This window comes from Trichosurus vulpecula, chromosome 2 (genome assembly GCF_011100635.1).
Source record: "Trichosurus vulpecula isolate mTriVul1 chromosome 2, mTriVul1.pri, whole genome shotgun sequence".
Lineage (NCBI taxonomy): Eukaryota > Metazoa > Chordata > Mammalia > Diprotodontia > Phalangeridae > Trichosurus > Trichosurus vulpecula.
In genome coordinates, this window is record NC_050574.1 from 36,709,080 (window position 1) to 36,849,003 (window position 139,924).

Consider the following 139,924-nt stretch of genomic DNA (forward strand, 5'->3'; position numbering starts at 1 on the left):
CTTTGCATCCCCATCACTTGTCCTTTTGCTTCTGAGTGTTAACTTCACGTGTCTCTATGTGGGGGGGTCTGTGTCACCTGTTTCTGTCTGAATTGGTGTCTGGGTGTTTGTTCCCAGTCAGTGTCTCTGTTTTTGTGTGTGTCTTTCAGAATCCCTTATTCTGCCTGTTTCTCCATCTCTTAAGCCCTCTGCAGGCCCACTTCTCTGTATCTGCTTGAGAGATAAGCCCTGGAGACTAGCACCAGTGGAGGGGAAAGACTTACAATAGGGGGGATCTGGACTGCTGATGCCCACTTCCCTTATATCTTTTGTACCATTCGGCCATGGTTGTACAGGGGCAGAGACTGTCTCTGTGACTTCTGCCCCTCTCTTAGCCATAGTTTCTCCTTCTGTTGCTGTTCAGTTGTGTCCTACTTTGTGACCCTGTAGACCATGCCAATACTGGGCGTGGGGTTTTCTTGGTTAAGGCAAACAGAGGTTAAATGACCTGCTCAGGGTCACACAGTTAGTAAGAGGTGTCTGAGGGTGGATTTGAGCTCATGTCTTCCTGACTCCAAGCCCAGCACTCTATCTACTGAGTCACCTAGCAGCCTCTTTCCTTTTCCAGTTCTATGGCCAAAGTCAAGCCCTGCCCCTTGGGGGTGGGGGCTGTTAGGAAAGACTTAATCTAGCAGAGGAGTGAAAGTACTTTGAAGGCTCAGCACTAGGAGCTGGAAGTTAGGACTTCCAGTTAGCAAGTTAGTGATTGCAGCCGGGGAGGTGGGAGGTGGTTCTTGAGAGGAGAGTGTTTGAAGGTAAACTGGGAGCAAGCAGGCTGGACTTAGGGAGGTTCCAGCAGGTGAGGACTGAGGGTGAGGGTCTCCTGCTGCGTCTTTGCTGGTGGTGGTAGGAGCTTGCATCTTGTGTGAAAGGGGTCAAGGTGAGGGATGAGTAGGTCTTGATGGTAGAGAGAGATAAGATAAAAGGACTGAACTTGGGGAATCCAGGCTAGTGAAGGCTGGGGCGGGGGAGGGGTTAAGAGTAAGAGGAACGTGGGGGACAAAGTCCTGGGAGCTCCAGTCACACGTGGTTGAAGGGGTCACGCTGGAGGGGAGGGTTTCACTACGGTGGGGGGGAGAAAAAAGGAGCTCAGTGTTAGCTTGGGGAATGCAGGTTAGTTGGGGTGGAGCGAGAGAAGAACATGTGGGGGTCCCGGAGAGGGGAGAGCTGAGGGGGTCAAGATGATGAAGAGAAAGGGGCTGGCTTGGGGGATCCAGGCTAGTGCGAGTTGGTGCAACGAGAACAGGGAATACAAGTAGGGGCCGGGGTCCTCGATCACGTTTGGATGACGGAGTCAGTGGTGGTGGGGAGCTGAGCAGACGGTACTTCCAGATGAGCTCCAAGGGTCACATGTCAGGCTAAGTAAGCAGGGCATGAGGGGGGTCCCTGGTCAAGTGCACATTGGGGAATTTATGGGGCCCCAGGGTCCAATCGAAGGCGAGGGGTGAGGGGACAGGCCGCTGCCGTGGATCCCGGCGGGCGGAGGGGAGCGCGCGGAGCTGGGGGCGGGGGGCCAGCGGCGCATCGGCGGTGGCTGCTGCGGCGGCGGCGCATGCGGCCCAGGCCCAAGCCCAGCGGCGGCGGCGGCAGCGGCAGCGACGGCGGCCAGAGGACCCGGGGCCAGCCGGAGCTCCGGCAGCTGCTGCTGCAGCAGCTGCAGCGGCATCGGAGGAAGAGGAGGCGGAAGGGCGGCCTGAGCGCAGACGCAGCAGCCGGGGCCAGCCGGGCACAGGTAAGACCCTGGGGCAGCAGGCCCTGCGCCCCGGGCAGGAAGGGATGGGGGATAGGGCTGGGACCCGGCCTGCCCTCCCTTTCACTCCGCTACCCTGCGGCCCCCACCCTGCCCTGGGCCGCCAGCACCTGCGGCAGGGAGGTAGGAGGGGGGAACGAGGCGGAGGGCATCTTCCCACGGGCGTCCTCGTCCCCAGTGCTCACTACCCTGGGCTCCGCGGGCCTGGTACCTCACTCCCTGTCCTTCCACCCCGTGGTCTGGGGGCAGCTCGCCTCGGGGGTGAGTGTGTGTGGGGGATGCAGGGACACGTGTGTGCTAATTGGACCAGTTCCCATGGGCCCGCTGTCTCTGGAGGACTGTGGGACAGGACAGGGTCAGGATGCCCTCCCAAACCTTTGGATCTGGCTCACTCCCTTCTCACTCCATGCTCATCCTTTGCTCATCCCAGTGTTTCAGAACTGCAGGTGGGGGCGGAGGTCCTGGGGCCTGCTGGGGAGAATGGGTCTGGAATGTAGAGACCAGAGCAGTCACTTCCCGCATTCACACACCCAGCCCCAGGCTCCCTCCAACCCAGTCCTTGCTCCCTATAACCACGTGGTGCTTTAGGCATCCCCAGGATCTCCCAGTCCTTGCCCTGTCCCTGCCCTGGAGAACATTAGCTATCTCCCAGGTCTGTCTCTCCCTTCTCTTGATCTTCAGAGAAAAGAGTGATTTGTTCCCCTCTCCTTCTGTCCTCCTGCAGAGGTGAATGTGTGAGAGCCAGGGACTCCAGAATGGATGGAGGGCAGATCACAGGATTAAGAGTCTCCCCCACTTCACCCTACCATCCCCAAAACTAACAGAAAGAACTTATTGCCATAGGAGCAAAGTGGGGCTTAGAAAGCATGTGGTCTATAACTTTCATTTTACAGGTGAGGAAATTGAGATGAAACAACCCTGTCCCCTACATTCTCAGGCCGGCCCTGTGAATCTGGCCCCAGGCTCCCTTTATTGTTTCTCCCCATCTCCCTTTCCCTAACTAGGTCTCTGAATGATCCTTCCCCTGAACCAAAGAATCATAGAATTTAGCATGTCAGAGATGCAAGAAACCTAAGAGTTTAGCCTCTGTCTCCTTTTACCACTTTCTGTACTTTCCCAGCGTTCATAGCAAGGATGATCTAGTCACATCTTAAGGCTACATTCTGTGCCCCCATTCCCTCACTATTTACTCATTTTCCAACCTGTAGTAGTCTCAGCTTCCAGCCCTTCCTCTGTCCTGAAACTGTGCTCTCAAAGGTTACTGATAATCTCTTGCTAAATCCCTTGATCCTTTCCCAGTCCCCTTCTCCTGGATCTCTGGGTAGCTTTTGACATGGTTGCCAGCATCTTCCTCCTGGACACTCTCTTCCCTTGGCTTGGGTGACATTGATCTTTCCTGGTTCTTGTCTTCCTCTCAGGGGTCATCATACATTTTCCTATTCTTTAAGCATACAGCCTTGTCTTATGGCTAGCCAGCTCCTACTTCCTCACCTAAGCCTCGTGATTTAGAAAATCACCAGCTGCCACTTGGAAAACTATCTCTGTCTCCTGTTCTTAGCCCTGCTCTCTCATTTCCATCTACCTCAGTCTTATCCCTGCCCAGGTATCTACCCAGCAGCACCCTCCCCTTACACAAGACTCTTTGGAACCCTCATTCTGTCATCAGTCAGGCACATACTGGGCTCACTGGTCGATTAACAAACTAGTCTTCAGCTTAGACCTTCTCTGTTGGGGTACTTTCCTTCTTCTGCTACTCAGGGAAAACTGGTTCCTGGAGGAGATGCTGCCTCCTTAAGCATTCTTTCCGGGATTGGATGGCCTTCCTCATTCCCCCACCCCCAACTGAATTAGCAGGAGTAGCAGATATGCTCCTCACTCCTCAGGGTCATTTCCAGACCCTACCACTGCTGCCATCACTCAGAATCCTTTCCTCTTTTGAGGTTCACTCCTTCTAGATCTATCCCCTATCAAGATCCAGGCAGGAGTTATCTACCAGCCTCTTCCTTTGTCAAGGAATTAACAATCTTCTTCAGAACCCCAATTTCTACCTGTGTACTTGGAGGCTTCAACATACATATATTTCCTTCTCAACCTTCTCAACTGCCATGAGTTACACCTTCGCTCACAGCCACCTACAGACCCCTTGGTCTCATTATCACCCATGAATGTTCCACTCCCATGACAAGAACTATGAAGTTCCTTTATTTAGCCCATAATCTTGTATCCTTCCACCTTTCTTTGAGTCTCACCCCTTCCCATTCTATTCTTTGCCCTTACTATCACCTCTGGTCCCTCTGTCCCTTCTCTAAAGCCATAATCTCACACTGGCTTTACTTTATTCCTTTCCCAGTTTTGGTCCTGGAGTTAGTAAGGTCAACCATACACCATCCTCTACTTTCTTGACCCCTTGCCCTGTCGCAGCTTATGCTTTTCTAAACCCGTACCATGCATCAATTTCTCCCACTTTCTCCGCCTTCTCCATTCTTACTCATTTGAACAATTTCAGTCGAACTGAAATAGTCACATAAACCCCCTGACTGAGTCTACCACAAATGGATATTATCCAATCTCAATTGAGTTCACATTGCCACAAAACAATCCAATTTACTGTCCCCGACAGACTCTATGTCAGTAACTGCCCCAAACCTTTCTTCTCTCCATAAACTTCCCACACAACCCCCTCCCCCCGACCCCAAAAAGGACCTCAACTCATACTTTACTGAGAAAATCAAGACCATTCACTGTAATTTCTCTCTCCTCTCCTACTCCATATCTCAAGATCCGTTCACATCCTTGATAAGGCAACCCCTCTATTTGTGCCCTCGACCCCGTCCCTTCCCTTTTCCTCTAGCAGCTCAAACAAGAAACATTTATTAAGTGCTTACTATGTGCCAAGAATTGTGCTAAGCACTGGGGATATAGAGAAAGGCAAAATCAGTTGCTACCCTCAGGGAACCTCCATTCTGATGGGAGAGAAGCAGTACTGGACCTGGCCTTTCAGTGGCACACAGAACTCCAAGGTGGTGAAACTTCCTTGTCCTAATGCACCTTTTCAGCAACTTAGAGTCTCAGAGAGAGGTTTAGAGCACCCAGGGGTTAAGTGGCCTGTCCAGTGTCACACAGGACATGTCAGAGGCAGGATCTGAAGCAAGGTCTTCCTGACTTTGAGATCAGCTTTCTTTCCACCACACTATGCTACTTCTTATAAACAAATAGGTACATACAAGATACATACACAGTAGATGGAAGGTGACTAAGTGGGGAAGGCCCCAGCATAGGGGCAGCTAAGTGGTTGAAATGGACAAAGTGCTGGACGTAGAGTCAGAAAGGCTTGAGTTCAAATCTAGCCTTGGACACTTAGTAGCTGTGTGACCCTGGGCAAGTCACTCAACTTCTGTCTGCCTCAGTTTCCTCAACAGTGAAACAGGGATGATAATAGCACCTACCTCCTAGGGTTTTTGTGAGAGTCAAATGAGGTAATATTTGTGAAGGGCTTTGCACAGTGCCTGGCATATAGTAGGCACTGTATGAATGTTAGCTATTATTATTATTCAAGCACTTTGCAATATTGTCCTCCAGTTTCTCCTAATCTGCTGACTCCTTCCTTTATGTCTGTCACATCCCCTAAAATGTCTTAACCTGACCACGGGCTATCATCACATTGTATCTGTCCACTTTTTCACAGTGAAACACCTAGAAAGAGCTGTCCACTCATTGCCAATCTTCCCACTTACTTTTCAACCCTTTGCAGTCTAATTTCCAACCTCATCATTCAACCAAGCTTCTTTCTTCAAGGCTAGCAAGCTTCTCTATTTTAAAAAAATTTTTGTTAGCTTTTGCTTTTATATCACCTAGGTTTCCTGCTGCATCTTTCCCTTCCCTGCTCCCTTCCAGGGGGATATTTCTTATAGTAAATAATAAAAAAGAAGGAAAAAAAGTTCAGCAACACTAACCAATATATCATAAAAATCTGAAGTTATATGCAGTGTCTCATACCCATGGCCCCCCACCTCTGTTAAGTGGCAGGAGGTGTCTCTTCATAGGGCTTCTTTGGAGCCAAGCTTAGTCATTATAATTCTGGGCATTGTTTGTCTTATTTTATGGTTCTATCTCTTTCCATCACATTGTTAAGTCATTTCATGGTCTTTTTGCCTCTTTTTGCATTCCTAGCACATAGTAGGCACTTAATAAATGTTTATTGATTGGCTGTACATTGTTTTCCTGGCTCTGCATCCTTCACTTTGCATCAGTTCATACAAGTCTTCTCTGGCTTCACTGTCTGCATGTGCTCTGAATCATTCCATTCCATGTCATCAGGCACTTCCAGGAGGAGCCTTACTGAAGGTGTAGGACCCCATGACTGAGCCCTCATAGCAGTCCCCCCAGGCCATCTATATTCATCATATTCATTGTTTCTTGTAACACAGTAATATTTGATTACATTCGACGTTACGTACATTTTACAATATTGTATTTTGTACTATAGTTTGTTCGTTCATTCAGGCATCGACTTTGTTTCCATTTCTTTGCTGCCAAAGAAAGTGCTCCTGTTGATATTTTGGTGTGTAGGGGGGACTTTATTTTTGTCATTGACCTCCTTTAGGTAAATGCCTAACACTGAGACCTCTGGGTCAAAGGGCATTTAGTTACTCTTCAGCATTTGACACTTTGACCACCCATTCCTCCTGGATGTTCTCTTCTCCCTGTTCTTTCTTTTCTTTGGGGTCTGCATATCCAGCTCACTGAACTCTGTTCTCACATGACCAAGTGGGAAGGACAGCTAACCCACTGGGTAAAGATAGCTAACCCACTGGTAGTCAGGCCTCACAAGAGCTTGAATGAATGAATCTAATAAGATAGAATTCAATAGTGATTAATGGAAAACTTGACATGGATCCAAATGGTCAGGAAAAAAGATAAAAAGAAGAAAAAAATCTAAAAAAAATACAGGATGAGGAAAGTTATGTGTAGGCAGTACTGAAAAAGAACCTGGGGTTTTAGTAGACTACAAGGTCATGTGAGTCAGCAGAGTGATGGGCCAGCCAGGAAAATGAATGAGCTTTGGGGTTACATTAAAAGAGGTAGAGCTTCTAGGAATAAGGAGGTGAGGGTTATAATGTCATCTGCCCTAGGCAGACCATAACTGGACTGTTATGGCCACAGTTTAGCAGGGCATCAATAAGCTGGAGTGTCCAGAGGGGGCCAGTGAGGATGATGGAAATCTTCTAGCCCGTGACACGAGGACCATTTGAAGGAAACAAGGATTTTAGCCGAGAGAAGAGGGAAGCATGGTAGCTATTGTCAAGGGTTTGAAGGACTGTCTTGTGGAATCAGGATGAGCTTTGTTTTGTTTAACCTCAGAGGGCAGAACCAGGAGCAATGGGTGGGGGTGGAGGGAAGGGAGTAGGGGACTGCAAAGTGATTAATTTGGGTTTGGTTTCAGGAGAAACTTCCCACTAATTAGATCCACCCCCCAAGTGCAGTGGGCTGCGGCGGGAGACAGAGGGTTTCCTCTCAATGGATTTCTTCAAGCAGAAGCTAGAATGATGGTCACTTGCTAAGAATGTTATATATTAGAGATTCCTTTTGGGTCCGGGTTAGACTGGATTCCACTGAGGGTACATCCAACTCTAAAATTCTGTGATTCTTTGACCTATCTATTGGACATTTTCCAGTGGGTGTCCCATAGGCATTTCATCTTGACATATTGACAGCAGAACTCTATCTCTACCTCCCTCAAATGCACCCCGCTTTCTAACTTCTCTCTTGTTGTTAAAGGCACCATCACTTGTCTAGGTACCCCAATTCACAAGCTGGGTATCATCATCCGTTTTCCCCTCTTCCTCTGTTGCTATGTCCAATTGGCTTTTAAGTCTTGTTATATCTTCCAGTTGGCTCCAATCTACTCACAGAGCCACTCTCTCACTTGGACTATGTAGAAGCATTGGACTGAGTTCAAATCCTTCCTCAGATACTTACTAGTTATGTGATCCTGGGCAAATCATTTAAACTCTGTGTCTCCATTTGCTGGAAAATAAGAAATAAGAATAGAATTTATTCCCCAGGATGGTGGTGAGGACCTGATAAGGTCATAAATGTCAAGCACTTTGAGGACCTTAAAGCACTGTATAAATGCTAGCTAATATTATTATGTCCCTGCCTCCTGTTTTTATTCTTTTGCTGTCCCTAAAGCAGAGGTCCAACTATGTTATTCACCTGCAGTGGCTCCCCATGACCTATAGGATCAAACACAAACTTCTCTTTTTGGCATTTGGGGCCTTTCGAAGACTGGCTTATCACACCATGTCATTCCCTTTCCCACACTTCGTTGTCACTGCCCTGACCTACTTGCTTTTCCCTGGTTGTCACCTTCCATCTCCTTGTCTCCTCATCTTGTGCCTGTGCACAGACTGGCTGTCCCCTGGCTCTGGAAAGCTCTTCCTCCTCCCCTCTGCTTTTGAGGATCCCTCGCTTCCTTCACAGGTCAGCACATGAAGCGTCTACTGTATGAAGCCCTTACTGACCCCTCCTGACAATTATACCCTCCCCTCCTAATACCACTCTTCATCCACTTTGTAAATATTTTGTATTCATGTGTCTGTGTATCTTTTGCACCGCCTCCCCAATAGAATGCAGTCTTGGAAGGCAGGGATTGTTTTGTTTTTGTATACCCAGTTCCTGGCTTATAGGGATAGAAAGTGGATTTGCAATTTACTCATCTGCTAACTCAGGTCAGCACCTCCTCTTGTAGAGCTGGATGATTGCCTAGGGCTCTTCTAGGTAAAATGACTTGCTCAGGGTCACACAGCCAGCATGTGTTAGGGGAAGGACCCAAGTCTTTCTGGCTTTGAGGCCACAATGCTTTCCATTATTGGATGAATGTTGGGCTCTTCTCTGTATCCTTTCCCTTGGCGAGCTCATATGCTCCCATGAGTTCATTGATCACCTATGCCAACCTGATCCCCGGATCATCTACTCAGTCCCAATCTCTTTCCTGAGCTCCTCTCATATTTAATTGCTTGTTGGCCATCTTCTCTTGGATCTCCCACCAGCACTGCAGACTCAACGTGTCCAAAACAGACCTCTTTGCTTCCTCCCTGAAACCCACCCCTCTTCTGGTTTTTCGTTTCTCTTCAGGGCATTGCCGTCTTCCGTCTCACTCAGCCAGGTGCGTAACCTACAAGTCACCATTGCCTCTACACTGTCTGACTCTTCAACTCTAATCAGCCACTAAGTCTTGTCCATTCTGTCTCCGTCATGTCTCTGGACCTTGCTCCCATGGCTACCACCGAAGTTCAGACCCACATTGCCAGTTGCTTAGACTATTACCCTGACTGGATACCTTCTTAGCTTTCAGTTTCTCCCTCTCTCCAACCCATCTTCCATGAAGCTGTGAAAATAATCCATCTAAATCTGAGTTAGACCATGTCACTCCCCTGCCCAAGAGTATTCAATGGCTCCCTATTGTCTGTTTGATAAAATAAAAAATCCTCAGTATGGCATTCCCGTTCAGATTCCAGCTGACTTTTCAAGGCTTGCATGTAATTCCCCTTTGCACACTCTTTGTTCCAGCAGCTAGGTGGCCCAGTGGATAGAGCAGTTGGAGTTGGAGCTAGGAAGACTTGAACTTAAATCCAGCCTCAGACACTTACTTGCTAATAATGACCCCAGGCAAGTCATTTAATCCCTCTTTGCCTCAGTTTCCTCATCTGTAAAATGGAGATAATAATAACACCTACTTCCCACGGTTGCTGTGAAGATCCAATGAGATTAATAATTGTAAGATTCTTAGCCTGGCACCTATTAAGCCCCGTAGAAATGTTAGCTATTACTATTTCTGTTCTGTTTTGTTTTTGGTTTTTGGCCTTTTTGGAGGGGGCAATGAGGGCAATTGGGGTTAAGTGACTTGCCCGAGGGTGCACAGCTAGTTAAGTGTGTCAGGTGTCTGAGGCTGGATTTGAACTCAGGTCCTCCTGACCCCAGGGCCGGTGCTCTACCTTCTATGCTACCTTGCTACCCCTGTTATGACTATTCTGACTATTATTAATTGCTATTACCTAAATTTGGTCTCCCAGATCCTTGCCTCCTCACTGTACCTTTCTCACTTCCCCTTCTCAGAATCCCAGCTTCCTTCAAGGCTCCACTCATGTGATGCCTTCCTCCTCTGGACAATCTTTTCTGAATTCCTAAGCTATTACCGCTGTCTCCTTCCTCTTCAAATGATTGTGAATAGAAGCTCCTTGAGGGTAAAGACTGCTGTTAGTTTTTCCTCTGTAGCCCAATTGCCCGACTCTTACAAGGCATTTCAGACGTATTCATTGGATGGGGCCATATAGGATGGGATAGGATGCCATTTCCAGCTTTATCTGACATGGTTGCCCTTGAGTTCTCCTCTACAGCCAGACCACTCAAATCTCTTCCCCAGACAAGCTCTGTGCTCTCTCATCTCCACGCTGTTGCTTAGGCTGGGCGCAATGTCCTCCCTCCTGCCTCAGGGGAACAAAGGCAGTCCAGTAGGAAGAGCCTGCTAGCCCTGGCCAGCCCAGTGGGTTTGGGTTCTAGGCAGTTCCCTATCACTGGGATCCCGGGTCGGTCACTTAAGGTCTCTGAGCCCCAAGGTCCTCATCTGTAAAATAGATGGTGTCTTATAGCTCCACATCTTGGGGTACCCATCATCTACATAATTGGACTTTTACTCCCCTGTAAAATGGGAAGCCTGGGCCAGATGATCCCCATAGTCCCTTACGGTCTTATGGCTTCACAGTCAGTAATAAACATCCCTCTTGGATGACACATATCATTTTTTCTGTCCCTCTCTAATGAATAGATCATAGAATAACTGTATTACAGTTGTCTGTGTGTATATTATGATTTACTGAGCTCCATTCCTCAGGCTTGCTTATGGTGCCAACGTCACGTTTTATTGAATGAATGGATGGCTGAATGGAGAGAATTGAGCATGGGAGCAGGGATGCCACAGGCTGTTTAGGTGAACTGATTTCAGCGATACCTGGGGCCTGAGTCTGTGCTGCAAGGAGTCTGGATGGGGGTCTGATAGTACGACCCTGTACTGAGACATTTCTGATGGATCTCCTTCTCTCCCTCCCAAAGGCCTGCACATTCCCTGATGGCCCACATGCCAGGGGTCCCAGGGGAACTGGACAACATGGAGGGGCCTCCCTCGATCAACAACAATAACCCCACCCGATGGGAGAGCCCCGAACGGGCTTGGGATCGGGAACCCCCAGCAGCCCCAGCAGTAGCTTCTGGGTCAGGCAACGCAGCTGCCTCTCTCTTTGAGTGTTCCAGGATCAAGGCCTTGGCAGGTGGATGATGGGAAGCCAGAGAGCTGGGGCAAGTGGGGACCAGAGCTCAGGGAGTTGGGACAGGACAGGAGCAGAAGCCAGGGAATTGGGGTGGTGGGAAACTAGAGGCCATTGGAACTATGGAGGGCAGGGACGGGAGGCTTAGGACTTGGGGCGCAGTGGGCTGAGAGGTCTGACCAGGCTGGGGGAGAATCAAGATGACCTTGATCCCTAGATGAGCGGGAGGCAGTACAGAAGAAGACTTTCACCAAATGGGTGAACTCTCACCTGGGACGTGTGGGCTGCCGCATCAGTGACCTGTATGGAGATCTGCGAGATGGTTATGTGCTTACCCGCCTTCTGGAGGTGCTATCAGGGGAGCAGCTGGTGAGGAGAGGCTGGGCTGGGGCTGGCTGGGGAGCGGGAGGTCTGGGGACCTGGGCCCTAAATGTGAAGGGTGAGAAAGGACTATCTTTGCATTCTTTCTCCATCCCCTTCCTCCCCAGCCACGGCCCACTCGGGGCCGGATGAGGATCCACTCCCTGGAGAATGTGGACAAGGCACTGCAGTTTCTAAAGGAGCAGCGTGTTCACCTGGAGAATGTGGGCTCCCATGATATTGTGGATGGGAACCACCGGCTCACCCTGGGGCTGGTCTGGACCATCATTCTTCGCTTCCAGGTACTTATGACCCAGAATTGTCTCTCCCAAGGAGAGTGTAGAAGTATTGCCCTGCTACAGAACCTTGTCTCTGGTGCTGTCCCTTGTTCTAACCTCGAAATTCCTTTCTGAAGGCCAATATAGGAAGTCTAGAATTCCTGTCTTCCCTGACCTAGTGCCCCACATACAATTTCTCTGACCTCAAAATTCAATTTTCAAGCATTGATCCATGAACCTGGGATGCTTTCCATGACTCAGAACTCAATCCTAGAATCCTCATCTAGATCTTTATAGCTCTTGTCTTGACCTAGAACTCAGTCCTGCAACACATTTATTTGCTCAGGAATCTGGAACACTCACTGTGACCTAGGACTTTTGACTACGAGTCTGGAACTCTTATTCTGATTCAGAATTCAATCCTGGTATCTTTATCTAGGAGCTTTCATCTTTCACCCTGACTTAGGACTCGGTCTTAGAACCCTTACCTATGAATTTGCATCTCTTAACTAGACCCAGAATTCTACTAAAATTCCCAACTGGAAATAGAATCCAACACAAGCATCTCCCTTTGCCCTGACCTAGAACCACCACGTAGGAGTCTAAAAAATTTTTCACTTTGACCTAGAACATTCTCCTTGCTGGGAGCCTGGAATTCTTACTGTGACCCAAATTCTAAAAATCCCCATGCCCAGGAGGCTACAGTTTTCACCCTGACTCAGAACCATTTCTGGAACCTGAAAACCCTGAGATTCTGAAACTTACATTCTGACCTAGATATGATCCCAAACCTTCTATTAACTATAGGACTTTCTCCTCTTTCTTTTAGAATATAGGCATAACAGTGGTATCCCAGCCTTAACTCTTATCTCTGGCTCCCCAGGAGTCTGAAGTGCTTACTCTAACCTAGAATTCATACCTGACGGACTGAAAGACTCACTGTGACCTAGAGCATTCCCCTATCTGGGAATCTAGTACACTCATTCTGTCCCAAAAGCAAATTCAGAATTCTTCCCTGGGAGCCTTAATTCTTTTTCTCCCCCACTATCAATTACGCATTTTTTTTTTCTCCCTCCCATATCCCTCCAACCATTTGTGTGATGCTGGACAAGTCACTTAACCTCTGTCTGCCTCAGTTTCTTCAATTGTAAAATAGGGATATTAATAGCCCTTACCTTCCAGGGCTGTTGTGAGGATAAAATAAGATGATATTTGTAAAGTGCTTAGCACAATGCCTGGCACCAGTAGGCACCAAATAAACACTTGTTCCCTTCTCTTCCCTTCCCAAATATTCATGGTCAAGTGAAAGAAAATTATCCTATTGCCCATGTCCAGAAGTGTGTGTTTTATTCTGCATATTTAGTCCCTTAGCTCTCTGTCAGGAGATGAAGAGCATTCTTTAACATTGGTTCTTTGGAATCCTGGTTGGTCATTGTATTGGTCAGAATTCTCAAGTGATTCAAAACCATTTGCTCTTACAATGTTGGTGTTTTAGTATAAATTATTCTCCCAGTCCTGCTCATTTCACTTTGCATCAGTTCATACAGATCTTCTCAGGTTTCTCTGAAACCAGGCCCTTCATAATTTCTTACAGCACAAGAGCATTCCATCACATTCAAACACTGTAATTTGTTCAGCCATTCCCCAATAGGACAATCCTTTAGTTTCCCATTTCTGGCTACTATGAAAAGAGCTGCTATAAGTAATTCTATACATATAGGACTTTTTCCTCTTTCTTTTATCTCCTTAGGGTATAGGCATAACAGTGGTATCCCAGCCTTAACTCTTACCTCTATCTCAGGTACCAATCATAACCCGCCCACCCCCCCACACCTGTATTACACTCTCTGTGACCCAGGACCCACTTTCCTGATGGAGGCTGACACTTTTTAAAAGTAGATTTTATTGATATATTTTGTTTTTAACATCGCCTATATCTTCCACTCTATCTATTCCCCAGTCCCTCCCCAAAAGGCATCTTTTATACTAAGGATTTTTTTAAAAGTATTTTATTTCTTCTAATTACATGTAAAGACAATTTTCAGCATTCATGTTTTATAAGATTTTGAATTCTGAATTTTTTTTCTCCTTCCTTCCCTTCCCTTCCCCAAGATGGAAAGCAATTTGATATAGGTTATACATGTGCAATCATGTAAAACATATTTCTCCATTACTCATGTTGTGAAAGAAGAAACAGAACAAAAGAAAAAACTACAAAAAAAATCAAAGAAAGTGAAAATAATATGCTTCAATTTGCATTCAGACTTACAGTTCTTTATTTGGGTGTGAATAGCAATTTCCACATGATAAAGAATTTTTAAAAGAGGAAGAAAACATTTCAGCAAAATTAATCAATATGTTGAAAAAGTCTGACTTTTTTTCTATGTAGTGTTTCCAACCCATGAGCCCTCACCTCTTCAAAGAAGTGGGAGAAAGTCTTATATTTCTTCTTTGAGGCCAAGCTTAGAGGCTGGAACTTGGAATCTGAGCCAGTCCCAACCTAGAGGTCCTTCTCAGGAGCCTGGGGTGGGGGAGAAGAATTTGGGATCTATATCCCATGTCTAGAAGAGCCTTGATCTAGGATTCTGCCCTAAGCCAGAATCCAATTCTAGTATTTTGTTTATCCTAGATTCTGGATCCCTACTTTGGTGAACCCATGAGATGGTCGAGAACAACACTACCCCAAGAGCTTGGGCCTCCATCCTAACCCTGATGCAATTTAAGTTATTTTGGCAAGCTCTTATTAAACGCCTGCTGTGTACAGAGAAGAGTCCTGGGGGCTGAGTAATAGCTGACATTTCTATAGGCTTTCAGGTTTATTAAGCACTTCACACGTATGATCTCTTTTGGTCCTCACAATGACAGAGCGTGTATTACTATTCCCCTTTTACAGGTGAGCAAACAGATTCTGAGAAGGGAAATTGCTTGCCCCATGATCACCAAGGTGGCTTGAGTTCCCCTTGATTCTGCAATCTTTCCTGGTCCATGCTGGAAGCTCACTCCAGGATCTAAAGCCAGGAACCCAACCTCCCTGAAATGTTTATTGCTATGAGAGGTCTTGAGGTCCCCTAAAGTGTATGTGTTGGTCCAGACATCATCCTTTCCCAACTTACACCTTCCTTCCTCACTCCAGATTCAGGTCATCAAGATTGAGACAGAGGACAATCAGGAAACACGGTCTGCCAAAGATGCCCTGTTGCTTTGGTGTCAGATGAAGACAGCGGGGTAGGGGCTCCCCTGCCCTCTTCTGGGACCCCCTCCCCTTCTCAGAGTATGGAAAAGTCTTCCAGGGGGAAGAGAGGGAGGGAGCTCTGGGCTGGGAGGCAGAATGCAGGGGGAGGATGGATGGGGATGGGTGGGCAGAAGGTGCCTGATGGGTGAAGTGGCCTCTTTTTCTGTCTTTCTCTGTCTCTCTGACTCTCCTTTTTCTGTCTCTCTCCCTCTCCCTCTCTCTGTTTCTCTGCATCCCCATCCTCTTTCCACTTATCCATTTCTTTCACTTTGTGCTTTTCTGATTGTCTTTTTTCCCCTCCCCTTCTCCATGGCTTGTGGATCTTGGTCTCTTGGACTTGGGTTCTTTCTCTGAGTCTTTTTGCATCTCTCTCTCTCTCTCTCTCTCTCTCTCTCTCTCTCTCTCTCTCTCTCTCTGTCTCTCTGTCTTTCTGTCTCTCTGTCTCTCTCTCTGTCTCTCTCACTGTCTCTGTCTCTCTCTCTGTCTCTCTGTCTCTGTCTCTGTCTCTCTCTCTCTCTCTCTCTCTCTCTCTCTCTCTCTCTCCCTCTCTCTCTCTCTCTCTGTTCCTGCCTATCTCTTCCCCTTTTCTGTTTCCTTCTATGGGTGTGGTTTCCTCTTTCTTCCTATCTCTCTTTATTTCTGGGTGTCTTTTTAACTCTCTGGGCTTCTTTCCATCTTTTATTTTCCTCGCTCTGTCTCTGTCTCTCACTTTTATGTTGGCATTCATTTCTGCTTTGTTCTTTCCCTGAATCTATCTCTTTCATTAAATTTTCATTTCTATCTTTCCATCTGTCTGCCCTTTTGCTTCTTGGTCACTTGTATCTGTGCATCATCCCCCCCCACTTCCTACCCTCCCTCAGTTACCCTGAGGTGAACATTCAGAATTTCACCACTAGCTGGAGGGATGGCCTGGCCTTCAATGCTCTGATCCATCGACACAGGTAGATGCCCTGCCTTTGTTCCTGCCTCTGTATACACAGATATATGGAGAAATAGCTCTCCCCACCTACCACCCCCCCTGCCCTTCCTTGCACTGGCACAACGTTTCATCCCCCTCAGGCTGGGAGCTCTTCTGGGTCTGGGGCTTCCCTGTCCACACACCTCCAGTTTCACTGCCCTCCCCTCTCTGTTCTCATCCCCAGGCCAGACCTAGTGGACTTCAGCAAACTCACCAAATCCAATGCCACCTACAACTTACAGCGGGCGTTTCACACTGCTGAGCAGCAGCTGGGGCTGGCCCGTCTACTTGACCCAGAAGGTGAAGTTTCTTCTCTGGCTGTCCTAGAACTCTCAGGATCCTCACTTCAAATCCCTTGTATCCTAGCTGTGGCCCCCAGGAAATTAAAACATAGATAGTCAAGAGCTAGAAGTGATGTTAGAACATATAGAATGTTGGCTCTAAAATGGACCTTAGGGCTCAAAAGGATTGTTTGGATAGGACAGTTGAGGGCTAGAGAAGGAAAAAGCTGTTCCCACAGTCAGGAAGCCTGAGCAAGAGAGGCAGTCTAACCTGGTGGGCAGATTGCCAGCCTCAAAGCCAGGAAGACAGAGCCAAGGCAATTCTTTAAGACACTAAAGTTGTCCAGAAAAAGAACCGGTAAATGGAAGTATGTATAGTGTGGGTTTTACACACACACACACACACACACACACACACACACACACACACACGCACACGCACATGCGCACACGCGCACACACACAATTTTGTATCTAATGGTAGCCATCTCTAGGGTGAGGGGTGGCAAGGGAGGAGAAAAAATAGAAAAAGTACACAGCAGAGAGCAAAAGAAAACGGAGAAGGGAAGTATAGAAAGCCAAGTAGCTTTGAGAATGATGAGTAGTATTTATTATATAGTTTTTTTTTAAAGTAAACTGTGAAATGTAAATTCATGGCTTGCCTCCCTCCCCTCAAACCCTATTTCTCTCTCACCTTCCAGATGTGAATATGGAAGCTCCAGATGAGAAATCCATCATCACCTATGTGGTCTCCTACTACCACTACTTCTCCAAAATGAAGGCTTTGGCAGTTGAGGGAAAGAGGATAGGGAAGGTACCCCAGCTTGGGTGGGGAAAGCAGTGATGGAGGTCCTGGGGTAGCCCCGTGAGCTCCCTGAGCCCTCCCTGACCTTATCCCCTTGCCACTGCTGGGGTTAGGTACTGGACCAGGTGATAGAGATTGGGAAGATCATGGAGCATTACGAGGAGCTGGCCTCAGAGCTGCTGGCCTGGATTGAACGGACTGTGGCCCTCATCAGCAACCAGAGGTTCGCCAACTCTCTCAGTGGTGTCCAACAGCAACTGCAGGCTTTCACTGCCTACTGCACCCTGGAGAAGCCCATCAAGTGAGGAGCACCCAGAACTGGGGAGGGCTGGGATGGTATCAGTGGGCGAGACTCAAGAAAGCATCACAGCAGGGTGGGGGGCGTGGAGAATGTAAGCGATCCTCATGTTAGGGGAATGGTGTTAGAGGCAAACTATCAGGAGAGAGAAAGGAGGAGGGTGTGACAGGTGGGACAGAGTGCTGAAGAGAGAGAAAAACTGCAGCCAACGAGCCCTGACTCATTTCCCCTTCCCTGGATTTTAGGTTCCAGGAGAAAGGGAACCTAGAAGTTCTGCTCTTCAGTATTCAGAGCAAACTTAGGGCCAGCAACCGGCGTCTTTATGTGCCCCGAGAAGGCTGCAGCATCTCTGACATCAACAAGGTTTTGAGACATGCACAAGGCTTGGCATGGCATGGGGGTGGGCTTTGGTGGGACTGGGGTTAAAAGGGCAGACTGGCTGGGTTTATGAGATGATTTGGGTGGCTGGATTTGGAAAGGTGGTGACTGGGTTTTGGGGAAATGGAGAAGAAAAGTTGGGGGAGACAGAGGCTTCAGACTGAGGGTGATGGTGATGAGGGATGTGGAATGAGGAGAGGGGAGGGGAACCAGGTCTGGTAGGATTAAAAGCTTGGGTTTAGAGGGTTAAGAGAATCTGATTTTGAAGGAGGATGGAAGCACAGGGTTTGGGGAGGGAAGAGAAGCTGGGTTTGAGGAGGACTGGGAATAGAGAACCTGGGTTTGGGACGACAGAGCAGGTTGATCTGGGGGATGGAGTGGTGAGGTTTAGAGGATGATGGGGCTGAATTTGGGGGATGACCAAGGATGGGCTTGAGATCCTGTCCCTTCTCCCTCAAACCCTAGGCATGGACACAACTAGAAAAGGCAGAGCATGAGCGGGAGGTTGCTCTGCGAGGAGAGCTCATCCGGCAGGAGAAGCTGGAGCTTTTGGCTCAGAGGTTTGACCACAAGGCAGCCATGAGGGAGAGCTGGCTTAGTGAGAACCAACGCCTCGTGTCCCAGGTAACCAGGCACCACAGGGCAGGTTTCTGGGGGTAACCAAGAAAAGCTTGATTGATGGGTTCCCATCCCCCCACCTTCCATGTCATTCCCCTCCCCCCTCTTTATACCCATCTCTGCACCCAGGACAACTTTGGGTATGACTTACCAGCAGTGGAGGCGGCCATGAAGAAGCATGAAGCTATCGAAGCCGATATCTCATCCTATGAAGAGAGGATCCAGGCTGTGGCCGACTTGGCCCAGGCACTGGCTGGGGAGGGTTATTATGATGCACGGCGTGTTGCTGCCCAGCGCGACAGTGTCCTGCGCCAGTGGGAGTTATTGACTGGGCTTGTGGGAGCCCGAAGGACTCGGCTTGAGCAGAATCTGGCACTACAGAAAGTCTTTCAGGAGATGGTCTATATGGTGGACTGGATGGAGGAGATGCAGGTGCCCGTTGGCTTGGGACCAGTGGAGAAGGCTGAAGGCAGGAGAGAGAGAGAGAGAGAGAGAGAGAGAGAGAGAGAGAGAGAGAGAGACAGAGAGAGACAGAGAGATGGGGGGGCGGAGGGAGAGAGAGAGAGAGAGAGAGAGAGAACACAGAGAAAGACAGAGAAAACAATAGAATGACAGAAGCACAGAAACAGAAGGATCGACAGTTAATTATGTAGTACTTTCAGTTAGGGTTTTGCCTCATCAGAGGAAATATATAGAAGCAATCACAGATTCCTTTGATTACTTAAGTTTAATGTTTGCAAAGCACTTTGCAGTTGAGCCTCACAACTCTGTGAGCTGATGTTAAAGGTGATTTTCTGCCTATTTTAATGATAAAGTAAATTGAGTCATACATTATCTTACAACTACAATATCTCAGAGGCAGGATTTAAACAAAGATCTCTTCTAGGTAATCTACAACAGCTTGTCTCTTGTGTGAAAGACTGAGAAAGAGACAGAGAAACACACACAGAGAGAAACAGAGAAACAGACAGAGAGATGCAAAGAGATTCAGTTACAAGTCAATTCAGTCCAACCACCATCAGTTAGTCACCTAACAATTTGTGATGCCTTGTATTTTGCAGGGCATCACGTTTAAATTTAAAATCACACTAAATTTAAATTTAAAAATTTACTTGGTTCTTTAGTTAAGAGACATACAGATAGGGACAGGATCCAGGAGGTAGAGGCAGACAGGACAAGAATTGGGGATTTATGGAACTGGGGATGTTTACCCTGGAGAAGAAAAGACTTGGGGAGAACACAATCACTCTCTTCAAGTGGTTGAGGTATGGGGCAGAGTCTGTCATGACTGGGCATTAGGCTTTTTCCATCTTACCCCAAAAGACAGAGCTAGAGTCAATGGCAATTTTAAGTTTGAGGAAAGGAAAGCTTCCTGATAATTAGAGCTACCCCATAGTGGAATGGGTTATTTGGGGTCAGAGGGAGTTCCCCAAGACTGGCAATCTTCAGGCAGAGCCTGGATGACCACTTACTGAGGATGCTGTAGTGAGACCCTCAAGGTTGACTTGGTTCCTTCATTAAGTACCCTCTGAAGTACCCTCCGGGTACCCTCTGAGGTCCTTATGACCTCTTGGGATCTACAAGGGACAGTTAGAGAGGCAGCTGCAAGAAGGAGCTGAGAATAACTGAGCCCGAGTTCTGCCCTGTGTCTTTCCTTCTATCTCTGCCCAGGCCCAGCTTGTGTCCAAAGAGTGTGGCCAGCATCTCTTGGAGGTGGAAGACCTGCTGCAGAAACACGGGTTGCTAGAAGGGGATATCACAGCCCAGAGCGAGCGTGTGGAGGCCCTCAATGCCACAGCACTGAGATTCTCCCAGCTACAAGGTACAGAGGGAAAGGGTGGCTGAGAGCTTCCCCCTTGGCAGGGGAAAGGAGGAAGAATTGTCCAAGGGTGGGATCAGAGGGATTTCCAAGGGTAGCAGGATTGCTGGGTGAGCAGTGCGGGGAGGGGGAGTATTAGTGGAGCCTCCTGTACTCTGAGTGGATGACAAATAAGGGGGGCAGGTAGGTAAGCATTATTTGGAAGTTCTTTCCCTGTAGAATGTACTGTCAGGATAGGTAGTGAGTTCCCCGTTCCTGGAGAACATAGGATCATCAGGGCTGGAAGGACCTTAGAGATGTCATCTGGTCCAATTGCCTCATTTTACAGATGGGGAAACTGAAGTCACTTACCCAAGGTCACACATCTAGTAAGTGGCCGAACTGAGTTTTCAGTCTGGGTCTTCTAACTTCAAATCCAGTTTTCTCTTGTCTTCATCATAGTCTCCAAGTAGAGGCTGGATGCCACAGCTCCCTCCCCACCCCTTCACCTCCTATTGCAGGGGAGTTTCAGTTTAACAAGCATTTATTAAGTCCTTAGTATGTACAAGACACTGTGCCTTGAAGGGCACAAGGGCCTTGAAGAGAAACTGAAAGATTCTGGGAATCTCCTATGCTGAATTCTGTGATTCGAGGAATGCACGCTTCTCTAATTCTCTCATTCTAAAATATTCGGGCTTGGGCGGTTAGGCACAGGGCTCCCACTGAGCTGGGACTTTCCCAAGCAGGACGTTAAAGGTCCAGCTCTGAGGCAGGCGCATCAGATGGGCACAGCCCAAGACCTGAATGCTCTCCGCACTCCTTTGCCGACAGGTTACCAACCCTGTGACCCACAGATCATCCGAAATCGAGTGAGCCACGTGCACGGTTGCCTGACGGAGCTTCAGGAACTGGCAGGCAGGCGGCGGGCAGAGCTGGAGGCATCCCGGACCTTGTGGGCACTGTTGCAGGAGCTGGAGGAATCCGAGGCCTGGGCACGGGAGAAGGAGCACCTTTTGGAGAGCAGGGCTAGCGGTGGAGGCGGAGGCCCCCATGACCTCCCCAGCGCTGCCCGCCTCCTGGCCCAGCACCGGATCCTACAGGGAGAGCTAGGTGGGAGGCGCGCGCTGCTGCAGCAGGCCCTGCAGCGGGGTGAGGAGCTAACGGCCAGTGGAAGCGGCGATGCCGCAGCTATGGGATTGTTGGAGAGGGCAGCAGGTGCCCGGCGGCGCTGGCAGCGGCTGGAGGAGGCAGCAGCGAGGCGGGAGAGGCGACTGCAGGAGGCACGGGCCCTCCATCAGTTTGGAACAGAGCTGGATGGACTCTTAGCCTGGCTGAGGGACGCGTACCGCCTGGCAGCCAGTGGGGACTTTGGGCACGACGAGGCATCAAGCCGGCGGCTGGCACGACAGCACCGGGCTCTGTCTGGGGAAGTGGAAGCTCACCGGGGCGTAGTGGCGGGCTTGCGACGGCAGCTGGCTGGGCTGGGTGGGACTGGGCGCGAGGCAGCCGCGGGCGCAGCGGCTGGTGGGGTCATGGCGCTGCAGGTCCGCGTGGTGGAGGTGGAGCAGCTGTTTGCGGAGGTGGCAGAGGTGGCGGGCCTGCGCCGCCAATGGCTGAGGGATGCTCTGGCCGTGTACCGCATGTTCAGTGAAGTTCACGCGTGCGAACTCTGGATTGGTGAAAAGGAGAAGTGGCTACTCGCCATGCGTGTTCCTGATGACCTTGATGAAGTGGAGGTTGTACAACACAGGTACGAGCCTGGGTGGCGGGGCTGAGCCATCAGAGGGTGGTGGCACAGGAGGAGAGGGAAGGGCAGAGCCGAAGGCTCCCTCGGAAGGACACAGGGCTGCTAGCCAGGCTGAGCTCACCTCCTCCCCGGCAGGTTTGAGAGTCTGGACCAGGAAATGAATAGTCTGATGGGTCGCGTGCTCGATGTGAATCACACGGTCCAGCAGCTGGTGGAAGGGGGACATCCCAGCTCCGAGGAGGTGCGCTCTTGCCAAGACCACCTCAACAGCAGGTGAGCGCTTTCCTGTCTGACCTCTAGTCTTCTTTGTGTGATAGCAATCAAAAAGCATTCTAAGTGCCTACTCTGTGCCAGGCTAGGGGCAAGGCTCTAGGAAACAGACAAAAATGAAGTATTCCCTGCCCTCCGGAAGCTTCCATTCTTCTGGGAAGAGGGTATATAACGTTATAAGTAATTGAGATATTGACAGATAAATAAAATAAAATAAAGGGGATCCGGAAAGATGGCAGCTGAGCCAAGCTTCCACAAAGGAAATGAAAGATTCTGGAGAGGCAGAAATGAGGAGGGCGGGCATTCCAGGCATGAGGGAGACAGCAGGGAAAGGCATGAAGGTGGGACATGGATCATAGAGTGTTGGAATGGGGAGTCATTTGAAATGGAACTGGAGAGGTAGGTGAGAGCCAATCGTAGAAGGCTTACAATGTCAGCATGGGAAATTTCATTTCACCCTACAGGCAAGAGGGAGCCGCTGTGGGTTTTTGAGCAGGAGAGTTAAGACCTGTAGGGTAGGACGAATCAAACTACTCTCTAGCTCTGGTATTTTGTGTTCTGAGCTCCCTCCCAGCTCTGACGTTGTGTTCAAAGTTCAATTCCTGCTCCAAAGTTCTGTATTCTAGGTTCTCTTCCTGTTCTGAAACACAGTGTTCTAAACTGTGTGTTCCAGATCTGTCTTCGGTATTTTAAGCTTTCATCTAGGTCATAATGTTCCTTATTTTAAGCTCCACTTCAGCTCTGATATTCTGTGTTCTAAGCACCCTTCCTGCCCTGTCATTCTATGTTCTCAGCTCCCGTTAGGTCTGTGGTCTTTTGTTCTAATTTCCTATCTAGTTCCCAGTATTCTCTGTGTTAAGCTCTCTTCTCATCTCTGACATTCTTTGTTCCAAATTCCCTTCTAGTTCTCACATATGATGTTCTAAGCCCCCTTTCTTGTCTGCTGTTCTATGTTCTAAGCTCCTTTCCAGTGCTTAATTCCATGTTCTAAGTTCCTTTCTGGTTCTGACAGTCTGTGCTTTAAGTTCCCTTTCAGCCGATAGTCTATTCTCTAAACTTCCCTCAAGCCCCGACATTCTATGTTCTAAGCTCCCATCTAGCACATTATTTGTTCCAAGCTCCCATCAAGTACATGGCATTCTTTGTTCTAAACTCCCTTCCAGCTCTGACATTTTCTGATTGAGTTCTCTTTCAGCTATAATGTTCTGAGTTCCAAGTTCCTGTTGACTCCTGATATGCTATGGTCTAAGCTCCCTTTCAGCTCTGACATTCTGTATGCAAAGCTCTCTCTCAGCCCTTGACATTCCTTGTTCTAAGCACTCTTCCATCTCTAATGTTCTGCAGCTCTGACAGTCCATTCCAAACTTGTTTCAAGCCCCAGTGAGTTCTAAGTTGGCTCCATTCTAGACCCTGACGTTCTTTGTTCTAAGCATCCTTTGAGTTCCTGCTATTTTGTCTTCTAAGCTTCCTTTCAGCTGTTGACATTCTATCTTCTAATCTCCCTTCCATCTGACATTCTGTGCTCTAAGCCCCTTCACAGCCCTTGACATTCCTTGTTCTAAGCTCCCTTCCAGCTTGGACATTTCTGGGTTCTGCACTCCCTAATAGCTTTATTGTTTTATGATTCGGTTACTTAGGTGGAACAGCATTGTAGAGCTCGTGGAACAGCGGAAGGAGGAGGTGAACTTGGTTCTCTCTGTCCAGAATCACCTGCTGGAGTGTGCAGAGGTGAAGAGCCAGGTCCGAGAGCGGCGGATGGCGGTAGAGAGTGCACCACGAGCTGGTGGGGCCCTCCAGCGCCTCCTCAGCTCCCTCGAAGCAGCTCTCCTTGCACTGGAGCCCAGGCTGCAGGCTCTGAGAGAGGAGGGTGAGGCTCTTGTTGCCCGTTACCCAGCCCAGGCCCCTCGGCTGCAGCCAGAGCTAGAAGAGCTGGACATTGAGTGGGCAGCCCTGGGCCATGCAGCTCAGAACTGTGGCGAGGCGCTGGCCACTGCCAGCCGGCTCCAGGGATTCCTGCATGACCTTGATGCCTTCCTTGACTGGCTGGTGCATGCCCAGGAGTCAGCGAGTGGTGGAGGACAGCTGCCAGGCTGCTTGGAGGAGGCAGATAGCTTGCTGAGCCAGCATGCTGCCCTCAAGGAAGAGATGGACCGGCGGGAGGAGGATTTCGGGCGCATTCAGGCAGCTGGAGATGCTCTGGCGGCTGATGGGGCTGAGCTGGGGCCTGAGCTGGCCCTGGAAGACTGGCTGCCCCACTTGGAACTGGGCTGGCAGAAGCTGCTGAGTCTGTGGGAAGCTCGCAGGGAAGCGCTGGCCCAAGCCCACGTCTACCAGCTCTTCCTCCGAGATGTGCGCCAGGCCCATGCTGTACTCCACAACCAGGTCAGGGCAAGCCTGCATGAGTGTGGATGGGCTGGGGCAGGGCAAGCGCTCCCTGAAACTGAGCTTTGTCTGGATAATCTGGCAAGATTGTGGATTACCTGGGGAGGATAATGTGGATTTAGCAAGGGGAGAGTTCTTGTGAATTCCCTTGGAGGGAAAGGGTAGCCTATGCATTACCTGGGACAGGCAGTGTGCATGTTGAGGGACTAAGGAGTATTCAGTTAATGGACTATTGGACTCATAGAGTGTGGATCATTCAGTGCGCTAGTTTTGGGGTTATTAGGGGAAAATAGACTTTATATTTGTTTCAGGGGGAAGTTTTAAGTATTAATGAAGCCCCTGGTATAGAGAATGAGGGTGGGCTCACTGGAAAGTACTGGGAGCTGGACAGAAAGGAGGATTTTGGGCCTGTCCCCCTTCTTGGTTAACCCTTCGCTTCCTCCCTTGAGGCTTAGACTTGAGTTCAAATCCAGCTGACCCTAGCTGTGTGACCCTGGGCAAGTAAGTCACTAACTTCAGCCTCAGTGCACTCAGCTGTAATTATGGGGATAGCAATAGCACCATCATCCCCCAAGAGTTGAGGATCAAACTAGATAATATTTGTAAAGCATTTAGCACAATGCTTGGCAAGTGTTATGTTGTTCAGTTCTATCCAACTCTTTGTGACTCCATGGACCACAGCATGCCAATACTGGCCATAGGGTTTTCTTGGCAAATATACTGCAGTGGTTTTCCATTTTCTTCTCTGGTGGATTAAGGCAAACAGAGGTTAAGTGACTTGATGAGGGTCACACAGCTGGATTTGAACTCAGGTTTTCCTGACTCCAGGCTCAGGGCTCTAACAAGCCACCTACCTGCCTACCTTCCTTCCTACTAGGCACATAGCATATGCGCTTACTGAATCTTTCTTCCTTCCTTTTTTCCTTCCTTCCTACCTTATTACCTTCTTTCCTTCCTGCATTATTTCCTTCCTTTTTTCCTTCCTTCTTCCCTTCCCACCTTCCTTCTTTCCACCCATCCATCCTTACTTTTTTCCTTTACTCCTTTCTATATTCCTTCTTTTTCCTTCCTTCCTGCCTTATTTTATTTCTTCCTTTTTGTTTTCTTCTTTTTTCCTTCCCTCCCTCCTTCCCTCCTGCATTCCTTCTTTCCTTTCTTCCTTCCTATCTTTCTTTTCCCCTTTTTCCTTTCCTCCTTTCTTCCCTCCCTCCTCCTTTCCTTCTTTCTTTCCTTCTCTTCCTTCTTTCTCCTGTTCCACCAGGAGACAGTGCTGTCAGGCCTGGAGCTACCTGGGACAGTGGAGACAGTGGTGGAGGCCATCAAGCGTCACCGGGACTTTCTGACCACCCTGGAACTGAACCTGCAGAAGATCCATGTGGCTGTGCAGGCGGGAGAAATCCTGCAAAGGCAGGGAAATGTCTATGCTGAGGAGGCGCAGGAGCACGGGGCCCAACTGCTGCAAAAGTAGGGGCTCCTGGCACCTCCCTGAGCCCTGCACCCCCTGAACATGCCCCCTTGGGCTGGGGAGGGAGACCCCACTGGGACCCTGACACCCTAGAGGTTGCCCAGGAGGAATGTTAGGGTGACACCAGGCTCTGCCTCTCTGGCCCTATCTGGACAGGCCCCAGCTCTGTCTCTCTGCCATGTCTCGTGGTCCTTGTGCATCTCTGTGCCATCTTTTAGTTTCTGCCTCTTGGTCTCTCTCCCCTTCTCCCCTCTTCTTCTTCTGTCTCTTTCTCTGTCTCTCTCTCCCTTCCTCCTCTCCTCCCATGTCACTGCTTCTGTCTGTAAATCTTTTTCTCCCCCCATCTCTCCTCCACCCCAATATCTCTTTCATCCTGTCTCTCTCATGTCTCTTTTTTTGTCTCTGATGTCACATTTCTCTCTTACTCACTCTCTTCTGTGTCTTCCTCTCCTTCTGAAGTGCCCTCCTTTCTCTCTCTGTCTTTCCCCCCATCTCTCTTTCTTAGTCTGTGTCACCTTTCCTGTCTCTTCCCTTGTTTCTCTTTTGTCCATTTCTCATCTTTTCTCAGTGACTTTTTCTCTTTCCTTCTTGCTCAAACTCTTCTTTTTTCTGTCTCCCCCTCTCTCTGGGGGTTCTTTTCTGTCTCATACTAAATGTTTCTCTCTCTTTCCCTCCCTCTGATGTCTTATATGTCTCTCTGTTTTCCCTTCTCTGTGTTTCCATCTCTGTCCATGGGAGAGAAAGCAAGTGAGGGGTTCTTCACCTGTGAGATGATGTGCCTGGGATTCCCAGCCACGCCCCCACTGGGGCTGATCTGGGCTTTAGCTCTCCCTGTCCTGGCCTGAGGGCCCACTCTGAGTCTGTACCAGTTGGACCCAGAGGAGGGAGGAGGGGCAGCCTTGGCCCTTCATGGTCTCTATCGATCCTATGGGCTCTCATCCCCTCCTGTCTGGAGTGTCCAGAATTCCTGGTTTTGACCCCAGCCTCAGCCTCCTGCCCTCTCCCTCTGCATCCCTCCATCCATGACCGCCTTTTCCTATCTACCAGTAGGGCTCTCTCCCCCTTACCCTCTCTCTGTCTCTGTCTCTCTTGCTTCTTGTCTCTGTCTCTCCCTCAATCTTCTGTCTCTAGTCAGTCTGCCTCTCCACTTTCCTTCTTTTCTGTCTTTCCTGCTTTTCTTCTTTTGCTTACCTCCCTAAGACTCATTCTGCCTCTTCAACTGTTTTTTCAGTCTCCTTCATTCTCTGCTTCTGGTCTTTCTGTTCTCCCCTGCTTGCTCTTATCTCTCTCTATCCCTTTCTCTGCCCACCTCTATCTGACCATTTGGTTTCCTGCCATTTTTGTCTTTATTTTCCATCTCCTTCTTTGTCTTATTTCTATTTCACCCCATTACTCTCTGCCTCTTCCATATCAATTGTCTCTTGGTCTCTTACATTTCTCCTATATTGGGCTCTATCCTCTGTCTCTTAATTTCTGCTAGTCCCCCTCTTCTCTCTCTCTCTCTTCTCTCTGTCTCTTCCCCCTGTCTCTCTCTTTCTATGTTTCTCTGTTTCTGTCTCTTCCCCTTCTCTGTCTCTCTTTCTGTGTCTCTCTGTTTCTGTCTCTCTCCCCCCCCAAACACCCTACCCCCACTTCTCTCTATTCCTTATTCTTTGTCACTTTCTCTTTCATTACTTTGTCTTAACTCCTCATCACTTCCAACTCCCTGGCTTGTTCCTATCTTCTCTCTTTCTCTGCTCCTTCCCCTTTTCTGTCTTCTTTGTCTGGCTCATTCCCTGGTCTTTGCACTTTCTCTTGTTTCACTGTCTCTACCCCTTTTGTCCCTGTCTCTGTCTCTTCCATTTCTTTCATCTCCGATGGCAGTCCACAGTGCTTTGTCATCCAGCTCCCCTTTCCTGTCCCCTTCCTCTGCTTGCCAATCCCTGCCCAATCCCCTGACGGTCCCCTTGGTCCCTGGGGCACCGAGCACCCCTCCCCCGCCCCCCAGGAGCCAAGAAACTCAGCTTCGGGCCCAGCAGTGGATGCAGTGTCTCTGTGACCAGCTGGAGCTGCAGCATTTCCTAAGAGACTGTCAGGAGGTAAGGGGGGAGGAAGGGACACACTGGGTGAGAGCCCTGGATGGCTCCTTTCCTGAGAGCCCACTCAGATCCTCAGCTGTTAGAAAAGGGAGAGGTCGAGGTTGGGATGAGAGGAACCAGGGGGAAAAAAATCCCAGACTGCAGCAGGAAAAATCGAGGTTAGATTCAAGGAATTCTCTCCTTGGAGTAGCCTGAAAAGAGCCGGAGGGGGTATGGGAATCGGGTCTTCTGGGTCTCTGTTGGAATCCCAGGCTCGCCCCCCCCCTCCCCATTTCTCTCTCCATATTTCCTGGGGCTGGGGAGGGGGGCTGGGGGCAGGAAGCGGAGAGAGGGGGCAGGATAGAGAATTGACTAGAGCCACCAGACGGCGCCATCATCCCATGCTTCTTCGATGACTGCTGTGAGGCGGGGCTAGAGGATGCCTTGGCAACCTTGTTTCCTAGCAACGTAGACCCGGCCTTCGCGTGTGGCTGCGGAGGCACGTGAACCTGGCGGGGAGGGAGGAGAGCTGGCCGGTGAGCTAGAGCATGCTTCCCGCAGCTCAGGGGTGGGAGTTGGGGTGCACAAGGAAACCAGAGCTGTGACCTCATGGGGGCGGGGGCGCGAGCGCGGGGAGATGTATCCCCGCCCCCCCCAACCCACTCCCAGAATCCCTGGGAAGCGGGAGCTGGAGGGTGAACTAGATTCCTTACCCCCCTCCTCGTCCTCAGCCTCCTCGGTAGGAAGAGAGCTAGGTTTGAAGTCGGAGAACTTGGGTTCTACCCCCATCGCCTTTTACCTGCATGACCTTGGGCAAATCACTTAACCTCTTTAGTCTTCAGTAAAAGGAGAGTGTTGGACGAGATGAACTTGAAGGTCTTTTCCAACCCTAAATGGCTGATTCATCCTCCCGCTCCTTGTCCCCACCTCCCACCCCTCCCTAACCCCAACTTTTTCTTAGCTCTGTAACCTTGGGTAAGTCTCTTGACCTCTGTGAGCCTGTTTCGTCATCCGTAAAATGGGGGTAATCATAACTCCCAGGGCTGTCGTGAGGCTCATTAGATGACGCATATCAAACGCTTTGCAAACCTCCAGGCGAAACCTAAATGTCAGCTCTTCCTGTGGTGACCCTCATTCTAGCCTCTCAGTTAATTATCTAATGCTTCCCTCTTCCCCGTCTCTGCTTGCTCTCCTCCCTGTCTTGGTCCCTCCATCCTCAGCCTCCCCTCCTGATCCCTCTTCTCCATTTATTCCCAATCTTGAGAATTCTCAGCCTCTTTCCGCGTCCTAAACCCTTCTTACCCCCGCTACCTCTCCCCACTTTCCCCTCACTGTCGCCTCGAGGGCTCCTTCCACCCTCCTCCGCTGGGTCTCCCCTGTGCGCGCACCCTTAGAGACATGAAGGCGGGGGGAGGGGGAGACTAGCCGGCGCACTTGCGGGACCGCGGTTGGGGGGTGGGGAGGGGAGGGGCGGCGCGGGTGCGGGTGCGCGCGCGCGCGCGCCGTAGTTTTCTGTGCCCATTGCTGCAGTGGCCCAGGGAGCGCCGCCCGCCGCAGGTACTGCGCGCCGCCTCTGGGCTGGGGGCGCGTAGAGGAGGGGGCTGGAGCGCGCCCCCGTGAAGGAAGGTGGGGGTGGGGGAGGAGAGAGCGCGTGCGCCCCAAGAGGGCGGGAAGGGGGGTATCCCCCCCCCCATAGGAGAGGATGCTGTCCTTGGTGCTGAACCGGGGGGGGGGGCGACACGACAGGACTCGTGACTGCACTGGTCCCTGGAGGAGGGGGAGGGCAGCTCTTGCTGGGATAGGCCCCTGGGGAGGGGGTAGCTTCTTACTCAATTGGCCCCCCGGGGGGAGGGGTCAGCTGGCCATCTGATTGGCCCCTGGGAACTATCCGTGGTTCTGAAGCAGTCCCAGGGGTGGGGAAATGCAGGGTCCTCTAATATATTCTTGAGTAGGTGTTGTGGGGTTTATGGGGGGAGGGAAGGGGCTGTAAACTGTCTTTGGTTCGTATAGCGTTCATAACTGGCCCATAATAGGGAAAGCTCTGGGCCTGGCCTTGGCAGTGGTGGTTATAGTGGTGTTTGGGGGGAGGGATGGGGAGCTGTGACTTATTTTCCCCGAGAGTGATGAACTGGATTTGTTACTGTGTTGTGGTTGCCTTTTGGGGGGGGAAGGGGGTGTTTGACTGTCTTTGTCTGATGGATGTAGCTGTGGTTAGGGGTTGTGATTGACTGGGGTGGGGGTGGGGGGTAACAGGGACCGAATCATTTCTTGATTTTTTTTTAAGTGGAGAAGCATTATGACTAGTTTTCCCTTGGTGGTAGTGGTGAGGGTGGGGGGGTGGGGAGATTGGAGGAGGACTGACCTAAATTTGGCCATAGTTGGGGGGAAGGTTGATGACTGGCTTTGCCTGGAGTGGCAACCTTAGTCTGGCAGTGATTGAGGAGACATTTGCTTGGGGGTCCTGGAATTGGATTTAGCTTTGGGTGGGGCCTGCAACCGATTTTGCCTTGGAAGGGATGGGCTGTAACTGCCCCTATTTTTTGTGAGGTATCTATGGTTGGAGAGAGCTTATGGCTGCTTTGTCTAGGAAGGAACCTGGATCTCACTTATTTATTTCAGTGGGGTGGGGGGCTCAGGTAGAGACCTAGATCTCTTTTTGCTCTAGGGCTTTTGTGGGGGGGGGTATAACTGATTTTGCCTAGGTAGGAGATCTGGATCTGAGAGCTTTTTTTGGAAGGAGGGACTTGTAACTGGCTTTGATTCTTGGGCATGGGAGAAAGCAGCTAACTCGGGTCCCAAATTTGCCTAGAGACTCCAGGTGTTTTCTCGTTGGAGGGATGGCCTTGGTTCCAGGATATGAGGGAATGTGTATGCAGGCAGGGATGGGGGGGAGGGGGGCTGGAGTTGGTTTGTTCCTGGAAGGGCACTTTTCTGCTAGCTGCCTCCCTTCAGGGTTAGGGAGAATGGAGGCACCTCTACTACTATCTGGGAAGGAGGAGATAGGCCCAGAGCACCTCCTCAAATCTGTTCTAGAAAGCAGCCTTGCAAATCCTACAACTTGTTCCCTTGAGTCAGAGGGGAGGGGGCAGAGCAAGATTCATGGGGGCCCCTGGGATCTGAGTGCTCAAAGGCCTCAGTTTGGGGCCTGGTTTGGGGAACTGGGAGTGGGGAAAGCCAGAGGCTTTTGGACAGATGGATAAGGAGTGGGGGGGGGGCTAGGTTTGGCTACCTCTCACCAAGGGCTCCCCATCCCCCACCCTGCCTGTGTGCAGCTGGATGGCTGGATTCATGAAAAGATGCTGATGGCTCGGGACAGTACTCGGGAGGAAGGTCACAAACTGCGGAAGCGATGGCTCCGGCACCAGGCCTTCATGGCCGAGCTGGCCCAGAATAAGGAATGGCTGGAGAAGATTGAGAAGGTGAGTGGGGGAAGGGCATTCCCATACTCACAGACCATCTGCTGTCAGGTCTTTTCCTTCATGGAGCTCCTGGGCATAGAGGATGCTTTGTGAGAGAAATGGGAGGAGTTGTTATTGAAATCTGAAGGGCAGCCTTGAATGGTGGAGTCAGAGGCCCTGGGTTTGAATCGTGCATCTGCTTCCTGTTAGCTGGGTGACCTTGGAAAAGCTACTGTCTCTTTCTGGGCCTCAGTTGGTTCATTTGTAAAATGATAGATGATCTTTAAGCTCCCTCTCAGCTCTAAATCTGATCAATCCTTCCCAGCCTGAGCTTTGGATGAAATCCACCAGCAGAGGGCCCTGGGGGAACAGGCTTAGTAGAGCAAGGCTCAGCTCCTCTCCTTTCCTCTCTCCCTGGACAGCCCTGGGCATGAGGGAGGGTGACACATGTCTCCCAGGTGTGGGGCTCAAGGATGGGAAGGCCTGGGATCTGCTGAACTCTCTCCAGCCTGCAACACCCCACTTCTCTTGCCCTAGTGATGTAGGATAGAAAGGAGGGTGCTGAATGGCTCCAGTTACTCTCCCTCCTCAGCTCCTGGTTAAGCCCTTCCCCAGATCCAGGGGTTCAGGATGCTTCCAGAAAACATACTGAGTTCTGGGGCTTCCTTCAGAATTTGGCTTCATCCCTGGCAGGATCCAGGCAGAATCCTTGGATTCAGGCCTCAGATCCTACTCTCATCAGTTCAGCTCCAAACTGAGCAACTATCTAGTGGAGTTAGAAAACCACAGACCAGCTCTGTGGCCTTCCTGAATTCGATCATTTGACCAATCTTGATGATAGCCCATTTATTGTCTCTCTACCCATGTGTCTTTTTCTTTCCCCATGTTATTTACTCTCTTTCCTTGTTTATCTCCCTGGTTGTATGACTCTACCATGAGATTGTCTTTATGTATGAATCTCTCCCTGTATGTCTGTCTTTTTCCCCGTGTCTCTTCTCCACATGTCTCTGCTTCTTTGCCTGTGTGTTTCTGATCCTTTTTCTGTGTCTCTCTCTCCTCTATCTCTTCTGCTCTGTCTTTGCCCATGTGTCTTCCATGTTCTTCTTCCCTGTGTGTCTCCCATTGTGCATGTGTCACTGTATCTTTCATTTCCTGTGTGCCTCTCTGAGTGTGTGACTATCCCTCCCCCCACCCCAATGTCTGGGTATGTGTATATCTCTTATTGCATGTATCCCCCTTTCATTATGTATCTATCTTTTCTCCACTTCTGGGTGTCTATCTTTTTCACTGTTGTTGTTGTTTTCGTTGTGTGTGTGCACGTGCCTGACTCTGGCCTTGATTTCTGTCCTCCCCACCCCCACCTCCTGCCTTTTCCTCTGTGTGTGTATATATCTCTATCTCTTCTTGGGTGTCTCTCACTCACTCCTACCTGTCTCCTGTGGCAGGAGGGCCAGCAGCTGATGCAGGAAAAGCCTGAACTGGCGAGCTCTGTCCAGAAGAAACTGGGGGAGATTCGGCAGTGCTGGGCCGAGCTGGAGAGCACTACCCAGGCCAAGGCTCGGCAGCTGTTTGAGGCCAGCCAGGCAGACCAACTGGTCCAGAGCTTCGCTGAACTGGACAAGCGGCTCATGCACATGGAGAGCCAGCTTCAGGGGGTGGACCCTGGGGGAGACCTAGCCACTGTCACCAGCCAGCTGAAGAAGCTGCAGGTAGGCTGGGCCAGGCAGGCTGAGCTCTGGGGATTGGGAGGGATGACCAGGGGTGGGGGAAGGTAATATTTCTCATTTGGGGGGGATTTCTTGGTAAATGATGGGAACAGCTCCCATTTCTTTGAAGAAGTGGGGAACTATGGATGTGAAACACTTAATACGATATCAAATTTTTCTGATATGTGGTTTAGTTTTGCTGAGTCTTTTTTCTTCTTGAACATATTTCCTTCTTTATTTAAGAGATGACTCTCTGGTTAGAAGAGAAGGAAAGGGTACACTGGGAAATATAGGAGATATAAAATCAAAGTGCGCACACACACACACACACACACATATACACATATAAGATAGACTGATCTAGGAGTCATCTGAATAGAGAAGATGATTGTTAAAGCCATGGGATCCAATGAGTTCACCAAGTAAGAGTATAGAGAGAGAAGAGGCCCCAAATCCTTGGGGGACACCCATAGTTAGGTGCATGGTATCGATTATGAATCAGTTGAGACTGAAAAGGATTAGCCAGACAGTTGGTAGAACCAAGAGAGAGGAATATCGCAAAATCCCAGATAGGAGAAAGAGAGAGAGAGACAGAGAGAGAGACAGGGAGACAGAGAGAGAGACAGAGACAGAGAGAGAGAGAAGACAGAGAGGGAGAGAGGGAGGGACAGAGAGAAGATGGTCAGCAATGTCAAAAATGTGCAGATGAGTGTGCATATATGTATATGTATATACACTAATATATGCGTGTGTGAGAGAGAGAAGAGAAGAGAGTTATCAAAGCTGAATTTATGGGAAACCGATGTCCATAGAAGAAGAGAGAAAGAGAATGAAATTCTCACTCATGTGTTGTTGGGCAGGGACAGAGAAAGAGGGAGACAGGGACGCATACATCGTATGCTACAGAGACAGAGACAGAGAATGGCTGAATGATGCCTTGCCCCCTTCATCAAAAGGCTAAGGCTAAAACAGAGATAATGACTTTCAGTGAGTTGTGGCTTTCTGATACTGTATCTGTCTCTCCATAGCTCTGTCTTTGTCTCCATGGTGTCCTTTTCTTCATATCTGCCTGTATCTCAGTCAGTCAACAAGCATTTATTAAGCACCTGTTCCAGGCCAGACTCTGTGCAAAGCAGAAAGGACATGAAGACAAAAGTGAAGCTATTAAGGAGCTTATTATGTTCTATTGGGAGGAGAGAACAGGTCAATCTATAGATATATACAAAATAGATATAAGGTCAGGAGCAGTTGGTGAGATCAGAAAAGGTTCCATGATCTGAGTCTCCAAGAAAAGGAAGGATTCTGAGAAGCACAGATAACGGGGTGGGGGTATTCCAGGAATGAGAGACAGCCTGTACAAAATCCCAGTGATGGGCAATGGATTGCTTTATGTGAGGAACACCAAGAAAGCCACTTTGATTCAACCATAGAGTATGTAAAAAAAAACTAAACCTAAAACATAGAGTACATGAATGAAAGAAAGTGTGTAATAAGGCCAGAAAAGTAGGATGACTGAGATTTTAAAGAGTTTTAAATTCACGCAGGCATTTTATTTTATTCTAAAGGCAATAAGGAACCATTGGAATTTATTGAGAAGGGGCCTAATGTGGTCAGATCTGTTCTCTGGGATAATGTCTTTGGCAGTTGTGTAGGGGGTGGCTTTAAAGTTAGCAAAGCGCTTTGTATGTATCATCTCATTTGATCTTCATAATAGCCTTATGAGGTTGGTCCTATTGTTATGCCTATTTTACAGATGCAGAAACTGAGGCTGAGATTTAGTGAGAATTGTTTGGGGTCATACAGTTACTTGAAGCTTAGAGGATAATTTAAGGGGCTAGTGTAATTGTTGAGGCCAGAAGGGATGAGAACCTAAATTAAGGTGTTGCTTGTGTGGGTGGATTTGGTAACAGATGTGAGATGCTGCTAAAATGTTGGCAGCAGATCGGATGTATGGGGTGAGAGATAAGGAAGAGTGAAAAGGATGCCAAGGTTGTGAACCTGGGTGACGTCGGAGATGGTGGCCGTGTCCACTTCTACAGTGTCAGGAAATTTCAGAAGAGGGAAGGATTTAAGGGAAAAGACACAGAGCTCAGTTTTGGACAAATTGACTTTGATATGCCTGAAAACTATCCAGGTCGAAACATCCAATAGACAGTTAGTTGGTGATGCCATGTTGGAGCTCAGGAGTCTAGGGCTAGATATATAGATGTGGGAGAAATCTTCAGGGGGATGATGATTAAACCCATGGGAGCTGGTAAGAGGAGAGAGAAGAAAAGAGGGTCCAAGAAAGAGCTGTGGGAGACACCCACAGTTGGGGGCACTATCTGGTTAACAATCCATCGCAAGAGACTAAGAAAGATAGTCACACAGGAAGAAGAACCAAGAGATAGGAGTGTCACAACATCCCAGAGGAGAGAGAGAATACTTGGTATCAGTGGGAGGTTAATTGTGTAGAAGTACCTCCCTTTCTGCCTCTGTCCTTCTGACACTCTGTCCATCTTTTCTTCTTTCTTCTTTCTTGGCCTCCTTGTCTGTCTCTCTATGATACTGTGTCCTTTTCTTGCCTGTCTGCCTCTCTGTATGATATTATGTCTGCTTTTTTCTTGTTGGTCGGCCTCGGTCTAGGTTTCCAGTAGGGGTCATGGGTTTTCCAGATTACAGACGGTAACATTATATCCCTCCACAATCTGGGAAATTCATCAGTATGTATTTATTTCAGTGTCTGTTTCAGCCCTCTTTTTTATTCAGAGTTGCAAGGGGGAGACAGATGGATAAGGTGAAATTCCTGCCCTCAAGAAGCTCTTAGTCTAAGGGAGGAAAAAATATGAGCAGATAACATGAGGAGTGTGTTAACTGCTTTCTGCATGAGACAGAAGTCAAGGGCTGGAGGAATTAAGAGGTGGAATGGGAGAGGATATGGGCCGTGAAGGTGGTCGGTTCAGGCTTCTGAGAGAAGGTGGTTTTGGAGGCAGATTCCCGGGATGAGTGAGAGTAAAGTGTCTGGATGTTTAGGAGAAGAGAGACTGAGCACCTCAGAACTACATGTTCCATCTTGTCAGGGGGAAAGGGGCTGATTCTTTCTCCCCAAGACTAAAATGTATGTGGCCTCTTTCAGTCTATGTACAAGTCTTTTCCATACCTACTCTGGCCCCACCCCTGCCCTGTGTGCCTCCTCTTCAAGAACAGAGTACAGTCTCCCAATCAGCCTAGGGAGCCCAGAGGAGAGAGAGCCTCTTCCCTGCTTCCTCTCTAATTATATGGCTGTTGGGAACCAGGGATCCTGGGCTCCAGGGTACCAAAGAATATTTCTTTAGCTGTCAAGAGAACTTTGGAACAGACGGGTGGTGCCTTCTAGGCACCCCTTCTTGTCTCCAGATAGGCCCCAGGTCACCACAAAGAGACTGTAGTCTCTGAGTAAGCCTGGAGCCTGCCGGTCTGCCACCCCCAGCAGCACTGACTGGCAACTCTGCGAATCTGAGAGCCAGCGCCCCACCTCAGCTACCCCCAGCAAGGTACCCCTGGCTTGGCCCCCCAGCTTCGGCTCTGGGCCAGCTCTGGGTGAGGCTATTTCTGAGGACCCTTCCAGAAAGCTGAGTCACCAGGTTTAGTCCTTGGGTGAACCCAGCCAGCTGAGGGGACCTCAGGGTGGGAGAAGCATGTCATACAACCACTCTCGTTCCCTGAGGTCCAGGTGCTTGCTGGCCTGTCTGCTTGTACCATCTTCCCTCCCTTAGCTCTCCCATGTTCCTATTGCCCCTCAGCCTCATTCACTATCCCAGTCTCAGCTTGAGATGTCATTGTGTCCAGCTGTGTGTGTCTTTTTGTGTCCATCTTACTCTTTCCCTGTCTCTATGCAACACTGTATGGAACTCAGCCAGTTTCTGTTGCCTCTGGGTTCGCTGTGTGACTCTGCATCTTTTGTCTCTCTGGGATGGTGTCTCCATCTCTCTCTGTATGGGTCTCTCTGTGTTTCCAATGCAGCCTTTCTCTCTCTGTCCCTCTTTCTGTGTACCATTGTGGATGTTGATGTCTCTGCTGCTTTGCCAGTATGTCTTTGTCTCTGTGACACCATCTGTCTAAAAAATGAGGTACCTAGGACTAGATGGCCTCTGAGACCCCTTCCAGCTATGTTATGAGCCTGTCACTGAACCTGCCTGGGCCTCAGTTTCCTCATCTGTAAAATGTGACAGGACTGTCTTTTGATGCTTATCTGCTTCTCTCTTGACATATGCTTTATCTCTGCCTTTATGTCTTTTGGTCCACTCTCTGTCATTCATTCATTCGACAGACACCTACTCAGTAAAATAAGCAGTGTGAAGAAGAATGAGCTATTTGGAATAATGGAGAAGGGAAGGGAATAAACATTTATATAGCACCTACTGTGTGCCAGACACTGTGCTCAGTGCTATTAATCTTGTTCGATCCTCACAATAATCCTGGGAGGTGGATGCTATCCCCATTTTGCAGATCAGGAAACTGAGGCAAACAGAAGTTCAGTGACTTACTCAAGGTCACACAGCTAGTAAGTGGCCGAGCTCAGATTTGATCTCAGGTTTTCCTGACTCTAGGCCCAGGGCTCTGTCTGCCATGCCACTGGCTGCCTGCCATTACTTCTCTCTGGCCCTCCCCTGGTCAGGGCACCTGCTTTTTTTTGTCGACCTGCTCTTTTCCCCTCTCTGGTGCCAGCACCTAAGACCCCAGAACATTGAGGCACAGGGTACCACCAACAGCTTAAGAGGACCAGAAATGGCATAACTCAGCCCCCAGGGGTCTTGGCTGGCCCTGCCCCCCATCACCACCAATGGCCCCTTCCTGGAGGTAGTAGGGAGTGAGGAAGCCATATGGTGGAGGCAGGCCCAGAATCCAGGTCTTCTGCCTCCCCTACAGGACCCAGCCAGCTGGTCTGGCTGCTGCTACTGCTGCTGCTGCGGGGGAGGTGGCCTGTTTTCCTGCTTTGGAGGAGGCTAGTGGGAAGTGGTGGGGGGCAGGGAGAGACGAAGGGCAGAGACAATGGAAAATGCCTTGGAGAATCTGCAGCTGGGAGGAATTCTTTCCTGGTCTGAATCCTTCCACCCCCACCCCCCATCAGGGGTCTCAGTTGCCAATAATTTAGCTCTGTATATATCCTCTCTCCTCTCCCATCCCCCACCCCCACATCCTCAGCTTGGCTTCATCGACTGCCTCCCTCTCTTTCTCTCTCTGTTCTTTCCATTCCCACCTTTCCAAGTAGCTGACGTTTCCTCTTGGCTCCTGCTGCTCAGGCCTTGCTTAACACACCTTCCTTCTGTCTCTCCTCTTCCCTGGCCCTTAGTCCACAGCCTCTCTGTCCGAGGAAGATAAAAAAGTGCCAGCCATGGGATTGCAAGGGGTGAGGGAGAAGAAAGGGGACCTGGTGTGGCAGTTGGTTCCCCTCCCCCCCCCCCCCCCCCCCCCCCGCTTGCCACCCAGCAGTGGGGGTGAGATAAAGGAAAAGCACTAGACTAGAATCACCAAATCGATACACATTCTTTCAGGACCTACTATGTGCTAGGTACTGGAGATACAGAGACAGAAATAAAACATCCCCTGCCCTCAAGGAGCTTCCATTCTGATGGTGGGAGTGGGGGGCAAGATGGACACACTTATATGTAGATACTGAATACCTTTATAGAAAATATGAAATAATTTCAGGGATTAATGGACTGGCAGCTGGGGGAGATTAACCTTGACCCTGCCATTAAATGACCTTAGGCAGGGCAGCTAGGTGGCGCCATAGTGCACAGAGCAAGGGGCCTGGAGTTGGGAAGACTCATCTTTGTGAGTTCAAATCTGGCCTCAGACACTTACTAGCTGTGTGACCTTGGGCAAGTCATTTAACCCTGTTTGCCTCAGTTTCCTCATCTGTCAGATGATCTGGAGCATAAAATAGCAAACTACTCCAGTATTTTAGCCAAGAAAACCCCAGATTGGGTCATGAAGAGCCAGACTAAATAAAAATAACAGAAAATCACCTTGGGCAGTCATTCTCCTCTCTGAACTTCTGTTTCCTCCTCTAAAATGTCAGTGAGGAGCAGGGAAAAGTATACTGGCATCAGAACCAGTGGGCGGAGGCTTAGTCCCAGCAAGGATGCTTCCTAGATTTCATGAGCCTGTTCCCTCATCTATAAAAGAAAATTGCCACATGGAATAGTGGATATAGATAATAGTGGATGGGAGAGAGGCCTTGGGGTCACAAAACCCAGGTTCAAGTCCTGCCTCTGACAGGTCTTGGCTGTGAGACCCTGGGTAAACGACTTAACCTCTTAGTGTACCAGATGGTTCTCCGAGGCAGTAGGTTACAGAGGGATTGCCCTCCTACAGGGGTGTGGGAGTTTCCATACCCAGACACTCCAAGCATTGATGAAGTCACAGATCTGGACCAACCCTGTCCTTCCCCTCCTTCTTACCAGCTTGGTAACCCTTAAAGGATTCTAGAAATGAGAGCTATGCCTATTAATAGCTAGGATGATAGACTCAGAGGTCATTGAATCCAACCTCTTCGTTCATCTGGTCACCTAGCATTCACTAAGCATCTACTGTGGGCCTGGCACTGTGCCAAACACAGGGGATACAAAGACAAAAAGCAACCCTTGCTGTCAAGTAGATCATGGCCATTTTACAGAGATAGGAACTGAGGCCCAGAGAGGCGAAGGAGCTTTCCCAAAGTCACACACTTGGCAGGATTCAAATCCAGGTCTGCCTGACTACAAGTCCAGCCCTCTCTCCACTACACCACACTGCCCCATGTGGCTTCCTGGAGGAGGTGGTATTTAGCTTGGGTTCTCAAGGTTTCAGGAGATCAAAGGGGAAGGTGTTCCCGGAATGCAGAATGTAGAGACCGAAGGCACTGAAGTGAGAAAGTGTGAAACTCCTGAGGGATCCAACTCTCAGAAGAGTAGAAAGTCAGAGGGAGTGGCAGAAGCGATTAATAGCCCTGGTGTAAACAAAAATCAGGCTTTGTTTGGTGGCCTGGGTTTGAATCCCAGCCCTGATATTTACTTCTTGGGTGGCTTTGGACAATTTACTCAATTTTTCTGGTGTTATACTGGCTAATCTCTAGCCCATCCTTTATGACCTCTGCCTGTCCTCCAGGTAGATGATAGACTAACCTGGAATCTGCCTGGTTGGATCCTGGGGCCAAAGGGGTATGTCCTGAAGGAGGCAGCTTGGACCAGTAGAAAGAGCATGGGCCTCGGTTGGCATAGGACCCGCCCTCAAGCCTCACCTAAAAAGGAAAGGGTCAGACTTGATGGTCTGTCAGGTCCCTCCATGCGCTGAATCTAGGATCCAATGATGGATCTCTCCTCTCTCCCCTGCATCTGGCCACAGACCATGGAGTCCCAGGTAGAGGAGTGGTGCCGGGAAGTGGGGGAGCTTCAAGCCCAGACTGCAGCCCTACCTCTGGAACCCGCAAGCAAGGAGCTGGTGGGGGAGCGGCAGACAGCGGTGGGCACACGCATCGTGCGCCTCATCGAACCCTTGAAGGAACGGCGGCGCCTCCTGCTGGCCTCCAAGGAGCTGCATCAAGTAGCCCATGACCTGGAGGATGAGATTGTAAGTGGCCTGAGGTCGGGGAGGGGTGGTCCCCAGGCAGGGAAGTGGTGGCATTGTCAGAGACTCCAAGCTCAGTGTAAGTCAGCAGTGGAACCTAGCAGCCAAAGAGGAGCCTGGCAGTGCTGTTTTATGCTGCATTAAGAGACATGGCATCACAATCAGACCACATCCAGAGTATCGTGTTCAGTTGTGGGCAAGAAAGAACACTGACATGGTAGCTGTCATCAGATACCTGAAGGGCTAGATCACATGGAACAAGCATCAGGCTTGTTCTCCTTGGCACCAGGGGATAGAACTGGAAGCCTGGGGCAGAGAGACAGATTCGAGCCTGATGGAAGGAAGAACTTCCTAGTGGTTAGAGGTCCTGCTGCCTTAGGAGGTAGTGGGCTCTCTCTCCCTGCAAGTCTTCAAGCAGAAGTCAGATCATCACCCATTAGTGAAGGTCTTGGGTGGACTAGCTGACCCTGTGAGGCCCTTTGGAGATCTGTTGAGGGTGGAGGTTGGGGGCAGATGGGCTACCTCCTACCTTCCTTACCCTGCTTCTCTCCTCCTATACCAGGCATGGGTCCAGGAACGATTGCCTTTGGCGACTCAGACGGATAAGGGGAACAGCCTGCAATCTGTGCAGCAGCTGATTAAGAAAAATCAGGTGGGAAAGGGGTCTTGGAAGAGGGGGAGGGAAGACGAAGGGAACTTCTGGGTGGGGTGACGAGTGGTGGAGGAAGGCAGGTGTGGCGTCGACTCAAATAGATATGGAAGCCATCTGTACATAAGGATCCTTAACACTGACTTAGAAAACCATATATTGACATCATCTATGTTCTATTTTATTTTTACTTAATTTGTTAAATATTTCCCAAATATGTGTATTTGCACTCAGGGATGTCATAATGCTGTGTGTTTGATGCCTCTGTGAGGATAGGACAGGTTAGGGGAGACTTGACAGGACAAGTACACAACTGTGCTCCTAACTCTCGGTGCAGCCTCTATACATTCTTCAACTTCCCCTTTTATAAAGTAGAGGAGACATCATGGACTACTGTCCTGGATTTGGGGTCAGAAGAAGTGTTACAACCCCAGCTTTGACCCTGGGCAATTTGTTTATCCTCTTGGTGCCTTGGTTTCCCCTTCTGGAAAAAAGAGGAGGCATCAGGGCTTAGGGGAAAGTCTGTTGTCCTGGACTTGGACTTGTAACAGAAGTTCTGTTACAATCCCAGCTTTGACCTTGGGAATTCTTTGTGCCTCCCTGTAAAATGGAAAGTCGGATCAGATGACTGCCAGTTCAAATCTACTCCTCTGCTCTGGAAGTGCTTCAGACCTGGGGGTCCTACTCCACAGTCCTGGTGCTAGGATGCCCTGGGGGGGTTCTCCTTCCCCTTGCTCCAGGCAGGGCCCCCCTGCATTAGCGCAGAGGGATTTGGGGGGGTGCTGGGAGGCTCCCACACCTCTGCCCACCCACCCCAAGCCTGACCTGTCCTGGCATTTTACTGTAGTCCACCCTGCTGCAGAAATGTGCTCTTAACAGCAACAGCAATAATAACAATAACTCCTTGCATTTATTCTGCATTTTGTGACTGCAATGTACATTGGTCATCATTGCAGGAACTTCACTCCACCCTCTCCATTTTACAGATGAGAAAACTGAGGCTCAGAGATAGGGAGTCTCTTGACATAAGAGCTTTGGAGAGGTACAAAACTGAGTGATGCATGGCATCCAAAGGGGAGGGTTTCCCGGAGGAGGTGACCTTTGTAGTAGGCTGAATTTAAAGTGAGAAGGCATGGGTTTGAGTACAGAGTGTATCTCTTACTTGCTGTGTGACCTTGGGCAAAATCTGTTCCCCTTTCTGGGCCTGTTTCACCCTCTGTAAAAGAGAGAGTTGGACCTGATAATAATCTTTAAGGTCTCTTTGGGAAGAAGCAATCAGAGTTAAGTGACCTGCCCAGGGTCACACAGCTAATTAAGTGACTGAGGCTGGATTTGCACTCAGGTCCTCCTGACTCCAGGCTGGTGCTCCATCCACTGCACCACCTAGCTGCCCAGATCGCTTCTGTTTTTAATCCTCTCGTGCTATATTCCCTTTCCCGGTCTCTTCATCTGTAAAGACCTTGAGCTAGCTCTGTGTCTGTGGCCAGGAGCTGAGCCTGGGCCGGGTGTTCACTCGGTCTTCTTCTCTCCCCGTGTCAGAGCCTCCGCCGGGACATCCAGGGACACCGAGGCCGGGTGGAGGAGGTGCTGGAACGAGCCGGGGCCCTGGCCTCCCTGCGCAGCCCGGAGGCGGAGGTGGTGAGCCAGGGCCTGGAGCGCCTTCGGGGGCTGTGGAGCTCCCTGCAGGAGGAAGCCGAGCGGCGGCAGCAGGTGCTGGACGCGGCCTTCCAGGTGGAGCAGTATTACTTTGATATGTCGGAGGTGGAGGCCTGGTTGGGGGAGCAGGAGCTGCTGCTGATGAGCGAAGAGACGGGCAAGGTTCGCCCGGGGAAGGTTCACCTGGGGCCGGCCGGAGGGAGGGGCCTCTGGGGACCTGGAGAAGGCCAGCTGGACACCCCCCCCCTCCATTACAGCCCCTTTCACAGCCTCAGAAAGGATGGCTCAGAGTGTGGGACTTGGAGTCAGGAAGAGCTGGGTCCAGTTCTCCCTTTGATACTTCCTAGCTGGGTGCTCCTGGACGAGGTCCTCTCTGACCCCCAGATTCCTTCTTTGTGCCATGGAGGGGGGCGCTTGGACTTGATTGTTTCTAGACCTCTGATCCTATGACTCTCTTGTTTCCTCATCTGTCAAATGAGGGTCTCTAAGATCCCTTCCCTAGTCCCTTTGGAGGGTGCAGTGGGACAGTGGTCTGGTCCCCACCCACCCACCTCCTTGTCTATTCTGGGCCCACAGGATGAGCAGAGCACACTTCAACTCCTGAAGAAGCATTTGCTATTAGAGCAAAGCATTGAAAACTACGAGGAAAGCATCGCCCAGCTCTCCCGCCAATGCCGTTCCCTGCTGGAGATGGGGCACCCAGACAGGTGGGCAGGGTCATTGGCAGCCATCAGAGACCTTGCACGTAGAAGGGGAGATGTAGCTCTGCTTCCTGACTAGAGAGACATATCCCAGGCAGGGGTGGGGTCCCTGAAGGAGGAAACAAAGACCCTGCCCCACATCCTGGGCTGGATGGTCCAGTGAATAGGGCGCAGTTCCCAGAGTCAGGAAAACCTGAATCCAAATTCCACCTAAGCCACCACCTGTGGGACCTCTCTGAGCCTCGGGACTTTTTTGGGGTGGGGGAGACAAAGCAGTTGGGGTTAAGTGATTTGCCCAAGATCACACAGCTAGTAAGTGTCAAGTGTCTGAGGTCGGATTTGAACTCAGATTCTCCTGACTCCAGGGTCAAGGCTCTATTCACTGCACCACTTAGCTGCCCCTCCTCAGGATTCGTTGGCCTCTGGAGGTCCCTCCTAGCTCCAGCCCCTGATGCCTCTTGTCCTGCAGTGAGCAGATCAGCCGACGCCAGTCTCAGGTGGACCGCCTGTACGTGGCCCTGAAGGAGCTGGGAGAAGAACGCCGGGCGCGCCTAGAACAGCAGTACTGGCTGTATCAGCTGAGCCGCCAGGTGGACGAGCTGGAGCACTGGATTGCGGAGAAGGAGGTGGTGGCTGGCTCCCCGGAGCTGGGCCAGGACTTTGAGCATGTCACAGTAAGTGCAGACTCAGGATGGCGGAACCTGGCAGGGATCCCCAGGAGGAAGCTAGAGAGGAAGAATGGAGGGTCTGAACACAGCCTTTGAAGAGGCAGAGGATGAGCAGGGCCCCACAGGTCTGAGATCAGGAAGTGGAAAGTTTGGTGGGCACTTGGGTAGCTGGGACCCAGAGTTGGGCCAATACCAAGACTCTAGGATTTGTTCCTTGGGAGCTAAGAGGAGAAGATTGAGAAGTGGATCTGAGAACATCCAACAAGTCATGCCATCTCACCTGAAAGGGAGTGACTATGCGAGAATGTTCCCCTGAGAGGGTCCTAGGCTAGGAATAGAAATTGAGTCAGGAAGGGCTCAGAGAGCCTCTGCCTCTGCCTGGACATTGGGGGACAGGGGAGCTCCAGAGAGCATAGAGCTGGGAAAGATCTTAGAGATGACCAAGTCCAGTCCCACCCCTATATCCCCACTCAGGTCCTGCAAGAAAAATTCACAGAGTTTGCCAGTGAGACGGGTAACGCCGGGCGGGAGAGGCTGGCTGCCGTGAACCAAATGGTGGACGAGCTGATCGAGTGTGGCCACACGGCCGCGGCCACCATGGCCGAGTGGAAGGATGGGCTCAACGAGGCCTGGGCCGAGCTGCTGGAGCTCATGGGCACGCGGGCCCAGCTGTTGGCCGCCTCTCGGGAGCTGCACAAGTTCTTCAGCGATTCCCGCGAGCTGCAGAGCCAGATTGAGGAGAAGCGGAGGCGGCTGCCCCGCCTGACGGCCCCTCCAGAGCCTAGGTCCAACGCAGGCAGTATGCAGCGGGCACTGAGGGCCTTCGAGCACGACCTGCAGCTGCTTGTGTCCCAGGTGAGGCTCCTGAGCTCAGAAGTGGGAATAACAGTCCCCACATTATCTTCCTTCTGGGGGTAGCATACCAGAGGGTTTTGTTTTGTTTTGTTTTGTTTTAGTCTTAAAGCAGCAGAGAAATGGTGACAGTAAGTAAGTAAGCCTGGAATAAGAAGGATTTGCATCCAGATCCCAGCTCAGTGACATCCAAGCTGTGTGACCTTGGATAAGTCACTTCCCCCAAACTCCTTCTCTCTGAAATAGAGGGGAGGAGAGGCATGGATTAGCTCTCCATCCTGTGATCTCAGCTGTATGTCACTCTTCCCATCTGAGCCTCACTTTGTTCTGTAGGATAGGAATAATAGTATCCCTCCTGCAGGAATGTGATTCATTGTTATTTTTTGAAGCAATCAGGGTTAAGTGACTTGCCCAGGGTCACAGTGCCAGTAAGCATCTGAGTCTGGACTTGAACTCAGGTCCTCCTGACTCTAGCTAGGGCCAGTGTTCTATCCACTATACCACAGAGCTGCACCTTGCTTAGTTGTTAATAACCTTATGGAAGCCTTGAAATAAGAGGCATCTGAGTTCAAACCCCAGCCCTGCTATTATTGGGCTGTGTGACTTTGTACAAATCATTTTCATTCTCTGGCCTCATTGCTTTCCTTTATAAAGTAAGGGAGGGAAGGTGGGGCTAGTTATTCTCCAGGGTCCCTCCCAGCTCTCTGTCCTACAGTCCCAGAAGAAGACGTCCAGGCAGCCTGATCAGTTGTCTGGTAAACAGGCCCTGGTAAACAAACCCAAACCTGGACAGAATTGCCTAAAGGCATGGGGCAGCTAGGTGGCACAGTGAGTAAAGCACCGGCCCTGGAGTCAGGAGTACCTGAGTTCAAATCCAGCCTCAGACACTTGACATACTTACTAGCTGTGTGACCTTGGGCAAGCCACTTAACCCCAATTGCTGCCTTCCCCCCTGCAAAAAAAAAATATAAAAAATAAATAAAGAAAGAAATGCCTTAAGGCCAAGGGCAGGACCCAGAGCTTTGGAGCCTCCCAAGCTGACCGACTGCTGCTGTACCTGTTCAGATTGGCTGTAGCCCAAGGGAGGTGGTTTTAGTGGCCAAGTTGAGACTGCAGAGTAGGGATCCCCCAGGAAGCCTCCCGACTTGTACCCACTGAGTTCCTCTCCAGGGGAGCCTGCTCAGGGATGGCTGGGGATTTTGCCACATCAGTGTCTCCCCTAGTTACCAAGTCAAGATCCCTGTGAAGAGCCCCAGCCTCGTTTTGGCCAAAAGAAGGGCAGAAGAAGGCATCTGTCTGTCTCTGTGTTCTAGGATGTTGAGTTCTGCCAGTGTGCAGAGGACAGTGCCAGGCCCCCTTGGGGCAGGTGACCCTGGGGACATCCCAGTCTGGCAAAAGGATAAGGCATGAACAGAGGTCACTAGAATACCCAGAGTGCTAGAATGAATGCACCAGAGAGGGCCAGACCAGGGGACTGCATAACATGCAAGGGAAAACCATGTTATTAACCTGGAGCCGAGCAAGAAAGACTTATAATGTTGATAATAGTAATGATAGTAACAGCCAACATTGACTTAGGGCTTTACAACTACCGTCTTCTTTAACCCTCATGATAGGAGGCAAATGCTGTTATTATTGCTGCTTTACAGATGAGAAAACTGAGGCAGACAGGTTAAGTCAACCAATAAACATTTATTAAGTGCCTACTATGTGTTAGGCACTGTGCTAAGTTCTGGGGATACAAAAAGGGGCAAAAGACAGTCCTTGCCCTCAAAAAGCTTACAGTCTTATGGGAGAGACAACATGCCAACAAATAGATACAAAGCAAATTATATACAGGATAAGTAGGAGATAATTAACAGAAGGAGAGCATTAGAATTTTTAAAAAATAATATTTTATTTTTTCTCCAGTTACATGTAAAGATAGTTTTTAACACTGATTCCTTAAAAAATTTGTGAATTCCAATTTTTTCTCCCAACTTACCTCCTCCCTCCCTGAGACAGTAAGCAACTTGATACAGGTTACACATGTTCAATCATGCAAAACATGTAACTGTATTAATCATGGTGTGAAAGAAGACACAGACCCAAAGGGAAAAACATACACAAAAAATATAGAAAGTGAAAAGTAGTTTCTTTGATCTGCATTCAGACTCCATCAGTTCTTTCTTTGGAGGCAGATAGCATTTTTTTCATCATGGGTCCTTTGGAAATGTCTTGGATCATTGTATTGCTGGGACTAGCTGAGTCATTCGCAGTTGATCGTTGTTAACAATGTTACTGTTGTGTACATAGTGTTCTGGTTCTGCTCATTTCACTTTTGCTCATTTCACTCAGTTCATATAAGTCTTTCCAGGTTTTTCTGAAATCTGCCTGCTCCTCATTTCTTATACCACAGTAATAATTCATTACAATCATATACCACTTGTTCAACCATTGAAAGCACTAGAATTACAAGGGGCTGGGGGATGTTTCCAGTAAATGATGGGATTTTAGTTCCATCTTAAAAGAAGTAAGGGAGGTCCTGGTGCTCAAAGTGAAGAAGGACTTGGTTCTAAGACTTGGGGATAGCCAGAGGAAATGCCCAGAATTGAGAGAGAGCAAGCCTCCAGCTCACTGAACAGCCAGGAGGCAAATGTCACTGCATCAGGGTGGATGCATCAGGGAGTAAGGTGTAAGAACAATGAAAAGGTAGTTAAGTGACTTTCCCAGGGTCACACAGCTAATAAATGTCTGAGGCAAGATTTGAACTCAGGTTTTGGTGACTTCATGGAAGGCATTTGCATTTAAGGGCTTTAAAGCATAGAGAGAGAAAACATTCCAGGAATAAGGAGTAACAAGAATTACTCATTTGTGTAGTGCTCTATGTTATTTTGTTGATCCTCAACAACAGCCTCTCACGTTATGATGTTATTCCCATTTTAAAGAGGACATGGACACTCAGAGATTTTAGGTCATTTGGCCAGGGTCACATAGCTAGTAAAGCACTAAAAGTGATATTAGAACCCAGGTCTCTTCCGACACCAAGGGTGCTGCCTTTTCCCTGGGTACCATGTGAGTGGACACAGTGGGTAGGGGAGCCCAGGATGTGCCATGGGTCACACAGCAGGGCAGGGTGAGAAGTGGCACCAGAGTACAGCTCCCTGGACAGCCAGCCCAGGGCCTTGTCAGAGCAGAGGCCTGAACTCTTATCAGGTACGGCAGCTACAGGAGGGGGCGGCCCAGCTGAGAACTGTGTATGCGGGGGAGCACGCTGAGGCCATTGCAGGACGGGAGCAGGAAGTTCTGCAAGGCTGGCGGGAGCTGCTGGCCGCCTGCGAAGATGCCAGGCTGCATGTCAGCTCCACGGCGGATGCCCTGCGTTTCCACAGTCAGGCCCGAGACCTGCTGACCTGGATGGAAGGCATCATGGGCCAGATCGGGGCCACTGACAAACCCAGGTGGGGGCCCTCCCACCCTGCTCCTGTTCCTACTGACCAGTGGCCAAACCAAGGGTCAGAGGGAGGGCCCGGGGTCAGCCCACCCTCATCCAGTCTTCCACAGTCAAGCCCCAGCCATCAGCTAGTCCAGTTTAAATAGGAATCCTCTAATCTTTGACTCAGTTGTCTAGTGGCCCGTAGTAATAGGAACTTCCCATCTCCTGAAGCAGCCTACTTCACCGTGGAATAACTCTGATGACTAGTGTGCTTTCTTTCCATCAAGTGGGAATTGGCTTCCCTTTCCTGAGCCCTTCTCTCCTCCCCATTTCCCAGGGATGTGTCATCGGTGGAGGTGCTAATGAACTATCACCAGGGCCTGAAGACTGAAATCGAGGCCCGGGGCCCGGAGCTGGCCTCCTGCCTGGAGCTGGGCCGTTCCCTGCTGCTTAGCAAGAGCCCTATGGCAGATGAGGTGGGGAGGGGCCGGGGGGGTGAGGGGGACCCCCCACTATTGCACCAGGGATTGGGGCACATGGGGAAGACGGGGAATCCCCGGGAACTTTGCTCCCTCCCCTGACTTTTCCCTCCCAACTCACCCCCCTCCCCTGCAGATCCAGGCTCAGCTGGATAAATTAGTGTCTCGGAAAGAGGCGATGATGGAGAAGTGGGACCAGCACTGGGAGTGGCTGCAGCAGAGTGAGTGGACCTCTGAAGCCCCCCTGTGCATGCCTGCTCCATGCTGGGAGAATGGGTGAAGGCCCCTTGTGCATGCCTGCTCCATGCTGGGAGAATGGGTGAAGGCCCCTTGTGCATGCCTGCTCCATGCTGGGGGAGAGGGTGAAGATAGTGATAGAATGATGGGGGTGGGAGGTATTCAATGGTGGATAGAGAAGGGTTCAAAACATGTGTTGAACAGGAAAATCTTCTTTTGGGGGCACTGCTTATAATGAACAGAGGCCAGGGGCATCCTGACCTGGAGGCTTTCTGGGGGTGGTGGCCAGTGTTAGTGCCATCTCAGGTGGGCACAGGTCAAGCATCAGAGTAGAAGATGCCAGCCACACTTACACTCACCTACCTACAGGGCAGGCCCTTGGCCCCATCACCTGATGCCCACTGGTAGCCACTGGCAGGCTCTTGTTCCCAGGGGATACCAGATGAGGGAGGCTGGAGTGGGTCAGGTACATGGAGCCCTATCTCACCCCCTCTGGAGTGGGGGGGCAGGGGTGGAAGTGAGCCCCCCATCCTTCCCTCTCTCCCGCCTATCCCATACCCCACTTAGTGCTGGAGGTACACCAGTTTGCGCAGGAGGCCGTGGTGGCTGATGCCTGGCTAAATGCCCAGGAGCCTCTGCTACAGAGTCGAGAGCTGGGCAGCAGCGTGGATGAGGTGGAGCAGCTGATCCGGCGGCACGAGGCCTTCCGCAAGGCAGCGGCGGCCTGGGAAGAGCGCTTCAGCTCCCTTCGACGCCTCACCACGGTCAGCCCTCCTCCCCTCTTTCCTTCCCCTGCCTCTACATGGCCCCCGGGGGCAGGGCAGCCTGACAGCCTCCCTCTTCCTTCTCTAGATCGAAAAACTGAAGGCTGAGCAGAGCAAGCAGCCCCCCACGCCCCTTTTGGGCCGCAAGATCTTTGGGGACCCTACGGAGCTGGCGGCCAAGGCAGCGCCCCTGCTGCGGCCCGGGCCCTACGAACGGGCCCTGGATCCACTGGGCAGGAGGAGCCCAGAGCCTCTGGCCATCCCCAGCCGCCTGGACTCGCCTCTGGCTGAAGGCCGAGCCAGGGTCGGCTACGTGCGTCAGGGACTAAAGCCTGAGAGGTTACAGCCGAGGCTTGACCGGCTCCATGAGGGCACAGGAGAAGCACTGTCTGGGCTTGGGCTTGGGCTTGGGCTTGGGCTTGGGGCTGGGGCCGGGGCTGGGACTGGGACTGGGACTGGGGCCGGGGGTGGGGCTGGGGCAGAGGAGGCCATTGGACCTCGGCGGGAAAGGCTCGAGTCCCGAGGGGCAGCCCCAGTGGAGGTCACAGTGGAACGGGGCCGACCCGAGCCACAAGTATCCACCGAGCTGGAGGTGGGACGGGTAGAGGAACTGCCCCGGCGGAGAGCAGAGAGGCATCCGGAAAGGCAAGAGTCCATCGAACCTGAGCCCAAGCCCACTGCCAGCCTCACCCTGGGCCGCTATGAGCAGCAGGAAAGGCGGAGGGAACGCAGAGAGAGGAGGCTGGAGCGCCAAGAGTCCAGTGAGCAGGAGACCCCCCGGGCGGACCCTGCCAGGGGGTGAGTCCGGTACCTGGGGGAGGGAAGGTCTCTGCTTCCCGGTCGGCCCTGCCCCCGCCCCTTCCCCCAAGATGAATTGTGCCAGGCAGCCTATCAGGGGGTGGGTTGGACACCTGGGGAAGGGAAGGCTCGGGTTCCTGGTCTGTCCTGCCCCTGTCGCTTTCCCCAAAGTTGAACTGTGCCTCCTTATCTGAAGAGTAAGTTTCTAATCTCCCTAGGAGCTCTGACACTCTGGGATTCCACGGGTAAATGTGGAGAGCACTGGGCACTCTGAGAGGCTGGCTTGAGGTTTCCCTGGGCCTGTTCTGTATCCCCAGCCTGCACTCACTTGGCCTCACTGGGCACCTTTCCTTTCAGCCCATCTCTCCTTGCTCCCCACCCCATGTCTCTCCATTTATCCCAGGACTGGAACTGAGGCTCCAAATCAGAGAATAGAACCGGGTTTGACGATTAAGCTAGATCCCTCCTAGGTGTCTTAGGGTTGAACTGGCTGTTTTGGGGTCACATCCCTAATGTCAGGATGTCCTTGATGTCAGGATGTCTGAAACCTGGGCAACCAGGCATTGCCGCTGTGTAAGGTCAGGATGGGGCTTTTCATCCACCCACCCACCCACCCATCCATCCATCTACCCACCCACCCATCCATCCATCTACCCACCCACCCATCCATCCATCCATCCATCCATCCATCCGAATTTATTTAAAAGGCTACTAAGTGCCAGGCGCTGGGCATATACAGAGTTTTACATTATTTAAAGAGGAAACATCTCAGACATATTTAAATTGATCCAAAACGCCAAGATAAAAAGCATTATCAGGCTCTGAGGGCTGAAGAGCCAAAGACAAGCCAGCCCACTAAATACTGGCTAATTTAGGAGGGGAGACCCTAGCAGCTGGGGAGGGGGGCAGAAGCAGGAAAGGTGAAGCTTTGCAGGAGGCTGGGTCCCACCCCTGAGCGCAGGGGGCTAGAGCTCCACGTCCCTGTCCCCTCATGACCACCCCTAACCCTCTCCTACAGGAAGGCCACCCTCGCTGACATCGTCGAGCAGCTACAGGAAAAGGAGTCAAGCACGGGGCCATTAGCCAATGTCACCGCCACTGCCACTGCAGGGGTAAATGAGACAGCCCAGAGAGGCAGGGCTGAATGGGTGCAGGGAGGCCTCAGTGCTCAGGGACTAATACTGTCCCTACTCACAATGCCTGGGCTGGCCAAAGAAACTGCGCCTCAGTCGGCCTGAGCATGACAGGCTTGGGTCTGTAGACCAGACCTGCCTCCCCTACAGCCCACTCTCTCTTTTGCTCCCTCCTGGTTGGGTGGGAACCCTCTCCAAGTCAGAACACTTGGTTTCGGTCCATCTGCCTCCCTCCCCTCCCCCCGCCCAGCCTCAGTTTTCCCATCTATACAAGGAGGGGGCTGGATTGATGACTTGAATTGGAAGGCCCAGGCAATCCTGATTGGGGATGGGGAGAGGGCACCTGGGAGAACCTCAAAGCTCATGAGGCTTCCTTTGCTCCTTCAGCCCTCGCTCCCCCAATCCCGGGAACTCCCACCCTCATTCCCTGAGCGGATGCCCCGGCCTGACCGACCCCGTGCCCGCGACCGGCCCAAGCCCCGACGACGTCCTCGGCCCCGGGATCCCAGTGGTGAAGGTGGTGCTGGGCGGAGGTCTCGCTCAGCCCCAGCCCAGGGCACCAGTGCCCCGCCCCCTCCACCACCTACCCACACCGTACAGCGAGAAGGCTTTTTGCTTCGTAAGAGAGAGCTGGAAGGGCCCAACCGCAAGGCATCCAACAGGTGAAGGTGGGGGGAGGGGATGGGGGGGCCGGCGGAAGTGCACCAGACCATCGGCTCTAGGCATCCTGAGCTGCGTGGTCCAAGTGGGCATAGGGGCCCCCAAAAAGGAAGTGGAAGCCTAAGGCGAGGCCTTGCCCCCAACTCCCTCAGTTTGGGAGTTTCTAAGGTGTGAATCATGGGTAGGACCAATTGAATCCAAGTCCTCAGAGCTTCAATACCACCCCCCTCCCCAAGCCTCCTCTCCCTCCATCCCCTCAGCGTTCAGCCTGTCACTAAGTCCTTGTTGGTCTCTCTCACGAAGCCAACTCCTTCAAGGCTGGCTGAGCAGAGATGACCCTGATCCCTGGGCCCTGACCGCCCCCTCCCCTCAGGAAGCTTCAGGGAGACAGGTTTCCAACCTTGACTTGAGGAAGCATTTCTAATGAGAGATGTTTCCAAGTGGACCAGGTTGGTCTGGGGATGTAGCAGAGTCTGGGTGTCCCCGCTTCAGGTGGGTGACCATGGAGCTTCCTTTTTGAATGTCACTGGGGTGCCTCGTACCTCTAAAATTCTGTGATGCTGAGCAGCCTGGAAAGGCAGTGAGCTCTCCCTACAGATGGGTGCTCACTCTCTCACCACTCACGGGTGGTGGTGGTGGGGTGCTTGAATGGTGTAGGCAGGATGCCCTCTGAAGGCCCCTTCTAATCTCCTTGTCCCTGGTTCTGTAGGGGAGATTGGGATTTCCATTATGACTAGGGGGCTAGGACTCACCACTCCCATTTCTCCCCCTCCCCCCATCATGGAATCCTGTGTTCTAAAATGCCTCAGGGAAGAACCTAGGTCTAGAACCCCAGGCTTAGATTGGGGGGGAAGATGTAGCTGGTGATTTGTGCCAGACTGATGGGAAGCTAACTTAGGTGATTAGGAGGCTGATGAGGCAGGCAGGGAAGAGCTCCAGCTGAGGCCTGCTGAGATCAGGGCCTCTGCCTGCCAAGGTCTTCTCTCTACCCTCTCTTCCCAGGTCGTGGATGAATTTGTACTGTGTGCTCAACAAAGGGGACCTAGGCTTCTACAAAGATGCCAAAGGCCCGTCATCAGGTGGCACTCATGGAGGAGAGCCCCTGCTCAGCCTGCATAATGCCATCTGCGAGGTGGCCAGTGACTACAAAAAGAAAAAGAATGTTTTCAAACTCAAGTAAGCTTGCCAGACCAGCCCAGAGTCAGGGAGGGGGGCAGGAGACCCAGGCTCTAGCCTAAACTCAGCTCCAAGTGACCCTTGGGCTGTTTATTCAGTCATTCCACAAGCATTTATTAAGTGTCTGCTATGTGGAAAACATGGGCAGAGATACAGAGTTTGACTCCTCTAGCCCCTGCCCTCAGGAAGTTTACGGTCTAGTAAACAGATGAGGTACGAACAGGTTACCATGATGCCTGATATTTCCTAAGTGCCCTTGAATGGTTCAGAGGATGCTGTGAGACTCATTACACCAGTGGGGTAATTGAGGAAATCTTCATGGAAATGCGGTTCTTGAGTCTGGCATTAAAGGCTGGGCAGGTTTTGAACGGGACAGTCTGCCAGGCTCTGGTTCAGGGTGGTGGGTGACTGGCCAAGGGGACTGCCTCTGGCATCCCTAAACCTATGCCTCCCCATCCCTCCCTCCAGGACCCACGATGGCAGCGAGTTCCTTCTCCAGGCCAAAGATGAGGTAAGAGACGGCCTTCGTTTAAGAACAGGAGGATGTAGAGGGAGTTAAGACTAGTCCTCTCACTTGAGTCAAGGCCAGGGCCATTAGCTCGAGTTTAATTCAACCATTGGATTCAACAACCATTTATTTCCCATCAGTCTTGGGAATACAAAATAGTCAACAATATAGGTCATACCCTAGGGGAGCTCATATTCTATGAGGGGAGGCACACAGTTGGCATTTAATAAATGCTTTTTGAATGAATGAAATGAATGATCTGAAATGTACTGAAATAAGAGAATGTGACAGGGGACCAAGGAAGACCTGGACAAAGCAATCTGAATATTGGAGGTGGGAAAAAGCACTTTCAGGGTTGTTTGTCCTTCGTTCTAGATCAAGAGCTGAGTTTGAAAGAAAAGAATCCTGGGAGGGGAGTCTTAAAGAATGCACAGGGGCTGCATGGGGCAGGACAGGGTTGGGAAACAGTTTGCGTGAAGTAGAGAGGGTGGAGGAGCCCAAGACTGGAAAGGGAGGTTTTATTCACATTATGAAGGGCCTTGAATGCCAGGCTGGCAAATTAGTACTTTACCCCTTCATGTGAGAGCAACGTACTAAAGTTGTTTGAGAAGAGCAGCATGGTAGGACTTGTGCATTAGGAAAAGGATGTTGGCATCTTTGGGTTGGAGGCCAGACTGGAGGCAGGGAGCCTGGTCTGTGGCGATAGGGTGCCAGGACAATGGCTACCCGCTCTTCTTAGTTCTTTAGGATGTGTCTGCGAGGGGTTGCTGGGGGCACCTCTGCCCCCCTTTTGTCACCCCCAATCTCACTGTGTCACCTTATTCCCCCTTCTGGCACATGGGCCCCAAATTGGAGCCCTGTTTAGGAGAGAAGTCTGTGCTCTGCAGTTGGGTAGGAGGCATGGGGGCAAGGGTGAGAGCAGGGCTTAGGCCAGGCCTCCATCCTGGCCTCAACACCACCATCACCAATGCCAACCTGCCACCTTCCCAGGAGGAGATGAAGGGCTGGCTCCAGGCCGTGGAGAGCTCAGTGACGGAGCATGCGGAGATCTCCCGTTGGAGCCAGACGCTGCCCACCACATCTTCCACTGACGAGGCTAACCCAAGGCCAGAGGGCCCGGCCCCCCGAAGAGCTAGTGGCCGCCGGAAGTGACCCTGCCTCAGGGTCTCCAGCACTGTTATGGACCCAGGCCTTACCCCAGTGGGCGTGCCCATGCTGAGGGCCCTGACAACCACACAGACATGTCTTCCCCTCCACCTTCCCCACCTCCACCTGCCTGGGCATGGAGAAACTTCACCCTTCTCCCTTTGTGATGTGGAGAGATGCCCCCAGGCCTGAACCTCTCCTCTGCCCAGTGGGCATAGAGAGACCTGGACACTGAAAGAAGGGGGACTCTCCGGGGAGAAGTGTTCTAGGATGGGGGAGGGGCCCTCATGCCATCGGCCCCTTGCTGGAGGCCTGCCCTCACAAGCCATATTGCTGTTCCTGCCCCTTCCCCAGGGTCTTGGGCTTCTTCTTTTTTTTTTATGCAATAAATGAGGCGGGGGGAGGGGACAAGGGAGAGTAGTTTGGGTCAGAGCTGGGGAAGGGGGAGGGGAGAGCAAAATGAGCCAAATCTCCCTTCCCCTCACTCTTCCCACCCTTCAGGGTCCCTGGCCTAGAGGAGGGGGCAGGAGGACCTTCAGATCTGTGGGAGCAATAAATCCCGCCTCAGCCCCATATTTTTTCAGGGGACAGGGAGCACAATGCCGTAATGAGGTCAGGGTGGGTGGGCAGAAGCCTGTGGGGGAGGCCAGGTGAGGCCTATTCTCTCCCCAGGGAATACAGGGACCCCCCCCTATGGGGCAGCCAGCCCAGGGTGCTGGGGGATGTGGGGGTTCCCTCCTCTGCCTTTACCTCACTTCCAAAGCTGCCTTGTTCTGCCTAAGGGCCCAGTCGGGTGAGGGGGAGAGAAGAGGGGACCCCAGAGCCTGAGCCCCCCACCCCCCTCCCATGCTCAGTGCCACCTGGTTCCTCAGTTTCTGTTCGCAAACCTCCATCCTTCCATTGGCCTCCCTCTCATCCACCTGTAGAGACTCCAGCTTTCCGTAGGATTTGGGGGGAGGGTGGTAATCCAGGCTGTCTGCCTCTCGATGCCCCCAACAAGTGGGAAGGGGAGCTCCTGAGGCCTGCCAGTCACCACACGGCCAGGCGCTGCTGTCCCTGCATGCTTCAGGCCGGAGCCCTGCCCCTCCATGCCAGGCCCCCTCCCCTAGCCTCAGGAACAGGGGCTGGCCCGGAGGGAGCCCCAGGTGGGGGGAGGGGAGGGCAGCGGCCTTGGCGCACTGTATGCACCTTTAATAAACCCTTGCTCTGTCCAGTCTCTGCTTCTCCATTGCTGCCCCTTCTCTTTGGATCTGGGCTACCCGGGAGATGGGGTCGAGGGGGGGGTGTGGGGGGGGATCCAGAGCATCTGCTTGGCATCCTAGGCTTCAGGCCAAGAGCCGGGCCCCAAACCGTCTCCCAACCCCCATGCCCAGGGCTGCATCCTAGGCCCCCTGCCCAGCTGTCTGCTAATCTCAGGGGTTCCGAACCCCAATTAAGCAGCCTGCCCTGCCCAGGAGGGCTTCCTGAGCGCACTAGGCCACCTCCCGGGGTTGGAGGGTCCGCGTCTGGAAGCAGGAAGGTTTGTCCATGCATTTCTCCTTGCGTGGTCATAGGAGGTAGGTAGTGCCTATCTTATCACCCATTCCACGGAGCAGCAAATAGGCTCCTGGGAGCTCATGCGCCTTGCCACAGACCATAGGGGTTTTTCAGTGTCTGAGCCAGGACTTTGGCATTTCTGGAAACCCGGGCCAAAGAAGGCGTGTGTCCTCGGGCTCCAAGGGGAGGCCAGGAGTCTGGGGGCAGCGTTGCGGTGAGGGAGCAGGGAACGGTCTTCGGGGATTTCGCAGGGACTCTTCCGGCCCTTTAAGAGGCGGGAGCTGCTGCCGGACGGGCGGGGACTCTGACCAATGGCCGGCGCGCTGGGGAGGCTCCGGGGCCAATCGGCGGGGATATGGGCGGAGCCTCGGGGAGACCCGGAACCTGGCCCGGCTTGGCCCAAGCCATGGCGGCGGTAGCCGCGGTGGGGATCCCGGGGGCCGCGGAGGAGCTGGGTCGGGGCCGGAGCGGGCCCGGGGAGGTCATCCACCTGAACGTGGGGGGCAAGAGGCGAGTGCCGAGCCCCGGCCTGGGGAGCCCCTGGAGAGCACGCGGGCCCCCGCGCCCATTTCTCAGAGGGAGAAGCTGAGGCCGCGAGGGCGCCGGGGTGGGGGTGGGGGAAGAACAGATTGGGGGTGGTGGTCTCTGCCCTGCCCCGACCCCCGTCGTCCTCTCCCCGACTCATAGCCTCGTTTCCTACCCAGGTTCAGCACCTCCCGCCAGACGCTCACCTGGATCCCCGACTCCTTCTTCTCCAGGTGATGAGGGTGATGGGGGACCCACCCTTGCCCTTCTCCGTGCACCCCGGGCATCTTCCCCCCTTCCTCTGGAGGACTTCTCACCCCACCTCTCACCTCAGGGACCCTCCCCCCTCTGTGCCTCTCGGGGACCCCCGTCCCCCTCACCCCACCTCTCACCTCAGGGACCCTTCCCTTCTGTGCCTCTCGGGGTCCCCCTCACCCTTCCTCTTGGGGATTCCTATCCTGTCACCTCACCTCTCACCTTGGGGACACCCCCGTCTCTTGGGGACCCCTCTGCCCCCCAGACCCTCATCCCTTCTCTCTTTTTCCCCCAGTCTCCTGAGCGGGAGGATTTCCACCCTGAAGGATGAGACTGGAGCAGTGAGTTTGTGGGAACACGGGCTGGGAACAGGGGAGGGAATGAAGATGGGGGGCCGTGCCCTCCTCCGACCCCCCCCTTTGTCCCCCTCCCCCAGATCTTTATCGACAGGGACCCCACGGTCTTTGCCCCCATCCTCAACTTCCTGCGCACCAAGGAGCTGGACCCCAGGTAGGCTTCCCCCAGGGGAGGGGTCTTGGGGGTGGGGGAGATCCCCTCAGAGCAGGGGGTACAGGAGGGGGAGGGGGCCCTTGCCTTGTCCTGACCCGGCCCTGCCTCATCAGGGGTGTCAACGGCTCCCTTCTCCTGCATGAAGCCCAGTTCTACGGGATCACCCCTCTGGGTACGTCCATACCCCTTCCCACCCTCCCCTCCCCCCAAAAAGGAATTTGTTAAGCACCTACTGTGTGCCCGGCATCACAGCATCTGCCCAGGGGAGCTTCCAGTCTGATGGGGCTAGAGGAGGAAGGATTCCCAGACTCTTCCTGGGGGAGTGCGGAGATCCCCATTTGGACTAGGAAGCAAGTACTGCCCAGGCTGAGGGAGAACTTGGGGTCTGAACGGTGTGCTGGATGGGGAGGGAGGGGATGTGGCTGGAGGAACTCCAGGCGAAAAGGATACAGTGGGCCAGAGTGAACCCAGAACCCTTTGTGGAGAAGGGCACCTTTTTCTTCCATCCTGCCATCCATCCTCAGTCCGGCGTTTGCAGCTCCGGGAGGAACTGGACCGGTCATCGTGCGGGAATGTCCTTTTCAACGGATACTTGCCTCCACCAGGTGGGGCCTGTGGGGTAGAAGGGAGCCATTGATGGGCCTAGGGAACAGGATAGTAAGAAAGGAGGACACCTCCCAGTGCCCCCACCCCTTGCATCTTGTACCCAGGGGCATGATAAGAGTATAGTCCTGGGTGCGTCAGGGAGGGTGGCTCCCGTGAGGCCCTCATGTCCTCAGCCAGACTGTGAGGGGCTTTCAGTAAGAAACAAGGGGGTGTATTTGATCCCAGGGGTGATAGGGAGCCAATGGAGATTCCTGAGAAGGTGCATGGCAGGGGAGTCGCACCTACCACTACCATCCCCTCCCTTTCTAGTGTTTCCGGCCAAGCGGCGAAACCGGCACAGCCTCGCAGGTCCCCAGCTGTCAGGTGGCCGGCCAGCCCCTGTGCGCCGCAGCCACACCATGCCTCCCAACTTGGGTAACGCAGGCCTGCTGGGAAGGTTGCTGGAAGATAAGGCACCCACCCCCACCTCAGGTACTTCTCTGAGCTTCGATGCTGTCTCCGCCCCAGTCTGCCCCTGAGATTCCCCTGGCCCTGCTTCTAAGCCCCTCAGTCACATGGGGATTGGCTACTTCAAAAAGGCCCAGATCTTGGGTGCCCCCTCACTCTTGTGGCCACCCAGGGACTCCGGACGAGCCAGGCATGGTGCGGCTGGTCTGCGGTCACCACAACTGGATTGCCGTGGCCTATACACAGTTTCTGGTGTGCTACAGGTATGGCTGTGGAGGCCGTTGGATGGAGCTGGGGGCTGGGGGTGGTTCCAAATGAAGTCAGGGCCTGGAGGTCGGATGTTAGAGGCTGCTAATCAGACACAGGGAGTCTAGAGTGTGAAGATGGAAATCTGGAGGAGCCCGGGAGAGAGCTCAGGGAGGGGTAAGAGGGGTGATGAGGGGTCGGGGAGCCCCAGGCCTTTGTGGGGTATGCGGGGTGTCAGGGACTCACCATCCTGACAGTGGAACATCCCAGGAAGTAAAAGAGATCAGGGAGCAGGAGATGAGGACAGCAAGAAGGCCAGAGATGGGCCTGAGAGCTTGGGGCAGGGGCGTGCGCGCGCGCATGCACACGTGCACGCTCACACACATAAATGAGTCTGGATGTGAACACTGGCCCTCGCTCCTCACCAGGCTGAAGGAGACATCAGGCTGGCAGCTGGTGTTCTCAAGCCCGAGGCTGGACTGGCCCATTGAGCGTCTGGCACTGACTGCCCGTGTCCCCGGTGGTGCCCTGGGCGAGCATGACAAGATGGTGGCTGCCGCTGCTGGCAGTGAGATCCTGCTCTGGGCCCTGCAGGCTGATGGCAACGGCAGTGAGATCGGTGGGGGCCCTCCCGCCATGTGTGAATGCTTCCCCTGGCCTGGACCACTCTCCTCCCTTGGCCTCAGCCCGTCATGCTTCTGGGCCCCTTCCCCACCTGCTTTAGCTAGGACACCCTTTCCCAGCTCCTGCAAGTCATGGTTGCTTCCCAAGGGCCAGCACCCTTCCCCTACTCCAAGCATCCTCCTGCCTTTTAGATTCCTGAGTTGTGGGTTTCCTGGACTCCCTTCCTGGTAGCCTTGAGGGGCCCCTGCTCCCTGCCCTACCTCCCACCTCCGTTGTGTCTCTTCCTCCTCTAGCCCTTATGTTCCCTCTTGCTCTCCCTGGGCTGTCCCCTAAAAGGAATCAGCCCCCAGGCCCATGGGTCCTGTGCCCTCATGCTTTCTCCCATGTGTCCCTGGGGCAGGCGTGTTCCAACTGGGCGTTCCGGTTGAGTCTCTGTTCTTCGTGGGAAACCAACTCATTGCTACCAGCTCCACAGGCCGCATCGGGGTCTGGAATGCCGTCACCAAGCATTGGCAGGTTCGGGGGAAAGGAAGCATCTCAGTGACCTTCTGACCCTCCTGGGTGCCCAGACCTGTGCCAGGCGCTGGGGGGAAGATAAGGCTGGAGTGAGCCTCTCAGAGAAGGTTCCAGGCCAGGAGTAGGCCAGAGTGTAGGGCTCACCCTGGGGCAATGGAAGAAGATTGGGAGGAGGAGTGAGCCCTGGCTCACTGAGCCTGGGAAGAGGGGAGAAAGTATCTCCAGGGCCTCCAGTTCCCTCTTGTGGACTTGACAATCTCCCAAGAACCCTCCCTTCTCTGAAACTTCTTGGAAGGAAGGATGAGAAGGAGGGGGGAAAGAGGAAGGAGGGAGAGGAAGAGATGGAGAAAAGGAAGGAATAAAGAGGGAAGGGAGAGGAGGGGGAGGAGGTGGGTGAGATGGAAGGAAGGAAGCATTATTAGACCTGCTGTTTGCCCGGTGGGGCCTCCCTGTGCCCCCAGCCCATGCCCACCCCAGCCTTCTTGTGGCCAGGTCCAGGAGGTCCAGCCCATCACCAGCTACGATGCCGCCGGCTCCTTCCTGCTGCTCGGCTGTAATAATGGAGCCATCTACTACTTAGGTGAGGCCTGAGGCCCCCCGCCCCTGGCTCATGTTGGGTTAGATAAGATGGTCTCTGAGGCCCTGCCATGGCTGTGCTTCGGAAGGTGGGGGGGGGGGGCAGCATGGAGAGGATCCTTCTTGAGTGACCTCCTCCCCCCCCCCACAGACGTGCAGAAATTCCCACTCAGGATGAAGGACAATGACCTGCTAGTAAGTGAACTGTACCGGGATCCGGCCCAGGATGGAGTCACTGCCCTCAGTGTCTATCTCACACCTAAGACCAGTGAGCAACGCCATGACCCAGCCAGCTGACTGCCACTACCCCACCCTGCCTCTTCTGTCCCCCCATCTGCCCTGTTTCTTTTTCTCTTCCCCCATCTCTGCCTCTTCTGTCCCCTGTCTCTTTTTCTTTGTCTCTTCTCCCATCTCTGCCTCTTCTGTCCCCCTGTCTCTCTTTTTCTCTGTCTCTTCCCCCATCTCTGCCTCTTCTGTCCCCCCATCTCTCTTTTTCTCTGTCTCTTCCCCATCTCTGCCTCTTCTGTCCCCCCATCTCCCCTGTTTCTCTGTCTCTTCCCCCCATCTCTGCCTCTTCTGTTCCCCGTCTCTTTTTCTCTGTCTCTTCTCCCATCTCTGCCTCTTCTGTCCCCCCATCTCTCTTTTTCTCTGTCTCCCTTTGTCCCCCTACCTCCCCAGGCCATCTCTGCATCCCGATCTCTGACACTCTGCACCCCTGGCCCCAGGTGATAGCGGTAACTGGCTGGAGATAGCCTATGGCACCAGCTCTGGTGGGGTCCGCGTCATTGTGCAGCACCCAGAGACCGTGGGCTCAGGGCCCCAGCTTTTCCAGACTTTCACTGTGCACCGCAGTCCTGTTATCAAGATTATGTTGTCTGAGAAGCACCTCATCTCTGGTACGTGGGGCTTAGCTCCTGTCGCTGGCCTAGAGAAGCCTTAGACCTCTTAGGTCAGTTTGTCCCAGTCTGAAGCCCACAGGCCCTTGGGAGGGCTCAGGGAAGGGAGTCAGGCCAAGGGCCCCCAAGGGTAGAGGGTCAGGCCTTTGGTGGGGGGCTCAGGGGAGGGGCTTTAGGCCAAGGGTAAAGGGTCAGGCCCTTGGGGGGCTCAGGGGGGGGATTAGGCCCCTGGAGGGGCTCAGGGGAGGGGGTTAGGCCAAGGACCCCAAAGGGCAGAGGGAAAGGGTCCTCATGTCCCCACTCTCTTACACCATACCATTGGCCTGTCCTCTCCCTCTAGTCTGTGCTGATAACAATCACGTGCGGACGTGGTCAGTGACCCGTTTTCGGGGCATGATCTCCACCCAGCCAGGCTCTACCCCTCTGGCCTCCTTCAAAATCCTGGCACTGGAGGCGGCCGACAGCCACGGGGGCTGCAGTGCTGGCAACGACATTGGTGACGCCCCTGCTTGGGTCCAGCTCCCAGTCCTCCTGCCCTGGTCTAGTCGCCCCATGCCCAGCCTTCACCCCCTCTGTCCCTTCCCCATCACACTCTGCCTCTGTCTTTCCATCCTTCATTCTCCTGTCCTGTTCTTCTCTCCTGATTCCTCCATCCCCTCTGTCTGCCCCCTGTCCATTAGCTCTTTGTGACTATGGGGGATATCTCAGTAAGAGGAGTCTCCATTCCCTAGTCTTCGCTCTCTTTCTTTCTGTCCCTCCTCCTACCATTTCTCCATTTTCCCATGTATTTGAACTTCTTTCATTAATGGCGTTTCCTCAGCTGAGGGGTTCCTAGGTCCCATCCTTCGCCATCCCTCATCTCCTGCCCATGATCTAAGCCCCCTGAGGAGGGGAGGGTCCTAAGCATCTCAGACAGGACTGGGGGGTTTCGGGGGCGAGTTGTGACCCTTTGGGTCCTGTTCAGGCCCATACGGGGAGCGGGATGACCAGCAGGTTTTCATCCAGAAGGTGGTGCCTAACTCCAGCCAGCTCTTTGTACGACTATCATCTACTGGCCAGCGGTGAGGACCCCCTGCCACCCACCCTATCTTCTCCCCATCCCCCTGGGTCCCAGACCATGGCATTGGGGAAAACTGGATTCCTTAGGTCATGGGGAGCCGGAGAACATGGGAGGGAATGAAGAGGATAGCCTGGGAAAGGGGAAGCAAGGAGAGGTAGAGCTTGGACCCTGGGGTCCCAGGGAAAGTGATCCCTGCCCCCTTCCCCTTGGACCAGGGTGTGCTCGGTGCGTTCTGTGGACGGCTCTCCCACAACGGCCTTCACAGTCCACGAGTGTGAGGGTTCCCGGAGGCTGGGCTCACGGCCCCGACGCTACCTCCTCACTGGCCAAGCCAACGGCAGCCTTGCCATGTGGGACCTTACCACAGCCATGGATCGGCTGGGCCAGGCTCCAGGTAGATCCGCTGCCCCTGCCCCCTGAGCCACTGACTCCTTCCCCTGGACCACTGGACTTTGAGTCAGGAAGTCCTGGGTTCAAATGTTGCCACTTCTGGGATCTTGGGCACATCACTTCTTGTCTGAGGCTTAGCTTCCTTGTCTGTAGGGTAAGAGGGTTAGCCTAGATGATCCCCAAAGCCCCTTCAAGCTCTAAATCTGTGCTCCTGTGGTCTCTATGACCCTCCATTCCACTGACCCCTGACCTCTGGTTTCCCCTCTACTCTGCCCCTGGGAGCCCTGACCCCATCCTTGTCCCTGTCCCTGCAGCAGGAGGTCTGACCGAGGAGGAGCTGTTGGAGCAGCTGGAACAATGTGAGCTGGCTCCTCCTGGGCCGACAGTGCGGAGCCTGGCCCCTAGCCCCTCATCCCGGGCTTCCATCTGCAGGTATTTGGGAGAGGCTGTGAGGGGCCCACATTAGGGTAGAAATGGAGAAGGGCACGGGCGGCCCCCGAGGGTGCATCTGTTCTGAGCTCTAGGGGGGATGGGGGTCTCCCGGGGCTGGGGAGTGACGTGGTTACTTGGGTCTCATCTCTTATGATGGGCGGAGCAGAGGAAGGCTAGGTAACTTCTCCTATCTCTACTGATCTGCAATTCTACCCCCACTTCCTCCAATCCCACAGCTTCCAATCAGAGGCTAGCATAGACTCCAATCCGAGTCATCAGGGGAGCCCAGGCCCCCCACAACCGGAGGCCCGGAGACGGGGGGCTGGTAGCTTTGTGGAACGGTGTCAGGAGCTAGCCCGGAGTGGGCCAGACCCCCGCCGGCCCCCCACACCAGCCCCCCGGCCCCATCCTGGCTCTGGGGGTCCTCTGTTACCCCCAAAGGCTCCACTCAGCGAGACATCCTTCTGAATGCTTGGTCTGCCTAAGGGAGGGTGTGTGAAGTGCCTTCAGATGTCTGTCCCCACCTATCTGTCTATTGTCTTATTCCCTGTCGTCACCGTGGGGTCAGGGCTGGGGTCCCCATGGAGCCATCACTGTTACAACCCTGCCACAAGAAGCCAAAGTCACCCTGCACTCTCCCCAATGCACACCAATAAAGTGTTCCCCATGGTTGCCTATGTTGTCCTTATCTCTTATTTCCTTGGTGCCAGGTGCTAGGCTACTTTCCACCACAGTTTGAAGGTCTTTTTATTTTCCTGCTCTCTTTCTCACAACTACTGGGGAGGAAAGAAAGAGAGGCCTTATCTGGTTTGTGGGATCTTCAGATACCAGGTCCGGGAATCCAGCTTGGATTTGTGGGGGACAAAGCCTGAAAGAATGGGCGTCCGTGATTGCCAAGTAAACACCAGGAACCTTTGCCACTTTCTAGAGAGCAGGAGATGAGCCGCAGGAGTGGAGAGGTCCCAGTTTTCCCAAAAAAAGAGGAGAGAGCTGAGCTTGCAAATCATAGGTCAGGACATTTGACCTTGACATTCTAGGATGTGTTGTTATTAACAGAACTGTTGGTAAACGCCTAGAAAAGGAAGTGGTGATCGAGCAAACCATCCCATTTCGAAATTGGTCATGCGGCTGCTAACCTCATTTCCTTTTCTGATGGGAGTTAAGCTTGTAGGGCAGGGAAATGCCATAGAGAGAGTTTACATAGCTTTGTAGGAAAGGGCTTTCATGCTTTTGGAGACAAGGAGGAGGCATGCAGACTCTAGAGGAGTGTGCCAGGCATCTACGTTATTGGCACAGTGCTTCAAGAGATAGCCCCTGTATTGTGTGACAAAGTCAGGATCAACAGGCTTGGTTGTTGGGATGAACTTAATAAGATTAAATTAAGGGTGGCAGTTTGTCTGAAAAAGATCTGGAGAGGGACAGCTAGGTGGTACTGTAGATAGAGCACCAGTCCTGGAGTGAGGAGAACCTGAGTTCAAATCCAGCCTCAGACACTATGTGACCGTGGGCAAATCACTTAATCCCCTCGCCTTCCCCCCACCAAAAAAAAAAATTGAGAAAGAAAAAGATCTGGAGGTTTCAGTGGACTATAAGCTCAATGTAAGCAAATTCAACCTCCTCAAGTTACAGATGAGGAAACTGAGGCACAGAATTTAAGTAGCTTGCTCAGGATCTTGCAGCTAGTGTCTGAGGTGGGATTTGAACCCAGGTCTTTCTGATTCTGATTCCTATGCCTTATCCACCATCACCCTGCTTCTTAAAACTATATACCCAGTGGGATATTTTTAAGGACAGAGACTTAAAAATTTTTTCAGTTACAAATTCTCTCCCTCCCTTGCCATTAAGAAGGCAAGAAAAATGAAACCCATTATACATATGTATAATCATGCAAAACAAATTTCCACATTAACCATGTTCCAAGAAAAAGAGAAGAAAATATATTTCAATCTTCACTCAAGAGTCTATCAGGAGGGAAATAATAATCCATTTCGTCATGAGTCCTTTGGGATTGTGGTTCCTTGTTTTGTTGATCAGAGTAGCAAAGTCACAGCTCATTATAATTTTGCTGAGACTGTAGATTGTTGCGTTTCTGCTCACTCCTTTCTGCATCAGTTCATACCAGTCTTCACAGGTTTCTTCAAAGCCATCCCCTGCATCATTTCTTACAGAACAAGAGTAGTCTATGCCACATATACACCACAACTTGTTCGGCCATTCAGTGAGATAGGTGATCATCATTCCTGTGGCATTTTACTCTTCTTACTGTCCCGGCCAGGCTTGACAAGGGCTCATGATAAATGAAATGAAGGGCTCCTAGACCACTGAACATTTAATACAAAGCAAGCTCAAGGATCGCTACCATAGAAGAAGTCAGCAAGAATATAGCACTGTCATCGGGGTGGTACGTCTGGGAGACATCTGGTCAGAAGGGTGCATTGAGTGCCCCTGCCTCAGTAAAACATCTGTCAAGTCTGAGGGGTTTTCACTTTGGTACTTTTGTATGCCCCTGACTATGTCAGTGGCTTGAGCCCTGGTCCCCTGGATCAATCCAATCTCAGGGACGGCCTCCCTGCCTTTTACTTAGCAGGAATTCTGGCAGGAATGTTGCTCCTACAAATCTGGATCAGGCCACATCTGAAGGATTGTGTTTGGTTCTAGAGTTCACTTTTTTTAAAAACTCAGCTAAACTATATTACAAATATCAGGATATAAATGGACTTACGGCCATACAGAACATTAAAGAAGTCCCCATAGTATGGTAGCTGTGACTTCTCAATCCTGATCCTGCCCTTCTGTTTCTTCTTGCAGTCTTCCCCTGCTCATTCCAAGTGCCAGTTTTATGGAAGACATCAGTAAGTTGGAAACTTCCAGAGGAAACCAAGAAAGTTGGCCCAGAGTCTCCACGTGATGCCAATATGGGCATCCATCAGAGGAACTAGGGATGGTTCTCCCAGAGGAGAGAAGCCCCAAGGGACTCCTGAGGGAGCTATGTGCCAGTGTCTGAAGGGTGACCATTTAGAAAAAGGATCGGATTTGTTCTTAGCTCCCCAGAGCAGAACTAGGAGCCATGGGTTGGTTTCCAAGAGACACATTTAGGCTGGATGGAAGAAAAAATCCTAATGCGTGTAGCTACCCAGAAGTGAAATGGGCTAACTTGAGATATAGGGGATTCAATCTGACAAGTCTTTTTTAGGTTATTGTGCTAGGAGTTGACGTCTCCTTCTTTAAGCCAAACTGGATGAGAGAAGGGGATGGCAGAGTGGGGAAAGGAATAAACATTAGTAAGCACCTACTATGTGCCAGGCACTGTGCTAAGCACTTTATAAATATCTCATTTGATCCTCACAACCCTGGAAGGGGGGTGCTATTATTACCCCAGTTGAAGAAACTGAGGCAAATGGGTTAAATGACTTGCCTAGAGTCACCCAGCTATTAAGTGTCTGAATCTGGATTTGAACTCAGGTTTTCCTGACTCTGGACTCAGCACTCTATCCACTGCATCCCCAGCTGCCTTCCTGTTAAATATCTTTAAAATACATTATAGACAAAATTCTGTTTCAGGTATAGGTACAAGAACTTGATGGCCTCTGATGTCCAGACTATGAGATTCTGTGGTCAGGGCTGGGCTCTATGTTATGAAAAACAATGGGGGATTAACCAGAGTTGAATTTTTAGAATTTAGAGCAAGAAGTAACCTTAGAGGTCCTCTTGTTGGACCGATAAGGATAGTGAATCCAGCCCTTTTTATTCCTGATAGCTGTGGTCTAGAACTCACTGGGATTGGAAGTTTGAGGAATGGGGTGAGAGGTTGGGGTGGAGATCCTATACCATAGGTTGCTTCTCAAGGGGCCACAATGAAGGATTGGGACCTCTGCAAACCTGACAAATTCGATCACCAGTGTTCTATGGGCCTGCCTCACTGGGACCTACAGGAAACAAGAAGCATATCTCCTATTGCCCACAGGGGGGGCATGCCGGCCTGAAAGGAAGCCCTATTCCAGTCCTCCTCATTCTTTTGTTCTTCCTGGAGCTCGGATGGAATGGACTGCTTCAGGATGTAGTGAATTCCCTAGTACTAAAGGTGTTCAAGAAGAGAATGCTAGTCAAGGATGTTATGGAGATTTCTACAGGTATGACATGGACTAGCTGCCCTCTGAAGATCCTTCCCCTTCTGAGATTCTGCAATTCTAGGAAGCCTGTTCTCTTCCACTATGGGGGAAGGGATGAAGACCAGCTTAGAACACAGAGTGCCTAGAACATAGGCACAGCTAACATTTGAACAGAGGGGATGTCCTAGTCAGAGCTGGAGTCCTTTATTTATTTGCAGGAGTCACATTTTAGGCAAAAGAATGACAAACTGGAGCAGGTCTGCAGGAAGGTGACAAGGATCATGAGACTAGAGGGCACCTTTTGTTGGAGAATTGATTCAGTACTTTGTACATTGTTACTGAGCCAAGGCAATTTGTCTTATGCCCACAAGGGAAGAGCTCTAACATAGATGTGTGAAGAGGTGTTATAGCCAGGTCCTTTTCTAAAATGGGACAAATCTGAACATTTCTCACCGAATCAAGAAAACAAAAAGATAAGTGAGGGCACTGTGGAGTTGGGAGCAACTGGAACATTCCAGGAACAAGTAAGACAAGAAGAGTATAAGGTTCCAACAGGTTGAGCAGGTGTTTTGTATTGTTACGGAGAGAGAGAGAGACAGAAAGAAACAGAGAGAGAGAGAAAGAGAGAGAGAGAGGTGCAAGTTTCCCTTGGGAAAGACAATTTCCCATAATTCTTCAGAGTAGCAATGTCTAGTCTGACCCTATATAGCCCTTTTTAGAATGCCAGTTTCTAAAACCTAGAAAGACTTGTAGAAACTGATGCAAAGTGAAATAAGCAGAACCAAGAAAACATTGTACACAGCAGCAACGTTGTATAATGATCAAGTACGAATGACTTAGCTCTTCTCAGCAATATAATGATCCAAGACAAATACAAAGGACTCACGATGGAAAATTCTGTACACTTTCAGAGAAAGAACTAGTGGACCCTGAATGCAGATCAAAGCATATTATTTTCACTTTATTTTTTTCATGTTTTTTTTTCCTTTTGGTCTGCTTCTTCCACAACTGTGAATAATATGGAAATATGTTTTACTTGATTGCACATATATAGCCTATATCAGATTGCTTACAGTTTTAGGAAGAGGGGAGGAGAAGGAGGGAGAAAAATTTGGAACTAAAAATTTTGTAAAAATGAATGCTAAAAATTTTCTTTACATAATAAAGTACCATTAAAAATAAAATGAAATGAGACCTCAAAAAATAGAATGTCAAGTTCTAGTACAAAAGAAAAAAGATAAGCCTAGAACTCTGTTTCTGCTCATTCAAGGGTCAGTTGAAGGAAATGGGAAATCCTCAAATATAGTAAGTATTTAATAAATGCTGATTAATCTATTGATTACCACAATAACAACTTGATTTGGTAAGATACAGTACAACCTGAAAGGTTCTCCTCCAATGAGGAGTTTCTCATACATATGTTGAGATCATATCAGAGTCTGTGGTAAATGAAACCACAGAAATATCTCCAGCCACCTTTCACTATTAATATAATAATGTTATATAACATATTATAACATAATTATATATTACATAATAATTAATTTGTTATTATAATAATATAATATAATGATATATTATAATAATAATATAGGGGGCGAAGCCAAGATGGCTGCTTGAAAACAAAGATTTGCTTAAGCTCTCCCTCAAACCCCTCCAAACACCTATAAAAAAAAAAGACTCTAAACAAATTCTAGAGCCTACAGAACCCATGAAATAGCAGAGGGAAACAAATATCCTGCCCAAGACAGCCTGGATGGTCTCTGGGAAGGGTCTATCGCACCATGCTGGGAGCGTAGCACAGCCCAGCTTGGGCCTCGCCTGAAGAGACCAGGCTGGAGTAGACCGAGTGGAGCAGGCCTCAGGGCACTGAATCACTGGCAGCTGTGGAAGTTTCCAGACTTCTCCACCCACAAATGCTAAAGACAACAGAGCAAGTCAGTGGGAAAACTGCTGGATCTGGGTGAGAGGAGTGCGAGGTCCGGCCCCAGCCCTGGGGGTGGTAGAGGTAGCACGCAACAGCAGGAAGCTCCCATGGCTGCTTCCAGAGCTCCAGAGGCAGCTGCTTCTGGCGCCCCTGGCCCACATGATGGGAATAATCAAGTGGTAGATCAGGGCTGGTGCTGAGGCAAGGTTCCCTTGCTTTGCCCTGCTTGGATCTGTGTCGCAATCCTGGTTGGCAGTTCTTGGGGGAGGAGGAGCACTGGTGTGGCAGAGCTTGTGGTGATTGTGGAGAGGGAGTCCTCCTGGTGGCTACACAGCAGAAAGGAGTGCTTGCACTCACAGACCAGAGCACAGGCCAACAGAGGAGCATCATACCACCTCAGAATAGAAGTAGCTCTGAAAACAGCAGCACAAAACCCCTGAAACTTGGGGCAAAGCAGTCTCCACTCTGAAAGCCGTCATACCCTGACCAAAAGCTCAAAAGTCAAGTAATTGACTGGAAAAATGAGCAAGCAATGTAAAAGGACTCAGACTATGGAATCTTTTTTTGATGACAAAGAAGATCAAAACATAGTCAGAAGAAGTCAACAAAATCAAAGATCCTACATCAAAAGCCTCCATTTTCAGGCCATAGAAGAGCTCAAAAAGGATTTGGAAAATCAAGTAAGAGAAGTGGAGGAAAAATTAGGAAGAGAAATGAGAGCGATGCAAGAAAATCATGAAAAACAAGTCAATGACTTGCTAAAAGAGACCCCAAAAATACTGAAGAAAATAACACCTTAAAAAATAGACTAACCCAAATGGCAAAAGAGATCCAAAAAGTCAATGAAGAAAAGAATGCCTTAAAAGCCAGAATTAGCCAAATGGAAAAGGAGGTCCAAAAGACCACTGAAGAAAATACTGCCTTAAAAATTAGACTGGAGCAAGTGGAAGCTAGTGACTTTATGAGAAATCAAGAAATTATAAAAGAACAAAAAGAATGAAAAAATGGAAGACAATATGAAATATCTCATTGGAAAAACCACTGACCTGGAAAATAGATCCAGGAGAGATAATTAAAAATTATTGGACTACCTGAAAGCCATGATCAAAAGAAGAGCCTAGACATCATCTTTCAAGAAATTATCAAGGAAAACTGCCCTATATTCTAGAACCAGAGGGGAAAATAGAAATTGAAAGAATCCACTGATCACGTCTTGAAAAAGATCCCAAAAAAGAAAACTCCTAGGAATATTGTCGCCAAATTCCACGTCAATCAGAAAATATTGCAAGCAGGCAGAAAGAAACAATTTGAGTATTGTGGAAACATAATCAGGATAATACAAGATCTAGCAGCTTCTATATTAAGGGATCGAAGGGCTTGGAATATGATATTCTGGAGATCAAAGGAGCTAGGATTAAAACCAAGAATCCCCTACCCAGCAAAACTGAGTACAATACTACAGGGCAAAATATGGATTTTCAATAAAATAGAGGACTTTCAAGCATTCTTGATGAAAAGATCAGAGCTGAATAGAAAATTTGACTTTCAAATACAAGAATCAAGAGAAGCATGAAAAGGTAAACAGAAAAGAGAAATCATAAGGGACTTACCAAAGTTGAATCATTTTGTTTACATTCCTACATGGAAAGATGATATTTGTAACTCATGAGACCTTTCTAAGTATTAGGGTAGTTAAAGGGAATACACACACACACACACACACACACACACACACACACACACACACAGAAGGCCAGGGTGAGTTGAATATGAAAGGATGATATCTAAAAAGAAAAATTAAATTAAGGGATGAGTGAGGAATATATTGAGAGAAGGAGAAAGGGAGAGATAGAATGGGGTAAATTATCTCACGTAGAAGTGGCAAGAAAAAGCAGTTATAATGGAAGGAAAGAGGGGCTAGGTGAAAGGAAATGAGTGAATCTTGCTCTCATCCCATTTGACTTGATGAGGGAATAGCATACACACTCAATTGGGTATCTTACCCTACAGGAAAGTAGGGGGGAAGGGGATAAGGGGGTGGGGATGATAGAAGGGAGGGCAGATTGGGAGAGGAGGTAGTCTAAAGCAAACACTTTTGACCAGGGACAGGGTCAAGGGAGAAAAGTGAATAAGGGGGACAGGATGGGATGGAGGGAAATAGTCTTTCACAACATGACTATTTATGGAAGTGTTTTGCATAATGATACATGTGTGGCCTATGTTGAATTGCTTGCCTTCTCAAGGAGGGTGAGTGGGGAGGGAAGAAGGGAGAGAATTTGGAACTCAAAGTTCTAAAAACAGATGTTCAAAAGAAAGTTGTTTTTGCATGCGACTGGGAAATAAGATATACATGCAATGGGGTATAGAAATCTATCTTACCCTACAAGTAAGTAAGAGGAAAAGGGATAAGGTGGGGGGAGTGGGGTGACAAAAGGGAGGGCAGACTGGGGAAAGGGGCAATCAGAATACATACCATCTTGGGGTGGGGGGAGGGTAGAAATGGGGAGAAAATTTGTAACTCAAAATCTTGTGGAAATCAGTGTTGAAAACTAAAAATATTAAATAATAAAAAATAAATTAAAATAATAATAATATAATAATTCATTTAAAACTAATGGTTTTAAATTTTATTTTAAACTTAAAATACAAAATGAGAAAAGAAAAACATTGCCATGTACACAGCAGACCATAAGACAGGATTCAATGTAACGTTAATTATTAATGTTAATAAGTTATGTAAAACAGAGAAATATCTGCTCATGGAAAACATTCACCACATCTTGAAGGATGTCCTCCACAAGGTCCAAAAGGAGAAGTTCCCACTCTAGGCCCTCTGAGATACCCACCCAAAGTTGCATGAGCTTTCCAGGGAGGTGGCGATTTCCTCAGCATTGGAGATCTTTGATCAGGGGTTAGGTGACAACTTGTCTGCAGAGTTGCAGGGATGGATGTACATGCAAGTACAGGTCAGACTAGATCCCCTTGGAGCCCCCTTTTCTGTTGTGAGAATATGAAGTCTACAAAATTCTATTCAATTAAACAATTATTAAAGGCTTACTGTGTTCAGATCACACAATGGACTTGAAATGCCAAGACTTGGTTTCCTAGAAGTAGAGTAGGCATATTTAAACTACCCCATGTGCAGCAAGGGCCTCTAGCCTTTGGTGCATTTGGACCTAGAATGCAGAGACTCTAGAGCACTGGGGCACCTGAATTCTGAGACCAGGGGAACCTAGTAGAATCAACTACAAAAAATTTTGGAGTTAGAACGTCCATCAGTCATCTGACAATGAATTCCCATTGCAACACACCCTACAAATGATCATCTAGCCACTACAATGAAGACCTCCACTGGGTCTGCCTCCCCATCCCTTCCATCTGTCACCTCCTCCAACAATCCATTCCAATTGTGGGCAGCTCCAGTTGTCATGAAGGCTTTGGGTTTTTTCTTCTGATGTCATACCTAAACCTGATCTTCCATTCTGCTCCTAGTTCTGTCTTTTGGAACCAAAGAGAACAAGTCTGATCTCTCTGCCATGTGTTAGTCTTTTAAATATTTGAAAACATCTCTCTTCTGCCCCCACCCCCACCTCTGTCTTCTCTTTCCCAGGCTAAACATCCCCAGTTCCTTCTACCAATCTTCACAGAGCATGCACTCAAGTCCTTTTACCAGCCTGCTTGCCTTCTTCTGGACACTCTCCAATTTAACAATGTCCTTCTTAAATTGTGGCACTCCGCTGTGGTCTGACCAGGGCAAAGGATGGCAGGGCTTACACCTCCTTATTCCTTTTCCTGGAAAGCATGCCATTGATGCATTCTAAGATCACACTAACTTTTGGGGCTGCCATATCCTAGGCAGCCTGCCTAGAACCCAGGAAGTGGTGACCCAGATCCCAGATGAGTCTAGAATAGAGCCTAGAATCCCGGAATAATAATTCAAGAAGGTAGGGGTGACCCAGAAGTGCCACTGGGGCCCTGTAACTGAACTGACCCACTCCATTTTTCTCCTTTCTGTCTCCCTTGGACCAAGATGAAGATGCAGTTGCTTAGCAACCAGAGGGTGCAGTTGTGATGACTCAAAAGAGGAGGAGCCAGGGGTACAGAATCCTCCCTGTTCTAAGAACTTGGGGTGGAGGGGGCGGCCGGGAAATAGAGTCCTCCTAGAGTTGGGGGTGGGGTTGGGTTGGACTCCTCCCTGTTTTAAGAGGCGGGGCCGCCGGGAGGCGGGGCTTCCAGGCCCGGAGGTGGAGGGTTTTGGCCAAGCCTGAACAGGCTGACCTGCCTCCTCCTCCCCACCTCCGAGGAAGGGAAGGAGGCGGCGGTCTAGGGTGGCAGGGCAGACTGGGGCAGGGGCGAGAAGGCCCGGTTGAGGGTAGAGGACTCCGGAGTCCTGGCCTGGAAACAGCAGGTACGGAGGGGCTGGGGACCACACACACACACACACACACACACACACACACACACACACCCGCCCCCTTCCCCCCCAGTCCCGGGCTCAGAGCGCACTCACCCGGCCTCCCTCCCACAGGCTCCGGGGAGCCCTGGCGGTGGCTGCATCTGGGGACCGAGGAGTAAGAGGAGGCAGCAGCTAATGCTGCGAGGAGGAGCAGGGGCCAATGCTGCGCCTGGTGAGGAGACCCGCCCCCTCCCTTTCCTCCCCTTCCCTTCTCTCTCTTCCTTTCCTCTTTCCTCTGCTCCTGGGGCAAGTCTCATTCTCCAAGTGTGTATCTGTGTGTACTTGTGTGTAATTGTGAGTATTCGTCGTGTTACTGTATGTGTATGTACCTCCCTATGTCTATTTGTAGCAGTGTATAATTGTGTCGGTGTGCATGCCTGTGTCTCTGTATATATGTACTTCTGTATGTCTGCATGTGCCTGGGAGAGACTGGGTCCATGTCTGTCTATCTCTGTGTGTGGAGTTTGCTCTCTGTATGTTTGCATGTACTGCAATTTGGCACACGCCTGTCTCTCTCTGGGCATCCCTGTGTACCTACTCTCTGGTGTAGCACTCTATGCTCTGGGAACCTAGGAGTAATCGTGTGTGTCTGTGTGCATGTGTATGTCGTGTATGGGATTAGTTTTGTGTCTATATATTTGTTTCCTATTGTGCACTTGTGCATTTCTTTGTGTACTTTGAGTAATTGAGTGTGTATCTGTCTGTAGGTATCCGTGTGTAATTGTGTGTGTGCAGAATTCATTGTCTCTCCTTGCATATGTACGTGTGTGCACTTGGGAGCAATGGTGTGTTCATTGTGTTTCTGTTCATCTGTTTCTGTATCTCTGTTTAATTTTTTCCGTGCAACACTGTCTCTAGGTATCTCTGTCATATTCTTTGTACTCTTTATTTATCTCTGTCTCTGCATCAGTGGGCAACACCGTGGCTGTGGGGATGTCAGGGAACACTCATTCATTTCACAAACATTTCCTCAAGTGCAGGGAGGGCCCTAGGAGAGCTTATGGGAACATGAGAGATGAAGCCCTAGGCCTGGCTCTAAGATAACTCCCAGGCTGGCAGAGGCTTTCGATCAGAAACTAACCAAAACAATAATTCATAGCACTGGGAATTAGAGAAGGTAAGGATATGATGGTCCCTTTTTACAGAAGCTTGGAGGAGCACAGAGTTAGTGATTTGTCCAACCACACACAGGAAGTCCCTTGAGGTGGAATTAGATCTGGGATCTCTTGACTCTCCAAATCCAGGACCTGGTTAGGGTCAAAGGAGAGGGAAGAAAGTAGGTGAAGACCTTGCTTAGACTGGAGGGGGGTGGAGAACAGTAATGAAGAGGAGAGATGATAGTGAGGAGAGGGATCCTGGAGGTTGCACTGAACTGGCCTTTGAATGGTATGGATTTTTCTGTGTATATTAGGAGAATCCCAGAGAATAGCTTAGATGGGCCTTAGCCACCATCCATACACTTGGATGCTTTCAGCAAACCCCAGAGGAAGGCTCGTGTGTGAGAGGAGTCCTGGGGGTGGCCGGAGGGAGAAGCTGCTTCTCTGTCTCTCTGAGTCTCCCTCTGTATCGTGTCGTGTGCCTCCGAGCTCTTTCTTTGTCACGGTCTCCGTTTCTTTTTGTCTGAGTGTCCTTCGCTTCCGAGGTCTTTCTGTTTCTCGGCATCCTCCATCTCTATGTCTGTTTCTTGTGTCTTTGCCTTTCAGCCTTCTCTGTCTCTCTTGGTCTCTCTTTTGTGCCTCTGTGTATCTGAGTCTGTCCTTTTTTACTCATGGGGAATGGGGCCGGGCCTGGGGGGCGAGGGGAGAGACACTGGGCATGGTCCTGAGCGTCCGGTTGATGGGGGAAAATCTGTGGATAGGTAGAGATAGGGCCTCTTTCCTGCCCCCCCCGCCCCCCGCTTCCAGACCCCTCCTCAACTCCTTCCGTGATTTCTTCAGGAGGAAGGGAGGTTGCGGATGGAGGAGCCCCCGGAACCGGAGAGGGAAGAGAGGCTGCTGGCGTTGCTGGGCCTGGTAGGCACAGCACTCAACCTGCTGGTCCTCGTCTGTGTCTACGTCTACACCACCCTCTGAGCTGATGTCACCCACTTGGGGCGGGGCCCGGGAAAACCCTCTGAGGTTTTCCTTAGAGTCTATGGAGCTGGAGGCGGGGCCTTTACATCTTCTTAAGACTGGGTTTGCATGGAGGGGGTGGGGCCGAGGAACAGGGGTGGGACTTGGAACCACTTGCTGAGGGAAGAGCCACTGGTGGCGGGAGGCGGGTCCTGGAAAGAAGGGGAGGGGGCCTTCCCATCTACGGAGGGTGGAGCCCTCGGGACTGGGGGCGGGGACTGCCTTTCGTCTCCGAAGGTGGGGCTGGGTGGAGGAGGGCGGAGCAGGTAAGGAGGGAGCTGGATCCTTAGGTTCAGGTCGAACCTCACTCTATTGGGGGGCAGAATGGAAGGAATACTACAGGCCCTAGATGCCTTGACCTCAGCGCCTCCCACGTGGAGACTCAGTGAGGAGGGAGGAAGGCCCTGACTCCAAACACTCGGATGCAGAACCCTCCAGCATAGTCTACACCAGCGTGGAAGCGGATCCTCAGCTCAGTAGGGCTATCCCTCTCTCTGCAGTCCCTGGGGGGCAAGATTCCCGTGTGGGGTCCTGGGGAGCTATAAATCCGACCGCCAGAGGGTCTCCAGAATCTGAGTGCGAAGGCGGGGAGGATGGACTCTTTCTTTCCGAGAAGCCCTCTGGGGATCTGGGGTGGGATCAGATGGGATTCTCTTTGGTACTATGGAATTTGAAATAAACCCGCCCTTGGCCATGGTAACAGACGTGGAAGAGCCAGCCTCCTCACTGCGCCCGGGGCCTGGGACCGGAGGTTGGAACCTATTTCGGGATTCCCTAACCCACTACCTCTTTACATGCCTGCTGCAAGTGGGGGTCCGAGCGGGACGGGGGTCATGGACCCCTGCCTCCAAAGATCCATGAGAGATATGCTCTGCCACCCACCCGTGGGCAGTCCAGGGCACCCCCCTCCTCACTCCTCGAAGTCCTCAAGGGCACCTGTCTCAGACACCCCGCCCCGGTGACATCCTCATTGGCCCTTTCCGGGGCCCCCCCAGTCGGCACTGTGCTCTTATTGGTCAAACCTGGGCTCCCCCGGCCGGCGCCGCACCCCCATTGGTCCAAAGTTGGAGCCCGGGCAGCTGGGGAAAGTTGGTCTGGTGGAGCTGGCTGGGCGGGGAGGGCGGGGTAAGAGGAGAGAGCCCAGGGCGCGGGAGACAGAGGGGCCAGAGCCAGGGACTGGACGGGACAGGGACAAGGGCACGGACAGGGACACGGAGCAGGAGAAGATGCTGCTTCCCAGCCCCAATTGCCGCCTCCGCCACCGCCCCCTCCTCCTGCTCCTCCTCCTGCTGCTGCTGGTTCGTGAGCCGCGCCCAGGCCAGGCCGTCGGGGCTGCAGGGACACAGGGGAGTAGAGGCCGGGGCCGCCCAGGGGGCCAGGCCCGGTAAGTCCACTCACTTCCCTGCTTCGCTACCTTTCTCTCACTCTCAAGCAGCACCTCCCCCCCCAGAAGAGGGGGAGGGTCTCACAGGGACTGAAGTGGGTGGGGGGATGCCAAGGGAGGAGGGGGGGGCTCATAACTCAGGCCCCGCCCCTGCGTCCCAGGTGGTACCATCACATACCGCCCCCCCCGCCCCAGCCTGCAATCGGCGCCTCCAGAACTAGTAGAAAAGGAGAAAGAAAGGAAGGGGCTAGGGGGGAACGCAGAACCCCCTGAAGGTGGACAGAGAACAACCGCCCCTCCATTCCCAAGCCGTGCCAGCCCGCCCCCTCAGCCTGAAGTCGGTTTCCCCCCGCAGTCCCCGCAAAAGCGCGGAGGGAGGGACACAGAGCCCCGACTGTGTGCACGGGGAGCCCCCTCTTCTCCGCAATTCAGGTGGCGGCAGCACCGGGCTGCGGTCCATGCCCCCAGCCCTATTAGAAAGGAGGGAGGGAGAAGGGACGAAAGATCCTCACCTGACTCCCTCTACCCTTGGTCCCGAACTACCCTCAGTTTGTCCGGGGTGGAAGCCCAGACCCCATCCTCGGGTTTTGGGTGGAGAGAGCCTGGCCTGGTGGTTCTCCCCCGCCCCCCTGCCAGACCGGCCCCCGCGCTCCGCTACAAAGGGCCAGGGCTCGGGCTCCCGCCTCTGCGAATCCGCTTAGTAACCTGAGCTCAGCGGTGCCGCGCCGCGCCGGGGGCGGGGCCGGGAAGGGGTTAACTGGCAGGCCCGGGGGGAGGGGGCTTCTCCAAGGATTTTTTTTCTCCAAGGCTCCTTCTCCATGGGAGCAACAGGGGCCTGGAACTGACAAACAAAAGCTTGGTCGGACTGCCCCCCACGTCTTCCCACTTTTCCATCCCCTTCCTATCCTAGGGGCCTGAGCGCCCGTGTGTCTCTCAACCCCCTCCAGGGGAGAATGGAGCGGTCTTGGAGGGGTGCGGAGGAGGGGGTGCGCCTGCGCAGGGGCTGGAGGTGGAAGGGGAGGAGGGACGCAGGGGGTTTGGGGGCCCCGGGAGCCTGGCCCCAGCGCTGAGTCGGGGCCTCCGGGAGGGCGGCGCCACCTTGTGGAGGCAGGAGGGAATGCGTCTGGGGGGCCTTGGGGAGCTGGTCGAGGCTGGAGGATAGCAGCCCAGCTGACCTCCGCGTCTCCTCCCTCTGGCGACCCTCTGCTTCCAGCCCTGCAGCTGCCTGCCGCCGCTGCTGCGCTGGGCGCCCTCCACGCCCGGGCGCCTGTTCTAGAGGTGAGTGTCCGTCAGAGGCGGAAGTTGGACGGGGCGGTCGGGGTCGCCAGGGCAGGGCAGAGAGCTAGGGGCACCTTGTCTGAGCTTCTGCCGCCGTCTCTGGGGTGGCACTGGGCGCGGCGCGGGGTGGATGGAGGCTGAGTCGACGGCGCTCCTACCTCTGGTCCCCCCGAGCCCGGGGGGGTGGGGGTGGCTCTCGCTCACGTTACCGTGGTCTCTCCCCTGCAGCTCCCTGTTCGTCTCCGCAGTGCCCACCAGGGGAGCAGTGTGGAGCTCCTCAGCTGTGCCCCTGTCGGCTCGGTTGTCGGGCTGTTCGGGTTCCCCGGGCCACAGCGGCCCCCGCCCCCAGCCCCGTGCCAGTCACCCGTAGAGAGGCCTCCCTCACTTGGCAGCCGCTGACGTGAGTGCGAGTTGGGTGCTCCCCTCCTGACCCTGCTGCCCCTGCCTCTGATTGTCCGTCTGTTTTATTTTTCACTCCTTGCTGGACTTGCTGTCCGATAGTGACTGTGTTGCGTGCCCCCCCCCCCCCTTGGGAGTCGCTGCCTCCCTCTGGGTCTCGGCTGACTGGGTTCACCAACTAGAGGTGTTCTCTCTGGGTCTCTACCTCCATCTCTGTCTTCTTCAAGAGGCTGCTTGGTGCTTGGGAAAGGAGGCTAGATTCAGAGGAGAAGACCTGGGGGCAAACAAGTCCCAGCCCTTTTATTTTGGCAAGTACTTAACGTCCTTGGGTCTGTTTCCTCATCTGTAAGATGAGGGGGTTAGGCTAAATTACCTCTAAGATCTTTTCCAAGCCATAGATCTATGTTTTAGAATGTTATTGTCTGGTGTCTCTGTCTTTCTGTGGAAGGCCTGGAATCAATACGCTCTCTCTTCCTTTCCCCCAAGTGGTGAAATCTGTCTTCTCACCCGGGCTCTCTTTCCACGTGTTTCTCTGATAGATATCCCTATGTCTGCTCTCCATCTCTCTGTCTCTGACTATCTTCCCAGCTCATCTTTGTCTCTGACTGTTCATCTCTCTCTCCCTCTCTCTCTGTTTCATTCTTCCATGTCTCTGACTCAGAATCTCCCTCTGTGGCTCCATGCCCCCCTTCTCTCTCCCCATTCCCTTTCCTTCTCCCGCTCTCCCTCCTTCCTACCACATGTTGGTCTCTAGTGCCTTCCCTGTGGGTGGGCCCCGTTCTGTGAGTCTCATCTCTCTGTGGGTGTCTTTGCTCCCCCCCAGTCTTTCTATATCTACGTGGTTCTGCCTGTGTATCTGCATCTCCCTAAGTGTCTCTGGCTTGTTCCCCTGTCTTTCTTCTCTGTGTAAGCCTCTTTCTACTTACTCCCTTTCCACCTTGTCCAGGCTCTGTCTCTCTCCATGGTTCTATCTGCATGCCATGTATGTCTCACGTCTCTAAGTTGAATTCTCTGTCTCTTCTTAACAGTCACACTGTCTCACTCTCTGGCCCTGTGTCTCTCATCTCTTCCTCAGTCTCCTCTGCTGGCTCTCCAGGTTTCTCTTTCCCAAACTCTCCCTATGTTAGACAGTCTCTCTCAGGCATCTCTCAATATCTTGCTTTCTCTGTCTCAGATGGAAGTCTCCAGCTTTGGGTCCCAGTGGCCCTCTTCCCTCTCAGGCTCTCTAGCCCGTCTGGGTGTGTCTGTCGGTAGTTCCCAGGCTCACTTTTAAGGTCTCCACAAATCTCTGGCGCCCCCCCCCCATCTGTGTGTCTTCCCCGGGGCCGCGCTGGGATGAGGACTTTGCGTTGGTCTTCCCAGTCATAGCCGCATCGGCTCCCAGGTCTCTCAGCCTTTTGGGGTCCGTGTCTGGGTTTCTCTCTCCTGAGCTATCTCCCTTTCTGTCTCATTCACTGCATGTCTCTGGCTGTGTCATCGCCATGTCTCTATTTCCCAGAGGTCTCCGTTCTCTCTCTTTTCACGTCTCTATTGACAGGGCTCTGCGCCATCTGCTTCTCCACCGATCAGTCGCCTCTCCGGGTCACTAGGTCACCCATTGCCTGTCTCTAGTCTCTGAGTCTGTCTCTGTCTCAGGGCTCAAGGGGTACCCTCATCCTTCGGGCAGTGCCTGCAGGGGGCGCCTGCCTTAGCCTCAAGGCGGAGGAGGGGGGAAAGCTCGTGGGTGGAGTGGGGGGGGGGGGCTCTTCATTTTGCCCCAGGAGGAGCCAGGGGGCGCCCTCCCGGGCCGGGGCTGACCACTTCCCTTCCCCTCCCGTAGGCTGCAGGAGGCCCGGGCACTGCTGCAGCGCCGCCGACCCCGAGGGCCCGGATACAAGGGCCTTCTGCGGCTAAGCCGCCAGCTGGAGAGAGCGGCCGCTGTTCCTGCCCGGGCCCCCGGTAAGCGCTTCGGCCCCTCCTTTCTCCTCCCGCGAGGCCGATAAGGCCGTCTGGTTCCCACGCCCTGCATTGTCCAAGAGGAAACCCCAAGGGACCAGGAGTGCTGGTGGCGCCGCTGTCCCGGGTCTGGGGTGCCCTCTCGCGGGGCTCCAGCAGCTCTTTTCCCCAAGCCTCAGGGGACCAAGGGGTGGGAGTGGGGTGAGGAGAGGGGTCTAGGGTCCAGGATCTTCACGCCCTTCTCTTAACTCTCTCTTTTCCCTCCCCCAGGGCGAGAGCTGAGGGACCCTGGCATCCGGCCCCTCTCCCAAGGTGGCTCCGTGACAGCGGGCGTGGGGGAGGGAGGTAAGGTGCGGGGGGAGGAAGATTGTCAGGGAAGATGTTGTCCAGAGCCGCTGACCCATGGGGCGGCCGGCCCAGGGAGCGTACCCCACCCCCACCCATTTAACCCTTTTCTGGTCGCCAGCGGGGGGAACTCGGAGTCCGAGCCCCGCTCCAACTCCCAGGGGAAAAGGCAGGAGGGAAAGGAAGAAGGGTCTCGAATGGGCCCCACTGGCTAGGGAGCGAGGGGCATCTGGCGGAGCCCCCAGTCCAGACAACAAAAGGGATTGTGAAGCGGCGGCGCCGGTGGAAGGGTCTGGTCTGATATTTCGGGGCTGGGGGGAAGAGAAGAGGAAGTGGGGGTGTGTGTGAAGGAGGGACCTGGCGGCGCAGCCAGAAAAACTGGGAACCCTGCCTCCACCTCCAGGCTGGTCCACCTTTCACCAATGCCCCTGCCTTCAGCCCCTTGAAACATCTGTAGTCCCAGAATCTTCTACAGCTGTGCCTTTCTGCTGCCAGTTTCTTCCCTCAGCTGTAGCCCTCTCGGTCCCCAGATGTGCCCTTCGCAGAGCGCTGTCCCGCCCCCGACCTCTTAGTCCAGCAGTGCCCCGTCCCCCAGACTCCAAATGTACGCCCCTACTCCCTGCCCCCGCCGGGACTTTGGCTTCTAATTGTACCTAGTCATCTTTCCAGCCGTGTGAGCCCGCTCGGAGCGGAAGGGGGTGGGGGGAGATTCCAGGTGTGAGCCCCTGGGTCAGCAACTCGGCTATACGTGAGCCCCAGGAAGCGCCTGAGGGGTCCCTGGCGCCCCCACCTGTTCGCCACCCTCCCAACCACTTGTTGCAGCTGGACCGGGCTGGGCTTGGCCTGGACTGGGGGGGGGGGGGAAGGAGGGAGGAAGGGGAGGGAATGGGTTGAGGAAAGCAGTGTGTGTGAGTGGGGAGGGGGGCGGTGATCAGGCCCGCGCTCTCCCCCGCGTCGCGCACAAACATTGGTGTTGGCACAGAGCCCGGCCCCACGCGCCCCCGCGCGGTTGCCAAAGAGCTAGGAGGGGGTTGGCCCGGCTGGGCTGGGCTGGGCCGGGCCGGGCCGGGCCGGCTGGGCCGGGTTGGGCGGGGGCGCGTGGGGCCGCCCCCTCCCCGGTCCATCCCCCTCCCCTGTGTTCCCCTCCCTTCCCCTCCCTTCCCCTCCCCTCCCGCACTGCGCAGCGCTAGCTGCTGTCTGGGCTTGGGCCCCTCGGGCGGGCGGCAAGGCAGCTCAGTGCGCAGCTATGGCGGGCGCCCGGCAGCCCCGGCGCCTCGTGCTCCTAGTGCTGTCGCTGCTGCAGCTGCTGCCCGGCCCGGCCGCCCGGCCCGGGCCCCGCGAGCGGCTCCGAGTACTCTTCACCCCGGCTGTGTGCCGCCTGCGCTGCACTGGGAATCGCTGCGTGCCCCACTGCGTGCGCGCCAACACCACCAGCGTGGAGAGCGGCTCCCCTGGCGGGGCAGCGCCCGCGGGTCCAGGCTTCCGAGTCTGTGAGTGCCAGTCCAAGGATGAGGATGGGACTGGGGGGATAGGGAAGGGAGCCGGGAGCCTCACAGGGGAGGGAGCAGGGTGCCCCCTGGATGGATCAGTGATATCCCTAGGGGAAAGGGACAGAAGAGGGAGCCGGACACCCTTTGCCTGATGCAGGGAACCACACAGGAAAGGAAGCAGGATGCCCGTGGAGGGGGCAGGGAGCCATATGGTGGAGGGGCACAAGAGTCAGTTTCCTTGCTCAGGGTCGGCCCTGAGCCTCCAAAAAGGGAGGAAGCCTTCGAGAGCTGAGAGGAGGGCAAAGGGTGCTGCCTAGATGAGAGTCTAACATCCCCAGAAAACAAAGGGGAGGGAGGGCGTCCAGGGACCCCCTTCAAGGTGCAGACTATGAGACATTGGGGGAAAATTGGACTGCGCACCTCAGAGAGGGCCTTGAAAGAGGAGTACTAAGGTGCTCCTTCTAAGCAGTGCCTGGGGGCCCAGGGGGAGAGCCTGGCTCTCCCGACTAGGAGATGGAACTAGGTGCTCCCTTCAGGTGCCAGCTAGGTGTACGAAGAAGGCCTTGGTGGTTGAGTGGAGTGGGGAGTGACGACTGTACAGTTCCTGGGAGACAGCAGGGGTCCTTTAAACTAAGAGGAAATCCACCCATACATATCTCTCCACCCCACCTGTTCCTCTCAGTGGGGGACAGCGGTGAGGATGAGGCAGGATTGACCCAGGCTGGACACTGGACACCTGCCTTTGCTGGGCCACCCTTTCTCTCCCAGGCTTCAATTCCCCTCAGCGGGACGTCGCTCAGTTTAGCTGTGACTCGGATTGCGGAGTGAGGGGAGAGGGGACCCTAGCTCCCCTATCCTGGGCCTCGACCTCTACCCCAACTTTGAGCCTCTCCCCATCTCCTCACTTGCCCCCGGGGGCGGCCCCCAGCCTCAGAGACTGCGGCAGCCGGCGAGGAGGGAGCTGGGGGCCCCCCGGGCGCCGGGAACAGGCCAAGCCTGGCCCCGCTCCAGACCCGGCCGGCGTGAGCTCATCTCCCGCTTGGCCCCCGCCCCTTTCCCCCGCCCCTGCCTCACAGACCCAGCCCGGGGGGCCCCGGGGGAGCCAGGCATTCAGGCCCACGATGCCAGCTCTCGTGCCAGGGGCTGAGCCCTGAGATGGTGCCAGGATCCCTTGGCCTCTTGCCTGGGGAGGCAGGCACACTCGGGATGCTTGCAAGGCAGGGCCTGACCTTACCAAGACCCCGGCATCCTCGGGCCCCAGCCCCTCCTCTCCCCCTCCTCCCAAAGGGGCGGGAGGAATTGGCACTACCCCCAAGGAGCGCCCCGCCCATGGCGTGGGCCTGGCCCGTGGGAGCGGGGCTCTGCTGGCGCCAAGAACAACGGGGAAGAATTTCCACCGGACCCCTCCCACCCCTGCGCCTGTCTCTCCCCCTTCCCTTCTCCTGTGAGACCCCAGCTTGCAACACCCACACCAACTCTGATCTCCAAAACTGAAATCTCTGCCCTCAAGACTTTGACTGAAATCCTGTCCCTCCTCTTGCCCAGAGAACCCCTGACTTCCCTTCCCCCTTTTCTCCGTGATCCCCCTCCCTCCCTTCCCCCCCCCGCCCCAGCAAAGCTCCTAGTCCTAGCGCCTCCTCCACTTCCAGAGACCTAGGACCCCAGAGTTCCGCCTCCACTCCGGGCTTGGCTGGCCCCCGCCCGGCCCCACCCCACAGCTGTCTCCAGCTGTTGCCGCTGGCGGCTTCGGGGGCTCCCGTGGGGGAAGAGGCCGGCGGGGTAGAAAGGGGAGAGAGGAGGACTCAGAGTAGGACCCGCCCCTGGTCACCCGGAGCGCCAAACAAATGCCCACAGCTGGGCACAGCTGGGCATGGGGCTCAAGGAAGGCAGAGGCAGAAATGCCTGCTTTTTGGGTGGGGGGATAGAGCTGCACCCCTCAAAGCCCCCATGCTGAGCGAGGGGAATGCGGAGCCGCCCTCCTCCCCCCACCCCCATCGCCTTTGTTTACCGGGCCTCACCACTGGCGGCACCGCGCCCAGATGTCCCTGCGTGCGGGAGCTGGGCCCGATGTCCCATATGGGGACCACGCGCTCCCCCTCCCGGGGTGCAGCTGGCGCGGAGAGCTAAGCCGTAAAGTGGGGTGGGGGAGGAGTGGCTGAGGGAAGAGGACATTTGGATTGTGTGGAGGGGGGAAGTGTTGAAAGGGACGCTCAGCTTCTTCGAAGGGATGGAGAGCAGGCGTGCCTCCCCAGGCAAGAGGGAAGAGCTGAGCGAAAGGAAAAAGATGGGTTCTTGGACAAAAGGAGGGGAGAAGTGAGAGAAGGAGGCTTTTGGGTTTTGCTGGCAGAGGGAGGCAGGGGAGGAGCGGACCCGTGACCCGCTCCTGCCCCTTCCATGCCTTCCTAGTCTTGTGTCCACTCTTGTGCCACAACGGGGGTGTGTGTGTGAAGAAAGACCGCTGCCTTTGCCCCCCGGACTTCGCGGGCAAGTTCTGTCAGCTGCCTGCTTCCCGCACACGCCACGAGGCCCCTCCGCCTCCCCCACCTGGTGTCACCAAGTCGGTTTACACGCTGCCCCTGGCCAACCACCGGGAGGAAGAGGACGGTGAGGGGAGAAAGTACACGCCCCCCACTAGGCAGCCCTCCTCGGTCTGGGGAGCGGGGCGGGAAGCGACAGGGCTCTCTTGGGGTGGGGTGTGCAGTGGAGGCAAGTCCAGGCAGTGGGTCAGGGCGGCTGGCTTCTACCCTGGATCTCCTCCAGACAAGGTGTGGACTCGGCCGAGGGTCTATTCTTTAGGCCAGAACTGCTCTATCTGTAGGGCTAGATAAAAGGCCTTTTTGGCATGATGTATTGGGAAAAGAGCTGCATTCGAATACTGAATGCTTCTCTGGGTCTCAGTTTCTTCACCTGTAATGTGAAGGTCTTGGACTAAAGGACCAGATCGATGCTTTCGGGTGGTCCTTTTCCGGTCCACTGGTCTGTTTCCCCACCTGTGAAATTTCTGAAAAGTCCGTCCTAGCTTTCCATTCTTCTGACTAGAATCATTGACCCTACCATTCTCTTTCGTGGGTCCTCGCAGACCTACTCTCCCCGGTGAGACTTTGGCTTCCCCTCCTAGGTTGTCTCCCGTGGGGCCCCCACCCTGGACTGTGTTATTGAGTCCTAGCTCCGCACAAGCGTTCACTCTATCACCCCTCACCCCCCAGGCGTGGCGTCCCTGGTGAGCGTGCATGTGGAACACCCCCAGGAGGCTTCAGTCATCATCCACCAAGTGGAGCGTGTGAGCGGCCCGGGGCCCAACTTGGGCCCCGAGGAATCGGAAGCTACGGGCCAGGGCCAGGCCCGGACCTCGGGGGTGCCGTCGGACCGCTCCGCCTTGTACACGGTGCTGGCCCAGAGCAGCCCCCGGGGTGAGGAGGAAGAGGGCGGCGGTTACACTGACGCCTCAGGCTTCGGATACTGCTTCCGACAGCTCCGCGAAGGCGAGGTGAGCCCTGGAGCTGGGACCAGCGAAGGGAAGGTCGGCGCCGGTGCCTGGGCGAGCTGAACCCCTCCCTTTGTCCTCTGCAGTGCGCGTCCCCTCTCCCAGGGCTGCGAACTCAAGAGGTCTGCTGTCGAGGGGCTGGATTAGCCTGGGGAGTTCACGACTGCCAGCCGTGCTCCGAGCACCTCAGTAAGAACGAATCTGGCCTGGATTAGGGAAAAGGCCCTCTGTCCCCTCTGTCCCCCTCCCTCCCTCTCTCACTGCCCGAAAAGGAGCAAGGACACCGAAGAGCGCCAGGTGCTAAGCCTTTCCCTCCTATCCCATCTCATTCCTAGAGGGCTTTATCTATACTAAAGCCACCCCTTTCACTTTTCCTCCCCTCAGGGCTGGGGGAGGTCTCTTCACACCAAGCCCCGCCTCGACTCTAATCTCACTTTCTCCGGCTCGGGGCCTGGCTAAACTACACCCTCTCCTGTTTCCCCAGGCAGCTTAGGCCGGGTGGGATCCTCAGACGCAGCCTGCCCGACAGGCTTTGAAAGAGTCAATGGTTCCTGCGCCGGTAAGGTGGCACTCGAGGGAGGCGGGGCATGAAAAATATCCGGGAATGGGGCTGGTCAGCGTCTGGAGAACCGGGACGGGCGCCGGGGCACTGGATCCTACCCTCTCCACTAGGATGCCCTGCCCCCATTTCCCTGTCCCCCTTTCTAGATGTGGATGAGTGCGCTGAGCCAGGGCGGTGCCAACACGGGGAGTGCGCCAACACTCGCGGCGGCTATACGTGTGTGTGCCCCGATGGCTACCTGCTAGATTCATCCCGGAGCAGCTGCATCTGTGAGAGACCCCACCTTGCCATCCTCTGCTCCTCCCTCCCAGCCTTTGTACTTCGAAACCGCCTACCCCTAACCAAACCCTCAACTCATAAGCTCCGCCCCACTCCTTTCCAAAGCCCTAGCCTGCCCCTCTTAACCTTTCCCAGTTCAGATCCAAGCCCACCCCTCCGAATGCCACTGTGTGCTCGATACCAGGATTCTCCTCTGCCCCTTTTACCTCTGCTCCAAGCCCCGCCCCCATTCCCAAACCCTGCCTCCCCGCTCACTCCAAGTCACTCCCTTCCACCCAGCCTCTCCCCACTCAGTCTCCCTCTTCCCAAAATTGTCCCTCTGACCACAGCCTCTGGCCCCCTGGCTCTTCTCTAGCCCAGCATGTGATCTCAGAGGCAAAGGGCCCCTGCTTTCGGGTACTCAGGGCTGGAGGCTGTTCGCTGCCCATCCTGCGCAATATCACCAAACAAATCTGCTGCTGTAGTCGGGTGGGCAAGGCCTGGGGCCATAGCTGCCAGCTGTGCCCACCTTTTGGCTCAGGTGGGCCCCAGGAGTCCCCTGTATCTTGGTCTCTGTATCCTCCTTCTACATCCTGACTCCCTGCCTTCAACTGTTACCTCAACCTCCAGCATTTTCCAAATCCTGTACCGTCTCTATCCTATTCTGACTGCAAATACCCACACCCTGAGGGGATTCCCTAACCTGTACAGTCACACACCTTACACTCAATCCTGGTACCCTGGCACCCGGGTCACCCAAATTCTACATTCTGGATAGCTCTGTACCCCAATTCCCTTCATGTCTCACAGACACTCACAAAACTATCTGAGCCTCTACCCATCAGGACCCCCTAGGATCCATACTCTGTACATCTTTGTACCCAGAGCCCAAGCACTCCCCAGTTCCTACACTCTGCCTTCACATACCCCAACTCAATTCCTCTACAAGCCCTACTGTCTCTGCCTCCCTATCTTACTGACTTGAATCTGTCTCCCTCAATTTGTCTTTATAGCACTTCATTCCCTGACCTTCCTGCTTTTCCATCTCTCCTACAGAGGGTTTCAGGGAGATATGCCCAGCTGGCCCTGGCTACCATTACTCAGCCTCTGACCTCAGATACAACACTCGCCCCTTGGGCCAGGGGCCACCCCGAGTACCCATCAGTCAGCCCCGGGTACCTCCACCTGTCACCCCAGCACCCCCAGTCTGGGCCCCTACAGGTAAGCTCTGGGTCTTTGGGCCTCTCCATCCACCTTGAACTAAGTAATATAGGCAAAGATGGAGGTACATGGGTAGCAATGGATACTGCTGGGAAGAGAGGAAAGCATGGATGGCATCAAGTGCCCCCCCCCCCATGCCATAATCTTGACCTTCACCTATTTCCCTGTCTAGTTGTCTGGAACTACCCACCTACCTCCCGCCCGGAGCCCAGACCCAGACCCCGGCCCCAGCCCCAACCTAGGCCTGAGGAACCCCTACCCACTGTCCCCATCCAGCCAATCCCCGAACTCCCTGAAAGAGGTGAGGAGCCACAGACGATGGGTGATCTGGAATGGAAACTCTAAATGGAGAAAGGACCAGAGGGGAAGATCTTGGGACAGAGGAGGAGATTCTGGGGGCATGAGGAAGATTTGAGGGGAAAAGGGAGAGAGAAGTCCATTCATTGGGGAAGGAAACAGAAGAGAAGATTGTACTTCAGAGGAGATTGAAGGAGAGGCTGGGCACTAGAGCTGGGGCAACATGCTAATCCTTGGCTGGTCCACCAGGCCCAGTGGCAGGGGGCGTGTGTCAGCGGAACCCCCAGATCTGTGGCCCAGGGAGCTGTGTCCCCCGCCAGGGTGGTTACACATGTGTGTGTGACTCGGGCTTCTGGCTCAGTACCCATGGCACACACTGCATCGGTGAGACTGGGGACCAAAGGGGGAAGGATGGGGAACCCTGGAGGAAGGGGAGCCCGTCACCTCTGACCCCTCTGACTTTACCTCCTCTCTCTGTCCAATTCTCTGGGGCAGATGTGGATGAGTGCCGCCAAGTACCCCGGCCCTGTGCCCATGGGCGCTGTGAGAATTCAGCAGGCAGCTACCGCTGTATCTGTGCCCCTGGTTTCCATGCTAGTCCACAGGGCACTGAATGTCAGGGTGAGTCTTTGTCCCCCAGGATAAACACTTTGCCCTCTCCAACTCCTCTGACAAACTCTACCCACAGGCACAGATCTTTGGGGTCTGCATGGGGTGCAGGGAGGAGCAGGTAGTTGTGGGGATAGCCAAGATGACTAGGCCTGAGATGAAAGCTACAATCGTTAGCCACTGTCCACTCCTGATCCCTGGTTCTTGTGCCCCCAGATGTGGATGAATGTGTCCAGCAGCCCTGCACCAATGGGCGCTGTGAGAACACTCCTGGCAGCTACCTTTGTGTCTGTCCAGCTGGGTACAAGGCTGCTCCCCATGGAGCTGGCTGCCAAGGTAATCAGCACACAGCTCAACAAGGGGACGGGGAGGGAAGTTGAGGGCCAAGGGGATATAGAGGGTGGGGGATTGGGGTTGAGGGGCAAAGTAGAGGATTGGGAGGGATTGTTGAGAGATTGGACCCTACTTGGGTGTGCTCCGAGTTGAGAGTCAGGGGGTAAGTTCTTGGGCTTGCCAGAGGAACCCCACAGGCCCTTTGAGGGCAGAAAGGCTTCATTAGATGTCCATGTGGACTGGTGGCGAAATGCGACCCTAACATCCAGTTCTGTCTCCCCTCTCAGACATCAATGAATGTGCCCAGAGCCCAGGGCCTTGTGGCTGGGGCCACTGTGAAAATCTGCCTGGTTCTTACCGCTGTTCCTGCCCACCTGGCTTCCAAGGCCCTGACTGTGAAGACATAGATGAGTGTGCGCGGGACCCCCCTCCCTGTGGGCCTGGACGATGTGACAACACAGCTGGAAGCTACCACTGCGCCTGCCCTGCTGGATACCGCTCCCATGGGCCTGGTGCACCCTGTGTTGGTATGCCTCTTCTGCTCACCAGTACTATGCCCCACCCCTTCCTCTCCCTCTATTATGTGGAGGGGCTCATAGATTTAAGATCAAGGAGGGAACTTAGAGGTCATCTAACCTAATTAACTCATTTGACAGATGAGAAAACTGAGTCTTATTGTGGACTTGCTGGCATCAGAGGCAGGGAGTGAACCCAGGCCTTCCACCCTTCCACTTTGTCCCTCTGCCTCCTGATTTACTGGGCCAGCCCAGCAAGCCCTCTCCCATTTCTCAGCCTTGGTTCCTCCATCTATAAAATGGAGACTTAATGGACTTGGAAACTCTAAGTGCCCTTCCAGTTCTGAACTCCTGCCGAAAAGGAGACCACAAAGGGCCCCCTGACTCTTAGCTATGCAATCCTGGTCAAGTCCCTTCATATATCTGAGCCTCAGTTTCCCTATATATAAAATATAGATAACCACCTTATAATGTAGTGAGGGTAGAGTTTGGTAAAGCTTAAGAAACATAAGCTGTTTTTCTGAGGGGCTTTTCTTGGTAAATATGAGAGCTGGGATTTGAAACTACATTTCTTGGTTCCAAGCCCAGTTTCTTTATTACTGTCACACTGGCCTCAATATTACTATCTGTAGGATGGTGGGGGAGGGAAAGTGTTAAGATGTACCTTATAGTTACACCTTGAAGGAAGAAAAAGATTTCCATCCGTAGGGATGAGGATGGGCAAATTCCTGGAGCTGGAGACTGGGAGATGGAGTAACATCTTACTGGGAGTCGGGAATCTGGCTTCTAACTTTTTGCTCTGTCCCTGACTCTCGCTGTGATTCTGGGGAAAGCTCTCTGCCTCGCTGAGTCTGTTTCCCTATCTGTAAAATGAGAGGGATGCTCTAGATGGTCTGAGGGGTCATCTTGTTATGATGTAGGGAAGGGGGCGGTGGCCAGCCTCGGAAAAACTCTGCAGCGTGTGCCTGTGGGTGGGGGTGGGGGGTCGCTAGGCCCCGAGCCCCATCTGCGCCCCCGCATCTCCCGCAGACGTGGATGAATGCCAGCGAAGCCCCCCGCCCTGCAGCTATGGACGCTGCGAGAATGTGGATGGCTCCTACCTGTGTACCTGTCCCACCGGCTTCCGGCTCAACGCCGCGGGCCAGGCTTGCGAGGGTGAGGGGGCGGGGCTCGGATGGAGGGGCGGGGCTTAGGTGCCCCAGGGGCAGGGCTCATGCCCTTCCCTTGCTTGGTTGTCTTTCCCACCAGATATTGATGAATGTGAAAATCACGTGGCCTGTCCGGGGCAGGAATGCGTTAACTCGCCAGGGTCCTTTCAGTGCCGGGCTTGTCCAGTCGGCCATCGATTGCTCCAGGGGCGCTGCGCTGGTGAGACTGATTTCTCGGGACTTTTTTTAACTCCTAACCCCACCCACCTGGACCTTGACGCTTCTCCTTCTGAGGGCCCTGAGACACAGTCTTCTCCCCCGCTCCCCACCTCCCATCCCTCTGATAGGGAAGATCTGAACAATCCCTGCACACCCTGTGACCCAGGGACCCTGTGACCACACCCCCCCAATCCCTCCGACTGGGCGGCCCTGGAACATCTGCCCCCACCTTGTGATCTGGGCCCTGCCCCTGATACCTCTCAGTTCCTCCGATGGGAGGTTCTGGAGCACCATCCTTCAGCTGGACCCCAGACCTTCAACCCTCTGACCGAGGTACAAGCCCGTCGTCCTACCTACATCTCTCCCGATCTGGGAAGCCCAGGCCCCACGGTACCGCGATGAAATCAAACCCCAGATTCCTTCACTCACTCCCTTTATACTTGAGGTCTTCTCCCGACCCCTCTCCCAAATGTTGAGCGCTCGGAGCCTCATACCCAGGCGTTCCTGGTTTTCAGACGTGGACGAGTGCAGTTCAGGCGCTCCCTGTGGACTCCACGGCCACTGCACCAACACGGACGGTTCCTTCCGTTGCAGTTGCGAGCCTGGCTACCGGCTCCCACCGGGAGGGCGATCGGGTCCTTGCGCAGGTGGGAGGGGACTCGGGGAGTGTCTGGCTGGCAGGCAAAAAGCCCCGACCTCTCCAGGCCTAACCTTCATCCTCTCCCCGCTGCCTTCTCTAGACGTGAACGAGTGCCTGGAGGGAGACTTTTGCTTTCCCCACGGGGAGTGTGTCAACACCGACGGCTCCTTCGCCTGCACGTGTGCTCCGGGTTACCAGGCTGGGCCCCGCGGATCTTCTTGCATCGGTACGCCTGGCCCTGGAACAGAAGCGGGCTTTGGAGGGACCCAGCTTGGAACGTGGCGGGGCGGTATTTAGAATGTGGGGCATCGCAAACGGGCATGGGGTCTGGGACTGGAACAGTGTCAAAAGGGATTGATGGAGAAGATTGGGTGGGACAAGGGAGGAGGGCAGGGTTAGTCCATCCCTGGACTTCCTTCCTTCTGTTCTCCTGTCCCCTAGACGTGGACGAGTGCCAGGATGGAAGCCTGTGCCAGGGAGGCCTTTGCACCAACACCGATGGCTCCTTTGAATGCGCCTGTCCACCGGGATACCGCGCCAGTGCCGACCTGACTTCCTGCAGCGGTGAGCGCCCATGCTACCTCCTTTCCCCTCAAGTCCTCGGCCTTTAGCATTCCCTCAGTGACTGACCCCTTCCCGTGTTTGTGCTGCGTTCCTCAGATGTGGACGAATGCCGTGAAGGAGGTTCAGCCCTGTGTGGGACCCAACGCTGCGAGAACTCCCCAGGCTCCTACCGCTGTGTCCGCGACTGTGACCCGGGTTACCACGCGGGTCCCGAAGGCAACTGTGATGGTGAGAGGACCCACCGAACTCGCGAGGTGCTTGGACACCTTTCTACCCCCAGGATAGCCAATGTCCTCCTCCCCACTCCCAGGGGTGCAAGTGGTCTGAGGGCTGGGGGGCAAACAGGCTGGCTGGGACTGAGCAGGTCCCGCCGCCCTGGGTCTCCGAGGGTTCCAGAAGCCTGCGGTGTTTGGTTAGAATCCCCGAGGCCAGGGGACTAGGAGGAGTAACCCCTCTGTGTGGTCGGCTTCTGCGCGCTCGGGCTCTCAGAGCTGCGGGCCGCCGGTCCCTCTTCTGACCACGAGGGGGCGCGCCGACGCCCGTTCCTCTGCCTCTTCTGCCGTACTCTGTACTTTTCCTTCCAGATGTGGACGAGTGCCGAGAATACGGACCAGCCCTGTGTGGGACACAGCGTTGTGAGAACACCCCGGGCTCCTACCGCTGTGTCCCGTTCTGTGACCCGGGCTACCAGCCCACTCCCAGCGGTGGCTGCCAGGGTAATGAATGTTTGTGGCATGAATGAATGAGACCCCAGGTGTGCTCAACATCTGGGCTGCGCTGGGCAACTCTTGGCTCTCTGAGACTGCTTCCCCATCTGTCAAATGATGAAGGCAGACTAGTTTGTAGTCAGGAGACCTGGGTTCAAGTCTTGACTCAGCCTCTCACTATATCTGAATTTGGGCAGGTTACTTGGGTATTCTTGGCCTCAGCGTCCTTATCTGTAAAGTGAGGCAGTTGTACTAGATGACATAGGTCAATTCAATCCATCAAACATTTATTAAGCACCTACTGTGTAGGCTGCTTGGGTGCAGAGGTTACAAAGACATCATTGAACTGTTCCATCCAGAGCTAATTCTGTGGTTCCCCTAGGCTGTGTTCTTCTATGTTCCAGGCTAGCTCTGCTCTCAGTGTCTTCCCTAAAGCCACCAACCATCACCTTGTTTCTCCATGCTTCCACCAGAGTAAGGATATGCAGAGAGAAAACAAAATTACTGCTTTTTGCTGGTGATATGATGATGTGCTTAGAGAACTAAAGAAAGAAATGAAAATAAATGGAAATAGCTAACAACTCTGGCAAAGTTGCAGGATATAAGATAAAGCCACACAAATGATCAGCATTCCTAGATAGCAATCACCCACAAAACCCAGCAGGAAGAGCTAGAAAGAGAAATTCCATTCAAAATCACTACAAAAGCTAAAAGATACTCGAGAGCGTAGCCCAAGGTGCATCCAGAAACTCTATGAATCTAAGTATAAAACATTCTTTGTTGAAATAGACCTACCTAAACACCTAGAGAAAGATGCATTGTTCAGGGGTAGGTCAGGCCAATAGAATAAAAATGACAGTGGGAAGGAAAGGGGTCTGCCAGTACCTGTCTCAAACTATGCTGCAAAGTATTAATTCTTAAAATGATTTCATCTTGTGCTGGACTCTCTGTGACCCCATTTAAGGTTTTCTTGGCAAAGATAATGGAGCAGTTTGCTGTTTCCTTCTCCAGCTCATTTTACAGATGAGGAAACTGAGGCAAACAGGGTGAAGTGACTTGCCCAGGGTCACACAGCTAAGAAGTATCTGAGGCTGGATTTGAACTCAGGAAGATAAGTCTTCCTGACTCCAGGCCAGGCACTGTATCCACTGCTGTTCTAAATGATTTCGTACTGGTTTTTAAAAAAAAGAGTTGGGGAGGTCTATGCCTCCTCCAGCCCTCTCCCTATTGTAGGGCCTGCATAGGGTCCCCAACCCCCAGGCCTCTAGACCCACTCTGACTCAAAAGGCCCTTTCCTAGTAGGGTTTTTCAATATCCTTAGGTGACTCCCACATTTTAGTCCAGGGTTTTCTCCTGTCCTAAAGAATTCCATGAGTTTCAGTAGATTTCAAACCAGGAGGGATCCTAGAGGTTGTTAAGGCCAATCCCCTCATTTCACAGATGAAGAAACCCAGGTCAAAAGAAATTAAGTGACACATGACCCAGGCAGAGTCTGAACCTAGGTCTTCCTTACCCCAAGGCCAGTGTTCCGTCCATGATAGCACACGGTGGCACATGATCCTGGTGCCACACGAGGCTGGTGCCACACTGGGGGAGCCATTTCCCTCCAGGTCCCAGGGCTGTAGGAATGGTGGATGGGTAGGAATCCATGTAAAACTGCTGGTTTGATTGCAGATGTGGACGAATGTCGGAACCGATCCTTCTGTGGGGCCCACGCCATGTGTCAGAATTTGCCAGGCTCCTTCCAGTGTCTCTGTGACCAGGGCTATGAGGGAGCCAGGGATGGGCGCCACTGTGTGGGTATGATGAGCCCTAGGGGTTTCTGGGGAGAGGGGCCCTGGGGGGTGGGCGTGGGCACAGGTGGATGTAAGGGTGACTGGTGCTTCGACTCCTTCCTCTCCTACATCCGGCAGATGTGAACGAGTGTGAGACTCTTCAAGGTGTATGTGGGGCCGCACTGTGTGAGAATGTAGAAGGCTCCTTCCTCTGTGTTTGCCCCACCAGCCCTGATGAATTCGACCCCATGACTGGACGCTGTGTTCCCCCAAGACCCCCTGCCAGTGAGTGTCATTCCTCTCTCTGTTTAACTGATGGCTGCAGCAGACACCTGTGGGTCTGCAGCCCATAGCTGATTAAACCCAGTCGTTTAGTTGGTTGCAAAGGGGTCTGCACTACTTGGTGACGCCTCTTCTTCAGTCATTTTTCAGTCATGTCTGACTCCATGATCCCATTTGGAATTTTCTTGGCAGAGATACTGGAGTGGTTTGCCATTTCCTTCTTCAGTGCATTTTACAGATGAGGAAACTGAGGCAAACAGGGTTAGTGACTTGCCTGGGGTCACCCAGCTAGTAAGTGTCTGAGGCTGAATTTGAACTCAGGAAGATGAGTCTTCCTGACTCCGGGCCCAGGGCTCTGTGCACTATGGTGCCCCCTAGCTGTCTCTTAGGGCTCTTAGCAAGTAAAATAAAAAAGAGCTAGCCATGGGTCGGTCTGTCTCTAAAATGAGGGGCTGGCCCCGCCAGCTCTACAAGCCCATGATCTGGTGAGTTGCCACAGCATCGGCACCTGTCTTGTCCAGCCGCACAGACATCTTGATGTGCCCCTGAATATGGATAGCGGGCCATTGGTTAAATTAGAAAAGAAAGGTCAGGCTGAGACCCCGCCCTGACCTGCTGATGCTCCTGACACTTGGTGGACGTGGCATGTTTTTGTTCTGGGGCCTTGACGAGAACCCCTCATTTTCTCCATTCTCAGGGTCCAGTCCTCAGCTGCCATCGAGCCCAGGGCTCCCTGCCCGACCACCACCTCCACCAGCTCCTCCTCGTCGGCCCACCGCACCAAGGCCCGGCCCTGGCCCTGGGGCTAGCAGTGGGCGAAGGGAGTGTTATTATGACACTGGGGCACCTGATGCCTGTGACAACATCCTGGCGAGGAATGTCACCTGGCGGGAATGCTGCTGTACCGTGGGCGAGGGCTGGGGTAGCGGCTGCCGCATCCAGCAGTGTCCAGGCCCTGAGACAGGTGTCGGGGGATGAGGACACTGGCAGAGAATGGGGGCAAGGGGCCAGACCTGGTGAGGAGGTGGGAGGGGGGCACTGGGTGAGAGAGAGAGACAGACAGAGAGAGAAGAGAGACAGAGTGAGGAGAGAGACAGAAACAGGTACACAGAGAGACACAGAGAGAGGAGAGAGACAGACAGAGAGACACAGAGAGAGATAGAGAGAGAGACAGAGAGAGAGGAGAGAGACAAAGAGACACAGAGAGAGATAGAGAGGAGAGAGACAGACTGAGACAGGAGAGAGACAGAGAGAGAGGAGAGGGAGAGAGACAGAGAGTGAGGAGAGAGACAGAGAGAGACAGAGAGGAGAGAGACAGAGACAGAGAGACAAAGACAGACGAACAGAGACAGACCAAGAGAGAGACAGAGAAGAAAGAGGCAGAGACAGACAGAGAGAGGAGAGAGACAAAGACAGAGAGAGATAGAGGAGAGAGACAGAGAGAGAGGAGAGAGACAGAGACAGAAAGAGGCAGAGAAGAGAGAGAAAGAGAGAGAGACAGACACACAGAGAGGAGAGAGATAGAGACAGAGAGAGAGAGAGGAGAGAGACAGAGACAGAAAGAGACAGAGAAGGAGAGAAAGAGACAGAGACAGACACAGAGAGAGGAGAGAGACAAAGACAGAGAGACATAGAGGAGAGAGACAGAGACAAACAGAGAGATAGAGAAGAGAGACAGAGAGAGAAGAGAGACAGAGAGAGAGAGAAGAGAGAGAGAGACAGAGAGAGAGTAGAGAGACAGAGACAGAGATAGAGAGGAGAGAGACAGAGACAGAAAGAGACAGAGAAGAGAAAGATACAGATAGAGACAGAGAGAGACACAGAGAGGAGAGACTGAGAGACTGAGACAGAGAGAGAGGAGAGAGAGAGGAGAGAGAGACAGAGACAGACAGATTGAGACAGAGAGAGAGAGACAGACAGAGGCTGGGATGCCTGATTCCCAGGGCAGGAGATGGAGTCAGAAGACCCAGGTTTGCATCCTACCTCAAAAAGTCGCTAACATGTCCTTCTCTTTGCCCAGCGGAATACCAGTCTCTGTGCCCACATGGCCGGGGTTACCTATCTCCCCCAGGAGATCCCAGCGTCCGGAGAGGTAAGTCGGCTGGTACCGTGGGAAAGGCTAATGGGTGATGAGTTAGTATCCCCCTCTGGCTTCTTACTCTTTGAATGACCTTGGGCAGGTCACTTCTGTTTGGGGCTCAGTTTCCTTATCCCTAAAATGAAAAGGATAGATCAGAGGACTTTGATGTCCCAGCTGGCCCTGAGCCCATCCATCCTATGAGCCTGATCCCACCCTGATTTCTGACTTTCCCTTTCTATGGCCCTTCTATCCCAGCTTCTGGCTCCTGCCAAGGCTGACTGTTGATTGTGTCTGCCCCATTTCTTTCTCACTTTCCCTCCGGGCTGTTGGGTGGGATGAGGTTGGAGGAAGGTGGCCCTGACCACCACTGAGCCTTCGGACCCTCCCTCCCACAGATGTGGACGAGTGTCTGTTGTTTGGGGACCAGGTGTGCAAGAGTGGGGTGTGTGTGAACACAGCCCCTGGCTACTCCTGTTACTGCAGTAATGGCTACTACTACCACACCCAGCGACTGGAGTGTATAGGTAAGGCCCCCTCCCAAACCTGGGGAGCCTGCTAGGAGTCTGGTCTCCATGCTGAGAAGACTGGGCAGGAGAGGTCTTTGGAAGGGGCTGGGGCTTACCTTCCCCACAAAATCCACCCAGAAGTCTAACTTCCCTTCCTTCTGATGCATCAAGGGAGCTGATAAATCGGGGGTCAGGGGGTCAAGCTGAGGTCAAATGCCACCAGCCCATCCTTCCTGGGAGGCTTGACCAGCCTGAGCCACACCAAGGAGCTGGAGAGTGGAGGTGGCATCTCTGGGCTTCCCTCCTCACCATCCCCGTGTCTCCCCAGACAATGATGAGTGTTCGGATGAAGAAGAGGCATGTGAGGGCGGCCAGTGTGTCAACACTGTGGGCTCCTACCATTGCACGTGTGTCCCTCCATTGGTGCTGGATGGCTCCCGGCGGCGCTGTGTGACCAATGACAGTCAGAGTCTGGGTAACCCACAATCCTCATCTTAGCCCTTCCCAGTGGTAGAGGGAGGAACAGGTTTCCTGTGTGGAGAGAATGGAGACTGTCCCCTATAGAGTCCTCCACTCACCCTAGGCCTCCAGGTCTGGGCCGAAGCCCAGGCTTTGTGTATGGGGGTTCATTCTGGGAGAATCAAAGAGCCAGGACTCATGGCGACCAGACCGGGCACTAGGCCTAGGAGGTAGAGAGATGAGAAAAAGAGACAGATCTTTCAGAGGAACTGACTGGTAGGTAGGAGATTGCTTACGGGGCATTGGGTGGAAGATGGAGTGCCAGGCCAATGCCTTCCTTCCTTTCCTTTGCACCCCTATTCAGATGACAACCTGGCTGTGTGCTGGCAAGAGGTGGGACCAGACCTGGTGTGTAGCCGCCCTCGACTCGACCGACAGGCCACGTACACTGAGTGCTGCTGTCTTTATGGGGAGGCCTGGAGCATGGACTGTGCTCTGTGCCCAGCCCGAGACTCAGGTACTGCCTCCTTCCCCCTAAGCCCTGGGGCCTGGCCATACCCTTGACAGTGTGGCATAAAAGCAGAGAATTCATTTCTGAATCACAGAAAGTCAGCCAGGCTCAGGCAAGAAGGCTGGTTGATTGGTCTATGGCCTTGGCTACTACCTGCCACCTGGTGGCCACTGCTGGAATTACATGCATGGCTTCTAAGGAAATTGCAGCATTTCCGAGAAAGGCCAATATGCAAATCATAGGTTTAGAGCTGGAAGGGGCCTTAGAGACCCCCCTCAATATACGTGTGAGAAAACTGAGGAGAAGACAGGTTAAATATACTCAATTGTCATGAGGGTTTTAGGTGGCAGAGCCCAGTTTTGAACATGGGTCAGTATTATTAATAATAATTGCTAATTATTAACAGACAATTGTAGCATAACATATTATTATAATTAACAGTGCTATTGATATTTAACTTTGATATTTTATATTATAATTTATTATATTTAGCGTTTATTATAATATTTATCACATTTGTATATTTATCACTTAATTATTAATAATTCGTTGTTCAGTCATTTGCAGCTGTTTGACCCCGTTTGGAGTTTTCTTGGCAAAGATGTTGGAGCTGTTTGCTGTTTCCTTCTTCAGTTCATTTTACAGATGAGGAAACTGAGGCAAACAAGGTGAAGTGACTTGCCAAGGGTCACACAGCTAGTAACTCTCTGAGTCCAGATTTGAACTCAGGAAGTTCCAGACTCCAGGCCTAACGCTCTGTCCACTGCACCACCTAGCTACCTGTTAATTTAGTAATAATTCAATAATATTATTAATATGCTGTTATATCATAACAGTAAAATGTATTGCTATGATTAATAATGTTAATCATTAACACATTCTTGGCAATTATTATATTAATTATTATTCATAATATTGACCTGAGTCGTACTCAAGTTTCTATTTCATCAGCATTATTAGATTTCCCTCACAATAACCCTGTGAGCTAGAACCCATATTCCCCCATTTTCATGGGTGAGTAAACTGAGCAGCAGAAAGGTGGAGTGATTTTTCCAGGGTCCTACAGAGAGAGAACACATGATGTCATCACCAGAGCCAGCCTCCGAGGCAGGAAGACTTGAGGGCTCATGGTCTGTTTCTGATACCTCCTGGCTAAGTGACCCTGGGCCAGTCACTGTACTCCTCCATTTCTAAGATTAAGTTCATTGTGGGTATAAGACTAAGAACCTCGTGGGTCTGCATTGACTGAGGCAGGGTGTGAGGGACCTGGGAGTTAGGTACCTAGACCAATGTAATTACAGTTTGACACCCAGAGAAGGGCCATTTGGCTAATTATGTATTAAAGGAGAGATTGAACCCGGGTCTTCTGACTCCAGAATCTGTGGGACTACTGTCATCCCACCTAGTTCATAAGATCAGAAGATTTTGAGTGAGAAGGGGTCTTAGAGACCTAATCTCATGCTCCCATTTTATAGATGTGAATGCTGATGCCTTCAGCAGGAATGCCTAAGTTTATACCAGTCAGTGACAGAATTATTCATTCTATGAGATAGCTTTTGGGGAGGGGAGGGGAATGGATGCTGGGGAAGATGATGACAATATAAAAAACCAGAAGACGTGGATAAAAACTTATTTTTAAAAAGTGCAGTGTCAGCATTAGGCCTTGACCTAACACTCGGGCTCCTGGATTCCCAACTCAGGTCTCAGGCAGACAGAAAGACCTGAGGACTTGAAAGTTGATCTGGACCTTTGGCCCCCTTCTTTTACTCCTCTAGATGACTTTGAGGCTCTCTGCAATGTCCTTCGCCCACCAGCCTATGGCCCAGCCCGACCGGGAGGCTTTGGGATCCCCTACGAATATGGACCAGACTTTGGACCGGGCTATGGAGGTCTCCCCTATGGACCAGAGCTGTATCCACCCCCACCCCCACCAGTCCCTGGGCTGGGCTATGACCCTTACCCACCTCCTCCAGGGGCCCTACCTTTCCCTGGCCCAGGTAGCCCCTATGGCCCACCACCCTTTGAGGTACCTGACTTTGACTCGGTTGCTGCGGGGGCCTATGGGGAGCCTGAGGGCCGACCGCCTCTAGACTCTACTGCCCGATGGCGTTATCGGCCTCGAGACACAGGTGGCTCCTTCCCAGAGCCGGAGGAGGAGGAGGAAGAGGAAGCAGGTGCCCCCTATGCAGGTGAGCACCTCCTGAGTACAGACACCAGCATGCTCTTGGCTCTTTCAGGCTGCTGGATGGCACCACTCTGGGCTTCCCTCTGGGGTTCTAGGTTCCTGACCCATGCAAGAGAGGGGTCGGGTCCACTCTGATGCAGCAAGGGTTTCCATCTACTCCTGTCCTTTATGGCATTCCCTGCCACCCCCTCAGCTTCTCTCTACCTTCTTTAAATCCATCTTCCCTTCTTCCAAGGACCAGAGTCCTCCAGTATCTGGTCTTTATCGGGATCTCTGCTATCTTGGCCACTTTTGTCTGCTCCCTTTTATTGGCCTGGTCCAAGGAGGAAGCCATGACACAAAGACCTGCCTTTGCCCACCGGCCTCCCCCTGAGACCCTCAATGAAGGGTCAGTGGGTCACAGGATTCATCAGTAGAAGGGAAGTCTGCCTCCAGCTAGCTAGGTCTGCTCTTTCGTTTTCCACATCATCGGAAATGAGCCCCGAGAAGGGAAGGAAGGTGCCCAAGGTTCCAGTAGTGTGACCTCCCCATTTTTTACAAACCTCTGAAAGGAATAGTCAGTCAATGGTTAAACATTGATCAGGCCATTCCTTCCCCCCTCCTCCTGCCACATCTTTCCTATGCCCAAGGGTGGGCATCGTTCCCGTCCATGCACACACACAGACTCGCTCTCACATCCTGGACGGGCACTCAGTCAGGGGATGACCCCATGATGTGTCCCCCCCACGCTCCTCCAGCTGCCCGCTATGAGCCCTTCGAGGGGCTGCAGGCTGAAGAGTGTGGCATCCTGGACGGCTGTAACAATGGGCGCTGCATCCGAGTCCCCGAGGGCTACACTTGTGACTGCTTTGATGGCTACCGGCTGGACATGACCCGCATGGCCTGCGTGGGTGAGCTTGGATGGGGCGCCTGGACAAAGGAGGGCGGGGAGAGCGAGTGAGCGGCGCGGCAGAATCACACTCCCAGCCCCGCCCCCCAGATCTTGAAGTGGGCAGAGTGTGGGGTGCCGGATCCCTGAGGGTCGGATTGTCTGGGTTCCCTTCCCTTTGCACCCAAGAGGTCTGGTTCCTTTAGGGAGGTGGTGGCACCGGCCTCCTGGGTCCCAGAGGTAGTTCAGCCAGGTTTTTTGGGTGAAGAACCCTGAATGTCTCGGTACTAAATCTATCACGGCTCTCCACCTTCAGACATCAACGAGTGTGAGGAGGCAGAGGACCGGACCTCGCTGTGCGTCAATGGGCGGTGCCTCAACTCTGACGGCTCATTCCGATGCATTTGCCGCCCTGGCTACATGCAGTCACATCAGCCTCACCGGTGTGTCCCTGCTCGCCCCCAGGCCTGAGCTGGGTCATCCCGCCTGCTGTGGACCTGGCTGAGCCAGAGAAGGTCTTGTGGAAGGACCTGAGCCCAAGCCCCAGAGAGCCTGCTTCCATCAGGGGCTGGGCCTATTCAGCATGGCCCCAGGCCAGCCCCATCTACTGTATACCCCCTCCCCCGCCACACTCTGCACACGCGTGTCCCATCCCGCACACACGCTTCGCCTCACTCATCTGCTCAAATGCACGGGACACATGACTGGAGAGATGGGCAGAGGGACAGATAGATACCACCCCAGATACATGCCCTCCACCTCAGCCCAGGGTCCACAGCAATCCTTTCTCTCTTCCCCCTAAAGGAACTGTGAGGCACGAGTACCTGGGTCCCGGCTTACGCCCTCCCCTCCCCTCCCCTCCCCTACCCCTGACATCCCCCCTCCCTTTTTTTCAATAAATTTCCTTTTTCTACCTGTTGTCTCATGGATGTTGCCCAAGCCCAGTTCAGAGGGAGAGAAGATGTGGCCTTGTGTTTGGAAGCCCTGTGGCCCATTTTGCTGGGAGAGGGTCACCTACGATCTTGCTGCGCACTTCTTCTTGGGGCATGTCGGCAGCATCTTCTCTGGATGGTTTAGGATGACTCCTGGAAGCCATCTCCCTGCCATGGGATGTGTCTTCACTCAACTCCTTTTTAGTAAACACCTATTGGGAGTGATCCTCCTCCTCCTCCTCCTCCTCCTCCTCCTCCTCCTCCTCCTCCTCCTCCTCCTCCTCCTCCTCCTCCTCCTCCTCATTATCATAACTTTTACATGGCCAGATGGCAAAGTGGATAGAGCGCTGGTCTTGGAACTAGGAAGACAAATCTTCATGAGTTCAAATCCAGCCTCAGCTTACTAGCTGGGTGACCCTGGGCAAATCTCTTAACTCTGTTTGCCTCAGTTTCCTCATTTGTAAATGAGCTGGAGAAGGAAATGGCAAAACCCCTCCAGTATCTCTGCCAAGAAAACCCCAAATGGGGTCATGGAGAGTCAGACACAACTGAAACAACGCAACAACAGCCTCCTACAGAAAGCTCCTACTACGTGCCAGGCACTGTGCTAAGCACCTTACAAATATCTCATTTGACCTTCACAACCCCCCGGGAAAGTAGATGCTATTATTTATTCCCAATTTGGCTGGAATAAAGAATACACTGTGTGGGGTGGGAAGGGGGATAATGAAAAATCAACTTGGAAGATAGATTGGAGCCAGAAGTGAAGGGCCAAGGATGTCAAATGGAGGAGTTTACCCTGTAGGAAATAGGGAGCTAAATATAATTCTTGGCCAGGAGAGTAACAATATTGGTTTGGAGGCCATGTGCAGTATGGGTTTGAAAGGGGAGGGGTGGGAAGCAGGGAGACTCACTTTTGTAATGATCCAGGTGGGAGATAAATAAGGACCTGAACCAGGATGAAGAATGGAGAATGGTTCCAACACTGTGACCTGGATGAGTGAAAAGATGGTGGTATCCTGGAGAGAAATAGAAAATTTATGAGAGGAAGGGTGTGTGCGTGTGTGTGCGCACATGCACGCAGATGCGTGCGCGCACACACACACAATGTTATGATTGAGATACCTACCAGACAATCAGCTGAAGATATGGACCTGGTCACCAGCTCAGAAGACAAGAATGGAATTTGTAGAGTATACACACACACACACACACACACACACACACACACACACACACACATTCTGAGTGGAAATGGCTCTAAATTTGCACATCTCATCATTTCTTTTGCACTACTGCTCTGTTCATACAACATAGCATTCCTTCTTTGATGAGGGCATATCATACTAAGCGGTCCTGTGCCAGTCTCTCCCATGTCTCACAATCAATCCCAAAGTTCTTCAGAGAGACCTTGAGACTGTCCTTGTATCTCTTCTGACTTCCATGTGAGTGTCTTCCTTACGTGAGTCTGTAAGTCTTTTAGGCAAACGTACATTTGGCATTCAAACAATGTGGCCAGCCTATCAGAGCTGCGCTCTCTGAAGTAGAATTTGATCGCTTGGCACTTCTGTTCGAGAAAGGACCTCAGTGTCCAGTCCCTTATCTTGCCAGGTGATCGTCAGAATCTTCCTAAGACAACTCAAATGGAAGTGATTCAGTTTCCTGGCATGGCACTGGTAGACTGTCCGGGTTTCACAGGCATACAACAGTGAGGTCAGCACAGCGGCTCTGTAGACCTTCATTTTGGTAATCAGTCTAAGACCTCTTCTCTCCCACACTTTTCTTCAGAGTCTCCCAAACACTGGGCTGGCTCTGGCAATGCGTGCATCAGCCTCATCATCTACGTGAACACTGCCAAAATAAGTGAATTTATCCACAGTATTCAAAACTTCTCCATTTGCTGTAACCGATGATTCCATGTATGGATGATGTGGTGCTGGCTGGTGGAGACCCTCTGTTTTCTTGGTGTCATCAGGCCAAAATTAGCACAAGTGGCAGAGAACTGATCCATACTCTGTTGTATCTCAGCCTCAGAGGCTACACTGAGTGCACAGTCATTTGTGAACCAAAAATCATGCACCCCCCCACCCCAACACTTTAAAGTCTTGGCTTGTATTCTTTTCAATTTAAATAATATATAGTCACTGTGGCAGCTGACCTTAATGCCATTTTCATCCTTGTTGACGGTGTCTGACAACATGGCTGAAAACATCATGTTAAAAGCATGGGAGCAAGCACACAGCCCTGCTTTACTCCATTAGTGACTGGGAAAATGTGAGAGAGCATCATCCATTAACCAGTACCCAGGCAAGCATGCCATCATGGAACTGGCGTACAATACTGATGAACTTCTCTGGGAAACCTAATTTTGTCATCATTTTCCACAAGCTCTCACAACTGATAGTATCAAAGGGCTTGGTCAGATCTACAAATGTTGTGTACAGACCTCTCTTCTACTCCTGGCGTTTCTCCTGGAGTTGTCGGGCAGCAAACACCATATCTTCTGTTCCTCAGCCCTTTCTGAAGCCACACTGGCTCTCGGGTAGATGACCATCTTCCAGGTGAAGGATCAGTCCATTAAGGAGAAGAATCTTGCCAGCAATGACTAAGAGAGAGACCCCCCCCCCCCCCTGTGATTGTCACAGGACAATCTATTTCCTTTACCTTTGTAGAGATGGACAATGGAGGCATCCTTGAACTCCTGGGAGATAACCTCCTCTTGCTGTATAACCCAGAAAATTTTAGTCAGCTTTTGTATGAGCAATGCACCCCCTACCTTGTAAATCTCAGCTGCAATAGAATCAGCATCAAGAGTTTTGCCACATGCGAGGAGCCTAACGGCATTCAGAATCTCTTCTTCAGTTGAAAATTTGAGAGCGATTGACTCCAACCTGAGGTAAATGGTCACTGGTTTCAGCATTGATTGATGATGGTCTGTTAAGAACACTATGGCAGTGTTCAGCCCATCTCTCCAGGATCATGTCTTTATCACTAATCAACGTGGCTCCATCAGCACTGAGCAGCTGATATGCACCATGGGTCTTTGACCCATAAATAGCCTTCAGGACATCATAAAAGTGCTTTGGATCATTACTGTCAGCATAAAAGTGAATTTCTTCTGCCTTCTTACTGAGCCAAGAATCCTGCATCTCTCCAAGCTTCGTTTGCATTTTACTTTTGATGGGAGTTAAATTCTGCCTTCTTAGAGACAGATGAGCTATCCTGCTGGTAACCCCTGTGAAGTTCTCATTTTTTGTTTATCAGTTTCTGAATTTTCCCATCATCTTTGTCAAACCAGTTTTCGAGTGTTCTGACCCAGATGAGCAAATGCGATACTGTACGCCAAATCTCTGAAAGCTGCCCACTCCTTTTCTTCTCCACTGTTGCCAACAGTGTGTTGGCTCAGCTTTCCTTGCAAGTTAGCAACGCACCATTCCTGCTCAGGGAAGTGCTCTAATCTCTTGGCATTAAATCTTCTGGTAGTTGTCTTGCCTTGGGCCCCATTCCTTTTGTTAAACACAAATGTTTAGGATAAGTCTATGATCTGTCCAACTCTCTATATCACCTCCATCTCTCACATCCAGTCTGCCTCGCTCCTTATAATGACATAGTCCATTCACTGAGGCTGCTAGAAAAACGTCATGACTTTGGTAAGCTGGCCTTCATTTGCCAGCCTTGTTTCACTTAGAGCTGCCGTTTGGATGCGATGCCTGCTGATTTCTCTCGCAACAAGAGCTGTTCATCTTTCAAGTCTATTGAATTTTGTGTTGTCTGTAAGTGTGAGCACATTCCATATTCTAATGGTGAGTGGAACCGTCTTTGCAAAAGTTTTTACCGATGATAAGCTGGAGCTGATGATATAACTGGGAGGGTATATGTAGACAGAAGAGGTAAGGGTCTAGGCCAGAGTCCTGAAGTAACCTCACTTAGAGGCAGCTAGTGATGTAGTGAACAGATCTCTGGGCCTGAAGTTAGAAAGTTCTTGCTGTTATTCAGTCATTTCATATTTTAGTCATGTCTGACTCTCCATGACACCATTTGGGGTTTTCTTGGCAGAGATACTGGAGTGGTTTGCCATTTCCTTCTCATTTTTACAGATGAGGAAACCGAGGTAAACAGGATGAAATGACTTGTCCAGGGTCACAGAGCTAGCAAGTGTCTGAGGCTGGATTTTAACTCAGGAAGAAGAATCTAGCACTCTATTCACTGTACCACCTAGCTACCCCAGTTTAATCTGTAATCTGATTTAGTTTACATATGAAGTTTGTTTGATGACGTTTGCTCCCACCATCCCCTCCTCCTCCGGGCCCTTTTCCCGTTCCCATGAAATGTAGAGGGTCAACCTTGGAGTCCCCATTCTCATAAATTGCAGACCCATTTTGTATGGTCTGGTAAGTGGTGGAGCAGCGCCCTCTGGTGGCCACAGTTCCTGAGCCCAGTGAGTCTCCCCTCCTACCCCCCTCCATGGGCTCAGTCACCTAGGTCATTGTTGCTTTCCTGATGTGGGTGACTCTGAGGATCCCTTGGTCCTTGTCTCCTGCCACATTCAGAGCCGAGCCTGGGGTGGGTATGGGTGTATCTAGGGTAGGAATCAAAAATACAAATTAAGTGCCTCCTATACGCACTGTGAAACCATCAAAAGCTTGCCTTCTAAAGGGAAGATAAGGACATATCTATTGGTATAGATGATATATATAGATGTAGATGATATACAGATATATGTGATATATATATATATATATATAGGTGATATACATGCATATATACACATCTACTGCATAGATATGTTTATAATATAAACTGATAGTAATAGCTAACGTTTATATAATACTTCAGGGATTTTCATTTCAATCATCCCCCATTTTACAGACAAGGAAAGGGAGGCTGGGAGAGGTCAAGTGACTTGCCCAGGGTGACACAGCTACGTACATATGTCTGAGGCACAATTTGTCCTCTAGCCTTCCTGACTACACACCTGCTGCCTCAAAACAATTGAATACAAGATGGTTCGGGAGAGAGGTACTAGCATTTGGGGGAGGGGGTAGGGGGACACAGGAAGGTCCAGCACAGGTTCATCATGCGCTTCCTTTTCCTTCAGGTGGTGTGGGTGCAAAGACCTGAATGTGGAATCACACAGCCTTAGGTCTAACTGTCTGCTCCGCTGCTGCTGCTGCTGCTCTGGGGGAAGAAAAGCCCTTCCTGGCTTTCCCCTTCCAGTCCAGTTCAGACGTCCCCTCCCTCTGCTCCCCTGCTGTGCTGTCTGTAGCTTTTTCTCCACCCTTGCCAGATTCCCTTTCATCCTGGTTTCTTCCATTCTTCCTGCACTCATGGAAGCTTGGTTTCCTTTGGGAAACACCGTATTCAAGGCAGTACTCCTTAAACGTTAAAATACTAGGTACATACTAGCTAATACTGGCCACTATCAGGTTTCTCCCGGTCTCCTGGTGTCCCAGAATGAGAAGGTTATTCCATGAGAAGTCACAGGGCAGACACTCAATGCCATTTCTGGCCCTCCACCAGCCAGCACTATCACTAGCTCTCCTTTGAGGGGGAGCTTTGGACTGGTTCAGTGTGGGAGTAGTGTCCTGCATGGTCGCCATACGCATTTGACCTCACTGGTACCTATGGCTTACCTCAGGGCATGAAGCTAAGGCCCAGGCTTGGCTGCGCTGTTTCCTGAACATCCTCCTCCAGTTTCCATCCATTTGTACAGGCCATCTCCCATCCCTAAAATGTGCTCCTTCCTTATCTCTGCCTCGTAGAATCCCTTTTTCCCAAGCCTTTTCTGATCTTCCCAGGGGTCAGTGTTCCCTCTCTCCCTTGAGCCCTGATGGGCTGATATCGACTGCTCTGTCCCCCAGCAGGATGTAAGCTTGTTGAGGGCAAGTGGTATTTATTTTTTGTCTCTGCACTCCATAGCCCTTCAGTGCTTTGCACATAGTACTTGACTAATGAATGTTTAGCTGAGTCTGGAATCAGCTCCGGCCTGGAAAGAGACAGAAGATTTGAGATTGTTACATACTTTTTGTGATGTATCTTATTAAGTGGCTACTTGTGGAGGGGATCTCTCTCTCTCTCTCTCTCTGTCTCTCTCTCTCTCCCCTCCTCCTCCTCCTCCTCCTCCTCCTCCTCTTCCTCCACTTCCTCCTTCTCCTCCTCTTCCTCCACCTCCTCCTCCTCATCCTCCTCCTCTTCCTCCCCACCACCATATACCTTGGTGTCTAACAGCTGAACTACTTGTGTCCAGAAGGAGAGACTCCTATCTGTAGTCAGAGAGTCATTTCAAGGAATTGAAGGCACAGTTGAGGGAACAAAGACAGACGTTAGCCACACATAGATCCAGAGAGACATATTCCAATCTGGAAGCAAATCTAGGAGCATGATCCCTGACAGCAGAGTACAGAGCCAGCCATGGACTTCAGAGAGAGCCAGCCCTGGCCTGTGAAGGTGGATCTACAGTTTTTAGAGCGCTGGAGCTGGAGTCAAGAAGAAGTCTTTCTGACTTTCTGAGAACTCTTTCTGAGCTCAAATTTGGCCTCAGACACTTACCATCTGTGTGACCCTAGACAAGTCACTTGACTGCTTCAGTTTCCTCATCTGTAAAATGAGCTAGAGAAGGAAATGGCAAAACCACTCCAGTATCTCTGCCAAGAAAACCCCAAATGGGGTCTTGAAGAATTCAACATGATTGAATAAAAGACTGAACTTCAACTTCCTAACTCCAGGCCTAGCACTCTATCCACTGAGCCACCTACCTAGCTATATAATGTGTCTTATAATATATGTGTGTATATGTATACATGTGTTTACATATCAATATACAGAGAGGTGTGTTTGTATGGAGAGATATGTATATATAGACATGCATTTTTATGTATACATGTACATAGACACACAGTGTATGTGTGGTATGTGTGTATATGTGTGTAAAAACAATACACATATTTCTATGAGAGATAATTGCTACCTCTGGCACATGCCGGCTGTGTGACTCTGGATAAGTCATTCACCTCTCAGAGTTTAAAGACTACCGGTTGGGGAAAAGGTGCTAACTGGCACTAGTAGGACTTTCCTCATCCAGGAGTTCCCTATGCTGGTGAAATCACAGGTCCAGTCCCTAGACCTTTTCCCCTTACAATTTCCAAAATCTTGTAAGTGTCAGACAAGGACAGGAAAAGCAGGCCTGGGCGGGGAGTTGCCAGGTACTCTGACTATAAAGGTCGTTTGGGTAAGGTAATTTCATGTTGAATTGCAGGGAAACCAAGGAAAGCTGCTTTCCAGGAAACATGCCTGAGAGAAAGGCAGTGTAGACAGTGAGCTGCATTGGGAGACCCTTCCTCGGGCTCAGTGGCCACAGCTGGTGATGGGGACCATGCCGCATGTCCTACAGACTCACCTGGTGACAAGCCAGAAGGCAGATGCTTTCCCCAGAGCTGGGGAGGGTGGAAAGCACCAGTCACTAAGAGGAGTCAGTAGGAGGCATTTGGGGCTGGGCTGAAGTTCCATGTCCCGCTTTGGTGTCCGAGCCCCAGAAGGCTTTCAGGGATGATGCTCAGCCCGTGGGGAGCCCTGCGGCAGAGCGAAGTGCGCAGAAGCAGGTGGGGGCATTGGGGTTTCGGGCTTTGCCAGGAGCAGCGCACATTTAGGGGCAGCAGATGGGAGCTCAGAAGTCAAGGCCCAAAGCCTTCCTTTGGTGTCTAGTTAAGTGAAAGCATATTTAATTCCCAGGGAGCACTCCTTTCACGTTAGCACTGCTGAGATAATGCATGTAAGCAGCCCCACTCATAAGCATTCAATCAATTATGAATTACTGTGGGAATCTATTTATACCCTCGTTAGAACCCGGGCAAGGCGGTAACAGGCTAAGGGAACTTGAGGCTTGCATCGCCATCTGGTGGCAGATACTGAGATTGCGCTCTGAATAGCTAGACTCCCGGAGGTCCAAAGTGCCTGTGGAAGGCTGTGGTTCTGTGGAAAGGGGTACCCCTGCATTAGGACTAGAGTTCATAACCCTCGTGGGCCTCAGTTTCCTCATCTGTAAGTGGGGGAGCAGGATTAGATGACCTCTGTAACTCCTTCCACTTCTTTTTTAATTTTTATTTATTTTTTTTCTTCCACTTCTAAATTGATCCTGCTGCAGGCTCACCCTCATATGCCAAATCTGGGCTGTTCCCAATAGCTCTCGTATATCTCCCTTTCTCTTCTAGTCACCAAATCTAATTGTCTTTTCTCATTCCTCATCCTTCCTGCGACCTTCCACGCTGTATATCACCCTCTTGTTCTGGATACTTTCTCCTCTATTGGGTTTTTTTGGGGTTTTTTTTTTTGACCAATGCTCCTTCTTGGTCTCCTCCCTAACTGCTCCTTTCTCAGCCTCCTTTGCTGGAGCTTCATTTAGGTCACAATCACTAATCATTAGAGTGTAAGCTCCTTGAGGGCAGGGACCTTTTTTGCCTCTTTTTGTATCCCCAGTGCTTAGCACAGTGCCTGGCACACAGTAGGTGCTTAATAAGTGTTTTTTAAAAACTGAGTCAAGTCCATAAGTATTTATTAAGCATCTACTATGTGCCAGGTGCTGAGATAAACAATGAGAATGCTTAGGAAGGCAAAACCAGTTCCTGCTCTGATGGAGCTCACGGTGTCATGGGGGAGACAACACATGAACAGCTACATACAAATAAAATTTACTTGATCCAAGAATAAGATAACAGGCTCAGGAGAAACTGGAGACAATCTCGTGGGGAGGCACTAGCTGTCAGTGGGTGTCCCCTGTGGCTCTGTCCTGGGTACTGTCTCTCCTCTCACCTTACTTGGTGATCTAGTCACCTTCTGTGAGATGATTCTCAGATCTCGTTAGTCAGCCCTGACCTCTCTCCTAACCTCTACCCTGCATCTCCAACCACCTCCTGGGCCTCTGAAACTGCATGTGCTGCAGGTTTTCAAATTCGATGTGTCCAAAACAGAACTCATCATTTTCCCCACAAAACTCATCATTTTCCCCACAAAACTCTCCACTCTTCCTAAGTTTTCTGTTCCTGCTGAGAGAACCACCATCCTCCCAGTCACCAAAGCTTATAACCTAGGTATCCTCCTCTTCTCTCTCTCCTCTCTCTTCCCCTTTCTTCCTCTCTCTCTCTCTCTCTCTCTCTCTCTCTTTCTCTCTCTCTCTCCTTCCCTCCCTCCCTCCCTCCCTCCCATGTCTGTCTCTCTCTCTCTGTTTCTCTCTTCCCTTCCCTGTGTCTCTGTTGCTCTCTATCTGTCTCTCTGTGTCTCTCTCTCCTCTGTGTGTGTGTGTGTTTCTCTGTGTCTCTGTTTTTCTCTTCCTCCCTATCTCTCTCTCTCTCTCCCCGCTTTCTGTGTCTCTGTCTCTATCTGTCTGTCTGTCTCTCTGCCTGTCTCTGTCTCTCTGTCTTTATCTCTCTGTGTCTCTCCCTTTCTCTATCTCTCTATCTCTATGTCTGTGTCTCTCTCTGCCTCTCTCTCTCTGTCTCTTTCCCCATCTCTCTGTCGCTGACCCTCTCTGTCTGTCTCTCTATCTCTGTCTGTCTCTATCTGTCTGTCTGTCTCTCTGCCTGTCTCTGTCTCTCTGTCTTTCTCTGTCTCCATCTCTCTCTGTGTCTCTCCCTTTCTGTCTCTCTGTTTCTCTCTCCCTTTGTCTATCTCTTTATCTCTGTCTCTGTCTCTCCATCTCTCTGTCACTATCCCTCTCTGTCTCTCTGTCTGTCTCTCTCTGTATCTCTATCTGTCTCTGTCTCTCCCCCCACCATAGCCTGTACTGTCGATTCAATTTTTCCACATCTTTTGTATACACCCCCCTTCTCTCCTCTGACTTGCCACCACCTTGGTGCAGGCCCTTACACCTTATACCTGAACTGTTGAAATAGCCTGATGGTTGCTCTCCCTGACTCAAATGCCTCCCCACTCCAGTCTACCCTCCATTCAGCCACCAAAGTGCTTTTCCTAAAGCCCCAGTCCAAGCATGTCATTCCTACACTCAATAAATACCAGTGGTTCCCTATCACCTCCAGATCAAATGCAAAGTCTTTTGTAGCACCCCTCCCCCACCATACAGCCTTTGACAAGTCTTTCTATTCCCTGTTTTTTTGTCCTTAGTTCTTGAAGAGGACCATGACATCTGAGAAGTGATGCCACGATACGCACGTCAACTGGATTGAAGTGAGACAGCTCCCCCTCCCCATACTCTTCGACCCAATGACACTATCCTTTCTTGTGTCCTTGTCACTCAGCTCAGTGCCTGGTACACGTAGCAGATGCTTAAGAAATGCTCATTGACTATCTAACAGCATCTTAACCTGCCCTCTCCTTTCAAGCTTCTCCACCCTTGGATCATCTGTCCCTGTCCTATACATGACTACAGCTCGAACGCGTCCTTCTTAAACAGTGTTGCCCAGAACTGAAGCTGATGCCATGGATGAGGTCGAATGAGGGCAGAGGAGAGTGGAACAATCACCTCCCTATTCCTGGAAGCTTCGCCTCCTTTAATGCTGCCTAAGATAGCGTTCACTTTCCTGGCTGCCTCGTCGGAGCTGACTCACACTGAGCCTGACGCCCAATACTCCTCCCTGCCCCCGCCCCCACCCAGTGTTGTTCAATCCGCAGCCTCTCCGTTCCTCTACCATCTTGTCATTGGCAGCTGGAGTTTTGGTTCCCAAGAGTAAGACTGACATTTCCGCCTTTGGGATTTCATCCTTCCAGGGCCCCAGCACAGTCTATGTCGACCTGCTCGGTGTCATCTGCTATGCCTTAGTCCAAGCATTTATTGAGCACCTGCTGTGTGCCAGGCACTGTGCTAAGCTCTGGAGATACAAAATGGAGGCAAAAACAGTTCCTGTTCTCAAGGATCTCACAGATGAAATGAAGGAAGGAAGGAAGGGAGGAAGGGAGGGAGGAAGGAAGGAAGGGAAGAAGGAAGGGAGGGAGGAAGGAAGGAAGGAAGGAGTGAAGGAAGGGAAGAAGGAAGGAAGGGTGGGAAGAAGGGTGGGAGGGAAGAAGAGAAGAAGGAAGGGAGGAAGGGAGAGAAGAAGGAAGGGAAGAAGGAAGGAAGAGAGAGAAGAAAGAAGGGAAGAAGGAAGGGAAGAAGGAAGGGAGGAAGGGAGAGAAGAAGGAAAGGACGAAGGGAGAGAGGGAGGAAGGAAGGAAGGAAGCTAGCATTTATTAAGCCCCTACTATGTGCCAGGCACTGTGCTAGACACTTTATAAATTTATTTCACTTGATAATGGGGGAGATGTCATGGAAACAGCTATGTACAAATAAGATATAGACAGGATAAATTGGGGCTAGTCTCAGAGGGAAAGTGCTGAAATGAAGGAGGCCCAGGAAAGCTTCTTGCAAAAGGTGGCATTTGAGCTGAGATCTGAAGGCAGCCAGGGAAGCCAGACGCTAGCGATGAGGAAGGAGAGAATTTCAGATCATTAAACAGTTTGGGGTCAAGCACAGATGCCTGTGCCACTCCATTACAGACTTCCTTCCTCACTGACTTTGGACCATTAGCCATTCTTTGAATCTGACTGTCCAACCAGTCCTGAACCCTTCCAACTTTGGTATTATGTGATCCAGGTCTTTCCATCTTCTCCAGAAGAGTAGTATTTTTGTTGTTCAGTCATTTCAGTTGTGTCTGATTCTTTGTGATCCATTTGGTGTTTTCTTGACAAAGATATAGGAATGGTTTGCCATTTCCTTCTCCAGCTCATTTTACAGATGAGGATACTGAGGCAAACTGGGTCAGGTGATTTGCCCAGGGTCACACAGCTAGTACGTGTCTGAGGCCAGATTTGAACTCAGGCCTTCCTGACTCTAGACCTGGCACATTATCCACTATGTCTCCTAAAAACAGGACATTTGGGCTCTTGCTTTCCACAATCCTTTAAATACCAATGAAATGTTACTTACAGAGTGTCAGTAATCAGGTCTTCCAGTTCTTTTTTTACGCAAAGATGTACAATGGTGTGTAAACTAATTAGGATAAAGCTAGGTGGCGCCATAGTGGATAGAGTACCAGTCCTGGAGTCAGAAAGACTCATCAAATCTGGCCTCAGACACTGCAGAGCTTTGTGGCCCTGGGCAAGTCACTTCACCCTTTTCCACTCAGTTTCTTCATCTGTCAAATGAGCTAGAGAAGGAAATGGCAAACCACTCCAGTATCTTTGCCAAGAAAACTCCAAACGGGGCCACGAAAAGTCAGACATGACTGAACAACAGCAACACAATAAATTTGCTGCCTCTTACAACAAATCTTAAAAAAAAGTTAACGTATCATATATGCTGCCTCTGCTTCCATCACTTGTTTATATGATTTTATATTGGGTTTCAAAAATATTGATATATTCTTTAATTCTTCATGATGAAATTATACACCACTTTGGATTTTAAGTTTTATTTTGTTTTGTTTTTAACAAACATTTCATGACTAGCTTTGATTATATCCCTCAGGTTTTCCTTTTTAAAAAATTATTAAAATAGAAAATAACCTTTATTTAGCATACAAAACAGTATACGAGTTTATGAGATTGACTATCATGACTTTTCCTGAAAACTTTCACAACAAAAGCTGTAACTCTACTAAAACTTTCCAAATCTGTGTTCCAACAGGAAATAGCTATTTATGATTTGGCAGTAGCAGTGACATAATGCATTACTTCAAAGTACAATTCACTTGTTTACAATTCTGTAGTGCAAATCTTGCCCATATTCATCTTTGACCCACTTTCAATGGATAAGTATAGAAACATGTAACGTGAACTACACACATTCAGTGCAAGAGTTGACTAATTGGTTTTTTTTAAATATAGGTTCAAAGCATCTCGTCAGCTCACAAAAATAGTGATTAATCATGCCTTATTTTATGGTGTTTAATAAAAGAAAGTGCTTCTCTTGAAAATAGAAGTCAAGAGATCTATGGCCTGAGAGAAACAGCTTCAGCTAGTCATAACATGCTGAATTAACACTTCTCATTACAAAGATCCCAAAAATGCATGTAGTAGATATACACTATTCAATTACATGGTAGGATCTATGGATATTAAGGGCATGAATACTTAGCATTAACCTTGTCAAGGGATCAAACAACTAAGGTAGAGTTTGCCACTCACCATTTAAAAGGGAGCTCTGTTTCTCCCCACAGTCTATGACTCCCTAGAAAATAGACTCTGCCTCAATTATTGCATATTTTAAATTATATTTTTACAGAACTATTTAGTACCTGATGTAGAAAAACAGTAGCAAGTAATTCATTTTTTGAGAGTCATTTAACATGAATTATAAATATAATGTGTAATCAATACAAATCCATATTTGTCATAACACAGATGATAAAGGACAAAGTAAAAATAAAACTTAATCAAAATTTAACGGGCAGCTAGGTGGCACTGCAGCAGATAGAGTACCCAGTCTGGAGTCAGGAAGACTTATCTTCCCAAGTTCAAATACAACCTCAGACACTTATTAGCTATGTGACCTTGGACAAGTCACTTAACCCTGTTTGCCTCAGTTTCCAATCAGAGTCATTATCCTGCAAGACAGGTTGCTCTAGCATCTGCACCTGTTTTCTCCATGTCTTCCTTTTATATGGCTGGTCGCTGTTTTGGTGATTACCACCTCCTTGGGATGCCTGGCCACATTAGGCTTTGTGGACCACCGTCCTCTCTATATCCCTGCCCACACCCACAGTTCCCATAGTTATACCCAACAAGCGTAAGCATATCTGCCCTAGACACTATCATTTTCATCTCTACCATAGGTAATGTTGTTTAACATCCATATCCTAGATCATTCTTGTTGTTCAGTCGTTTTCAGTTGTGTCCAACTCTTCCTGACCCCATTTGGGGTTTTCTTGGCAGAGATACTGGGGTGGTTTGCCATTTCCTTCTCCAGCTCATTTGACAGATGAGGAAATTGAGGCAAACAGGGTGAAGTGACTTGTCCAGGGTCGCACGGCTAGTAAGCATCTGAGGCCAGATTTGAACTTAGGTCTTCCTATCTCTGGGTCTGGTACTCTAGCCACCGTGCCACCTAGCTGCCCATGCTTAGCCCAGTTTAGCTAAATAAACATTTTACCATCAATCTGCTTGTTCTGACTTAAGTAGATTTTGGAGCTTTGGTGAATTCCTCCATGTACTCATTCTGACCTCTATGCCAGTGGGGCTATTGGGGACTAGTGGCAAGTGCTGTGGTGAGAGAATTGAAGAGAGAGAATTGATGATGGAAGAGCATCCATACATTTTCTTTTTTTTTTTTTGATGGGGGAAGGCAGGGCAATTGGGGTTAAGTGACTTGCCTAAGGTCACACAGCTAGTAAATGTGTCAAGTGTCTGAGGCTGGATTTGAACTCAGGTCCTCCTGACTCCAGGGCCGATGTTCTGCCACCTAGCTGCCCCATACCCATACATTTTCAATGGAATTTATATCAGATGAGTTCCCGGGCCATTTAGCATGTTCATCTCCAATTCATGGATACATATTTTTTTAGCCTTTCATGATACGTGGCATGGTGCAAGACCATGTTCCATCTCAATCTGGGAATTTATGTCACTCCAGAATAATTCTATTTCTCAGGATATTAACAGGATTATCAGAGTTAATTATTCCCTTAATGGTGACAAGACTTCTAGGTACACTGGAAATAAAAAGAAAATTTCAAAGCATTTTGAAGGAGATGGCTGTTTTGTGTCTGATGCCAGATCTCACAGGCTCACCTGGACATCTGTTTTGGTATAGCCTTGAGTGGGAAAAGTGAGTTTCATTAACACAAACTATCTTCTTCTAATCTGTAGTACTCTGGTCTTTGTGTGATCTTATTTATACTAAGTGTCTTTTCTTTGTAGCAGTGTTCTTTTTTTTTTTTTGAGGCAATCAGGGTTAAGTGTTCAGGGTCACATAGTTATTAAGTGTTTGAAGTCACATTTGAATTGAGCTCCTCCTGACTGCAGGGCAGGTGCTCTGTCCCCTATTCTTCCAATTTCAAAAAGCTTATGCCACGCTCCAGAGAAATAAACAACAACCCTTCCCTCTAAAGGTTTTTGCTTGTTTTCCTGAGGATTAATTAGGTTGTTGTGCAGCAATATTTTGTCAATTTAGGGTGTTTTTTCTGCCCCCCCACTTTTATTTGTACTTTGGTGTGACCCATCCTCTTTCATGTTGGGCCTAAATGATTTTTGAAATGCTTGGCTTCCACACACCAACAATCACTGAAATATCTCTAGTAGTCATTGAAGTGTGCTCTTTAAGAGTTACAACTTTTGAACATTTCCTTGGAGTAACATCTATTATTTAAAATCATGAAATTAAAATACAACAAAAGAAAGCGTTTTAAGCCACATATAGTGCATAAAATCCAGCATTCACCTGCTAGAGAACTAACCAAAGGTGGACCAACCGGCTCAATCCAGTTTCATCTGGTCAAGGTCAGACATTCTGAGTCAGCCTAATGTTAGTAAGAGCACATATGCATCACCATTGCTGTCACAGAGCAGAACCATCTCAAAATTACTGCTTGTCCCAAGTAGTTCACACACCACCTGGTTCGCCTGTGCCCGGTGCCTTGAATCAAACACAATCAGGTGTTCTCTTACTTATCTTGTCTCTCAACTCCCGTAAGTCTTTCTTGTCATTTCAAGTGCAATATCCCATTCTGAACATTATTTCACTTTCCTGACACTTTTCAAAAGTAAATAATAATAATAGCTAATATTGGTAGAGTACCTACTATGTGCCAGGCACTGTGCTAAGTATTTTGCAATCACTATCTCACTTGATCCTCACAACAACCCTGGGAGGTAGGTGCTATTCTTATCCTCATTTTACAGATAAGGAAACTGAGGCAGACAGAGGTTAAGTGACTTGCTCAGTACCACACAGCTATGTTAAGTATCTGAAGCTAGATTTAAATTCTGAGTGTTTTTTTTCCCATTCCAAGCCCAGGACTCTATTCACTTTGCCAACTAAATATTTTTTTCAATTAATAAAAATCAATTTTCTCTTCCTCCTACCTCCTCCTCGCCACTGGGGGGCAGGGAGGGAAAAAAACCTCCCATAACAAACATGCAAAACCCTTTATTGGCTGTCTCTAAAACTTTACGTCTCCTTCTGCGCCCAGAGTTGATCACCTGTCTCCGTAGGAGGAGGGTAGCATGTTTCATCATCAGTCCTCTGAAATCATGGTTGACGTTTTTTCTGAGCCTTGGTTTCCCTATCTCACCTAGGCTCAAAGTGCTGTGGCCTCTCATTGGCCTGATCCCAATGCTGATCTGCAATAGATGCCTTAACCGGTTCCATTTTTCAGACCTGAGCTGGTTCAGTCCTTCTTAGTTTGTGAATTTTGAGCTATAGTAGCCCTGTGTGGTGAGCCCCCAGGGGCCTACTATGGCTCAGAATTCACAAACTCAAAGGATCCACCAGCCTCAGCCTCCCCAAATGCAAGGCCTATGGATGGGCATGTGCCAATAAGACCAGTTGTTAATGAGAGTCCTCAGAGACTTCAAAGTTTTTTATTTATTATTGTTGTTATGGCATAAATTGGATCTTCACGCTCCCCATCACGCTTCCTCACACTGGTTCTCCTAATGCTTCCATCATCTGTGATTTCATTGATGTGGGCACACATATCTGCAAGAATGGGGTTGCAATCATTTAATACCTTGTAGGCTTTGCAAGTCTTGTCCATTTCCTACTCCTATCGTGGCGGGGGGAGTGGGGAGCAGACCTTCTAGACCTCTTGTCATTGTCTGAACACCGAAGGAGCATGTGGGCTGTCCGTTAAGTGTACCTTGTAATCACGGCTCAATTGGCCCATCTTCATTTCCAGCCATACATTTTTCTCATCACTTCCTAGTCCTCTATTTAGCATTCTGGCTATACTTTAACCATCACCCGCATCCTTTCTCCCTCAACCCCTCAACTTTGGAATCTGCCCCTGAGCCCCATAGACATTATAGGGAACCTTTTGCCTTGTTTACTCTGGAAACCAAGCCTTCCAACCACCTTCAAGTGTATTCTTTCACACCATACCACTGAGCACATACCTACCCCCAGCTAGGGCTCTCTGCTCCCCACTCCCAATTTTCCAGGTCCACTTTATATGTCACCTTCTCCTATTAAAATGGAAGCTTCCTGAAGGCAAGCACTATTTTGCTTCCTTGGATTTCTACCTTCAACCCTTCACACGGTGCCTGGCACACAGTAGGTGCTTAATAAATTACCTGTTTATTTATTTAGCTACCTACCTGTTATGATAGGCCTTAAACCACTCCTGCCCATTTCTTCATTTGTGTAACTTCTACTTGGCCAGGATTTTTTTTTCCTTCTTCATTTTCTTGCTATTTCTAGGCACGAGACAAAAGCAGGAAATGTGCATGTGAATTGCCTGGGGCCATTCAATGTGAGAGTATTTGCTTAAGTCTATTCTGATGTCATATTAAAAAGGAGACATTTGAAAAGAACCACCACACCTTAAGGTAAAGACCTCAGAAAATGACCAAGGAGGCAGATGCTTCAGAAACACTCTGGAAAACCATGAGCAGATGCCAGTATGGTACCTGGCCATGGGCTCTCAATAACTCGCTTAAGATTATCTAGCAGACCTTCATGTACATATTGGCCAGGAAGACACTGAGTAGCCTGGCAAGGTAGTGAGCTGAAACTGTGGTTGATTAAGAAAGACCTCTAGGCCTGTACCCTTTACCTTGGCGACCTTTGAAAGGACCATCTACTGGATGTGGTCTTCGGGAGCACCTGGGAAACAGAATTGGAAGAACGTGGGGACAGAGCTGAAATTTTACACCTTGCTAGAAGCAGCAGGTCTATTGTTGCTTAGGAGTTTTAAAGTTGGCACTGTTCATTTAATTTTTACTGTAGTAAAGAGTTTATTTGGGAAGCCAAGTGGCGTAGCGTATAGAGCACCAAGCCTGGAGTAAGAAGACTTATCTTGAGTTCAAATCCAGCCTCAGAAATTTGCTTACTGTATGACCTTGAGCAAGTCACTTTACCCTGGTTGTCTCAGTTTCCTTATCTGTAAAATGAGCTGGAGAAGGAAATGGCAAGCCACTCCAGTATCTCTGCCAAGAAAACCCTAAATGGGGTCATGAAGAGTTGGAAATGGCTGAAAACAACTGAACAACAAAAGCATCTATTTAAGTTACTTGTGAAGGAATAATCCTTATGCATATTTGGAAGTTGGGAAAGAAGTTAGAATCTCCAAGAGATGGGAGCAAAAGAAAGGTTGATTATGAATTATGATGTAGTTAAATTGTACCCTTAGAAAAATACCCTACCCTTGTTTTCTCAACGCATGAGAGAGGTATGGGGGAGAATTTGGAACTGAAAAAAAAATAAAATTGAATATTAAAAAAATAAAAATAAAACACTCTAGACAGAATCCTAAGGAAAACAAAAGAAATGGTGGTTTCTAATAGGCAAATGGCTTAAGATTGAAAGCTAGGAATTGTTCATAATTGAAAAATGAGAGAGCTGGAGGAATTCAAACTGAGGATAATAGGGAAGATGGGAGGGGAGGAGGGTTTAGGCAGGGAAAGTCCTTCTCTCCAGTTTCACATATCTTGAGTTATTGTGAAGATAAAAATGACAGGCTTTGGCAACATATTGGAGAGGGTGAGAGAGAATGAGGATGCCATGTAGGTTCTGAGACTAGGTGATTGGGAAAATGGCAGTGCCCTCAAAAGCACTAGGTAAGTTAGGAAGAGAGGAGAGTCTTGGGAGAAATAAAATGAGTTTACTTTCTGCCATGTTGAATTTAAGATGTCTCTGTGACAGCTAGTTTGAGGTGTCTAATGAACAATTGGAGATGAAAGACTGGAAGTCAGGAGACTGGTTAAAACTGGACATAGATCTGAGAAGCATTTGCATAGAAATGATAATTGAATCCATGGGAATTGATGAAATCATGAGGTAAAGTAGTATTGAAGGAGAAGAGAAGAGGGTCCAGGACAGAGCCTTGGGGGACACCCATGGTTAGTAGAAATGATCTGGATGAAGATTCAGCAAAGGAAACTGAGGAGTGGTCAGACAGGTAGGAGGAGAGCAGGAGAAAGGAGAAAAAACTTAGAGAGAGGACAGCATTCAAAAGAAGATGGTCAATAGTGTAAGAGCCTGCTGAGAGGTCAAGAAGGGTAAGGACTGAGAAAAAGTCATTGATTTTGGTGATTAAGAAATCATTAGTGACTTGGACAGACTTTGAGTTGAGTGATGAACCTCACCCACCATGTGCCATTCCGAATCAATAACTGGCTTAAATTGGTTTAATTGGAATTGTGTTAATTGTACATGGTACCTTTCCATTTTCACCCTTCTAAATTGTCATTGATTTCTAAATTAGCTCTAATTAGTCAATAATCTGACAGCTAAAATGATCTTACATCTATAATCACTGATTTTCTTTCAATTAAGATTTGGTCAATTTCATTTTGGGGGCAATGTGTTGAAATTCAACCTACCTCCTTTTTTCACGGTTTTTTAAAAATTTTTATTTATTTATTTAAAATTTTTAGTTTTCAGCATTGATTTCCACAAGAGTTTGAATTACAAATTTTCTCCCCATTTCTACCCTTCCCCCCACTCCAAGATGGCATATATTCTGATTACCCCATTCCCCAGTCAGCCCTCCCTTCTGTCATCCCACACCCCCCATCCCCTTTTCCCTTACTTTCTTGTAGGGCAAGATGAATTTCTATGCCCCATTGCCTATATATCTTATTTCCTAGTTGCATGTAAAACTTTTTTTTGAACATCTGCTTTTAAAACTTTGAGTTCCAAATTCTCTCCCCTCTTCCCTCCCCACCCACTCTCCCTAAGGAGGCAAGCAATTCTACATAGGCCACATGTGTATCATTATGCAAGACCCTTCCACAATACTCATGGTGTGAAAGACTAACTATATTTTGCTCCTTCCTATCCTATCCCCCTTTATTCAATTTTCTCTTTTGACCCTGTCCCTTTTTGAAAGTGTTTGCTTTTGATTACTTCTTCCCCCTATCTGCCCTCCCTTCTATCATCCCCCCTTTTTTATCACCTTCCTCCTTCTTTCCTGTAGGGTAAGATACCCAATTGAGTGTGTATGTTATTCCCTCCTCAGGTCAAATCTGATGAGAGCAAGATTCACTCATTCCCCCTCACCTGCCCCCTCTTCCCTCCCAACAGAACTGCTTTTTCTTGCCACTTTTATGTGAGATAATTTACCCCATTCTATCACTCCCTTTCTCCCTCTCTCAATATATTCCTTTCTCATCCCTTAATTTGATTTTATTTTTTTAGATATCATCCCTTTGTATTCAACTCACCCTGTACCCTCTGTCTCTCTGTCCCTGTCTCTGTCTCTGTCTCTGTCTCTGTCTCTCTCTCTCCATATATACATATGTGTGTGTGTGTGTGTGTGTGTGTGTGTGTGTATTCCCTTCAGCTCCCCTAATACTGAGGTCTCATGAATTATACACATCATCTTCCCACGTAGGAATGTAAACAAAACAGTTCAACTTTAGTAAGTCCCTTATGATTTCTCTTTCTTGTTTACCTTTTCATGCTTCTCTTGATTCTTGTGTTTGAAAGTCAAATTTTCTATTCAGCTTTGGTCTTTTCACTGAGAAAACTTGAAAGTCTTCTATTTCATTGAAAATTCATATTTTGCCTTGGAGCATGATACTCAGTTTTGCTGGGTAGGTGATTCTTGGTTTTAATCCTAGCTCCACTGACCTCTGGAATATTGTATTCCAAGCCCTTTGATTCCTTAATATAGAATCTGTTAGATCTTGTATTATCCTGATTGTGTTTCCACAATACTCAAATTGTTTCTTTCTGGCTGCTTGCAGTATTTTCTCCTTGATCTGGGAGCTTTGGAATTTGGTGACAATATTCCTGGGAGTTTTCTTTTTGGGATCTTTTTCAGGAGGTGATTGGTAGATTCTTTCAATTTCTATTTTACCCCCTGGCTCTAGAATATAGGGCAGTTTTCCCTGATAATTTCTTGAAAGATGATATCTAGGCTCTTTTTTTGATCATGGCTTTAAGGTAGTCCAATAATTTTTAAATTATCTCTCCTGGATCTGTTTTCCAGATCAGTAGTTTTTCCAATGAGATATTTCACATTGTCTTCCTTTTTTTCATTCCTTTGGCTCTATTTTATAATATCTTGATTTCTCATAAAGTCACTAGCTTCCACTTTGCTCCAATCTAATTTTTAAGGTAGTATTTTCTTCAGTGGTCTTTTGGACCTCCTTTTCCATTTGGCTAATTCTGCCTTTCAAGGCATTCTTCTCCTCATTGGCTTTTTGGAGCTCTTTTGCCATTTGAGTTAGTCTATTTTTTAAGGTGTTATTTTCTTCAGTATTTTTTGGGGTCTCCTTTAGCAAGCCGTTGACTTGTTTTTCATGATTTTCTCACATCACTCTGATTTCTCTTCCCAATTTTTCCTCTACTTCTCTAACTTGATTTTCCAAATCCTTTTTGAGCTCTTCCATGGCCTGAGACCAGTTCATGTTTTTCTTGGAGGCTTTTGTTGTAGGCTCTTTGACTTTGTTGACTTCTTCTGGCTGTATGTTTTGGTCTTCTTTGTCACCAAAGAAAGATTCCAAAGTCTGAGTCTGAATCTGAGAGTGTTTTCACTGCCTGTTCATGTTCCCAGTCAACTACTTGACCCTTGAGCTTTTTGTCGGGGTATGACTGCTTGTAGAGTATAGAGTACTTTGTCCCAAGCTTGAGGGGATACGCTGTTGTTTTCAGAGCTATTTCTACACAGCAAGCTCTGCCCACACCAGTGCTCCTCCTCCCCCAAGAACCACCAACCCATACTGCGACTCAGATCTAAGCAGGCTCTGCACTCCTGCTCTGATCTGCCACTTAATTCCTCCCACCAGGTGGGCCTGGGGCCGAAAGCAACTGCAGCTGTAGCTCTGGAAGCAGCCTCAGAGCTGCACCACCTCCACCGCCCCGAGGCGGTGGCCTACCACAAACTCCTTTCACTCTGTCCTGCAATTTTTACCACTAACCTTCTCTGTTGTCTTTGGTGTTTTTGGGTTGAGAAGTCTGGTAACTGCCACAGCTCATTGATTCAGCGTGTATGGCCTGTTCCACCTGCCTCCCCGTCTGGTTGGTCTGGGCACAGCCCATGCTGAGCTCTGCTCCGCTCCACTCCCAGCATGGTGCAATAGACCTTACTCAGCAACCATCCAGTCTGTCCTGGGATGGAGCCCTGCTTCCCTCTGCTATTTTGTGGGTTCAGCAGTTCTAGAATTTGTTCAGAGCCATTTTTATAGGTGTTTGGAGGGTCCTAGGGGAGGCTTTAGGCAAATCCCTGCTTTCCAGCTGCCATCTTGGCTCTGCCCCCCTCTTTTTTCCCAACTTCCTTTTTTAAATTGTTTAAAATTTTTTGTTGCTCTCTTTTGTTTTTACATCACCGACAGTTCCCTACATATTCTTCCACTCCTCCCAGAAAGACATCCTTTATAATGAGGAACAAAAAAGAGGAGAAAACAGTTACGAAAAACCAACCAACAGGTCAACTAAATCTGACATTGTGGTATTTGTTCTATGCTCAGAGTTACCTACCTCTGCAAAAGGAAAAAAAAATGTACTTTCTCCTATCTCTTCATTGGGATCAAGCTTTGTCATTATCATTTCAGAGCATTAGATTCAATTGTTTTGTTGAAAGACAACTCTATCTTTTTATAAAGTAATATGTTTTCCCCCAAATTACACGTGACAGCTCTCTTCCTGAAGACATTTTTTCCTGGTAGGCATGAGTTTCTGAGTAATCTACAAGCCTTTGGTGTCTTTCATCTCCCTCTTTCCTTTCATGATCCCAAATCATTGCCCAATATATTTTTACCATTCTCTGCATCTACCTTTGCCTTGATGTCACTGGCTATCAGGGTTATGTTAACTTGACTTGGAGAATCTCCTCAAGGGTTTCTCTACCTCTCCATCATTTAAAAAAAAGATATTGATGTATGCACTTCAGTGAACTTCGTGGAGGGTTGTTCATTTGAGCTAATGCTAACCATGAATACTGTCAAGTGGGATGAGCCTTCAGTGAGCTTGGGGAAGTGAGGAAGCTGAGGTATGAGCTCTGTTGAGGAATGTTGGAACCACTGTTCTAATGAGGTGAATTGGGGTTTTAGGACTTGGGGGCATGCCTGAGTTGGAATTAGGTTTCTCTTTGGAATTTCATTGGGGAAGGGAAATCTCCTGCACCACCTCCCCACCCCACCTATCTTAACATCTTTATCATTTTTTCTCTTCTACTCAAGGGGGCTTTAGAAACTACTAAGGCCTTTTTCGGTTCCTGGCTTCCAAGATGACCAAGAAGAGGAGGAGCAATGGCTGCACCAAGAAGGGCCATGGCCATGTGCAGCCCACCTGTTGCACCAACTGCACCATGCTGCGTGCCGAAGGCCAAGGCCATCAAGAAATTTGTCACGCACAACATCGTGGAAGCCACGGCCATCAGGGGCATCTCTGAGGCCAGCGCCTTCGACTGTATATGAAACTACATTACTGTGTGAGCTGTGCGATCCACAGTAAGGTAGTGAGGAATTGCTCCCATGAGGTTTGGAAGGATTGGACGCCCCCACCCCAATTCAGACCTGCAGGTACTACCACCAGACCCCCTCCAAAGCCCATGTAAAGAGCTATCTGTCCATCAGCATTCCTGAACCAATCAGAGGAAAATAAAATGGTTGGTCTACCTTAAAAAAAAAAAAAACTACCAATGTCTTTGCCAACTCTGGGGTCTTTGCTTCTTCTTCCGGTGACTCTAATTTGTAGATGCAGGGCACAGAGCTGAAAGTCAGGACTTTGGTAGGGAGGAAAGGGGAACCCTAGTTCACAGATACAGGGCACAGAGCTGAGATTTATCATGGAAGGATTTATCAAAGAGGTTTAATCTGAGAGAGGGCTCCTAATCCTACCCCTTACCTGGTCCACCAAGACACAACCCTCATGGACTCGAAGACAGAAATGGAGAGAGCCGATGAACATTTTTTTCCTGCAAAAAACCAATATGGCAGTAAAAGCTGGTTAAAGTTTTCATTCATTAGCATTGTCTCCAGGTCTAAACAACCCAGACTGTCTGGAGTGGGATTCAGATACTTCAAGACTGGAAAGAAATGAGTCAGTCCTAGAACATCTGACAGTTAACAAGAAGAGGCTTATTTAGCCCTAATGGTGGAAGGCTGTTCAGAGCAAGAAAAGGATATGAGGCAAGAATGCAGCATTGATTCAGTTTGGCACAGCTTCCATCCCTCTGTGTTGCCCATAATGGTCTGCCAGTCACAAGTCAGGGGGAAGGTCCAGGTGACTAGTCAGGCCCTGGATTTTATACTAAGTGTTCCAGAAAGAAAATAGCCTGAGCCTTTAGCTCTGATCCAGTTAAATATCAAAGATGGTTTCAATACTGCTTAAGGAAATAACTGGTCTAGCTTGTACAGCAGAGGGTCTTTGGATGGTCATTCAACTAAACCACTGTTTCTCCCCAAAATTTCTTATTCTCTTCTTATTCTCAGTACTAAATCACTATCACTGGCTTGAAATGGACCCAACTTCTCCCTAGGCTCAGATCTAGGTGATAAGATGGGGATCTGCTCTAAGAAGAAACTGGTGTCCCCCTTTCCTCCCTACCAAAGCCCTGACTTTCAGCTCTGTGTCCTGCTTCTGTGAATTATTTCTTATGTACATATGCATGATCAACTCTATATTATATTTCCTTTCAGAATGGATAAAAGGTATAGAAAGATTGACTGCAAGCCAAGGTATATGGATGGGGACCAAAAAAGTTTAGGCACCTCTGACTTAGATCCTGGGTCTGCTGGGATAATAGTGTAGTGTTGTGAATGTATCCCTTAGATTTTCTCAGTTTGGGTCAATTCCCAGCACAAATGAACCCTGCTGGGCAGGAAGAGGATGTGTGAAGTGGGACGTGAGGTCAACAGAGCTGCAAAGCAGATCCACGTGGCTTTATCCCTCTCCTGTTTCCAGTCCTGCCCCGCCCCCCTTATATCTGGTCTGCTTGGTCAAATTGATAATCCTTTAGCATCCCTCTTTTTTATTTTCCCACGTGGAAGGAATCAGAGGGATGGGAAGCACCTGGGGCTTGTGTAGCCTCAGGGGATTAACAGAAAGTTTGCCGGAAATATTGTTCAACTGTTGGGCTGCGGACAAAAGCTAGCCAACTGCTTTGTGCCAAGCTCACCAGGAGAGGTTGAGATGAGGACATGCAAGAAGCTGGCTGGAGATTCTGCAAGTGTAAAGAGATTGATGTGTGAGACCCATAGGGAAGCTCATGGTGATGCTGGAGGACCTCTGGTGACCACCAGGAAGAGAGAAGATTTGTCCACTGAGTGCCCAGAAAGCAGCTGCTTTTTCTTTTCCCCCCCATTTGATAGTGTTTTATTTTTTTCCAATTACATGTAAAGATAGTTTTCAACATTCACTTTTACAAGATTTTGAGTTCCAAATTTTTCTCCCTCCTCTACCCTTTCCCCTCCCCAAAAGAGCAAGCAATCTGATATAGGTTATATACTTACAATCATATTAATTATACTTCCACATCAATCATGTTGTGAAAGAAGAGTCAGAACAAAAGGGAAAAACCAAGAGAAAGAGAAAGAAAGCAAAACAAAAAAGAAAAGTGAAAATAATGTGCATTGATCTGCATTCCAACTCCATAGTTCTTTCTCTGCTTGCGGATAGCACTTTCCATCATGAATCTCTAGGAACTGTCTTAGATCATTGTACTACTGAAAAGAGCTAAGTCTATCATAGCTGATCATCGTACAATGTTGCTGTTACTATGGACAATGTTGTCCTGGTTCTGCTCACTTCACTTAGCATCAGTTCATGTAAGTCTTTCCAGGTCTTTCTGAAATTGACCTGCCCATCATTTCTTATGCAGCTGCCATTTCTATAGGAGTCAGAATGGGACTCCCATTCCCCAGATGAAACTGTCCCTTTCCTATCATTGTAGTTGAAAAGCAGCATGGCAGAGTAGATAGGGCACAGGACCTGGAATGGGGAAGCCCTGTTTGCTGCCTCAGTCATTTAACCACTTTGTGCCTCATATTTATCTGTATGATGGCAAGGTCAGGCTGGCTGGCTTCTGAGGTCCCTCCCAGCTCTCCATCTCTTATCCTATGGTTGTGGTCTGGAAAGGATAAATGATTATCTTGCTCTGTAAGTGACTTCCAGGAAGATCTATTCCCTTCTGTGAAAGAGGTAACTGAGAAATCAGCTCTTGTCAGGAGCGGAGATTTCAAAGCCTTGCCAGAGAAGTGACATCACTTGAAATTTTAATGTATCTTCTTATTTCTGATTCCATCCCATAAATGTATTCTAATCAATACTGCAAGTGTGTGTCCCTCTGAGCAACCCGAAGTAGGGGAGGAGATGAGTAATGGAGGCGGTTGGTCTTGAAGACCTCCAAGGTCCTACCATGGCACATCCTTCTCCTGCTCAAGAGGGCTCAGCTTTTCTGGATACATTTACCTGGCCTTACTATCATCTGAACAATTAGGCTGAGCCAATATGAAATACTGAATGATAATGATTCTTACATTTAACAGCCTTGAGTGAGCCAAGTGGGCAGCCCCTAGGAGTCTGGGATCATTTCCTGGTACTGTCTCAGAGATCTCAATAGACAGCCTACACCTGTCCTTCCAGGAGCTCCAAGCCGGCATGGGCCAGGAGCACCACCTGGTGGCTTAAACAGAGCTTGTGCCTTGAGATGCTATTGTAGTCCTTTCCTTCTCCTCTCATCCAGCTTCCAACCTCATCAGTCAACTGAGGTTGCTCTCTCCAAAATTACCAATGATCTTTTAATTGCTAAATATGATGGTCCTTGTTTCAGTTATCATCCTTCTTGACCTTTCTGCTACAAGACACTACTGACCACCTTCTCCTCCCAGATATTCCCACCTCTCTGGGCTTGCATGGTATTATTCTCTCTTGGTTCTCCTCCTGTTTCTCTGACTGCTCCCTCTCAGTCTTTGTTGATTCATCACCCAGGTCATTCCCCCTAACTGTGAACACTCCCTAGGTCCCCTACGCTTCTCTTTCTACATTGTTTCTCTTGGTGACCTCATCAGCTCCCGTGGACTCAGTTACCATCACTATGCCAAATTACTCCCAAATCTATGTATCTAGCCCCAGTCTCTCCAAGACTTTTAATCCTTCACAACCAATTGCCTGTTGGTCAAATCAAAGCAGCTACAGACATTTCCCCCAACACCATCCCCTCTTCCAAGCCTCTCTATTTTTGTTTAAGGCACCGCCATTCTGTCAATCTCCCAAGGTCATAACTTTGTTCTTATCATGGACCCCTCGCTCTCTTTCACCCCACATATCTAGTAAGTTGCCGGACTTGCTGTTTCTACATGAAGAACTTTTCTTGAATCCAACCCTCTTCACACGCAGCTACCACCTCAATTCATCCCCTCTCACTTAGATTATTGTGGTGGCCTCCCCACTTCAGCCCATCCTCCAAAAGCTGCCAACTTGATTTTAAAAGGTGTAGATTTTACTACATCACATCCCTATTCAATAAATGCTAGTGGCTCCCCATTGCTTCTAGAATCAAACATAATCCCCCCTAACTAACTTTAAAGCTCTTCCCAACCAGGACCCAAGCTATCTTTCCAGTTTTATTACAGCAGTCTGTGACTCAGTCAATCTGGTCTTCTCTTTTTCCCTCAGACAAGACACTCCATCTCTTCCATCTGTCTGCTTATGTACTGGCTGTTCTCCATGCCTAGAATGCACTCCTTTCTCCCCCATGCTACAAAGAATTTCTGTCTTCCTTTAAGATGTAGTTGAAACACTAACCTATGTATGATGCCTTTTTTCATTCCCCCTAACTGCTAATGCCTTCTTCTAACTACCTTGTGTTTAATTGTTTTGTTTTTTAAAATACATTTATTTATTTTAAAATATATTCATGATCTGTACTACCTCCCCTCCATTAAATAACAATTAAAAAATGAGAAACAAAGTCCTCATCATAGACATTGATATATGACCCAGAAAAGCAAATTCCCACATTGGCCATGGCCAAAAATGTTATGTCTCTCTATACATTTCAAGTTTATCACTTCTGGGCAGATAGGTGGTGCTGTAGTGGACAGAGTGCCGACCCTGGAGTCAGAAGGACACAAGCTCAAACATGGTCTCAGATACTTACTAGCTGTGTGACCCTGGGCAAGTCACTTAACCCTGATTGCCTTCCAAAAAATAAATACATAAAATAAAACTATGGAGAAGAAAAAAATCTCATCACTTCTCTGCCAGGAAATGAGTGTTATCTTTTACCTCCAGTCTTCCGAACTCCTGGTTTATCATCAACGTTGATCACTATTCTTAAGTTTTTAAAAGTTATTTTTCTCTACAACGTCGTTGTCATTGGATTGTCATTTTATTGTCATTGCCTCCTAATTCTGCTCATTTCATTCTGCGTAACTGCTAATTTCATCATTTCTTACGGCACAATATTCCATTACATTTATATATAATTTGTTTAGCCATTCTCCAAGAGGAAGACAGTGCCCTAGGTTCCAATTTTTTTTTACTACTATGAAAAGAACTGTTATAAATATTTTAGTACATAGGGGCCCTTTCCCTCTATTTGATCTCTTTAGGGTATAAGTCTAGTAGCGCTTTTGCTTGGTTAGTGTGTATACACAATTTAGTGAATTTTCAGACATAGTTCCAAATTGCATTCCAGAGTGGCTGGACTCATTCATTGCTCTGCCAACATTGCCGCCATTTGTCATTTTCCAATTATTGTTGTCTTTTCCAGTGTGATGGGAATGAGGTGGACCCTCAAAGTTGCTTTAACTTGCATTTCTCTAATTTTTGATGATTTAGAGCATTTATTCAAAAAACTCTAGATAGCTTGGGTTTCTTCCTTTGAAAACTAGCTGTTCGTATCCTTTGATGATTTGTCCATTGGAAAATGGCTTTTAGTTTTATAAATTTGAAACTGTTTCTTGTATATCTTGGATATGAGACCTTTATCAAAGAAACTGCCAACAAAGATTATCCTCCATTTTCCCCTTCTAATTTCAGCTACATTAGATTTATTTGTGCAAAACTGTCAAATTTAATATTATAAATATTATAAAACAAATATTATCAAAATTTCCATTTTATCTTGTGTAACCCTGTCTAGACTGTTTAGTCGTGAACTCTTCCCTTATCCATATATCTGAAAGACAATTTATTCCTTGCTCCTCTAATTTATTTATGATGTAACTTTTCATATTTTTTATGTCTATGTGGAGCTTATCTTGGCATATGGTGTGAGATGTTGGTCTACATTTAATATCTGCCATATTGTAGCTCAATTTTCCCAGAAAATTTTGTCAAATAGCAAATTCTCTCCCCAGTCCTTCCCCCTGGAGTCTCTGGGTTTATCAAACACTAAGTTATACTGTGCTTGTTTTCGCTTGTTGCATACCTAATCTGTTCCAATGATTGGCCTCTATTTTTTAATCAGTACCAAATGGTTTTTAATGATTATTGCCTTGTAGTATAGTGTGAGATCTGGTACTGTTAGACTTCCTTCTCATTTTCCCTCCCATTAGTACCCTTGAGATTCTGGACCTTTGTTCCTCTGGATGAAGTTCCCTTTTTTCCTTGCCTCTGCAAAATATTTCTTTAGCATGTTTGACTACTTTGTGTTTATTTTCTTCATATTCATGCTGTACATATTTATATGTGTAATTGTTTCCTCCTAGAATATAAGCTTCTTGAGAGTAGGGATTGTTTCATTCTTTGTATCCATATCCCTGGCACCTAACACAGTGCCTGGTGTATAAGAGGCATGATAGGAATACTTGTTTCAGGATTGAAGTAGGAATTGCCTGCCCATCCCATTATCTTTCTACTCCCAGTGCCTATGTAAGATCAGGCACCTCCACAGAATGGAAAATTCCTTCCAACTATCCCATTACACTAGGAGGCATTACTTGGAGGCATCTGGTTTAGATGGCTAGAACCCTGGGTTTAGAGTCAAGAAGACCCAAGTTCAAATTTGGCCTCGGATACTTCTTAGCTGTGTGACCTTGAACAAGTCATTTCACATCTGCTTGCCTCAGTTTCCTCAAGTGTAAAAAGGGGATCATAATAGCACTTACATCCTAGGGCTGTTGTAAGGATCAAATGTGATAACATTTGTCAAGTGCCGAGTAGACAGTAGGTGCTATATAAATTCTTGCTATTATTATTAATTTACCAGGGAAGTTACTTTAAAATTCATGGTGTCAATAACTTTGAAGATGGGGATCTTTTAGGGAGAAAGGTACCTGTCCTGGGTTCAGTGTCTGAATGCATATCTCTTTGTATTAGAGAATCATCCTCACTCTATGCCGGGGGGTCGATCTGTCAGAAATGTTTTTCCTAGTTTGAAAGTCAGAGTCTCTCATCAGTCCGAGTTGAAAGTTGAGAACCAGAAATGCAGGAGCACAAGAAAACTGACTTAGAGCTAGAAAGAACATTGGAGGTTGCTGAGTCTGACCTCCTCAGTTTAAAGATGGGGCAACTGAGGCCTGGAGATACGACTTATGCAATGTCACACAGGCAGAAAGCTTTTCCCAAGCATTCTTTATCGCTGGGAGACAGAGCTCCTCTCGGTCTGGAAGAGGCCTTAGCCTACAGGAGGCAGCTCCAAAGTATGTAGACTTCTTCCGTCTGAGCTCTTGGAGAGTAGAGGCTGTTTTGTGCCTTTGTTCGATACCCCCAGCACTTAGCAGAATGTACATGGTAGACTCTTAAAAATGCTTGACTCTGCCTTTCCAGGATATGCACAAATAGAACAAATGAATGATAATCCATTGTCTTACTATATGATTCCTATGAGAGAACTAACTCATCCTTTAAGAAAACTAACTCCTCCAAGAAGCCCATGTTGGTCTTCCCCTACCCTTTCTAAAAGTACATGGTGTGGGGCTGTTGTTCAGTCATGTTCAATTCCTCATGACCCCATTTGGGCTTTCTTGGCAAAGACACTGGAGTGGTTTGCCATTTCCCTCTCCAGCACATTTTATAGATGAGGAAACTGAGGCAAACAGGGTTAAGTGACTTGCCCAGGATCACACAGCTAGTAAGTGTCTGAAGTCATATTTGAACTCATGACCCAGCACTTGGTCCACTTACTCACTTAAGCACTTAGAGAATGAGGTCATACCTCCTGCACATCCTGTCTCTGTTCTCCCAGAGGGCCTGGCCCAAGGTGAGCCACACAGCAGAGGAGACAATACAGATCCATTTATCGATTCTTCAAGTCACAGATCGAAAAGTTTCATCTCTCTGGAGGTTTGGAGAGGTGCCTGCTTTTGGTGGAGGACTGAAGTGGAGACAGGATCCAATAGCTTGAGCTATGACTGTCAACCAGAGGGGCATTTCTATATTAGATAGAACCCCCTTGCAACTTTCTCATTCTTCATAAACCTCAGTTTGGAGAAAAAAATTATTTTCTCTGAACTTTCCCATTTGGTAGGGAAAACACAGACTGAAGGTGAAGTGGAAGGTAAAGGATTTTGAACTGGGAGCTTGAAGGGAGGAGACTGTAGGTGTGAGCTCTAAGCCAAAGAGATATTGATTTTTTGGGTTGTCCCCAAGGTTGGAACCAGTCCACGAGTCCTATAAACTCTCCATTAATCAACCATCAACTTCTGCTCACAAGGCAGGGAAACCATCCTAGCTGGAGCAGCAAGGCATCCCAAGGGAGAGACTGGAGGCAGCGTGTGTCTGACAAGTCAAATGACAACCACCTTCTTGACCATCACCTCCCTTCAGGCACTTATGGAAACAGCCCAGGACTCAAGCCTTGGGGATACGGAAAATGAGTGCTGCCTCAGTCAAACCGAGACCTGTTAAAGACCTTAGCTTGAAAAGGCCAAGTTCTTCCACTGCATCCTGGGCCATCTCTAGTCATCCTGATCTATATCTGGCCACTGAACCCAGATGGCTCTGGAGGAGAAAGTGAGGCTGGTAACTTTGTGCAGCCCTGCCTCACTTAAGTCCAATTCACTTGCATGTCATGGCATCACCTCCCTGATGTCATGATCTTCTTTGAGAATGAAGGACAATACATCAGACTTGCCTGCAGCCCAGGGCGCTCAGTCATCAGCCTGGGAAGCAAATCCTGTGGAGATGCAGCCTGGGCACTGCTCCTGCAGGGGCTGTAACCACAGTTACTGAAGACCCAGAAAAGAAAGGTCTTGTCACCAAAGTCCTTGGCCCTGCCAAATGGATCAGCTTCAGAAACTGATATCATTTTATCAGTGGAGATGAAACTCAAGAAAATGCATGACCATCTACTTTGCCACCTAGGGGACCTTTGCCCTAAGGGACCTTTCTTGACTTGTAGCTGAAATCTTCCAGGTGTATTGTCTCTCCCATTAGAATGTGAGCTCCTTGTCTGCCTTACTTTTCTATTTCTATCCCTAGTGCTTTGCACACAGTAAGCACCTAATAAATGCTCCATTCATTCATTCAAAAGACCCCACACCTTAAGACATAACTGCTAACAACCTACAACTACTGCTACAATCTCCTGGGAGGCTGATGCTTAAACCTCATCAGAACATAAAGCCATTTGTGGGACTGTGGATTAGGCATGTTACATTTCACCTTGGCTCTGCATGTGCCTTCTGGCAAGGCAGGCCAGGTTTTGGAGCCCATCCTTTTGTTGGTGGTCATCCTCTTCCCTAAGAGTTAGTTGCTAAGGACTCCTCAGCTCAAAATGACCCAGGATCTTCAGATCTCTTGAAATCACAAAGCCACCTCCAAACATGTCCTTGGGATAGATATTCATTGACATAAGATCGTGAAACTATCAACACAGAAGAAGCGATCCAAAACCCAGGCTCTGGTTTGTCTAGACAAGATATGTGCTCATGGCCTCCAGGAACTGGGTTCTTCCATAGCTGCCTTTTTTCACTGCTGCTGCAGGAAGTCACACTCTTCAGGCCGGTCTCCTACCTCAACTGACTCTCTAGAGAGTAGACAGCTGCTGTACACATTTTACGTTGATCCCAATATCATGATATCATTTTGGTCCTCTTCAAACATGAAGGATGAATGACAACAAGGTATGTTGCTGTTTAAAGGGTCACCGGGAGCCTTGGGTCAGACAATGGCTAACTTCCCTCTAGTTCTATCAAGTTTGATGGAAGAACTTTAGACTTTATCAAGAGATAGCAAAATTTAAGTACTTTTTAATACTTGGGTAAGACCTTAACACTTCCTCACCAGCAGTGTAGCATAGTGGGCGGCACATAGTAGGCACTTAATAAATGCTAGTTGACTGACTCTTTGTCTTTCTTACCCACCCCTTAGGTTCTGTAAGGGGAAAGGAGGCAGGGAATGAGCACTTTTTTAATACCTACTATGTGCAAGGCATAGTGTTAAGCACTTTACAAATATCATCTCATTTGATCCTTACCACAGCCCTGGGAGGGAGGTGCTGTTACTACACCCGGTTTGCAGTGGAGGAAACTATAGGCAGAGAGAGGTTTAGTGGCTTGCCCACATCAAGGTGGATCTCAGGGGCATAGTGATTATAGGGCAGCTGGGCGGTACAGTAGATAGAGCACCAGGTCTGGAGTCAGAAAGACTCATCTTCCTGAGTTCAAATCTGGCCTCAGACACACACTAGCTGGGCAAGTCACTTAACCATGTCTGACTCAGTTTCCTCATTTGGAGGAAATGGCAAACCGCTCCTGTATCTCTGCCAAGAAAACCCCAAATGGGGTCACAAAGACCCAGACGCGACTGAAAAACAGCTGAACAGCAAAAAATAGCCATTATATGCCCCATACATACGTAAAACATTTTGCAAATCTTAAAGGGCTACATAAACGGGGAATTATTATTTCTCTTCATGCTGTTCCCTACTTCTAAATAATTGGTCCTTTTGGCAGTATTGGCACCAGCACCAAAAAGAGCATCTTGGAGTTTTTAGTAAAGGGATTATTTTGAAGGGTTCACATGTGTGTGGTGCTTGATTCCACAAAGTATCTCAGTGTGTATTATGTGACAAGCCCTGTGCTAGACTCGGGTTTCAAAGATTAAAATGAAATAGTTTCTACCTTCAAGAAATTCACATTGTATTGGGGAAAAGGACATCAACACATAGAAGTTAAGTAGTGTGTGTGTATGTATGTGTGTGTGTGTGTGTGTACGAGTATGTGTGAGTGTGTGTGTGAATAAGTGTGCGAGTGTACGTATTGGGTGTGTGTGTGAATAAGTGTGTGTATATGTGTCTACGTGCGCACACTCTGGGGAGGATCAAGAAAATTCTCATGGAGGAAATGTCATGGGAGTTAAGGTCTGAAGGGTGCTAAGGATTCCAGGAGTCAGCAGTGAGGAGGGTGCGTGTTCCGAGCATGGAGGAGGGACTACCAAAGGCACCAGGAGAAAGGGAATTCAGTCTCTTATGTGCCGAACAGCAAATAAACCAGTTTGACAGAGAGTAATGTGCAATTATCCTGTAAGGATGAGCCGAATGGCCAAGGGCCTTGTGTGCTAAATAAAGGCATTTATATTTTATCCTAGAGATGATATGAAGGTAAATATGACAAGATTTGGCAACTGACTGGATGGGAGGGGTGATGGGAAGTGAGGAGGTAAGGACAATTCTGTGGTCAAGAACACAGCTAACAGGAAGGAGCCAAGTGCAGTTTGGAAGAGAGGCAAGTTGGACACGAGGCAGTGTGAAATGGAAGACGTGAGCAGTGTTTTTGCCATACAGTCAGGGACATTCTCATCCCTTTCGGATCCTGGCTTATCTCCTTTTTTTGATTCTCTCTAGATTCAAAGGCAATCAAGAGGAAATATTATCAGTAAACCACTAAAGTTGTAGAAATTCTCTTCTAACAGGCTCATCCGTACTCAAGCATAAAATTGGCAAAATCCTTTCTTCCATTGGCTGGCTTCCCCATCTCAATCTTGAATCCTGAATTTACAGGCTTGGAAAAAATCACTGTTAGTGCCTTGTGATTTATTATTAGGATCAAGTAACATAGACACGCTGATAAACATTTAGGCAAAATAATAGAAGGCATGATGGGACTTGGGGCTGGAGGCACCTCTTTCCCCTCTTCTCCATTCACCTCCTGGTTGGTCTAGGAGGTAGGAGGAGGTTGCTGAAGAAAGGAACTAAGGTTTAAACTCTAGGAGGAAATCTTGCCAGTGCTGCACTCTGAGAAAAACAGGGGAAGAAAGGAGCTGTTGATTAGACTTCACTCTCACCAACTGCCACAACAGCCAGTCTGGTTTGGTTTGGGCACCAGTCTGCCACTGCCCCACCTCTCCTTCTTTCCTTGGAATTTCCAATCTACACATTCATCTGATTATATCTGTCTCTCACCTCTCCATTTCCAAAAACTCAGATGGAAGTCTCATCATCAAAACTCACAGAAACCCCCAAACAAACAGAGCTCTCCCGACTCTCCAAGAGTAGTCTAACCCAGTGGTGTCTAACTCAAATAGAAATTGATCGCTGCTGGCCACATATTGACTTAGGAAATCACAAATTAACATTCTCTATGTTTTATTGTATTTTATTTATTTATATATTATATATTTGTATAATATATATTTAAATATATAAATATATTTTATTATATATTTTTATATAATATAATAATATATTTATTATGTTATATATAAAATACATGAATATACTTCATTATCATACATTATAAAATACTAACACTATATCTATGGCATGTATAATATTTAATAAATATATATTTTAATTTGGCTTGGGCCACACTGGGGAGTTTTGTGGGACACCTTTAGTCTAGCCCAAAGATTCTCTACCATCACAGGAACGTCTTCTAAAGTCTCAGTCACCCCAGGCAACAGACATATGGAGTTTGATTTGTCTATGGAAAATCCAGTTCAGAATGTCTAAAAGGCAGCTGATGATGCAGGACCAGAGCTTAGGAGAAAAAGTAGGGCTGGAATCATCTGCATAGAGATGATAATTGAAAGAATTCCTAACTACAACAGCTGTTCAAATGTGAAATGAGGGGGCAGCTAGGTGGCGCAGTGAGTAGAGCACTGGCCCTGGAGTCAGGAGAACCTGAGTTCAAATCCGACCTAAGATGCTTGACACACTTACTAGCTGTGTGACCCCAATTGCC

General features: G+C 50.3%; 3 protein-coding genes, 1 long non-coding RNA gene and 1 pseudogene across 7 annotated transcripts; all 5 read left to right on the plus strand.

Moving 5' to 3' along the window:
* The first annotated feature begins 1,683 nt into the window (after positions 1-1,683).
* SPTBN4 (spectrin beta, non-erythrocytic 4) lies at positions 1,684-55,982 on the plus strand. 3 transcript variants are annotated; one of them, XM_036746130.1, is made up of 36 exons: positions 1,684-1,771; positions 10,901-11,115; positions 11,330-11,481; positions 11,601-11,774; positions 14,884-14,975; positions 15,843-15,923; positions 16,125-16,240; positions 16,923-17,035; positions 17,140-17,327; positions 17,570-17,687; positions 18,168-18,326; positions 18,450-18,752; positions 19,992-20,142; positions 20,950-21,868; positions 22,001-22,138; positions 23,773-24,517; positions 25,779-25,981; positions 27,970-28,060; positions 31,312-31,458; positions 32,883-33,146; positions 40,491-40,715; positions 41,275-41,364; positions 42,901-43,179; positions 43,594-43,724; positions 44,188-44,392; positions 44,861-45,241; positions 48,434-48,678; positions 48,991-49,129; positions 49,269-49,353; positions 49,937-50,133; positions 50,222-50,931; positions 51,950-52,043; positions 52,452-52,726; positions 53,727-53,900; positions 54,369-54,411; positions 55,399-55,982. In XM_036746130.1, the coding sequence occupies exons 2-36, from the start codon at positions 10,917-10,919 to the stop codon at positions 55,558-55,560; spliced, it is 7,788 nt and encodes a 2,595-aa protein (XP_036602025.1). In that variant the 5' UTR covers positions 1,684-1,771; positions 10,901-10,916; the 3' UTR covers positions 55,561-55,982. The 3 variants fall into 3 exon arrangements, with proteins under 3 accessions (XP_036602025.1, XP_036602027.1, XP_036602026.1); XM_036746132.1 differs by lacking the exon at positions 18,450-18,752; XM_036746131.1 differs by lacking the exon at positions 15,843-15,923.
* Positions 55,983-57,475: 1,493 nt separating this feature from the next.
* Positions 57,476-69,163, plus strand: SHKBP1 (SH3KBP1 binding protein 1). 2 transcript variants are annotated; one of them, XM_036747272.1, is made up of 19 exons: positions 57,489-57,600; positions 57,795-57,848; positions 58,166-58,211; positions 58,307-58,380; positions 58,494-58,552; positions 58,905-58,985; positions 59,296-59,457; positions 59,606-59,696; positions 60,108-60,298; positions 60,704-60,819; positions 61,312-61,399; positions 61,547-61,663; positions 62,121-62,291; positions 62,632-62,787; positions 63,256-63,352; positions 63,567-63,745; positions 64,056-64,173; positions 66,982-67,025; positions 68,138-69,163. In XM_036747272.1, the coding sequence occupies exons 1-19, from the start codon at positions 57,497-57,499 to the stop codon at positions 68,317-68,319; spliced, it is 2,130 nt and encodes a 709-aa protein (XP_036603167.1). In that variant the 5' UTR covers positions 57,489-57,496; the 3' UTR covers positions 68,320-69,163. The 2 variants fall into 2 exon arrangements, with proteins under 2 accessions (XP_036603166.1, XP_036603167.1); XM_036747271.1 differs by lacking the exons at positions 66,982-67,025; positions 68,138-69,163 and adding an exon at positions 64,410-64,845 and having other exon boundaries at positions 57,476-57,600.
* A 5,347-nt stretch (positions 69,164-74,510) lies between these two features.
* On the plus strand, positions 74,511-76,665 carry LOC118840417. Its single transcript, XR_005009659.1, has 3 exons — positions 74,511-74,617; positions 74,738-74,837; positions 76,603-76,665. It is a non-coding gene; the product is annotated as an uncharacterized LOC118840417 (long non-coding RNA).
* A 6,633-nt stretch (positions 76,666-83,298) lies between these two features.
* On the plus strand, positions 83,299-103,743 carry LTBP4 (latent transforming growth factor beta binding protein 4). The gene is made up of 30 exons (XM_036745085.1): positions 83,299-83,607; positions 86,014-86,211; positions 86,814-87,094; positions 87,178-87,280; positions 87,576-87,650; positions 87,800-87,922; positions 88,288-88,452; positions 88,968-89,132; positions 89,305-89,433; positions 89,679-89,813; positions 89,925-90,050; positions 90,255-90,374; positions 90,659-90,898; positions 91,916-92,041; positions 92,135-92,254; positions 92,769-92,900; positions 92,994-93,119; positions 93,335-93,457; positions 93,554-93,685; positions 94,042-94,173; positions 95,839-95,964; positions 96,078-96,224; positions 96,919-97,185; positions 98,242-98,313; positions 98,697-98,825; positions 99,136-99,282; positions 99,631-99,783; positions 101,553-101,966; positions 102,700-102,852; positions 103,147-103,743. Exons 1-30 carry the CDS (start codon positions 83,364-83,366, stop codon positions 103,299-103,301), a joined length of 4,758 nt encoding a protein of 1,585 aa, XP_036600980.1. The 5' UTR covers positions 83,299-83,363; the 3' UTR covers positions 103,302-103,743.
* Positions 103,744-127,077: 23,334 nt separating this feature from the next.
* On the plus strand, positions 127,078-127,407 carry LOC118836334 (annotated as a pseudogene).
* The last annotated feature ends 12,517 nt before the right edge of the window (positions 127,408-139,924 follow it).

Bases quoted from the DNA above. Each gene is read 5' to 3' on its own strand.
- SPTBN4 (XM_036746130.1), top strand. From the start codon at position 10,917: ATGGCCCACATGCCAGGGGTCCCAGGGGAACTGGACAACATGGAGGGG. The intron at 14,976-15,842 runs GTAGGGGCTCCC...ACCCTCCCTCAG, and splicing joins TGTCAGATGAAGACAGCGGG to TTACCCTGAGGTGAACATTC. The intron at 54,412-55,398 runs GTAAGAGACGGC...CCACCTTCCCAG, and splicing joins TTCTCCAGGCCAAAGATGAG to GAGGAGATGAAGGGCTGGCT.
- SHKBP1 (XM_036747271.1), top strand. From the start codon at position 57,497: ATGGCGGCGGTAGCCGCGGTGGGGATCCCGGGGGCCGCGGAGGAGCTG. The intron at 57,849-58,165 runs GTGATGAGGGTG...TTTTTCCCCCAG, and splicing joins CCCGACTCCTTCTTCTCCAG to TCTCCTGAGCGGGAGGATTT. The intron at 61,400-61,546 runs GTGAGGCCTGAG...CCCCCCCCACAG, and splicing joins TGGAGCCATCTACTACTTAG to ACGTGCAGAAATTCCCACTC.
- LTBP4 (XM_036745085.1), top strand. From the start codon at position 83,364: ATGGCGGGCGCCCGGCAGCCCCGGCGCCTCGTGCTCCTAGTGCTGTCG. The intron at 87,281-87,575 runs GTAAGAACGAAT...CTGTTTCCCCAG, and splicing joins GCCGTGCTCCGAGCACCTCA to GCAGCTTAGGCCGGGTGGGA. The intron at 87,923-88,287 runs GTGAGAGACCCC...GCTCTTCTCTAG, and splicing joins ATCCCGGAGCAGCTGCATCT to CCCAGCATGTGATCTCAGAG.